Source organism: Nansenia antarctica (genome assembly GCF_963989245.1).
Source record: "Nansenia antarctica genome assembly, chromosome: 1".
NCBI lineage: Eukaryota > Metazoa > Chordata > Actinopteri > Argentiniformes > Microstomatidae > Nansenia > Nansenia antarctica.
In genome coordinates, this window is record NC_137674.1 from 67,929,706 (window position 1) to 68,073,884 (window position 144,179).

The 144,179-nt window shown below is 46.3% G+C and overlaps 5 protein-coding genes across 5 annotated transcripts in view; 2 read left to right on the top strand and 3 right to left on the bottom strand.

Moving 5' to 3' along the window:
* Positions 1-1,907: 1,907 nt before the first annotated feature.
* Positions 1,908-14,095, bottom strand: slc35f6 (solute carrier family 35 member F6). Its single transcript, XM_080533350.1, has 6 exons — positions 13,938-14,095; positions 10,318-10,390; positions 9,506-9,677; positions 6,416-6,631; positions 4,754-4,864; positions 1,908-3,813 (listed from the first exon to the last, which is right to left on the bottom strand). Exons 1-6 carry the CDS (start codon positions 14,012-14,014, stop codon positions 3,311-3,313), a joined length of 1,152 nt encoding a protein of 383 aa, XP_080389476.1. The 5' UTR covers positions 14,015-14,095; the 3' UTR covers positions 1,908-3,310.
* A 25,167-nt stretch (positions 14,096-39,262) lies between these two features.
* On the bottom strand, positions 39,263-69,419 carry kcnk3a (potassium channel, subfamily K, member 3a; the record flags this gene model as incomplete). Its single annotated transcript, XM_080541171.1, has 2 exons — positions 39,263-40,245; positions 69,137-69,419. 2 exons carry the CDS (start codon positions 69,417-69,419, stop codon positions 39,263-39,265), a joined length of 1,266 nt encoding a protein of 421 aa, XP_080397297.1.
* Positions 69,420-88,965: 19,546 nt separating this feature from the next.
* Positions 88,966-117,413, top strand: enpp1 (ectonucleotide pyrophosphatase/phosphodiesterase 1; the record flags this gene model as incomplete). Its single annotated transcript, XM_080525303.1, has 25 exons — positions 88,966-89,106; positions 91,483-91,555; positions 91,922-92,047; positions 94,389-94,514; positions 95,368-95,431; positions 96,801-96,895; positions 96,994-97,073; positions 97,903-98,022; positions 99,958-100,067; positions 100,247-100,312; positions 100,477-100,549; positions 101,550-101,658; positions 103,167-103,298; positions 103,433-103,464; positions 103,612-103,739; positions 104,675-104,744; positions 106,997-107,084; positions 107,405-107,589; positions 107,975-108,014; positions 108,793-108,953; positions 110,497-110,632; positions 110,990-111,064; positions 114,277-114,409; positions 114,578-114,722; positions 117,261-117,413. 25 exons carry the CDS (start codon positions 88,966-88,968, stop codon positions 117,411-117,413), a joined length of 2,661 nt encoding a protein of 886 aa, XP_080381429.1.
* Positions 117,414-134,768: 17,355 nt separating this feature from the next.
* sytl3 (synaptotagmin-like 3) lies at positions 134,769-141,565 on the top strand (the record flags this gene model as incomplete). Its single annotated transcript, XM_080525316.1, has 15 exons — positions 134,769-134,883; positions 135,651-135,866; positions 136,331-136,398; positions 136,736-136,787; positions 137,116-137,182; positions 137,331-137,403; positions 137,811-137,941; positions 138,157-138,285; positions 138,816-138,988; positions 139,103-139,205; positions 139,315-139,485; positions 140,147-140,252; positions 140,365-140,470; positions 140,827-141,035; positions 141,474-141,565. The coding sequence occupies exons 1-15, from the start codon at positions 134,786-134,788 to the stop codon at positions 141,563-141,565; spliced, it is 1,794 nt and encodes a 597-aa protein (XP_080381442.1). The 5' UTR covers positions 134,769-134,785.
* A 691-nt stretch (positions 141,566-142,256) lies between these two features.
* Positions 142,257-144,179, bottom strand: part of ezrb (ezrin b) — a 31,795-nt gene continuing 29,872 nt past the window's right edge. The window contains exons 13-14 of the mRNA XM_080541150.1: positions 144,130-144,179; positions 142,257-143,807 (exon numbers count right to left, since the gene is read on the bottom strand). The exon at positions 144,130-144,179 is cut by the window's right edge and continues 214 nt beyond it. Coding sequence (XP_080397276.1) covers positions 143,643-143,807; positions 144,130-144,179 — 215 coding nt within the window. The 3' untranslated portion in view covers positions 142,257-143,642. The remainder of the gene's footprint in view (positions 143,808-144,129) is intronic.

Consider the following 144,179-nt stretch of genomic DNA (forward strand, 5'->3'; position numbering starts at 1 on the left):
CTGATCTGGTCCAGGGGGTAGTGACCATTGGTGTTCGACCCTCTCTGCCTGTGGTGGGTGTGGCAGTCATCTTAGGAAATAACCTGGCTGGAGGAAGAGTGTGGAGTGATGTGCCCCCACCTCTGGTAGTTAGTTCTGGGTTTACACGGCCAACAGGACCCGACCGTAGTGTGAAGGAGTTTCCTGAGGTTTTTACTGCCTGCGCCATGACTCGTGCTATGAGTTGCATGGACCCTAAAATTGATGATGGTAAAGAGTCTGATAAGTTCACTCCTGACAATTCTGTTTTTCAGTTTCCTGATCTGCCGCCGTCTTTGTCTCGGAGTGAGTTGATTTTAGCCCAACAGGAGGATCCTGAGCTGAAGCTGCTGCTCAGTGGGATTCAGCCTAAGGATGAGCTGGAGAGCTCTGAAAGTGGTTGTTTTCTCTTGGAGGATGTGTTGGTTCGTCAATGGCTTCCTCAAAATGATTGTTCTGTGAGTGACCCAGTTTTCCAAGCAAAATTTACTGGTCCCTACTCTGTTGTACGACAGGTGTCCGAACGGAATTATTTGATCGATACTCCTAACCGTAGAAAGTCTACACAACTTTGTCACCTGAGCTTATCAAAATGTTATTATTCTCGTTCACCTAGGTCCGGAGTAGATACGGTCTTGGAGGTGAAGCCGGTTGTGTTGACCACAGTGAACGAGGGGTCTCCATCTCCATCCACTCCTGTGGTGGCAGCAGGGTGGGAGGAGGATGTGAGTGGGCCTGGAGTTTGGTTATGGTTTGGTTATGGTTTGGTTATGGTTTGGTGACTGTTTGGGTTCTGTTTGGCACTGGTTTGGGCTCTGCAGCACTTTGATGTTATGTGGGAGGGGGGTCCCATCCAGTGGTCGTTTGTTAAGATCATAACCCCCTGACCTTTTTGCATTCTTTGCAGAGTCCGAGCCAGCGCCTTACCAGGTGAATCAATGCTGCCGGTCTAAAATTCTTGTCCTTAATCTCTCTTTCTCTTGCTCCTCCCTCCTTAAATAGAGCTTTTCCAGGTACCAGGAATTGCTGGAGGGTGGGCAGGTTGTAGGGGAGGTTGGGATTTGACGTTTAGGCTGTGTGGCAGAGATCACCGTTTTTTGTTGCCATAAACTATTGTTATTATTTGTATTATTTGTAATCTGGGAAACAAATTAGCAGAGACCTTTTTAGTAGGCCTCTGTTTTAAGGGGGGGGATGTGACGATCCACACTGGTACCACCAGTGGGCGCCAATTATCTGTTGTCTTGTTGACCCTCTCTCTTGGTTCCTGATGGGCACAGGTGAAGGTGATCATCCTGATTGTCCCAGGAACTTTAAGAGGGGGTCAAATTGATGGACTCGATCTCTTCCTTGTCGACCAGCAGCCATTTTTGGGTTGTTGTTACTATTTACGTTATCATTATTTCAATTCAATATTATATACTTTAATAAATCTCCTATTATTGTTATCCATGTGTCGTCTCCCTTTTTGTCACCTTGTCCTGAGCCAGGCAAGCGTAACAGCGGTCATAACAGACCTGACCACACATCCAGATGATACAACCTGCTCTATCTGAGGTCCCTTGGGTTGACATTGAGGATATGTTGGGTTTAACCTTTGACCTCCATTGAGGCCTTTAGAGAGGCAGTTACGCTGGTAGCCGGCAGGCAGGAATTCCAGCTGGAGTCCTGGTGGCTGACAGAAGACAGGTGACAGTGGACACCTGCACTAAAATGAATGTTTGGTTAGGCACTACTGTATCCTTCGTAGCTCTTTTTAACAATAACACCATCTTGCAGTTATAATCCCAATTTAATGTATAAAAATGATAGTGATATATGGCACAGGCAAGTAAAAAAACAACAACAACAACAACAAAAAGCATTGAATCGAGAAAGACTGATTGATTAAAAAACATTTTTAATGAAAATCCCTTTTTTAGCCAAGTTCATTTCATCTAGTTGTTTACATGGCACTACTTGTTACAAGCATGTTTACATCCTACTCAAATTGGTGCAATAGAGGTAATAAATATACCCCAAATATCTTTTAGTCTCTACTCAGAGATAATTTCCCTTTTATTGAGATCTAGCTACGCAGCTTCATGTAGCTATTCTCTCTTAGGTTTAGGGGTAGCAAGAACAATATTTCTACCCATTTCTCTGGGCTCACATATAGAACCTCTTAATTCTTTCATGTTTTTACAGCATTTAATAACCTGACAGTCCATGAAAAGCAACCAGAACATTCACTTGTTTGACAATACACAGATGTTATATGACAAGGAACATTTAATTGATCATGCAGGAATTATTGGAATCAAAGACCCCCAAAACACACTTAAGGTAGTGCATTGGCATTGAGATGTATACGATTAACACATTGTCAGTCATTTTGCAACAAACAACCATTAACATTTCAGCAAAATGTACATAACATAAAAGTCTTTTTTTTTTTTACTAAAAGACCAATGGATGACTCAGTGTTTCTGTCCCTCACTAGTTGACACGTTGGCAGTGTCGTCATGGAAACCACTATCTAAAAGGCATGAAAGAAACCGCTCACTGTAACATTAACATCACAGTTGATGGTACGTTACTACTACCTATGATTTTTTAGGTTCCCTGAAAGCTTTGTATCTAATATTCCTTGGCAGCCACAGCCTTAAAAAAAGTCTAAAAAGAGTTATTGTAAAATCAAAGTGTACTTATTTTGCGTATGAATGAACCAAATTCCTTAGATGAACTTTGCTGGTGCAAAGTGGGCCTGGTTCGTCAAAAGAAATAAAGCACTACCGGTACTTTGGCTTTCTGGAAACTGACCCCAGAACTAATGGCAGGGTTGTTGAAGGGATGGGGCAGCCAGAGGGCTGTTTCACTGGCCAAAAACTAGATTCTTAATGAATTTATCCCAAAAGTAAGGTGCTACTGGAATGAAGTATTCTTTTTTAAAATCCTTAATAAAACACAGTACACCCTTCTAGAGTATAACTATAAATCTGTGGCTACAGTACAGAATCCTCTCGATTAAAAAAATGTAATGTTACACTTCTGAGTTGTATAAAATTCATGTTGTACCTCACAGACCCACAGAACAAAGCTGTTCACTGTTCACGGACGTATCAACATGAAATATCACAAAAAGTGAACAACAAGGTTTTTCTTGACGGAGATCATGTAAAGTAATCAGAAAATTGTGTCACCTCCATGACACACACACACACACACACACACACACACACACACACACACACACACATCAACCTATGTATTCAGCATGGTGCAGTGAGGAGCACGGTTGTCAGGTCACTCGTTAGCTTTCAGGTTGGCTTTCATCCCGAGTCTGCACGTTCCCGTCCCCCAGCAGCCTCTCCCTCTCTGCAGGGTTGGCCCCCTCCTCCTCCACCTCCACCATGCTGGCGCAGCAGGGCAGCCTGGCCAGTAGGGGGCGATGCAGCCCGTTGTACAGCGCCGCGCCCACCAGCAGGATGATGAAACCCAGCACCTGCAGCCCGTGGAACGTCTCCCACTGCAGCGCCAGGCTGGCCGCCCAGATGACCAGCGTACGCAGGCTGTCCAGGACCATGCGCGTGGTGGCGCTGATCTCCTTGGTGACACTGATGCCGGCGAAGTTGAAGAAGGCGATGCTGACCGTGTTGCCCAGTAGGGCCAGCATGATGAGGGGGTTGTTGCCGATCTGGCAGAATGCGTCCAGCGCGTCCTCCAGGACCCCCCGGGGGTTGTTGCTGAAGCCGTGGGCGGGGATGAAGAACATGGGGATGAGGAGGAGGGAGAGGATGGTGAACCCAAAGAACCCTGGAGAGGAGGAGGAGGAAGAATAAGGAGGAGGAGGGTGGAAGGAATTAAGACCAGTTGAATACAAAGGATTAAAAAAGGGTAGGCCACGTTATGTTTATTTACAACGTGGACAAATGAAATAGGTGGTAAAAGAGGTCACTGTGTAAGCTTCACACGAGAAAGGCTTTATAAGCATTTAAGCTTAACTCTCAAAACCATAAACACACCGCTGCCACGTACACAGATATACGTCATCCAGTTCAAACACACAAACAGTAAGTAAGTAGGACGCCTCTAGTGTTGTTATGTGGAGGAATGTTTGCAGTACCTCAGAATCAGAATTGCTTTTATTACATCAATGTACGGATACAAGGAGTACAATTCTTGGGTTCAGGTTCAATTAGGCATTGCAGTAGAAATACAAAATCAATAATAGAATAAGCAGGATATAAACAACAATCAATAAAGAATAAGCAGGATATAGACAACAATCAACTAGGTGTGCAGGTCGCAGTGCGATGTGACACACTCTCATACAGTGTGCAATATGGTGCAAAGGTGGAGTAGTCTATAGTTCAGATAGGTAGTGACCAAGTAATCAGGTAGTCATAATGTATTTTATACAATGGATAGATCCGGTCCATTGTCTCTCTTGGTCAGTTTGCGTTCCAGCCGTGCCGATATGCATGATATACGCACGGCTAAATGGAATGTTGACACATCTTTTCATATTACTCCACGTTTGTATATATTACCGTGGAGAATCGAATGTTGTCGTGCGACAAAATCGCACGCTGTGTGCATTGGCCTTTAGTACCATTAAAATAAATAAATTGAAAGTTTGTCTCGTTTTTCTTTTCTGAAATATTGATAGATAAATGTGGTAACCGTTGTATAAAAGCGTTATGGAACGAGAAGCCGTGATATATCGTGGATATCGGCACAGCTATATTGTTACCTTCAGTGCCTACTGCCCGTAGAGGATGAACGTCATGCGCGTAGACAAACTTCTCCTCTAGAACCATCTGCACAGCCGCGATGACCTGAGCCAAGATGATCAGAAGGTCACCTGGGGGGGGTCAAAGGACATGGAAAGAGCTTTTGTAGTTTGGAATTGTGCATTTTTACAGACATTTTTTTTCCTGTCTTTGACAAATGTCACAATATTAGCTTCTATCATTTGTGACACAGTCTGGTCCGCATGTCGGCAACCAAAAAAACAAACAAAACTGAACTACATTTCAACGTCGTTGAGAATCACAACACAAACTCGCTAGTCAAGCCAAAATACTGCAACAACGCAATGGATTGGGTGAGTAATCCCCACTGCTACCTAGTTAACTATAACACTACTTTACATTGTTAGCAGGCTCACAAAACAAGCTGTGTTAGTTGACTAGCGATGTGTCGTCGAATTTCAACAATGCGGAAATGTATTTGCATTTTTCGAAAGAAAAGTCCAATCATCACATTAGTTAGGGAATATTAGCAAGATTGTCTGACCATCTGTGAAAAAGCAACAAAAACTGGGAAAGGAAGGTTATGCACCAGTCCCTTCCACAGACCCCATTGCACCGGACTATCTCCTAAAGTTTGTTAGCTGCAACTGTATGGGGGACTGTAGCACACTCTGGTGCAGCTGTAAAAAGCAAGGAGTCAGGTGTATCTCAGCTTGTGGCAATTGTCATGGCAACTCTTGCCAGAACATCAACCAGCCAGATGAAAAGAGGGATGAGGAAGATGCTCAGGTGGTGGATGAGTAGGGTGAACTTCAAAACAGAACAAATCAAGGATTTTATGGTGTAAATTATTTTTTGGGAAGATGGTAACAAAATTGTCCTAATATTCTATAACTACACTGTTATATACAGTCTGTTCTTATAAGTATTGTGGTTCATGTGCGTACATTGTATTCCTAAACAAAATCAGTATACTGCATTTGAGCCTTTTTTCCACGGTTAGCCATGAGAGTTTCTTGTGCATCTCCAGAATAGTTGTGTGTATTGTGCAACAGAGTGCAAGTCTAGATGCTTTGTTCTGTGCTATCTGCAGTGTACATAGGTATTTTTGTAGTTAATCACTCCAATGTTGTATTATTTTGTGAAATATTTTCGAATAAGTTTAATTCAAACTGAATGATTGGAATAATTTATTATCCCTACTGTAGATGACACCCTGAAAGCCTAAGGGCGACATAAGTCTATGACTGTAACATTTTGTGGTCATGTGTACATTTTTACTCAAAAATAGTGGTTGTAATAGATTAAGCACCTCAATAAACCCCTAGTTTGTCATCTCACAAACTAATATTGAAACATTTGCATTTTTCATGTTTTTTTGCCCAGACCCACTGGGTACCCCAACTTTGATTGGTTCTCCTGGATTTCCCAGCGGATTTGAGTTTGCATCTTTTGAGAGGTGTTACTAGACACCTATATGAACACATTGGTGAAAAAAGCTATTGGTAAGAAATGTTTTCACAGATGGTCAGACAATCTTTCTAATATTCCCTAACTACATCAGATCCCAACATGAGGACCTAAGCAGTAGAATGCGTCACACTTGTTCAAAGTCTACTCTTGACTAAGAGCTCCACTCCTCATCCTCTCCTCTCCCTTACCTGTGATGATATCACTGAGTTGGTGTTGGTCGTTCTTGTGTCCGGTGAGGAAGTCGGCCATCCCCACCACGATCAGGCCTACGATGGTGATCAGGATGCCAGTCCACTGGCTGGCCACCAGGCGGCGCCCTAGGAAGGCCACAGACAGCAGGCCTGTGAAGATGATCACCGCCCCGCGCAACATCTGGAAACTGGACGCGCTCGTCATGTTCAGGGCTGCAGAGGGAGGGGGGGGGGGGGGGGTCACAGAGGGGAGGAGATCACAGAGGGAGGGAGGTCACAGAGCGGAGGTCACAGAGGGGAGGTCAGAGGGGAGGATGTCACAGAGGGAGGGGGGTCACAGAGAGGAGGAGGTCATAGAGGGGAGGAGGTCACAGAGGAGAGGTCAGAGGGGAGGAGGTCACAGAGGGAGGGGGGTCACAGAGGGGAGGTCACAGAGGGAGGGGGGTTACAGAGAGGAGGAGGTCACAGAGGGAGGGGGGTTACAGATGGGAGGAGGTCACAGAGGGGAGGAGGTCACAGAGGGAGGAGGTCACAGAGGAGAGGTCACAGAGGGGAGGTCACAGAGGGAGGGGGGTCACAGAGGGGAGGTCACAGAGGGAGGGGGGTTACAGAGAGGAGGAGGTCACAGAGGGGAGGAGGTCATAGAGGGGAGGAGGTCACAGAGGGGAGGAGGTCACAGAGGGAGGGGGTCACAGAGAGGAGGAGGTCACAGAGGGAGGGGGGTTACAGATGGGAGGAGGTCACAGAGAGGAGGAGGTCACAGAGGGAGGGGGGTTACAGAGAGGAGGAGGTCACAGAGGGAGGGGGGTTACAGAGAGGGGAGGTCACAGAGGGGACGGGGTCACAGAGGGGTCACAGAGAGGGGGGTCACGTGGGGGTCAGAAAGAGTACAACAGTGGATAAACGTTGAAAGATAGACCAGATTGATAATGACTAGACAATCAATTACCCTTTGCACTACTGCTGTTTGCACATACTACCTTTGCACATACCATATTTTTGCACATCTTTTTTGATATAGCCTCAAATGTATCTACCTTAACTGCACATAGCTACCTTAACTGTACATATCTACCTTAACTGTACATACTGTACTAAGCGTACATATTAAGACAGAATCCTTCAACATTATTTGTCTGAAAAGTCACTTTGTTACACTGTAATACACTGTTGCATTTTGTCATGGTAACGGAATGCTTAAGTGGATTTAAGCATATAGTAAAGTGACCTTTTAAAAATGTAATGCAGACAAAGTTCTCATAGGGGGATTCCGTCATAATACATATTGGTTTGGCCTCTGCATTTTTTCGACTAACTGATAAATTAGCTTCTTTATCACTTTTCTTACAGTAACTGCACCAACTGTAAACTCACTGGTTAGTTAACAGACTGGCTTGCATTACAGTTTAGCTACAAGTAAGCTAACACTAAGCTAACACATTAGGTGAACTATAAACACAGCCCGATATGTGTGTATTTTATTACTTAATATCTACTGGTATCTTCATTTGAGCCGTGACTTGCCGCGAGTGTTTGCTGTTAGAGTAGTAACTTCAGGAGTGGATTTCTCCAAATCAGTGTTCAATAATATTCACACTCAGTTGAGACAGACATTTTGCAAGGTTAGAACGCTGAGACCTATTTTCAGTTTCCGTCTGAACTCAAAATATGTTTGGAGGTCTAAGTCACAAAACGAAGAAAACTAAGTCACACGAGAGGGTATGTTTGTCATGATAAGTGATGATATTGATTTCTACAATTCAGAAAACATGTTTGTTATAGAATAATATTATTGTTAATGGTGTTGCACATGTTTCTAACTCAATACATTACTGTATATAACCAATGTTTGTGTGTACTGTAGCTTGTGCTCCATGAGACTAGTTGACTAAGCTCGGTCAGCCCTAGTTCGGTGACGTGTCTCTAAGGTGTTTTGGAAATATTTCCAGAATAAATGGGGCTCTACAGAGACAACCCTAAACTGTCTGGGCTAAACAGGTACAGCCAAGGGCAGGGCCAAACCAGGAAAGAAATGCTAAAAAGGAACACCCCCCCCCCTTTTTTAAACAGATTTGTACTCCACCACCTCACAGCTGCTCCGTTCCCTCCTTCCTCTTTCCCCAGGGTGATGGACAGATGTGAGGTGGTGCAGCTAAATGTGGAAGTGGAGGCTGATATACACTTTTTTGTGACTCCCCTACCCCCCCTAGACTCACCTACCCCCCCTAGACTCCCCTAACCTCCCCTAGACTCACCTACCCCCCCTAGACTCCCCTCCCCTACCCCCCCTAGACTCCCCTACCCCCCCTAGACTCCCCTAACCTCCCCTAACCTCCCCTAGACTCCCCTACCCCCCCTAACCTCCCCTAGACTCCCCCCTAGACTCCCCTAACCTCCCCTAGACTCCCCTACCCCCCCTAGACTCCCCTAACCTCCCCTAACCTCCCCTAGACTCCCCCCTAGACTCCCCTACCCCCCCTAGACTCCCCTACCCCCCCTAGACTCCCCTACCCCCCCTAGACTCCCCTACCCCCCCTAGACTCCCCTACCCCCCCTAGACTCCCCTACACACCCTAGACTCCCCTACCCCCCCTAACCCCCCCAGACTTCCCTACACCCCCTAGACTCCCCTACCCCCCCTAGACTTCCCTACCCCCCCTAGACTCCCCTACCCCCCCTAGACTCCCCTACCCCCCCTAGACTCCCCTACCCCCCCCTAGACTCCCCTACCCCCCCTAGACTCCCCTAACCCCCCTAGACTTCCCTACCCCCCCTAGACTCCCCTACCCCCCCTAGACTCCCCTACCCCCCCTAGACTCCCCTACCCCCCCTAGACTCCCCTACCCCCCCTAGACTCCCCTACCCCCCTAGACTCCCCTACCCCCCCTAGACTCCCCTACCCCCCCTAGACTCCCCTACCCCCCTAGACTCCCCTACCCCCCTAGACTCCCCTACCCCTGCTACCCCCCCTAGACGTGGATGAGTAAGATCTGGGAGTCGTAATGTTCATTTTAAGGGTAAAAAACACTGGAAACCCACTGCTGCCAAGAAGGAGATAAATATCCAGGATGTTGACATGTCACATACCCACATACATGATGGAGGTAGCGGTCATGTCACAAAGGGCAGGGGGAAGGAAGAGGAGGGGGTTGAAGCTCTGGCCTGTGTTCATCTTGGGTTCTGGCCTCCGTCTATCATGACAAATTAGGAGGTGGAAGACCACCAGGCAACTGAGTTCCCCTAGGAACATCCCTACAGCCTAGAGAGAGAGAGAGAGAGAGAGAGAGAGAGAGAGAGAGAGAGAGAGAGAGAGAGAGAGAGAGAGAGAGAGAGAGAGAGAGAGAGAGAGAATCAAACGTTGTATGAGGTCAGCAACACATCACAAGCATTTTGCACAACCTGATACTTGAATCTGAACTTCCGTAATGTTGTTTACACTAAGAATTTGTTGTAGTTGTTTACACTAAGAATGTTGATATGCTGATTCGTATTCTGCTGCTACCACTTATTCTATTACTGACGCTCTGACACTACTGAATATAGGCCTGCAGCCATTGTTGATTGTTGTTTATATCCTGCTTATTCTATTATTGATTTTGATTTTGTATTTCTACTGCAATGCCAATGCCTATTTCAATCTGTACCCAATAATTTTACTCCTTGTATCCGTACATCGATGTAATAAAAGCAATTCTGATTCTGATTCTGATTCAATACTAGTTGTGTTTCCATAAAAGTTAAGCAAATTTCGAAAATGCGAATCAGGAAATGCGAATCAAGCTGGGTGTTTCCATAAAAGTTAAGCGAATTTCGAAATGCGAATCATGAAATGTGGAGCATTTCCATTAACTTGGTTGGAGCGAATAAGCTAGACTATGTAAAAGGTAAGAAGACCATACCTGTACAAACGGGTGGGAGAATGTATGTTCCTTGCTGTCATTGCAACCCTTGGCAGAAAACATATCAGCCCATCTATGAGAGAAGAACAGAAGGTTTATAGTTTGTTACATGACCCAGAACTTTCTGTGTATGACCTCTATGGGATTCTTTCCCCATATAGGCTACAGATTACGCATTGTCGTGTAGACTAAATCAATACTTTGAAAAAATGCTGATTTTCCAATGGAACTAAAAATCAATGTAGGCACTTGAACCCAGTGTCACGAGTTACTGTACCGTGACAGAGGGGTTAATGACCTACTAACTCCTGAAGCCTCAGTAAACCAATTGACTTTTATATTCAGATAATCAAGAGGACGCATGACTGGCATGTGAGTCGTTGCTGATCAATCGCTCAGACTGTGGAATGTGCTCACAAAGTGATGTTTTTTTGTTTCCTAACACATTGTCAGAGGTTTGAGCCTCTGAACTATACGATTCAGTGGATTTCATCATTCATTTTCTGAGGCCATCTTTACTTTACTCTGAAATCAACACAAAGGGACTGCAAGAAGGACTTCTGCACGTTTATCTTAATGTAACTTAATTCAAGTCGTGACCTTTATCCTCGGTGAAGCGCAGTGAAGGGTTTGGTTTCAGTTCACTTGCTTGGTAAGAAGCACACTTAGAGACTGAGTGAAACCTTACCCCTCCAGTTGTTACACCTGTCTCATTCTATTACAGCGCATAAAATGGTAAATGGACTGACTTTTATAGCACCTTCTTCCAAAGCGCTTTACAACGGCCTCTCATTCACCCGTTCACACACACATTCACACACCAATGGCGGCAAGCTACCATGCAAGGCGCCAGCCCGCTCATTGGGAGCAATTTGGGGTTCAATGTCTTGCCCAAGGATACCTCGACATGTGGCCAGCCGGGGTTCGAACCGCCGATCTGCCGACCTTGTGATCATTAGAGGCCGGCTATAACTCCTGCGCCACAGCCGCCCCCTAATAAGTGAGGAGCAATTGCCGGAGCACATCTTAACGTCCTATATATGTGCGTGGATCAAGGACTTCCTGACCAACCGCCCCCAGAGGGTGCGGGTGGGCCCCCACACCTCCACAGCCCTCAGCCTCAGCACTGGGTCACCCCAGGGCTGCGTGCTAAGCCCCATCCTCTACAACCTCTACACCCACGACTTCACCCCCATCCACCCCAGCAACTACATCGTAAAGTTTGCAGACGACACCACCGTGGTGGGATGTATCTCGGGGGGGGACGAGGCGGCGTACAGGGATGAGGTAGAGCAATTGAGCAAGCTGTGCAAGGTAAACAACCTGCTGCTAAACAAGTCAAAGACCCAGGAACTCATCGTAGACTACAGGAGGAAAAAGTCCGAGATCCTGCCCCTGCTCATCGACGGAGAGAGCGTAGAGATGGTCTCAAACCTCCGTTTCCTGGGACACATCATACGGGATGACCTGGCCTGGAAGGACAACACTAAAGGCACCATCAAGAGGGCACAACAGCGGCTATACACCCTGAGATGCCTCAAGAAACAACACAGCAAGCAGGAGATGCTGGTGGCCTTCTACCACGGCGCAGTGGAGAGCATCCTCACCTTCGGCATCTCCAACTGGTACCACAGCTGCACGGCAGCGGAGAGAAACGATCTACAGAGAGTCGTGAGAACAGCACAGGGGATCACCGGCGCCACCCTCCCCTCTCTGAAGGAGCTGTACGAAACACGCTGTCTCAGGAGGGCCTCCAAGATCTCCAAGGACCCGACCCACCCTGGGCACGAACACTTTGTCAAGCTGCCCTCGAACAGGAGGTACAGGACCCCGGCCGCTAGGACAAACAGACTGAAGGACAGCTTCTACCACAGGGCCGTCAAGGCCCTGAACACAGAAAAGGCCTAAGTTCTGGGCCCAGGACAAGTCCGGACGGATTGTAATGGCAGCTAGTGCTGAGGCACAAACATGTACATTTTCAAGCCTGCAAACTGTGACACTTTAAAAAAATGTGAAAAAATACTTTCTTGTGCAATATGACAACCCTAGTTGACTATCTGTGCAGTATAGTACAGTGGATTGTGTACATAGCCTCTATTGATGTAAACCAGCTCCTTATCTTCTTGTGATTTTATGCATCTATGCTTTTTCCAAAATGTGTTTCTTTTTCCTTTCTTAAACACCAGGGGAGCCTCCCCTCCTAAATTTCGTTGTTTGGTACCTGTACTGTAACAATGACAAATAAAGTCTATCTATCTTCAAGTGTAGTCTACTCTATTGTACAGCTAGCTTCCCACTGACACGCAACGCACAAAGGAGCAGCGAACAGCAGAAGCCCACACATTAGCAGAAGCAGGGCTACAGTAGTCGTCTAGTGGTCTCAATCACGTCACGCTGTTCTTGATGCAGTAAAGAGAAGTTGCACCGAGAACCCAGAACAAAGGAAACGTCTGCTCCTTTTGTCACACGAAGCAAAGTATTTGCCGAGTTAGCATAGTCTCTGCTTAGTGGCATGACAAGACGTGACCTGATCAGTGACTCATGAGGCACATGAAACGTTTTCCTCTGATACAACAACTTTCTATGGCAGTTTCACCACCAAACCACAGCAGCATCGGCACGATGGTCCAACTGCATCTCAGCTGTGTGAAGTTGTGTGATTCCAACTACATAACTATACGTAATAACTGACCTGCTGCAACTGTGGTTCAGAGATAGGAAATGTTAGGATATTTATAGCATAGCATAGAGTACAGCACAGTGTTTTATTTGTATAGTATAGTATAGTGGATAGTGTATATAGCCTTTATTTATGTAAACCAGCTCTTTTCCCTTCTTGTTTTTAGTATTTTTTTCCTAGCACCAGGGGAGCCACCCCTCCCAAATGTCGTTGTATGGTACCTGTACTATATCAATGACAATAAAGACCATTCATTCATTCATTCATTCAACTGTGATATCAATTCACAATTGTCATAAAATGACGGTGGCCTCTTTCATGGTCGAACAGAAATAATTCCTTTCCTATTAGCCTATGCAAAGTTAAGACTGCAACTTTCATGGTCAGAGATAAAGGATGATGTCTACTTAGACCATTGAGACCATGTTGCCTTGCTCATCACCAGTCAAATGTGAAGATTGAGACAGTTATTGAGGTTTATAGTTACATGAAAAAAAACTGTTTTGATTAATTAGATTATTGAGTATTATTGTTTATGTTATCTCCTTGTCATAGCATAGCATAGCATAGAGTACAGCACAGTGTTTTATTTGTATATTATAGTATAGTGGATAGTGTATATAGCCTTTATTTATGTAAACCAGCTCTTTTCCCTTCTTGTTTTTAGTAGGCTATTTTTTTTTCCTAGCACCAGGGGAGCCCCCCCTCCCAAATTTCGTTGTATGGAACCTGTACTATATCAATGACAATAAAGACCATTCGTTCATTCATTCATTCATTCATTCATATGTAGTATGTTATTCTGAACTATGATGTGCGAATTATTCACATATGGACCTGATTTAAGTGTGTTATCCCAAAACGTGGTTTTCATATCCACACTGACCTGAATAACAACAACATGACATTCAACAACAACACGGGTGAAAGGTTGACTTACTTTGCCGATAATGTGTTGATGGAGCCGGTTGTGAGCATAAGGCCGGCAAGGAACAATTGGTACTTTGTCCAGGCCATGCTGGATACGTGTGAGGATGTTAAACTGCACAATCTCACAACCTTTGTCAGAAGTGATCCGAGATGTTCTCTCCGGCTGGTGTTGTGGTTGAAGGCTCACAGCCTTCCTACAGGATGAATCACATGACTCTCGATGTCAGCTGACGCCCGTCATGCAATGATGGATGTGTTCGTAAATACGCTCTGGATGCCTGATCAGCACTCATGGAATGCCTCTTGTCCAATCAAATTAATTGTTCCATTTATGACGTTGAACACAGTGTGCGCTCCGGTGCTCTCAGAGCTGATTTACGAACGCACCCGATGATTCATTCATTATGAAGTAACACTCGTTTGTCAGACAAGCGTCCGTCTACCTATTTGCTAGTGTAACAGAATTAGAAATATATGTATATGTATGAGTATGTATGAGTATATATATATATATGTGTATGAGTTTCGCTGTGTTTGAGCAGCCCTAGCCTGTTAGTTGTTGTGGAGCCCCTTTGGAGTTGTGGTGTACTGCAGGTCTGCGTGTGTTTTGTCCCTGTGGTGTTGCCGTACCCAGTAGTAGCGCTAGACTTGACTGCTACTACTTAAAGAAGTGTCCTACGTGCACTGTGTAAAATGCTCCTTGTATTTTATTATTTGTGTGGAGAACCCTGTCATTTAAAGTGTAAAATAATTGCAGACACCAGGAAGACAAGTTATGTTTTGTATGTCTCCACCCAGAATCACACTGCTGAGGAGAGGATAAAGTGATTAAAAGAAGTTGTTGCCTGTCCAACCTTCAACTGATTGATCATCGTTACACTAGCTTGAAAAAACAGGTAGGATAGGTAGAAACAGGTAAAAAAAAAAAACAGCAGGTAGGACCATCATGCAGAGACTTCGTAGACTATAATGGCTGTCAATACTAGTAATGTGATGTTCGGGAGCCCTGTCTGTCTCTATCATTGTCAACTCAAGTCAGGTTCAACTCCTTTTCCAAAGCCCCAGCATGCACGCGGGGGTCAAGTGTTACAATGTGTCTCCTGTTGCGACACAAAAAGAGATGTAACTATATATCATAATAAACCCCTCAAAAAAAGTTTGGAAACGTTATTTCAGTCGATTCTTCCTCCCTTTTAATAATACCAATTGGTATTAGATTGTATAGCGTTGGAAAGCCTGATTGGTCACCTTTACAATGAGGTACAACTTGTAAGGATCATACATTCGTGGAATGAGTAACACAGCTAAACGTGTGGGTAGCGGCCCAAAAGAATGTGCCAAAATCCCCTGCAATATTCTTCTGTTGATATTCACTCTCGTTTTGAGCTTCAAGTGCTGGCAGGTGTGTGTCAGTCACAGGTGTGTGACTGGCACCTGAATGGATGGACTGGAAGAGCTGTACAACACACGCTGTCTCAGGAAGGCCTCCAAGATCTCCAGGGACCCAACCCACCCTGGGTACGAACACTTTACCCGGCTGCCCTCGAAAAGGCGGTTCAGGACCATGGCCGCAAGGACAAACAGACTGAAGAACAGCTTCTACCCCAGGGCCATCCAGGCCCTGAACACAGCAAAGACCTAGGTTCTGGGCCCTGGACAGTCTGGACAGATTGATGGCAGCTGCTGGACTGAAAAATTCAGGTGTAGTGCTGAGGCACAAATATGTACATTTCAAGCCTGCAAACTGCGACACTTTAAATAAATGTGCAATAACACTATGTGCAATATGACAACCCTAGTCGTCTATCTGTACAGTATAGTATAGTGGATAGTGTACATAGCCTTTATTTATGTAAACCAGCTCCTTCCCTTCTTGTGTTTTTTTAACGTTTTTTTTCTTTTTTTTTTTCTTTCCTAACACCAGGGGAGCCACCCCTCCTAAATTTCGTTGTTTGGTACCTGTACTATAGCAATGACAATAAAGACCATTCATTCATTCATTCATTCATTCATTCAGAATGGCACCTAATTGACAGGAATTATAATTCTGGGGCCAGTGGTGATCCCATATCTCCAGAATCTGGGACCTAACTCCATCCTCCAGGATGACAACGCTCGCCCCCATAGAGCCAGGATCATCACAGAGCACCTCCAGTATTTGGGAGTGGAGAGGGTGGAATGGCCTGCCGTGAGTCCAGACCACAACCCAATTGAACACTTGTGGGATCAGCTTGGGCGTGCTGTACGTGCCAGAGTGACCAACGCAACCATGTTGGCTGACTTGCGGAAAATCCTGGTTGAGGAATGGGATGCTGTCCCACAGCAGTGTGTGACCAGGCTGGTGACCAGCATGAGGAGGAGGTGCCAAGCTGTTGTGACTGCGTATGGATCTTCCACACGCTACTGAGGTCCCTGACAGTGTGAAATGAATAAAGTGTAAAATGGCCAATATGTGTTGTTTTTTCCTTATTACTGTGGGAGAGTGCAACCATCCAATCCACCAAGCAACTCAAAACGAGAGTGAATAACAACAGAAGAATATTGCAGGGGATTTTGGGGATGCATGATCCTTACAAGTTGTACCTCGTTGTAAAGGTGACTAATCAGGCTTTCTAACGATATAAAATACAATTTTATATTTTAATCGGTATTATTAAAGGGGAGGAATAATCAACCAAAATAACGTTTCCAAACTTTTTTTGAGGAGTTTAGTTATGCAACAAGATATCTATGTAACTATATACCATAATAGATATGTAACAAGCCATGCATGTCACCAAGGGGTGTCGTAAAGGGGGGTAACCATGAATGATTAATGGGGCCCTAACCTGATAGGGGTTTAGACAATTATTTGTTTATCTTTTTAAATGTTTATTGCCCCACCACTAACTATTTGTTTATAATTTAAAAAAATGTAAGACGAAATGTTGAATGACAATGTGTGAATAAAATGTACTATTGTCACTTTATTTGTTGCACGAAGCAAAGTATTTGCCGAGTTAGCATAGTCTTTGCTTAGTGGCATGCCATGACAAAACGTGACCTGATCAGTGACTCATGAGGCACATGAAAAGTTTTCCTCTGACAAGAACTTTCTATGGCAGTTTCACCACCAAACCACAGCAGCATCGGCACGATGGTCCAACTGCATCTCAGCTCTGTGAAGTTGTGTGATTCCAACTACCGGTACATAACTATAAGTAAGGTCTAACCTTCTGCAACTGTGATATCAATTCACAATTGTCATAAAATGATGCAAAAGTGGCATCTTTCATGGTCAAACAGAAATAATTCCCTTCCTATGCCTATGCAAAGTTAAGACTGCAACTTTCATGGTCAGAGATAAAGGATGATTTCCTAGACCATTGAGGCCATGTTGCTTTGCTCATCACTTTTTATTACTTATTATTCAATTATTGTTGCTGCTGCTGTTGAGCATGGAACAAGATCCCAAAACATTTGTACTATGTCTATTACAACTGTGTGCCATATAAGTGACAAGGTCATCATGCACCTGAGACATCAGTCAACCTAGTCAGGAGCAAGATGCTGAAGAAGAGGGAGAAGACGAGACCTTCAGCAGCAAATCGAGAGTCGATTTTGCTCGCCTGCCCCCCTGCCAAGACTCACTCATCCCCCATATCCAGTGTGTGAACTATAGAGTGGCCTGTTACAAGACTCACTCATCCCCCACATCCAGCCTGTCTGGTCTTGTGAACCAATTCTGCCCCCATCTCTCATTGACCTGTTGGCTGCTGGTGGCATCAGTGATGATGATGATGATGATGATGATGAGGGGGAAGAGGATGGGGTGGAGATGGATGAGGAGATGGATGACGATGATCAGTGAAACAGGTTTTTGATGTTTGAATGAATGAATGAATGAATGAATGAATGGTCTTTATTGTCATTGCTATAGTACAGGTACCAAACAACGAAATTTTAGGAGGGGTGGCTCCCCTGGTGCTAGGAAAGAAAAATAAAATAAATGATGCTATTACAGGAAACTAAACTATTGTGAAACAAAATAGTAAAAGTGATATTGTTAGTATGAGCCTAAAATGTGTTGTGTGTCTGTTTTCCACCAATATAGAATGGTTGTACCATGTCAATGACCTTTCCATTGGATTTCTGTTGTCAACATTATATGAAAAAGTGGGTTCATTTGTCTTTGTAGGTTGTCTGGTCCAGCAAGTCACTGAACCCCTAATTGCTCCAGGGTCGCCGTCTGTGGCGGACCCCTTGAGCATAAAATACCAAATTCCAACAATTGCCTGACAGTTGATTGCATGGCAATACAACTTTTTTAAATTTATTATATATTTTATTATTTCTTCATTAAAACCGACTACAATACCATATATTAAAAAGAAGTCACCAATTGTGTAGTTGTTTATAATAAAGCATCATAAACATTCATTATTACACATTACGAATAGGGAGCCTGTAAGTCTCTGTTGGATAGACCGTAAACTACCAGTTCCAGGTTTTACCAACACATTGTTAAACATTGCTTTTGTTCTGATGTCAACAGCAGAGGGCGCTCAAGACCAAAGTTCATTGTTTCAATGGTCTCGAATTTCTTCCCTGTAAGGTTGTCTAAAGGCTAGTAGTTTCTCAAAGTTGGTAGAAAGGGTGATGCACCAGGTTTCTGATGAAGGTCCCCTCACACCATAACAGAGTATAGTAGAATAGATAATTTATCATTCCTCAGGAACATATTGTCAATATGCTGATGTTCACACACTGCGAACGATAATTCCTGATCAAACATTGGAGAAAAGAAAGGTTTTAAGCGCTATATAAGTCAAATCATTTATTATATATTATATTTATTTATTTATATTTATATTAATTGTTAGTTAGGTTGATACAGTGGGGCCTCAAGTTCAGGGCTCATCCCTCATTTGGAGTTCATGAACTGGTATGTGCTGCCTGTGTATCCCTGTCTCTCTGCCTGTGTATCCCTGTCTCTCTGCCTGTGTATCCCTGTCTCTCTGCCTCGTATCCCTGTCTCTCTGCCTGTGTATCCCTGTCTCTCTGCCTCGTATCCCTGTCTCTCTGCCTGTGTATCCCTGTCTCTCTGCCTGTGTATCCCTGTCTCTCTGCCTGTGTATCCCTGTCTCTCTGCCTCTCTGCCTGTCTCTCTGCCTCTCTGCCTGTCTCTCTGCCTGTGTATCCCTGTCTCTCTGCCTGTGTATCCCTGTCTCTCTGCCTTGTATCCCTGTCTCTCTGCCTGTGTATCCCTGTCTCTCTGCCTCATATCCCTGTCTCTCTGCCTGTGTATCCCTGTCTCTCTGCCTCGTATCCCTGTCTCTCTGCCTGTGCATCCCTGTCTCTCTGCCTCATATCCCTGTCTCTCTGCCTCGTATCCCTGTCTCTCTGCCTGTGTATCCCTGTCTCTCTGCCTCGTATCCCTGTCTCTCTGCCTGTGTATCCCTGTCTCTCTGCCTCGTATCCCTGTCTCTCTGCCTCGTATCCCTGTCTCTCTGCCTGTGTATCTCTGTCTCTCTGCCTGTGTATCCCTGTCTCTCTGCCTGTGTATCCCTGTCTCTCTGCCTGTGTATCCCTGTCTCTCTGCCTGTGTATCCCTGTCTCTCTGCCTCGTATCCCTGTCTCTCTGCCTGTGTATCCCTGTCTCTCTGCCTGTGTATCCCTGTCTCTCTGCCTGTGCATCCCTGTCTCTCTGCCTGTGTATCCCTGTCTCTCTGCCTGTGTATCCCTGTCTCTCTGCCTCGTATCCCTGTCTCTCTGCCTGTGTATCCCTGTCTCTCTGCCTGTGTATCCCTGTCTCTCTGCCTGTGTATCCCTGTCTCTCTGCCTGTGCATCCCTGTCTCTCTGCCTCGTATCCCTGTCTCTCTGCCTGTGTATCCCTGTCTCTCTGCCTGTGTATCCCTGTCTCTCTGCCTGTGCATCCCTGTCTCTCTGCCTGTGCATCCCTGTCTCTCTGCCTGTGCCTGCCTGTCTCTCTGCCTGTGTATCCCTGTCTCTCTGCCTGTGCATCCCTGTCTCTCTGCCTGTGCCTGCCTGTCTCCCTGCCTGTGCATCCCTGTCTCTCTGCCTGTCTCTCTGCCTGTGCCTGCCTGTCTCTCTGCCTGTGCATCCCTGTCTCTCTGCCTGTCTCTCTGCCTGTGCCTGCCTGTCTCTCTGCCTGTGCATCCCTGTCTCTCTGCCTGTGCCTGCCTGTCTCTGCCTGTGCATCCCTGTCTCTCTGCCTGTGTATCCCTGTCTCTCTGCCTGTGCCTGCCTGTGCATCCCTGTCTCTCTGCCTGTCTCTCTGCCTGTGCCTGCCTGTCTCTCTGCCTGTGCATCCCTGTCTCTCTGCCTGTGCCTGCCTGTCTCTCTGCCTGTGCATCCCTGTCTCTCTGCCTGTGCCTGCCTGTCTCTCTGCCTGTGCATCCCTGTCTCTCTGCCTGTCTCTCTGCCTGTGCCTGCCTGTCTCTCTGCCTGTTTCTCTGCCTGTGCATCCCCGTCTCTCTGCCTGTCTCTCTGCCTGTGCACCCCTGTCTCTCTGCCTGTCTCTCTGCCTGTGCACCCCTGTCTCTCTGCCTGTTTCTCTGCCTGTGCATCCCCGTCTCTCTGCCTGTCTCTCTGCCTGTGCACCCCTGTCTCTCTGCCTGTCTCTCTGCCTGTGCACCCCTGTCTCTCTGCCTGTCTCTCTGCCTGTGCACCACTGTCTCTCTGCCTGTGCATCCTTGTCTCTCTGCCTGTGCATTCTGCTCTCCACTGATGCAACATACCACTTGTTTTGGAGGAGGGTTTCAGGCAAATGCCAGGGACAGCTAATGGGAGTTAGAGCCTGTTCTGTCGCCCTTCACTTATTGTGGAGCCACTTGTCTCCCCTCATTGCAGCTGTAGTCCTCTCACCCCCACACTTTACAGTGCAAGGTCTGCTCAAGTGCTTTTCCACGTGTCACGACATCTGCTCTAGCCTCTGCTCTCTGTGTGGTATTCCTATATTGTGTCAATTCTACTCTCATACTCTTATTTCGGTTCTTGGTAAACAACAATTCATGCTAGAATGGTTGGATTGAAACAGGATCTGCTTCAGGTTGTTCACGACCGTGAGTGTGTTTGAAGTCTAAAGTTGCATTGCAACATTAAAAATGAAAGATTGCTTAAAGCAACAGGGAGGTGCATCATTGGATCTCTCTGATAAGATTACATTACTGAGCAATATACATGCTTCAGTAGACAGTACAGTTTTGTTTTTTAACCCACAATGACATCATGGGGGGTACTTTTCTTAGGAGCTTTTCTCTTATCTTTTTGACTACAGAGTCAAGGTTTAACTGTTTAGAATGTAATTTAAAGTACTGTAGAATAGTATTACGTGTAATATATGTGTGTTAATAATGTGTCATCGGCATATATTATGTATAACCAAGAGTACACTTCAATTACATTATAAATGCATGAGCATTTATTATGCTTTTTAAAATATTTAATACTCTACCTTTACTTATCTAGGATGTCCCATTGAGGGGGACACAACATGTTGCCTTCAACTCAGTAACTCTCGCAGCAGGTCACCAAGCAAGGATGCTCAATGGCTTGAGACCTTCTCTGGGGAAATGGTAAATGGTAAATGGACTGCACTTATATAGCGCCTCCTGCCTGATAGTTACGTGTAATAATAGTGTATTACAGTATATTTCAAAAGTAATTGTGGGTGGGGCAATCGGTGGTGTGGGGCTAAGGGGCATCGTATAGTTACAATTTAAATGATGGTATATGTTTGACCACCTGCCCCGCCTGAGAAATCCTTTGCCACCCCTCTGCCAACCCATTTAAAACATCATAGAACCGCCACTGGTTTTCATCAAACTGTTGTTTATGTGCAGCAACCATATAATTTTAATTTATAATAATTTAATAATAATAATTTTAATTTTATAATTTAATTAATTTAATTTTGCCATTTAGCAGACGCTTTTATCCAAAGCGACTTACAATTACGAATTACAGGGACATTCCCCCTGGAGTAACTGAGGGCTAAGTGCCTTACCCAAGGGCACACTAGTAGTGGTGTGGCTTCAGGCGGGATTTGAACTCACAACCTTCCGATCACAAGTCCAACTCACTATCCACTAGACCACCACTACCCCCATATGCATGCAAATATGTAAATATTTGTTTTGTAAAAACCAGTTGGCCTATCACGTATACACTCTAAAATCCTCTCCCCTAGAATATGCCCTTGAACATCTGTGGGCTATGAAAGAATAATACGAGTGGCCAGAAGCATGTTGATTTCACACCGAATGGCCCTGGAAACATTTGATTGACAGTTTCATCCAGTTTTGTCCGGTGGGACCGAAGGGAATAGAGGATGTCGGGGAAACTACAGAATGTTCTACTGCAGAACAGCGAAAGGTCATCTGGGGAGAGTTGCAATGACCAGTGGAGCTCAAGACGCATCAAGGAGTTTGACATGATGGTAAACCTGTGCACCTGTCAAACCTGCTGAATAATCTAAATGCAAAAATCTTGAGAATTATTCATGATTATGCAATGTTGTAGCTCAGCTCTGCATACTATAGCAATAATTTCTGACCGTAGAATCCCCTAACCTGTAAGGTAGCTGTGGACATGCTAATGCTGGAGTATTAAATTGTTGGAGTTGGTGTTGTGGTGCGGTGGTGTCTGTGTGGTGATGGGAGTGCAAAGGACTTATTACACTTGATGAAGTGAACAAGGATATGTTTTACTCTGTATCTTACTATACATTCAAATTATAGTTTGTTGTAGAGCTTAGTCTATCCAAGATACACGTGGGCGATTTTGGCGGTGTGTGTTGGAATTCATCCTCAGATGGCTGATTTGATTGGTCATTTCCATTTGTGTCCCTAAAACTGAGTGTGTACGAAAAATCAATTTGTCGTTGTGGTTTACAACTCGGTGTAGAAGAACCCATCTAAATTGGAATCACTCCCTGAGACTGTGTCTTACTTGGCAGTTGCGTTTGATGAATAGCAATACATAACACAGGCAGATCTGCAGTATAAGCCTTACAGGAATCACTTCCACCTTTATACTTCTCTCAGAAGCTGCAAACACTTAGGAAATAGTGGCTCCAACTTAATGAAACCTTTTGCTACATATTTCCTAATTTGATGGCTTTCCCAGCCTCCCTAATCAATTTAACTGCTTTCTTTTACTTGTTGTCTATATGCTGATTTGTTCACTCAGAACCAGGAGCTTTGTTTTTCACATAAAGTGTAGAAAGACAATGTACAAAGCTTGAAAAATGCCTCCCAAATGCTTAACATGCTAGCTACAGGATCAATAATAACGAGTGTTTAATAATGGGTGTTTCATTTACTTAGTAAAAAACTAAGATACAGTATTAGCCAGTCTGGCAACATTTCAAATCTTGACGTTTCAAATGGATTGATAAGAACAGTGACTGATGGAAAGCTTTCCATCCCAAATACCCCATGATGAGCAGGACTGTCCCTCAAGCTGCAAGTCACCAGCTGCTGAGCCACTGGGAGAAGAATTAGCTGCAAAAGCCAAAGCCTTTCCTTATGGCTCGCAGGCACAACACACACGCACGCACACACGCACACACACAAACAACACACACACACACACACAGACACACACACACACACACACACACACAAACAACACACATACATACAACACGCACACACACACACTTTTGGCCCACTCCATTGCCGTTGGCTGGAAATGTGCAGGATGTAATGGCATTGGCAGCTTTCCATATCCCTTGGAGAATATGTCAACAATCAGTCTGCATCGTTGTAATAACTGTTATTTCCAACTCAGAGGAAGGCCGACGCACTCCTGGATGCCCTTTCATTGGAGATCAGACAGTCAAATGGAGAGGCATTCAAACGCAACTGAACATGCACAGGGGACACTGTCACAGCCAAAACCTGACATCTCAGATGGAGGTTGAGAGAAGAGGGAGTGAAAACTGAAGAGCTGGATCAGGGATATGCAAGCTAGGCCTGGATAAAGAGATGGAATACAAAATAATAGCATACACAATGATAGCAAAGTCTCCCATCTAACCAAAGTGAAGAAAAAGAAGAAAATCTGTAGTACATTTTTGGAAATGTAAAAAACAGAAACAGAAAACTATCTCACGTTAGAGGAATTACTTTGGCCTTGTCCATGACAGATACAACTTTGTCACTGTTACTGTCAAGTGTTTAGACTGTGTTTTTGCAGTTATACTACATCAGGTCAGGTGTCCATATTTGGCTGCAGATACTAGGACAGATACCTTCTTGTCTGGGAGCTGAGATCACCTTATTTAGTTGGATTGTAAATCTGTAGCAGCACAATTGGGACGGCCTCAAAGCACAGCGCCGCAAAGACATTAAGGGTGTTTTATTGACAAGCGAGATGTAATGTGTTTGAGCTACAGACTTTTTTTTGTGACCGTACAGAAACCAGACTATAACAAAAAGAGTTCATGTAACATTTTCATCCAGACAATGGTTGTTGGAAATACATAGTGTATTAATCAGAGAGAAGCACCTAATAAAGATTGACCAGCCCAATGCAGAAGACCACTGATATACTAGTTGATCAGGCATCAACCAAAGTCAGAGGTTATGTCATCCCTGTCTAGTGCTGTCAGGTGGGAATCACTGGTCTCTCTAGTCCCTGTGTCACCAGAGGAGGCTGTTGAACGTACTACTTGGCCTTGAGAAATCACTGTACAAGCGCATCCCCCCCAAAGACATGCTGGAAAAAGAATAACACTAAGAAAATAAATAACCCTGAAATGGAGAAGAAAAGGAAATCCGCTGGGCTTGCTCCTGGGAACCCCTCAGTGGAGATGAGCCATCCAGGGTGTCCCTGGGCAACACAACGGAGAGAGAGAGTGGAGTGAGAGAGAGGAGAGAGAGAGGCCTGAGAGAGTGGAGTGAGAAATGTTAAGTGAACTTGAAAGTGATAAGAGCCAATCAGTAGCTCTTATCGGAATGAACAAACTACTGATTGGCTGGTAAGCATGCTTACCCTGGCCACATTAAACAGCGGGCTGAGGCATCGGAAAAAATAAATAAGACATTTTCACACATTCGAATGTACGCGAGGGAAAGCAGAGAGAGAAGTGCTTATAATGCAACGCAATGCAAGCAAGCGAGTGCTTACTCCTGCAGGTAGCGCCAAAACGAATGACTCCAGACCTGCTGCCCTGGGACCTAAAATACGACTATTTTAATGAAAACAAACAAACGGTTACATGCACTTTTATTTTAATATTTTCACTGTCCTTTTTTATTTTTTCGTTGGGTAAGCACTGCTTACTATGCTTATATGGACGACACGTCCTTGCACTGCACTGAACCCCCAAAATTGCTCCCAATGAGCGGGCCGGCGCCTTGCTGCCATTGGTGTGTGAATGTGTGTGTGTGAATGGGTAAATGAGAGGCCGTTGTAAAGTGCTTTGAAATAAGGCGCTATATAAGTCAGTCCATTTACCATTTAAACATGAGTCTTGTTTTAATAATGGGAAGCATTATTCTTTATGCATTGTTTCACTGTATGAAATCATTTTTGAGCTAGTCAAAATACACTGCCTTCTTGTCCAGGTTTCATGTTAAGCTTGCTTTAAAAATAAATTAAAATCTCAATGTGATGCCCTTGGTTGAATAAACAATGACTGCATAGTCGGGATTGTACTAAACGCGCCATGACACAAAATCTATGCATATGAATTATCTACTATGAGAAACCGTTCAGTGAAATGTCACTTTTTTCTGTTTCATGCATGAATTGCCACTTTTACCTGCTAGAGCTCCTTTCACTTTCCCCTGCTCATACGTTATGTTGGCCTTTCACACAAATGTTGTGTGAATTTCACAAGATGATTTTGAATCAGATCTCGCCTGGTTATCTAACGGCCAGGGACGGCTCCTCGAAACAATCGCGGGATGTAGAGCTCAACCGGTGTTCCTGGACATCCGCGGGGAGGACACCTAATCAGAACTGACACATTGCTGCTGATTTGACGCTAATAGGCAGTGAAGTCTGAAACATTTCTGAGGCGCTCAGCGCTACTCCCTAGGAAAAGGGGCGTCGTTGCCATGGTGTCATTAAGTGTGCTATGGGATTATTCATTTGCACTGTCTCTCTTGTTTTTGGGACAGGAGTGTCTTTTTAAATTTATTTTTTATGTACCTTTATTTATACAGGTAAAAACACATTGAGCCCCAAGGGCTAATTTTCAAGTGTGACCTGTTCACAGGCATACAGCAACAACATCCACCACAAACAAATACAATACAAAACCTGGCCTACATAGTCTAAAACTAAACTAAAACGGCATAGTCTAAAACTAAAACTAGTCTAAAACACTCTAAGGTAGTCTAAAACTAAACTAAAACTACAAAACCTAAAACTAGACAGCTAAAGAGCTAGGGACAGGGAGGGGTCAGCAATGGGCAAAAGGGAGGGTCAACTCAATTGCAAGAACAAATCATAGACTCGCACTGTATGTCTCTCAGCAAGAGCTTGACACTGGAAAGAGGGATCAGATGAGACAGTTTCAGACTCTGCTGTAAAGAATTCCAAGAGGAAGGGGCTGCAAATGAGAACGCCCTCTTGCCTTTCATGGTCCGGACCAAGGGGATGGAGTACGTGATGATGTCCTGTGTGCGAAGGCCGTAGACGGATTGCTTGCGTGACAGGTGGTTAGAAAGGTAGGAGGGGAGCAGACCAAGGATGGATTTGTAAATGAAAGTATACCAGTGAAGGGTTCGGCGGATAGAGAGAGATGACCAGTTAACCAGAGAGTATAGCACACAGTGATGCATAAGGGGTTTACAGCCTGTTATAAACCTTAACGCGCCATGGTAAACTGCATCCAGATGTTGAAGAGAGGTAGCAGAGGCATTCTTGTACAAGACATCACCGTAGTCCAAGAGAGGCAGAAAGGTGGCAGCAACCAGACGTTTTCTTGTCTTACATTGAATCAGGGTATATTTGCGCTCCCAAACCTTCCTGCAGTAGGCTGTATAATTAATCTGACTATAGTAAGCGTTATCTTTACCTATAGGCCTACCTGAAATCTACCTTAATCTATCTACCTGTACTGTACTTTTATCTATTATTTGAATACAGTAGTTAGATAAAGAGCTCAATGATATTGCAAGTGCTTACCAATGTTTAAAGGGACATTTGTTTGAAAAGATGCTGAGGAAATGACGCCCAATGATGTCGGTGGAGGTAAAGAAAATAAAGAAAATAATGCAGCAATTTTCAGACTACAAGAGATTACAGCCAGGGGAAGTGTGTTTGTGGCTGTAGTTTGGTGACAATACTGAATTTATGAATGTTTACCCCCAATGACATCTTGGGTGTAAATTCCTGAGGACCTTTTCACTTAGATTTCCTACTAGAGAACATAGAAAGTCGACGTTTTCACATTGACTCGTATGGTGCTGAAAATAATGAAGAGTTAAAACAAATAACAAACTGTCCCTTTAAGAAAAGCACTGAATATAAAATAGCATACATACCTTTTACTCAAAATTAATAGCCTACTGATGTCATTTCTGGATATTCTTTGGGAACTCCCCTCACAGGTAACGTAAAATGCTTCCAGCTCTCAAGACTGCACATTTCTAGCCAACAGCAATGGTGTGGGCCCAGAGTGTGTGTGTGTGTGTGTGTGTGTGTGTGTGTGTGTGTGTGTGTGCATGCTAAATTGACTGGATGTCAGTCAAGGTCACAAAAACACTAGACCTATTTCTAGCCTGTCACCTAAATTCCAAAGTGGTGTTGAGAAGGCAGGGAACTGTCCTCAGGTTGGGATATGACAGATTCCCCGAAGCTCAGGCTAATCTTTAGAGAGAGCTACTTCTGTCACCTTCACAGTAGCTTACTGTGGACGTATAACTATCGCTGACATACTTTATATACTGTATGTACACCATAAAGAGAAACATTTATGTTTGATACCAAATATCAAAACAAAAGATTGAGAGTTGATCAGCTAATACTTTAGAGCAATATTGTTCAACCCCATACGGTGCAGAGAAGTGTTAGGAACAGAACATCGATGAACATAAAAATCTAACAAGAGGACATCTTTCTAATGGGTGGATATTCTTGTAATTCTTTAGTGTGCAAAAGTGTCATGTCTGGATGGGGTTTGGTCTTTCATGTTTGTAATCAGGGAGCAGTTTCCTGATAGGGTCTGGAGTCTGGGCTGCGTTCATTCTCCTCTGCAGTACTGCGCAATTAAATCAGCCGGCTAAAGCTCTCCATTAGCCCTGCTCTGGCTGCAGACCCACAGATGAAACAAAATCAGATGTTTGTAACCCACTGATCTAAAACGTCGCTCTGTGTCACCTGTGTCTGCACTGCAGTGCAGCTAATGGAATACTTAATTACTTAGTTACTATCACTATATACTTTATTACTATTACTACATATTCATGTTTGAGTAATGTGCTGTTAATGTACGATGGTTGCGTTTTTAGAGGTTCTCAGTATAGAGACGCTGGGTTAGCAAATCCAGGTGTTCATAATACAAATCTGACTAATGTGTGGCACAGTCTGATCATTCGGTCCGCATGTCGGCAACCAATCAAATTGTTCGGACTACGTTTCAACGTTGTTGAGAATCACAACACAAACTCGCTAGTCAAGCCAAAAATACTGCAACAACGCAATGGATTGGGTGAGTAATCCCCATTGCTACCTAGTTAACTATAACACTACTTTACATTGTTAGCAGGCTCACAAAACAAGCTGTGTTAGTTGACTAGCGATGTGTCATTGATTTTCAACAACGCGGAAATGTATTCACATTTTTCAAAAGAAAAGTCTGATCATTACATCAGAACCCGACATGAGGACCAAAGCATTAGAACGTGTCACAATTGACTTTTCTAGTTGACCTGGCGCTTTCTGTTCCTCTTGCAACAATGACATCATTGTTGTGATGAATCAACTGTGCTACACATGCTCACCACTCACCTCAGCTGAGCTAGCTGTATTATGAAACAGACATGTTGGCAGGTGCCAAAAACTTGCTGCTGGCAGCACTGGACTTGTGTCAGGATCCACATGAGCAGAATGATTGTGAGAAAGTAAGGGGCGAGGGGGGGTGGGGGGCAGGGATGGGGTAGTGACGCTGAGGGGGATGATGCAGAGGGGGATGACGCTGAGAGGATGCTGTACCAGTGTCAAACTGCAGCGAAGCTTGAGGTGATGGTTGCATAACACAGCTGATGTCAACCCAATGCATGAGACGAGACCCTCCCAAGGACCAGTGTCTCTGGGTGCCTTTTCCTCTCGCAGTTCAGGCATCGGATAAACAACCTCACATTACACTTGATTTGCAACATCTTTCCCAACCAACTGCTCTGTCAATGAACTATGAACCAGTTGGTTCAGTTGAACGCTGGTGGAATTAAAGTGAATAGATTGAATGGGGTCATTGCATTCTTATTCATGGAATACAGTATGAACGTTTCACCGGAATATTTAATTTGGTCCAAAACTGCTCTACCCCCCCTCTGCACGCACAGAAACACACACACACACACACACACACGCACACACACACACACACGCACACGCACACGCACACGCACACGCACACACACACACACACACACACACACACACACGCACACGCACACGCACACACACACACACACACACACACACACACACACAAATGCAGAGTGTTTATATTTACAAGTGGGCTCTTCAATGTGATTGCTCTCTGCTCTGGGCCCAGCGGATCCCTGGCACATAAAGGCACTGGTGGGAAATCAGGGTTGATTAAAAGCATTTATAGCTCTCACGTAGGTCCCCTCAGGACAGCTCTGCTGTGAGCTAAGAGAGAAGAAGGTGGGGGGGGTAGATGGGGAGCGATAGATAGAGAGAGAGAGTGTGGTATGAATAGGAAGAGAGGGGGGTGAGGGGAGAGAACATCCCTACCTCCCTGCCAAAGGGGAGAGACAGATATTTAGCCCCCCCCCCCCCACACACACACACACTGCCTCCCATACGCACTCAAGATGGCGGCGCGCTTAGACGCGAGGCTCGGATTGGCTTCCACGCTGGTGTTTTTTAGTGTTTTTAAGAATATTTGTATGTACATTTTTATTTTAATACTTATAGGGAACGGTTGTGTAAATAGTACCTACAGCAGACTAGACTTACTAGAAGTTGGTGCGAAAAACGAGGGGAATTCTTAGAACAACAAAGAATCCCTTTCGACATCGCGAGAGCGCCGGGTGAACAGTACTACGCTATCCCAACACTAAAGGCCCTTGCACACCAACGCGTTTTTTACGCGCGTTTTTTACGTCCGTTAAAAAAATTAATTAGAACTCATGTTGTGTCAACCACGCTTGCACACCAATCCGTAATTATTCGTCCGTCAAAAAAAAAACGCAACAGGTTCGATTTTCTGCGTTTTCGCGTCCGTCAAAAGCGTTTTGAGAGTAGTTTTTTTTAAACTCTGGCCAACTCTGGCCACCGTACGAATGTACACTGAGGTAAACAGTGAGAGACATCTCTGAGGTAAATAGTGAGAGACACACATCTCTGAGGTAAAGTAAAGTGATAAAATAAGAGAAAGTGATGGCCTCCGAGAAGCTAATCCTACTTGTGTCAGAGCACAAAGCTCTTTATGAAAAAAAGAGCCGTGATTACAAAGATTCAGAGTACAAAGACAGAATATGGCAGAGTATTGGAGAGCAGACTGGAATCGGGAATGGTATGTATTGATTACGAAAGATTAGACTAGTGGTCATTATTAGTTTTTCGTTTTTATTTTTTTATTTTTAAATCATGTTCGAAATAAAAGATTCATTCATTCATTCATTCGTAGACTAGTGATTGTGTTCTGGGTAGCCTGTGTGTGTGTGTGTGTGTGTGTGTGTGTGTGTGTGTGTGTGCGTGTGCGCGCGCGTGCGCGTGTGCGGGCATACTGCCAGCCGCTGTTCTGGATCAATTGGATCGCGGTAATTGGTGGCCTTCTTTATGATGTGTGGTTCCAGTATTGCTAGCAGAGAATCAAAATGGACCACCGACATCCTGAGGTAAACCTGGAAACGATCTGGATAATTCCTCAGATTTTTTATTAGCAGTTGAAACTCCCCTTGCTGCCGACGAGTTCTGAGGATGGGGTGGATCCAATATTTCCTTTTCCTTTTCCTATTTTCAAGAAGTGAGAGGAGCACAAAATCATCCTCACGGCTTGAAGACTCCATGTTGTGTATTGCAAAAGTTCGCAACGTAAAAAAACGCAACGGACTCCGCAACGGACCGGTGTGCAAGGTCTCTGTGCGTAACGTTTTTTTCCGGATGACGGATTAAAAATACGCAGGCGTAAACGCACGCATTGGTGTGCAAAGGCCTTAAGGCGTAAGCGACGGAGGCGAGATCGTAAACAACGCCGAGGCCGCCGGGGAGGCCTGCTAGCAAGGCTAAGGAGAAGCCCAAACAAACCAGCTTTACCAAGCATTTTCCTCTCTAACGTCAGATCCCTGACGAACAAGATGGATGAACTGAGACTTCAGGTGGCCAAAAACAGCATCGTAGGGGATAGCTGTGTGATTATTCTGACCGAAACCTGGGATGTTCCACACTCTCTCTGGCTAAATGACAACATTGTGGACGCTACTGTTAGCTTAGAGGGGCGCACGCTACAACGCGCCGACCGAACGGAGCGTAGCGGGAAGTCAAGAGGAGGTGGGATCATAATATCGACGAAGGATAGCTGGTGCTTAAACACGAAAACTGTAAGTAGCCACTGCTCCCCAGACCTAGAATACTTGACTGTTAAATGCCGACCCACATACCTCCCTAGGGAGTTTAACACGGTGCTAATTACATGTGTGTATATAGCGCCTAGCTCAGACAGCAAAGTAGCATTGGCGCGACTATATGACGTCATTAGTAGCCAACAAAGCACTGATCCACAGGCTATTCACATCATAGCGGGGGACTTTAATCATGTCGACCTGAAGGCAGTACTACCCAAGTTCTATCAGCATGTAAAATGTGCAACGAGAGGAGAAAAAACACTGGATAAGGTATACACCAACATCAAACGTGCTTACAAGGCTAGTCCGCTAGCTCATCTAGGCATGTCTGACCATGTGTCAATCCTCCTGATTCCTGCATACACTACAATGGGGAAAAGTGCTCCCACCACCACTAAGACTGTCAGAACCTGGCCAGAAGGGTCCGCTCCACTGCAGATCTGCCTAAATGACACCCTATGGCAGGAATATGAGCATGAGGACCTGGAACAGTACACGTCGTCGGTTCTGAACCACATAGTGAACTGCACCAACTCAGTCACCGTGGACAAACGGGTCCGGGTCTACCCCAACACGAAGCCATGGATGACTGGGAAGGTCCAAAAACTGATAAATGAGAGGGACAACGCCTTCTTCGCAGGGAAGCGCACACCGCTGTACAGCTCCACCAGGGCCAACCTAAAGCGCGGCATCAAAGCGGCCAAGGCAGAGCACAGAGAGAAGATTGAGGAATGCCTCCTGAGCAACGACTCCAGGCGGATGTGGCAGGGGGTTCAGCAGATGACAAACTTCAGAGCCAACAGGCTCACAGCCGCAGAGGACGACCCCCTGCTGGCGGGAAAGCTGAACACCTTCTACGCCCGGTTCGACGAGGGGCGAACGGAGGTAACCACAACACAAACACCACTCTCTCCAGCTCTCAGCAGCCTCACCCTCACAGAGCATGAGGTGAGACGCGTACTGAAGGCGGTGGACCCCAGGAAAGCCTCGGGGCCGGATGGCGTCCTGGGACGGGTGCTGAGAGACTGCGCCGACCAGCTGGCCGGGGTTTTCACCAACATCTTTAACCAGTCCCTGTCCCAGGCCACCGTCCCACCCTGCCTGAAAACCTCAACTATCATCCCAGTCCCGAAGAAAAGCACGGTGAGCTGCCTAACGACTACCGCCTGGTGGCACTCACACCAATCATCATGAAGTGCTTCGAGAAACTAGTCCGGGCCCACATACTCACACGCCTCCCGCCCAACCTGGATCCATACCAGTTCGCCTACAGAGCTCACAGGTCCACAGAGGACGCCATAGCGACGACTCTCCACGCCACTCTATCCCACCTGGAGAGGGGAAACAGCTACGCGAGACTGCTCTTCGTGGACTTCAGCTCCGCCTTCAACACCATCCTTCCAGACAGGCTAGTGACCAAACTACTAGACCTGGGTCTATCACACTCTATATGTGCGTGGATCAAGGACTTCCTGACCGACCGCCCCCAGAGGGTGCGGGTGGGCCCCCACACCTCCACAGCCCTCAGCCTCAGCACTGGGTCCCCCCAGGGCTGCGTGCTAAGCCCCATCCTCTACAACCTCTACACCCACGACTTCACCCCCGTCCACCCCAGCAACTACATCGTAAAGTTTGCAGACGACACCACCGTGGTGGGATGTATCTCGGGGGGGGACGAGGCGGCGTACAGGGATGAGGTAGAGCAACTGAGCAAGCTGTGCAAGGTTAACAACCTGCTGCTAAACAAGTCAAAGACCCAGGAATTCATCGTAGACTTCAGGAGGAAAAAGTCCGAGATCCAGCCCCTGCTCATCGACGGAGAGAGCGTGGAGAGAGTCTCAACCCTCCGATTCCTGGGACACCACATGCGGGATGACCTGGCCTGGAAGGACAACACAAAAGGCACCATCAAGAGGGCACAACAGCGGCTATACACCCTGAGATGCCTCAGGAAAGAACACAACAAGCAGGAGATACTGGTGGCCTTCTACCACGGCGCAGTGGAGAGCATCCTCACCTTCGGCATCTGCAACTGGTTCCACAGCTGCACAACAGCGGAGAGAAACGCGCTACAGAGAGTCGTGAGAACAGCACAGAAGATCACCGGCGCCCCCCTCCCCTCTCTGGAGGAGCTGTACAACACACGCTGTCTCAGGAGGGCCTCCAAGATCTCCAGGGACCCGACCCACCCTGGGCACGTACACTTTGTCAAGCTGCCCTCGAACAGGAGGTACAGGACCCCGGCCGCTAAGACAAACAGACTGAAGGACTGCTTCTACCACAGGGCCGTCAAGGCCCTGAACACAGAAAAGGCCTAAGTTCTGGGCCCAGGACAGTCCGGACGGATTGTATGGCAGCTAGTGCTGAGGCACAAACATGTACATTTTCAAGCCTGCAAACTGTGACACTTTAAAATAATGTGAAAAAATACTTTTGTGCAATATGACAACCCTAGTTGACTATCTGTGCAGTATAGTACAGTGGATTGTGTACATAGCCTTTATTGATGTAAACCAGCTCCTTACCTTCTTGTGATTTTATGCTTTTATGCTTTTTCTAAAAAAATATTATTATTTTTTCCCCCTTTCCTAACACCAGGGGAGCCACCCCTCCTAAATTTCGTTGTTTGGTACCTGTACTGTAGCAATGACAAATAAAGTCCATTCCATTCCATACACCTCGTATGGACAATGCTGAGGCCACTGATGCCACATTGATGGGTCCATTGACTTCCATTGGACTGTACTTGAAGTTTGTCCATAGACTCCTTTGGTAAGGAACAACAAAATATGTGATTTTAAAATTTGGTTGAATTTCTATCCCTTTAATCAAAACATCTAGCAGCAAAGAAATGGGTTGCTTGATGGACAAAAAAACTATAAAAACATGGTAGTCTAAATGTATAATACAGTCTGGCCTTTCCACCTCGATAGATGAATTTCAGGGCTGAAATGAACATTTCCACCCTGTTATGATGAACGGTAGTGATCAGTACAGCCCGTTAATGAGACAGCTTGTGATGACATTGACATATTATTCTGTTTCTTGTGGAAGAGACAAGAGGAGCTGAATCATCCACACTCTGGAGTAGAGGCTCCAGGCAGATGAGATGAGGCGAAGGCCGTCACAACGAACCACCACCGCTAAACACACTTACACCCTCCTGCCTTCATTTATGCCAATGGTTTGCTACTCACTTTTTTAAAAGACTCAAAGATAAGTCTGTGAAATGATAATAACCTGTTCTGAAGTTGCAACAGGTAATGGAAGTTGGAGGGAGGAGGAGGAGGGGGGGGGGGGGTTGACCTTTGCCAACCTTTGAAAATGTCCCCTAGTAAATCCCCAGCCACATGTGTTTCTTACACAGTGTAAATCAATGTGGAGAGTTGATGTAGTGGTTTAATTTCTCAGATAAGACATGCTTAAAGGTTGTTCCTATAAGAATGAAAATGTGAAACGTTTTGAAATTAAATGAAAACGTTTCCCAGCTGGTTTCCCCCCCGTCACTGTGCTGTAAGCAGCCGTTAGTGTTCTGGCCTGCTCCAGCAGGGTGAAGGGTCATCACATCATTCCAAAAGATTCATTTTCTGTTGGAATTTGTTGACCTGTGTGGCTTTGGATATTTTTCCATCAACTAAAAATGTCTTACAGTTCCTGGACATTTCATTTGATGTCATTCCAGAAGAGTTTACGATTATAAATTGCAAGCTGACATAAAATTAGCACAAAAAAAAAGAAAGAAAAGAAATGTATCGTTGTCCATAGACTCCTTTCAAGGTAAGGAATTATATATGATTTTACACAAAAGTACCCCAGTGGAATTAGGAAGCGATGAACTGGGACAACCAGACTGAATGACACAAAGTAAGGGCATGATGGGACGTGTTAGGAGCTTGTCAGCGATGGAGGTTGTGCTGTATGGAGGTTGTGCTGTATGGAGGTTGTGCTGTATGGAGGTTGTACTGTATGGAGGTTGTGCTGTATGGAGGTTGTACTGTATGGAGGTTGTGCTGTATGGAGGTTGTGCTGTATGGAGGTTGTACTGTATGGGACACACAGAGTGGAAGAGGGGACGATGTTCTGGAGAGGACAATAATGAAAGGTGGTCGTCTGTCCGTGCACTGACACTGAGTTATGTAAGAGGTGTCATACGGGATGGCCAAGCTGAGTCTGTCAGTCACCCTGTCTCACCCTGTCTCAGTCACCCTGTCAGTCACCCTGTCTCACCCTGTCTCAGTCACCCCGTCAGTCACCCCGTCAGTCACCCTGTCTCACCCTGTCTCAGTCACCCTGTCTCACCCTGTCTCAGTCACCTTATCAGTCACCCTGTCTCACCCTGTCTCAGTCACCCTGTCAGTCACCCTGTCTCACCCTGTCTCAGTCACCCCGTCAGTCACCCCGTCAGTCACCCTGTCTCACCCTGTCTCACCCTGTCTCACCCTGTCTCACCCTGTCTCAGTCACCCTGTCAGTCACCCTGTCTCACCCTGTCTCACCCTGTCTCACCCTGTCTCACCCTGTCTCACCCTGTCTCAGTCACCCCGTCAGTCACCTTATCAGTCACCTTGTCAGTCACCCTGTCTCACCCTGTTTCACCCTGTTTCAGTCACCCTGTCAGTCACCCTGTCTCACCCTGTCTCACCCTGTCTCACCCTGTCTCACCCTGTTTCACCCTGTTTCAGTCACCCTGTCAGTCACCCTGTCTCACCCTGTCTCACCCTGTCTCACCCTGTTTCACCCTGTCTCACCCTGTTTCACCCTGTCTCACCCTGTTTCAGTCACCCTGTCTCACCCTGTCTCAGTCACCCTGTCAGTCACCCTGTCTCACCCTGTCAGTCACCTTGTCAGGCACCCTGTCAGTCACATTGTCTCACCCTGTCTCACCCTGTCTCACCCCGTCAGTCACCTTGTCAGTCACCTGACCCTGTCCTGGCCCTGACCTGACCCTGTCCTGACCCTGTCCTGACCGTGTTTATGTAACGCCATATGAAGATCCCTCCATGCCGTTCCTGATGTATTGTTGTTATTAAGTAGTGTGAAACACACAAAAACACGACTCTTCACTTGCTTCTGACAGGTTGTTGATCGCAGTGCAGTATGACTACAGATGAAGCCCTCGAAAAACACTGTAGGACAGAGTCCAACTGTAGCCTTACACTCATGACTTCAGTGTGAAGAGCTCATTTACATTTACATTTTTGGCATTTAGCAGACGCCTTTTTCCAAAGCGACTTACGATACATTTGACTAAGCAAGTAAACCATCAATTCACCAGTCGTAGCAGGAAGAGTAATCTAGCTCAGGCCAGGGGCCATTGGCAGTCATCGTGATAGAAGAAGAAAGAAAGGAAGATCTATTATTTATTTTATTTTTTTACACTGGAGAAACACTACAAGGGGAAGTAGGTGTCTCAGGAGGCACAGTGCTGGGGGGTAGTAGATGTCTCAGGAGACACAGTGCTGGGGGGTAGTAGATGTCTCAGGAGGCACAGTGCTGGGGAGTGGTAGATGTCTCATCTATGCAAGCTTTTGTCTGGGAGCAGTGTGAGAGTGTGTGTGTGCAGGCGAGCGGAAGGTGTTGGACAACAGATGCTTTAACCGTGGGGAAAGCTGAGCGCACCGTTTTTCTGATGCAGCACCTTCTGTTAAAGGCACTCTCCTGATCTCACGGTGTGAAGGGGACGTGGAGGAGCTGTAATTGTTCAGACACAGCGGGTCTATTTGTGGCGACGCACACTGACACTGCCATGCTGACACAACACAATACCTTTTTCTGTGTCAGATTCCGATTCCGATTTAGAAAATGACGTGATTGTCCTGCTCATGCGTGCTTTCAATGTGATGATGACCTTTTGACCTTTTGCTTTGCTTATCCACTTAGCCTGAAGAAGGTTTATGACTGAAAGCTCGCGCAAGAAACTTTTTAAAAAACTTTTTTTGCACAGATTTGAGTGTGCGGATGCTGGGTTTTTTTGCACTCTTATCCGCTTAGTTAAAATGAGATCGGAAAGTCATTAATAAATCAATTCATACTTTTATTAAGAAAATGTGATTAATCAATGGCAGAATGATAAATAATTCCAACTCATAGAGAAATGATAGTACAGTCTTATAATCATTCTGAAGTGATTAACTAATAAGATTAACTAAAGTTTCAATAAAACCCAGTGAATGCTTTTCAGATCCCTCAAACATTTCAGTATAGAACCCTTCTCAAATGTCCTTTACATCATTGTCCCTATCTCCTCAACATGCTGATTGTTCACTTGTGCAGGGATGTCCAATCCTGCAGGGTGTGCAGACTTTTGTTCTCTCCCAGCTCTAACACACTTGATTCTATCAATCAGCTGCTACATTAGATGGACCAATCATATTAGTGCTTGGCTGAAACCAAAGACTGCATAATATGTAGATCTCTAGAGGTGATTGTGATCCACGTGTCTCAGCATCAAATACGCTCGATGGTTGAGGATGATGTACCATGAGCCAAACGAACGAGTTAAAGGTTTCCCTTTCAAAACATTTAATGATGATGATATCCATAGGAAATATATTATTTAGGTACCAAAATATCAGGTGATTAAACATAGATGAATGTCCTCAGTTCAGTGTAATATGCACCGTTATGTCCAGTGACCTAAAGCATACAATGACCTTCTAAAGTGCAGCAGTGAATAAGATTAGACAGTCTACTATACACACATTGAGCTCACATGCTCTGAGTAAAACTGTATCATAATATGATTATGTTATATGAAAACATAAAACAAACAAACAAACAAACATACAATAATACAGACAAGAAAAAAAAACTGTGTGAAAATTAATGATACTTTGTACAAAATACAATAGTGAGATTTCAGCAGAAGATTAACTAAAGCAGATTAAAAGTGTTTGGCTTGAACCTGAACCTCAGTTAGAGACACACTGGAGAATTAACTGAGCTTGAAGAATACTTTCACTGAAAAAATAGGTTCTTCCCTATAACCAAGTACATAGCTTAAATACAGTATTCATATTACAAATATATACATTTGTCTTTCATTAACTATCATGAGTAACACTCATTTTTATGTCTCCCATTATTCTTTGTGGAAAGAAATAACACCAAATCATCATACAAATATGTGTCCCTCACAGTGTAACTCTGTCCTCTTGTCTTCCAAACTTGCCTCCCCATATCAAAATCAACAACTTCAACCTTGAATACGGCAAAGAGTGACAGGAATGGTGAAAGAGACTGTATAGTTCAGAAGAGCACCACTCTGGTCCCCAAGGGGTTGCAGTGTATTCTAGTTATAATCTCCATCGTTTGAAACAGTGACTGCTTTAGTCCTGCACTGTGTGTGTGTGCGCAGTGTGCACTCTCTAAAAATGAACCACGGGCATTAAGTCGAGTTTCCAGGGAGAGAGCTGTGGGAACAGCAGGAGATCTGCTCTGATCTAGATCATCTAGAATAGATGCCACAGTATGAGTCCTCCTCACACACAAACCAGCAGAGGCTTGGTTGGTGGTGGTGGCTGCTTGGTGGTTTAAAGCGTCATGTCCCTCCGTGCTTCTAGATGGAGCTGCGGCGTTTGGTGTGTCCTCGGTACGTGTTGAGGCTGTGAAGACCTGTGGACACAGAGCTGATGCCGGAGTGGTGTAGGCTGCAGACGCAGCCGTTGGAGTGGAGGGGGTTGGAGAAGGCCTCCCCTTGCTCCATGTAAGTGTCCGAGGTGGAGAGGTCGCGGGGGATGAGCATGGGGATGGAGTACTGCAGTTTCTCTCTGCTCTTGTACCACAGACACGAGCACATGGACTGAAAGTGAAGCACCTCGGCGTAAACGTTACGAAGCCCCCCCCGCCCCCGCCCGGCCCCCCCTCCCCCTCCCACGCTGCCTTCCCTCCCTCCCCCTCCTCCTCCCCCGCCGCAACCGGAGGCGGCTGAGGAGGAGGAGGTGGGCGGGTCGGGGGTGCAGCGGAGGTGGTGACCTCCCCCACCCCCCCCGCCCCCGCCTCCCCCCGCCTGCCCGTTGGCGCGGGAGAGCAGCAGCAGCGCCCGCTGTTCGGCGTCCCTCTTCTCGTCCTCGGCGTTCATGGTCATGAAGCGTAAGACCACTAGGTTGAGGAAGGCCCCGATCACCGTTAGGCCCGTCAGGATGTAGATGAAGCTGAAGGCCACATACTGCGGGTACGTCTGCAGCGCGTGGTCCTTCTGCAGGGCCACGTAGTCCCCGAAGCCGATGGTGGTGAGCGTGATGAAGCAGTAGTAGTAGGCGTGGAAGAAGCTCCAGCCCTCGAACTGACGGAAGGCCAGCGCGCCCACGCACAGCGTGCTCATGCAGGAGATGAAGCCGATGGTCACCATGTTGACCATGGACACCTCGGTGCGCCGCATGCCCAGGCACTTCTTGAGGCGGTGCAGCAGGTAGCGCACCATGGTGTTGATGCGCTCGCCCAGCGACTGGAACATGACCAGGGTGAGAGGGATCCCCAGGAGGGCGTAGAGCATGCAGAACACCTTCCCTCCGTCCGTGCTGGGGGCCGCATGGCCGTACCCTGGGGATAGAGAGAAAGAGAGAGAGGGGGAGGGGGAGGGGTTAGTGGAAGGTCAAGGTGAAGGTGAAGCAGACCTAATTACGATGAGCGAAGGTGAGGGGAGGGGAGGGGAGGGGGGGGGGGTACAAATACTGAGAGAGGACAGGTGGTTGAGCAGGGGTCTTAAGCAAGGCCATAGTTTGGATATTCAATATGTTTAGTATTCATAGAACAGGCCATCCTCTGAATTCAGAGAAGCTCCGCGGTGCAGTGGCTGAATGAAGGGGAGATCCAAACGCACAGCAGCAGTGTGGTGAGACTGGCTCAGTATTGATGTCATGTATGGGGAGAGAGAGGCCTTGAATTATTTATACAGAGTCGGTCTCTCTGTGGTTTGGAAGGGACCACTAAGGACAGTTGCTTTTAATTAGCCCCCCTTTTTTCCAGTAGTATTCAAACAGAGACAGAGACAGCTACTGTATGGGGGGAACATTTTGGAGATGTGCTCGCTGTGAATATGAACATCATTTTCTTGCTGAATGCAGATCAGTGCAAGGGTATTATATTTTATGATTTGATTGTAAGGTCTATAAGGTTTTCTATTATTAATTACACAGAAGACTGCATAATGGAAACAGCGATTGGATCTGCGAGGGTGGTACCGGGCCAACTGAACAGGCTGTGACCCGAAATAGAGAACCAGAGCCTATCTACAAAGATGGAGACTCCTTAATTAGGCAGAAAGCCTGACTATGACCCCTGGGCTGACTGGGCCATATCATATCAAAGTACAGAAGCTAATATTTCCATCGGTGCGAGATTCCCCCTCCAACTCCTTTGAATTGCTGCTATGAGCTGGTAAATTGATAGAGGGTATTACACTTACGGAGAGAGCCTCTTAATGGAAAAACAGAAAGGGCCCCTCTGATGTTCCGTATAAATGACTCATTCCATGTGAACACTCCACACCAGCTGAGATGACCAAGGTTATAGACGCTCGCTAACGGCGGGTGATCTGATATCCAACCCTGGCACATTTCAGGTGGAATATCAATCTTTGACCGCAGCCAAATCCCCCACATCCCCCCTCCAACCCTCCACCCCTCCACCCACCCACCCACCCCAAATGTTGGCTGAGGCCCCACACGTGTAACATCATCAGACAAGGGAAATATACTACCATGTGTGGACTTGTGTTGCGTGCGAGAGCCTAGCGCCCTGGTCATAGATAACAATGAGGTCTGCAAATGGGAAAGGTTGTCCAACTGTTTGAATGTGATTACTCTGCAGTTTTATTTAATTTCAAGGGCTCTGGTTTTAATGTCACACCAACCTGTGTGGTTAAGTCATCTGTCTCTCTGAAGGCAAATTAGTTTAAAGCTTTGCCTGCCTCTTTGCCAAAAAGACAGCCATTACGAGTGATACATCTCCTCTTGGAGAGGAAAAGATGTCCTGAGCTTTGAGTGTGTTCTCAGAAGTGGACAGGCATAATTTTCCCCTCCTGTCAGCATTGGCTATTTTGGGGGTTTCAGAATTTATTCCTCTACTCTCAGATGTCGTAAAATCAGTTTCAAGTAGATTTCTGTCTATCTTTCTGGCCCTGTCTGGCGTAAGGGAGATGAAGGTACTTTACAGTGTCCTGTCGTAAATTCCAGCACGTATCACATCATCATCATCATCATCATCATCATCTAGAGTTCTTATGAGGACAGAAAATATGGCGAGAGAATTACTGCCTGATTATCATCTCTCAGCTAAACAGGGCAGGCTACATATCTACCTGTCTCTCTCTCTACACCATGAAGAGGAGTGAGACAAGGAAGAGCAAGTCCGAAACCAAAACAAGAAAGAAGTTCGCTCCCGGGCAAAGTTGTCTCCAATGTCTTTCAGAGGTTACTGGAATAATAAACGCTAACACAAACAAGAAAGAAAGACCTACAGTAAACATAATTATATGCAGAGACATTGTCATGTTTTAGCTCGTTATATTTAATGTCTTCCTAGAAAAGGGAACATTGGAAACAGAGGCTTGCTAAACGAGGCCCTTTGAGTCAACATTACCACCTGACAGGCCTAATCTCTCCTACACTCCTAATCCCTGGGCTTCGTCACACGTCAGGCTGTCAGATTAGAGGGAGGTGAGGCAACGTCACAGGTCACACCTCCTAGTCTCCTACCCCACAGGACTTCACTTCTACAGGGATGAAGGGGATGATGGTGGTACAGTATAACATCATCTACAGGGATACAGACTGAAAGGGGATGATAATAATAATAATAATAATAATAATAATAATAATAATAATAATAACTTTTATTTGTATAGCACTTTTCCTGTAAATGTTGCAGCTCAAAGTGCTTTAATCATTATATAATCAGCATTTAATTATTTTGTTATTTAAAGGCAATATTAAAAAGATGGGTTTTTAGTCTTGACTTGAACATAATTGTTGAGGCTGCATCCCTGATGTAAACTGGCAGTGCATTCCACAATTTGGGTGCATAAAATGAGAATGCAGCCTCACCAAATCTCTTCATTTGTACATGTGGTACAGAAAACCAGCGTCAGACGACCTGAGAGCTCAATGATGATGCTTGTACAGTATAACATCATTCACAGGGATACACACTGAAAGGGATGATGATGGTACAGTAATACGTAAAACGCAAACAGACTGAAGGACAGCTTCTACCACAGGGCCGTCAAGGCCCTGAACACAGAAAAGGCCTAAGTTCTGGGCCCAGGACAGTCCGGACGGATTGTATGGCAGCTAGTGCTGAGGCACAAACATGTACATTTTCAAGCCTGCAAACTGTGACACTTTAAAATAATGTGAAAAAATACTTTCTTGTGAAATATGACAACCCTAGTTGACTATCTGTGCAGTATAGTACAGTGGATTGTGTACATAGCCTCTATTGATGTAAACCAGCTCCTTACCTTCTTGTGATTTTATGCATCTATGCTTTTTCCAAAATGTGTTTCTTTTTCCTCTCCTAAACACCAGGGGAGCCTCCCCTCCTAAATTTCGTTGTTTGGTACCTGTACTGTAGCAATGACAAATAAAGTCTATCTATCTAATATAATAATGTTTTATTTGCCATGCAATCAACTTCAACAATCAATGTTTTTTTTGCTCTAGGCACACAGGGTCAGCCATAGTCAGCACCCCTGAAGCAATTACTTGCTCAAGGGCACATGCAGTTCCCTCCTGAGGCGGGGATCGAACCAGTCTCTCTAACCTCGAGGCTACCTCCGGTTCGGTAAGCAACATGGTTGGGTGTGACATTGAAATACCCAATACAACACAACACAAAACAGTACATCATTGCTGGTCCATACTTCCACAGAATGTTTTTGCTGTCACAGTACCAAACCCGAGATACTCAATCAATGTTGCATCATTGACTTGACTTGGAGATTCTTCCTATAATGTACAACATTCAGTTAATTTCTCACAAATACAGCACTCAACACTGCTCCTGGTCATGGTTCTTGTTATGTCACACCTGGCCCTGAAGCATTGTTCACACCGCAGGCCTTAATCCTCAAATCTGTTTTGTTTTTCAGTGACTAAACAAGTGAACAAGTGACTAAATCGGATTTGTGTGTGTTCAGACAGTGTAGTGTTAAGTTGATATGGCTATGCTAATCGACAAAGTAACGACAGGACCCTGTGCAGTGTAAGTGGTGCTCATGCCTCCTACATTTCCCAGTTGCTTGCTCTGTTTCTCTTTATGAGAATGATGGCTAGTGACGGCAAGCGACACACCTCTTCAGTACTCTACAAACTCTTGTCCCCCATGTTTGTTTGTTGTTTGTGTCGCAGAGTGATGATGTCAGACAACACTGCATTAGGGAGTAGCGAAGAAAAAAATCACTTCAGGGGCAAATAAATCACTGTTTGACTGTTCAGACACAAGGCCAAGAATCTGAAGAAAAAAAAAGTAGGATTTGAGCCACTTCAAACTACACAAGACTTTATTCCCTCCAGGGGCCTCATTTGTAGAAAGTACTTTGGATCAAAGTAACGATGGAAACGATCGTAGCTCTATGTTAGGTCTTGACTTGACATACGCACATTACCTACTGGTTATACTGAGTTATTACAAGCATGTGAGCCGCACTCGAACACGTTAATGCCAACTGTAATTCGTGCGAAGTGAAAGTGGCTCGTAATAAAATTAACGATGTTGTTATCAGCCAAGAAAATGTGTTTAATTCAAGATTTAAAGGGAACTGATGTTTATGATTGTATTTCAGCCTGTCTGTCAGGTGTTCAGCCTGTCTATCTGGTGTTCAGTCTGTCTGGTGTTCAGCCTGTCTGTCTGGTGTTCAGTCTGTCTGTCTGGTGTTCAGTCTGTCTGGTGTTCAGCCTGTCTGTCTGGTGTTCAGCCTGTCTGTCTGGTGTTCAGTCTGTCTGTCTGGTGTTCAGTCTGTCTGGTGTTCAGCCTGTCTGGTGTTCAGCCTGTCTGTCTGGTGTTCAGTCTGTCTGGTGTTCAGCCTGTCTGGTGTTCAGCCTGTCTGTCTGGTGTTCAGCCTGTCTGTCTGGTGTTCAGCCTGTCTGCCTGGTGTTCAGTCTGTCTGTCTGGTGTTCAGTCTGTCTGTCTGGTGTTCAGTCTGTCTGGTGTTCAGCCTGTCTGGTGTTCAGCCTGTCTGGTGTTCAGCCTGTCTGGTGTTCAGCCTGTTATCACCAACCTCACCCCACTGCCCCCTCCCTCAGCCCAGACCTGTGCATGTGAATGCATATGTGACACAGTCTGATCATTTGGTCCGCTTGTCAGCAACCAATCAAAATGTTCGGACTTGGGGCGCTTAGGTGGCGTAGCGGGTTAAGCATTGACCATGTAACCGCAGGGTCCCCGGTTCGATTCTGGTGGGGGACATATCCTGCATGTCATCCCTCCTCTCTCTCTCTCACCCATCCTTCCTGTCTAAAATCTCTACTGTACTGTCAATAAAAATGCAAAAAAATATGAGTGGGACTGCCCCACTCAGAAAAAATAAAAATAAAAAATAAAAATAAAAATGTCGGACTTTTCTTTTGAAACACAGAACTACGTTTCAATGTTGTTGAGAAACACAACACAAACTCGCTAGTCAATCCAAAAAACTGCAACGCAATGGATTGGGTGAGTAACCCCCACTGCTACCTAGTTACACTACTAGTAACACTACTTTACATTGTTAGCAGGCTCACAAAACAAGCTACGTTAGTTAACTAGCGATGTGTCGTTGATTTTCAACAACGCGGAAATGCATTTTTTTTTAATCCCGACATGAGGACCAAATGATCAGACTGTGTCACATACAGCACGTACATGTTTACATTTGAAAATGAATATTGTACGACTGTCATCTGGGTGTTGCAGTGCACACAGTCCCTCAGTCAGCCTAGATACACGGATGGATGAAAGAATACACTGAATTAGATTGTGAATGATGTGTAGTTGGTCCGGTCCATACTGTCCTCAGTCCATTCTGTACTCAGCCTCCCAGGACCACAGTGGCCTCTTGGGCCAGAACCAGCAGAGACAGCAGGACGCTCCGGTTGGACTTCAGGGCTGTCGTCACGAGAGCTGTCGCAATCAGGGAGTGAGTCTGCAGGACAGGGGGAGGACAGGGGAGTGACAGTGGGGTGGCTCGTCACTATCAGACAGCGGAGCTGGAGGTGACAGGGCTGGGAGGGAGCGTCACCCTGGGTGAGGGTGAAGAAGAGGCCATCTTGACAAACTGGTCCGCCTCCTCCAACCCTGCGATGATGACTTGGCCATCATGTGTCAGGATGTCTCAGACTCAGGCTCTCTCTGGCACGCAGGGGAATGCCTCCTGTCCTTATCACATTGTTCACATGCATTACAGTCACCGAGACAATAGAAGTGCAGCCTCACCTCCATGTCAGGTAAAAAGTCAACTGCTCGTTGACAGGTTAGATTGACGCCTGACTGGTCATTAACACTAGAACAGCCATGTGTGGGGTCATTAACACTAAAACAGCCATGGGTGGGGTCATTAACACTAAAACAGCCATGGGTGGGGTCATTAACACTAAAACAGCCATGGGTGGGGTCATTAACACTAAAACAACCATGGGTGGGGTCATTAACACTAGAACAGCCATGGGTGGAGTCATTTAACACTAAAACAGCCATGGGTTGGGTAATTTAACACTAGAACAGCCATGGGTGGGGTCATTAACACTAGAACAGCCATGGATGGGGTCATTTGACCCTGTGAGTAAAAATGTTTTTATATCTTCGCACTCGATCCAATTTCAGGACCTTCCTTTCATGACCTTTCCTAGATATGTGCGTTATACCACCCAGTATCCTTACATTTTCATGATAAGCTAGTATAAAGCTATTTTGCAGTTTTTCTGTGTAGGAGGCAGGCTAATTTACAAGACGGCCAACTAGTGGTCGTTGTGTGTAAATAGCAGCCTTCCATTGTAAAGACTAATTTGTAATTTGACCCCTGAGGCGGCTCTTATAGTAGGTAAAAAAGGCACAGCTGTTCGAGTGTTAAGCAGCTATTAGATGCATGTAGGCACTGTTGATTTCTACAACAGGCTTTTGCAACAGGCTTTTTATTTCTGCTCTTATAATAGTAGTTTCATTACTTGTTGCCAAAATGAAGAGAATCGGGCAACATTTTGAAAGTAATAAGAGAAAGAAAGAAACCCCCTCTCAATACAACAAATGAGCCATCTGAATATTAATTTCCAGTGAGAAAGGGCACATCCCTTAATATTGAACTATACCTCATTTCTAAATAGTTCCCACAAAAAAAGACATCAAAGGCAGTGCTGAAAACGGGGCACTAGAGCTGATTGTCTCATAAAACATTTACATAATTACCATCTGAAAGAAAATATGAAAATTGCGCAAACATGCATAAAGAAATCTGGGCCTTCTAAAGACTCATTAGGGGCCCGAAGTAGAAGACTTAATAAAGGTCAGAAGCACACAGGTGCACACGCTGCACCGCACTCTCATTCCCCCCTCACGACCGCTTCTCATTTACACAAATGACATAATACTAGGAAAATCATTTCAATCTCAACTCCACTGCAACAGAGCAGGCCTGATTGGAATCCTGAAAACAATTGACCTGTTCTATCAAGACGTCTACCCAGGATTCCAAGCGTTTATGACTGAGCTGTCCTGGGGTGTATACGTTGCTCTGCCTGATGCAATTGTTATAAAATGAATAGATGAGGACACCTACAAATGAGTAACAATAATTGAAAAAGGATTTGATTCATGTTATCAGGGTGTGGGGGGAAAGGTTTAGTAATGAGGTGGCTATATTCGCACATGGGAGAGAGTACAGGAGTACAGAAACCCTAAAAAGTGATTCATTCTGAAAGGCAAAGCATTACGAAGCATTTCAACAAAACCAACAGTCATTATTTCTTAACCATCATCAGCCCTTCTCAGTCTATACGTCTGCCCACTATTTTGCCATTTTTATAGGCCTCAACCTATCCTGTGGCACTGTTGCAACTTTGCCTCGTTACACAATCTCTCCCTCTAAATAATGTCACAATGTTTAATCCCCCCATACTCATTTTACCAGGCACTGTGCTGTCCTTGGCTTTGCTCAGCGCTGAGCCATATTAACCTTCACACGGATTTTCTCAATCCAATTCCTAATATTTCCTCCAAATGCTTCTCCCCACCACCAAACCAGTGCAGTGTCACTTTAAAAATGATGTGATCTATTTGGAGACCTTTCACCTTGAGTCTGCGGCTGGTTCCTCCATCTAGGAGAAGAGACTGTTCAGTCCCTGTGGCCTCGCGATGACGTCTGCTGCCTCTGCTGAGGCATCACCTGATGCATCTAACAGTCTTGATTACACTGATTCATCGGGGGGGCGGAGATAAAAAGAGGCTTTGAACATAGTACATCAAAGCAGGGAATAATGCGCTTGTTATGGCCCCAGTCCCCCTGTCAGTCTATTGCATTTCCATTGATTAGCGAGCACATTTTGTCCTCACCAACGAGACGAGGAACACAAGCCATTTATCAACACCGGAGAGTACATCACCTCGCATAATGCGGCACGATTCTCACAAGAGGCGACGAATCTATCAACGTCCAATTCGGCAGGAATTTGTGAGAAGGTCTACCGACCTGAGTCAGCTTTCACATCAAAGGACTTTTGGTTACACATAGAACATATTGAATAAAGGAGGACAATAGCTATTATTACATTACATCACCATTTTTGTTTTTAATACATGTAGCATTATTTTTGTTATGTAAGCAATCTCATCGAGATGGAGAAGCCATGGAGACACAGTAGGGTTGGGGAGGCACCAAGGGAGGGGGGGGGGGGGGCAGTGACAATAGATGTGCCTGAGGAGGGGTCATGGACACTGGACTCTGACTGATATCACCTCAGACATCTGAGGCCCTGGAGAAAAGCGCCTGGCTGGACACTGACCTGCTATGGAGGAGAGCCAGAAACAGTCTGTCTATGGTGGAATTCACTCTAGATCGTGGACATGAAATACTGTGTGTGATACCCGTATAGACTGTAGTCCTTAAACAAAAGCCCCATCGGCAATGAGAGACATTTCTGGTCCTTTCTTTCTGGTGTAATAATAATACCATAATACTGTGTGGCTAGCCAACTACAGATGGCCACTTCAGCAGTCTAGTCACTGGTGTCACAGAGACCTGCTCAAACATGATCTATATTTCAGTTACTAAGCAGGAAACAAATAACCATTCAACCTACCACAGCACACACATACAGCCAGTCTTCCACCCCCCCCCCTCTCCCCCTCCCCCCCCCAACCTTTTCTCGCCCTCCATTGATTCCCCACAGCAGAATCCCCCCCCCCCCCCCCTAGTTGTGTCCAGCAACCATATCTTATAGTTCATGTAATAACCGTTGTCTTTTAAATTATATATCGTTGTTTTTTTATGTCCTATGCACCAACCTCACCAAGTCAATTTCCTGTATGTGCAAATATACTTTGGAATAAAAATAATTCTGATTCTGATCACTGCACGGTTGTTTTAGTGGGTCTTCTCTGCCAACTCCCCCCCCCGACCCCCAATCTAGCCAAATCTCTAATCACGGACACCTTAAACTCAAAACGACCCCCTGATTGTTTATTCATCTACTCAAACATGGCCCTGCCCCCCCCCCCCCCCCTCCCTACCATTAGCCCACCAAGCCTCTGACCTATAAGACCCCGTCCACAGCTGTTTACAGGCTTGCCTGCTGGTGTCCACGTCTGCACGGAGGGAGCTGGAATGCTAGGAATGCATTTTATGAGAATAATAATTCAATGTCTAGTGTCAATGGGTTCAATAATGTAATCTCAAGTTTAAAGAATATATACAATGAATAATTAATACTCCAGCACAGTAACTGGTGAAGAAAAAGCCTTTTTTGCGGAGAAAAGGGCTTTTTACGAAGAATGATATCTTCTACATTATTTATGGGATATCATTTCAATTGAGCAGTTCCTAGGGCTGCAAATGAATACAATGAAAAGGACATACAATTGACAGCAGCAATTTACTAAATCAGGTTCCCAGATTCCTCAATCAAGCACACAAAAGGCTTGATTTACAGCAGTCTTCGCTTCCTTCTGCTCTAATCTCTATAAATCTGAACCCCCTGCAGAGAAAAATACCATGAATATCTTTTTGGACAGCTTGGATATCCCTACCATAGATGCTAATAATAAGAAGAATTTGGACAGTCCTTTGCAGTTAGAGGAGATAATCACTTGTCTTAATTCAATGCAGAATACAAAGCGCCAGGCCCAAACAGATTCCTGATAGATGTTTATAAGAATCTATCGGCCCTTTATTATTAAATATGTTTAATGACTCACTGGAACAAAGATTTCTCCCCCCAACCGTAAATCAAGCTTAAATTTCCCACCCGGAGACCAATAAGTTTGCTTGATTCGGAAACTAAGCTACTAGCCAAGGTCTTGGCTTCCCGTCTGGATCCTTGTTTGCCAGACATTATTTCGGAAGATCAAACAGGGTTTGTCAGACGACAATTATCGTCTAACATTAGAAGACTTTTAAATATTGTGCTTTCTCTTGCCACCTCTCAAGTTTCTGAAATGATCATATTGCTAGACGCGGAGAAGGCCTTCGACCGGGTTGAGTGGGTATATTTGTTTTCTGCTTTGGGGAAATTTGGCTTTGGGTCTAAATGTATTTCTTGGCTACAACTTTTATACTCTGCCCCTAACTCTACTAGTGTGACAACTAACTCTCAAAGGTTTGATTACTTCCCTCTATCGAGAGGCACCTGTCAAGGTTGCCCAATCTCACCCCTGACCTTTGCGGTTGCGATGGAACCTCTCTCAATTGCTCTCAAATCCTCCCCACACTTCACTGGCATTTACAGAGCTGGTCTAGAGCATCGTGTGTCTCTTTACACCAATGACCTCTTGCTTTATATCACAAACCCGAGTAATTGTATTGACAATATTTTACAAATCTTGACAACTTTTAGGTCATTTTCGGGATACAAATTAAATATCAGTGTATAGATCTGAAAAATGTATATATAAACAGAAACCAAAAGTGTGTATTTTCCACACTTCATTATTTTGTATTTTTGGGAAAATATTGTGGAACCGGTCTTGTTTTGTTGTTTGTTTGAGTGATGTGCGCCTAAGCCAATCAGATCACTTGAGAAGTCATATGTTGAGAGTTTGAGGAAGTGCACGGGGGCGTGACAGATGATTGAATGATTGAGAGGACAACACAGACACCTGTGGCAGAGGGGCTGTGTGTTTGGAGAGCGTGCAGACAAATCAACATTTAAACAACAACGTATAGATTACTTATTATTATCGTGCTATTTAAGTTGGGATTATTGTTTGACGTTTAGCAATTCCGGATTTTGTTTCAGTTTAAAGGGTTAGCCGGTTTGTTATTGTTACACACACACACACACACACACACACACACACACACACACACAAACACACACACACACACACACACACACACACACACACACACACACATACACACATACCAGCTTACATACCAACACATAGGCCTACACATAGTATAGCACACAGACATACAAACCCTAGCACATAGTGTAGCACACAGCATATACCTAAAATAAAAGACATAAATAACAAAATATTCTATATAGTTTATATGCTTACTTGGTTTATGGGGACAGACAATTACAATTACATACACTTATCTGATTTGTTTGTAAACAAGAAGAGAGTTAGTCAGTTCACCATCAACAGCTAAGACTCAGAATCCTGTTACATCTTAATTTATTGAAATAGTACCTCAGGAGAGGGTTACATCAGTAAAAGTGAGTGTTACCCCATTAATATGGCAGCTAAGCTAATTCCAATAGGTACCCTTCCTTTCCGACTGGCCTACACCAGTTTCCGCTACTTAGGCGTCAACATTGCTCATTCCCTCGCCTCTCTCCATAAAAATAGTTTTGCAAAGTTGGTTATGGAAATTAAATCTGATTTGGGGTGCTGGGACTCTCTTCCTCTTTCCCTGATGGACTTTTGTTTCTTTTCCAGTGTCTTCCTGTATTTCTACCAAAATCTTTTTTTTAAAACTTGGACAGAATAATCTCTAATATAAGTTTATTTGGGCTGGCAAGAACCCAAGAGCACGTAGAGTAATACTGCAGAGAAGTAAACGGGAAGGAGGCCTTGCGTTGCCTAACCTTTTGTTTTATTATTGGGTTGCTAATCTTCAGAAAATTCTTGCTTGGTGTAACTCACCCAACCTTGATTGGTGCATAATGGAAGACAGTTCTTCCCTCCCATCCTCCCTGGCAGCGTTGGCGCAGAAGAGGAACTTGGACTTGAGATAACAGACGATTGGTGGGAGGAGGCCCTAATCAAGGTCAACTCAACATCTTCATGTGCCCGTCTATGCTTAATTCAGTTCAAGGTCCTACATAGGGTCCATTTTACAAAAGCCAGGCTCAGTAAGTTGTTTCCGGGTACAGGTGATACCTGTGATAGGTGTGGCTCGTCACCGGTCAATCACACTCATATGTTTTTTTCCTGTCCAAAATGAGCAGATTTCTGGTCTGATTTCTCTGAGACATTAAGCGATGGCCTCAAGGTTACAGTAGAACCCTGCCCTTTGATAGCCATCTTTGGGGTCCCCCCGTATACCAGCCAGTGTCACCCCAAAAAATTCGGATGTTGTTGCCTTTGTCTCACTCATTGCCCGTAGACGTATTCTGTTGCAGTGGAAAAGCCCAAATCCACCCTCTGCTACGACCTGGCTAAATGACTTAATCTCCTTTCTGTCGCTAGAAAAGGTGAATATATATATTTTTAAAAGGTGTTCTAGTTCTCTGTTCGAACACCAAATGGGGGATAAAGAAAAAAACGTGTTTATTTACTCAATTTGAAGTCAATGAAGTCAAAAGGATTCACCTTGTCACCTTGGATCTGTCATTTGTATATTGTTATACCTGACTTATATGTATATGTTTATATCTATTCTCCAATAAAAAATATATTTAAAAAAAAAGAACCATTTGTGACCCAGTCTGATCATTTGGTCCACATGTCAGCAACCAATCAAAATGTTCGGATTTTTCTTTTGAAACACGGAACTGTGTTACAACGTTGTTGAGAGGCTAGTCTAGCCTAAATACTGCAAGGCAATGGATTCGGTGAGTAATCCCCACTGCTACCTAGTTAACTTTAAGAAAAATCTGATCATTACATCAGATCCCGACATGAGGACCAAAGCATTAGAATGTGTCACATTTAAGATATTGATAATTAAGTCTCAGGTCAGCTCATGAAACCCCAAGAATCCAGACAGAACACATGTGATCAAAAGAGAGTCAGCCTTGTTTGATGAAATCATACTCTCGCATGTATCTGTATGACGTACTGTAGCAAAGTAAAGCCTCTGCATTTTCCACTCATTCAAATGAAGTGACCTCAGCTGATGGGAGCCAGGGGACGACTCTCATGTTGATGCCAGCCAGTGATCCGTGACCAGAGGGGCCAGCGCAAGTCCACAGGCTCAGGCTCACACAGAGAGAGAGAGAGAGAGAGAGAGAGAGAGAGAGAGAGAGACAGACACACACACACACACACAGACAGAGAAACAGAGACAGAGAGAGACAGAGGGAGAGAGAGAGACAGAGGGAGAGAGAGACACAGAGAGAGAAAGAGACACAGAGAGAGAGACAGAGAGAGAGAGAGACAGAGAGACAGAGAGACAGAGAGACAGAGAAACAGAGAAACAGAGAGAGAGAGAGACAGAGACACAGAGAAAGACAGAGAGAGAGAGAGACAGAGACACAGAGAGAGAGATGGCCATTTATTATCAGCAAACTGGTGTGACGCCAGAGCGCAGAGACAGAGCATTGGCCGAACAGCTGTTTGGGTTCAGTTTAACTTGGTTACCTCTCTACGGGCTCCTATGTGTTCTCATGCGCCCCACAGCTGAGGCCATGGACCGATGACATCACAGACTCACGGAGCAAATCAGGCGGGTGAGAGGATTCTTTCATGTTGCGCTCACTGCCCTCTCCCCCACCACACACACACACACACACACACACACACACACACACACACACACACACACACACACACACACACACACACACACACACACATGTGCCCTCTCACCTGGCCTGATATGAACTGAAGCCACATTCATCAACACATCATCAAGGGCACAACTTCTGTGTGTCTGATTGCCTGTGTTAGTGTTCTCTAGACCAAGCCTACAGTAATCAGACCTTGTTCTGCGGTCACACTGGAGAAAAAAGGAACAAAAAAAACAACAGGGGCTATTTCCACACTTTCTCTTGAGGTTCCTTTTTAGGGGATATGAGAGGAAACCTTGGCAAGACACAGTTTTCCATGAGGTCAGCAAAGCCGAGGCATTCCAAATGGCGTGTGAGATCCCAGGGAGGATTAACTGATTAATCAATCACGTGATTTATGTACCTGATACACAGTCGATAGGGACACGTTTTCAAATCCACTCGAACAGATGGGGGACCTTTAGGGGTTGAGGGATACAGAGAATAGAGGGGGAGGAGGACAGAGATAAGGACCAAAGTGAAGGGAAAAGAAAGAGAAAAGGAGGAGATGGGAGAACAGTGGGTATAACTACATGCCAGTACATGACGGCATCCACACTGTCATGTTCTTTAGTTTCTCACAGCATACAACATCAGCTGAATCTAAAGAGACCAGTATTCTACTATAAAACAGCAAAGTGGGAGATACATTAAAGATTAACCAGTCAATCCAGTAGGGAGGAAGGCGTAAATTTGTTGTCATTAGTTATTTACCGCTTCTCTTAGACCGTCAACTCAAATAACAGGTATTTCCGTTTCAAGGGTTCTATTCGTGCCATCCTGTGTGTGTGTGTGTGTGTGTGTGTGTGTGTGTGTGTGTGCGTGCGAGCGAGCGTGAGCATGTGTGTGTGTACTAGGCCACTGTGTATGAAAATGGACTGATTTATATAGACTGACTTATATAGCGTCTTATTCCAAAACGCTTTACAACGGCCTCTCATTCACCCATTCACACACCAATGGCAGCATCTACCATGCAAAGCGCCAGCCCGCTCTTTGGGAGCAATTTGGGGTTATGTGTCTTGCCCAAGGACACCTCGACATGTGGCCAGCTCGAACCGCAGATCTGCCGACCTTGCGATCATTAGACGCCGGCTCTACCTCCTGCGCCACAAGCCGCACCCATGAGTGTATAAATCTCAACACGTTACCGCTCCAATGAGTTCTGCAATAAAGAGACCTTGACAGGATAATATCCTAGCAAAGATTTGCATAATAATAATAAGATTTATTGAGGAGGTCACTTCTCTATTTTCTTTTAGGGACTCAAGCTCGTCCCTTGTAGTGAAGCACTGGCAAACAGTCCAAGCCTCCTGGCTACTGAAAACAGAATGCTAACGTGATTAGCATTTCCAACATTGATAATAAAACCACAAACACAAACACTTGTCTTAGTGAATGTTTTATCTATTTACTTCTTATATTTGCTTTTATTCATTGTTTCTTACTATGCTCCTCTTGCTGTATTTTTAATAATGTATGTAAAGCACTTTGAATTGCCCCTGAACTTGCCTTGCCTTGCCACAAAACAACTTGCCACAAATTACAAAGTCCACGTACAGTAATCACTGGCACCTTGCCACTGGCCTTCGTGCTGAACCTATAGGTGTCAAAGTCAGGACATGTTCCTATCCTCTCTACACTGCTGTATATTATTATAGAGACAGTTATAGTCATTCGATGTATGGCCAGAGACTCAGCTGTGGACACACCTGACACACAGGACAGTTAATATGCCATGCTTTTACTACATTAGATGCGGAAAAACGTTGCGCGGAGCTACAGAGTAAAACATGTAATGGCGACCCTTGACGAGTCTGTCACAATCTGACATGGTTATTTTATGCCTGTCTGATTTCGAGTAATTTCCACGGCAGCCGGTTGATGTTTTATTCAGTTGAAAGCTCTTTTTTAAAAATAGCCTTGTGCTTGTCTCTCTGGCTAGCTCGCTCTAAAACATCTCTCTCTCTCTCTCTCTCTCTCTCTCTCTCTCTCACTACCCCTTTCCATCCCCTCACTCTCTTTCTCTCTCTATCTCTCTCTCACCCTCGTTCTCTTTCTCTCTCTTGCTCTCTCTCACACTTCTCTCTCTCTCCTTCTCCCTCCCTCCAACCCTTCCTCCATCCCCCCCCCCCTCTCTCTCTCTCTCTCTCCCTCCCTCCTTTGGGGGAGAGAGGAGCTGTGCCCTTGCTCTACTGCAGCATGTCTAACACAGCCATCGGGCCACACCACCTGACTCCACCTGATCCAGTCCTACCGGGGAGATAAGAGCTGTGTTGGCCCTGGCACCGACAGACCTGGCCAGGCAGCGGCTTTCAGGAAACAGATGCTGTTCGTAATCGACATCTGCTCAGCGAGGGGAGGCTGCTGACAGAGACACACTGGCAGACAAGCTCTCCTCTCGGTTCACCTCACCCACCTCATCCCCTCACCTCATCCCCCTCGCCGCACATAAAGGAAAACAATGCAGAGTTCATTTGACTGAAACACAAAGAGATATACCTGTCTTTTCCCAGGGTTGATCAATGGACTGCACTTATATAGCGCCTTGTTCCAAAGCGCTTTACCATGGCCTCTCATTCACCCAGTCACACACACATTCACACACCAATGGCGGCAAGCTACCATGAAAGGCGCCGGCCCGCTCATTGGGAGCAATTTGAGGTTCAGTGTCTTGCCCAAGGACACCTCAACATGTGGCCAGCCGGGGTTCAAACCGCCGATCTGCCAACCTTGCAATCATTAGACGCCGGCTCTACCTCCTACGCCACAGCCGCCTCATAATAATCACACAATACTATCCACCACACCTCCACCCCCCATACAGGGTCCTGGGATAGGGATGAGGAAGGGATCCAAAGATGGGGGGGTGGAGGGGGCGGGGGGGGGGGGGGGGGGCGGGACTAATGCCAGGCCTCTTCAGGAGTGAGTGAGCTGAGGTGGAAACACTTGATTGGCTCAGTGACCCGGTGCATGACATGACAGTTGGCTGTGGCTTCTATATATGGGTATGTGTATACACACATGCAACAGTATCACTCTCTCTCTTACACACACACGCACACGCACACACATACACATACACACACACACACACACACACACACACTCACATGCAACAGTCTCACTCTCTCTCTCTCACACACACACACACAAACACACACACACACACACACACACACACACACACAGGCACACAGGTACACAGGTACAGGCACACACACAGACACAGGCACACATACTCACAGGCAGGAAGGTAGCCGGGCAGGCACGCACACAAACATACAGACTCACACCCACACAGACTCACAAAGCCGAGGCAGTTGGCAGCGGTGTACGACAAGGACTCTGTACCAGAGGCATGGATACCTCAGCACACTGTGAACCGGGCTCACTGCCATGTTGTAAAGCTATCCCACTGCCGACATAATGACAGTGACTACTAGGGGCAATTAAATTAGGTAACAGAATCTTGAATAGGCGTTACATGAACCTCACAGGTGATTGCTGTTGTCGCTTCTAAGTCTCTTATATGATGTCAAGACCTCTTTTGTGTTTCTTCTGACATTCGTTGTAAAGTGTTATGCAAATGACAACAATGGAGTACAACAATGTCAGTGTATTAGTGTCATGTGTTCATTGTTGAATTTGCTACAGGCTCTCGCTGGTTCTCTCTGTTCTCTCCTTGTGCCTTGTGAAAACAAAACACGGTGCAGCAGCTTTCAGTCACGCTGCTGCATGCTCCTGGAACAAACTCCCTGAAGAAATCAAACAGGCCCAAACCCAAAAAATATTTAAATCTAAGCTAAAAACCCTCAGGTTTTGCAGCAGTTATGATTAAACACAAACACTTCTATCAATGTCTTTTATCCATAAACTATTGTCTTAGTGAATGTTTTATCTATTTACTTCTTATATTTGCTTTTATTCATTGTCATTTTTATTTTCTTGCAATGCTCCTCTTGCTGTATTTTAATAATGTATGTAAAGCATTTTGAATTGCCCCTGTTGTATGAAATGTACTATACAAATAAACTTGCCTTGCCTTGCCTTGTACGGCTTATCCCCCCAAAAAGCTTTTCTACCCTTAAACGCTCTCCATGCAGTCATTAAATGTCCAGCCCATGACAGAACGCTCACAGCGCAATTACCTTCATTGTTTTCCAACAGTTAGAACACTAGATAAATACATATTGTGTTGTGTGGCCCTGAGCTCTGAAGTGTGTGGTTAGTGTCCTTCTCACCTCTGTGAGGTAAGCTCGTGCCCCGGGCAGCCCATAATACGCCATGTGGGCACAGCGAGGTAGAGAAGGTAGCCTCTGCCCGTCTTCCGCCTCATCTACCTCCTTGTCCTACATTCCCAGGGACAAGCGATGCCCCGACACCCTTTCTCTCTCGCCATCACACATATCAAAAGTGTGAGAAGGGAATTGCCACAACTCCCAAGGATTATCTAATAGAGGCTTTGTGGCCCCAGCCCAGGAAGGAAGATCTGAGAGGCCGATGAGACAATCGCTCTCAGTCTCATACAACCTGTGTGCTCATAAGCTTGATTTCTCTCCGAGCCCTCAGGGGTAAACACTGCTCACCTATCACGGTTATTGTTATTGTCATTACACCAGCGAGAGTCACAGCCCGCCTCATCAAGGGTGGCTTAAAGAGCTTAAACAGATGCAGAAACTAAACGGAAATCACAGTCGGGCAAGGAGACAATATTATACGTACCGAGGCAACTGCAATCTAAGAACTGTCAGACAAATCATTCCGATGCTTGTAGCATCTTAAAATATATGTAAAACACAGGCTGTGTGTTACCACAGCGATATAACGTTGTGTTGAACATCCGTCCGCGCTCTGCAACCTTTTAGAATTCTGGAACTGTCAATATAGGTGAGTTGTGGGAAGGCAATTCCTAGGTTGTTATGAAAAAAGACAGTCGTGATAGTCATCTATTATTTGGAATGGTAAACATACTGCAAGGACGTCTCACTACTCACAGAAGATGTTTACTAGTGTTTTACACATTGTTATACATGCTGCAGACAGTTTAAGGTAAGAGGATGGTTTGTTAGAGCTCAGACTAGTGCTTGCCCCCCCCCTCGCGCTACCCACGTTGTGCCCTTTTTGGGGGGAAAGCACCTGCTCTTTCATCAGTCTGTGCACATCCTTGGTTCTACAGACGCATCTATACTGGAGTACCAACACACAACAGGAGGGCATCAAAACCATCCAGTCACAAATAGAGATGTGAGAGTTGTGTGTGTGTGTGTGTGTGTGTGTGTGTGTGTGTGTGTGTGTGTGTGTGTGCATGTGTATGTGCGTGTTTGTGTGCATGTTTGTGTGTGTGTGTGCGTGCGTGTGTCCGTGTGTGCGTGTTTGTGTTTGTGTGTGTGTGCGTGCGTGTGTGCGTGTGCGTGTTTGTGTGTGTGAGAGACATGAAATTGTTCATTCTCCCGGAAAAACACTTCTGATGTCCCACTGTGGCCACTGTTTGGTTGAGCGGACTATAGTGCAGAGTGCTGGATGATGACAGTGGTGGATGATGACAGTGGTGGATGATGCTGTGCCTCGGGATTATAGCAAGTCACACTCCTCTGCCAAACAAATTATTCCATCCCCAGCTGTAGGAAAGACGTCACAGAGAACACCCAGAACACGCAGATCCACTGTCCTCACGGAGTGGAGAGAGCAGAGTGACACACACACACACACACACACACACACACAAACACACACTCCGAATTTATGATCAACTGCTGGCTGTGTTTGTGAAGATAACCAAAGAAGGTTTGAGATTAAATATAATATATACTGTATATATATATATGTATACATTTGCCTTAAAACGTGTCGAAACACTTAATAGTAACACTAACACTGCCTGTGGTTTCTGGCACCAGACACATCTAGACACAGTTTGTGACCTTCTCTTTTTTTCCACTGGCTATCTCACTAAGATAGAGTAAGCCCTACTCCATTGCAGCTAATGCCATCCATTATTGCCTGTACTGTAAAAGTTTCCAATACCTTTCCATTTCAGGTCACAGGAAAGAGAAACGTTATCCAGGAAGCAAACCTTAGACAGAACACAGACAGTCACTTGATTACTGTGTCCTTTACATTCAATCCATCCCACTGCAGACAGACAAGAGAGGAGGCTCACATTCCTGTGGATTCTGTTTGGAGGCTTTCAGTCAATGGGTACTGATATCCTCACAATAAAACACTACACTTCTGATACAGAATCTACAGTACAAATCCAAAGGAGATTTATTTGTTGTTGTTTGCACATCTTGACAACGACAGACGTACGCAATTTTAAACAAGCGCAGCCTGTTTTCTAAATAATGCTTACGTCCATTTAGAAAAATTTACTTACGTGCAAGTTAAAGATGATGTTCAAGTACATTTTTATAAATGAGGCCCCTGGTATCAGATATATTGTACTGTTACTGTAAAGTTATTTAATGACTAAATGACTAAATCCTAACTTAGACAGGATGCCATATTTTGTGTTTTGTACACCATCACTGCTTCACCATCACCCACCACACTTCCATGTGATGACGTGTGAGCTTGAGGTAGTATCCTATCCAGGTCAAAGCAGAATGTGAATGTGTTGTGCTGTCAGATAACATCATTCTGGTTAGTCTTACAGCCCTTAAGTGACTCCAAGTGTTTATAGTATGTGTTATGGGTTTATCAAACAAAGCAACTTAATACAATATGCTATATGTTTGTATTGTAGAGATGGATGGATAAGGAGAGTCACTGAAGGAGGAGGAGGCCTCTGACAGCAGAAGAGCTGATGATACCATTTTGTATTATTGTAAACTACTGCCTGTATGCCAAACCTGTCCTGGTGATGTCGTTGCTTGTCCTACCCTCTCCTTTATCTCTCTACCTTTCTACATCTTTAAACATCAAACTACCACAATGGAAATAAGCCTCTGGCTTTCTTGTGTTATCCTTGACGGTTCCCCCCCCCCCCTCTTTTATATTTTATATTTTATGTATGCTTTTTCGGCTCCCCCACCACCCCACCCCAGCCTCCACCCACCACCCCAGCCGCCAGCCTCCACCCACAGCCCCAGCCTCCACCTACCACCCCAGCCTCCACCCACCACCACAGCCTCCACCACCCCACCCCCAGCCTCCACCCACCACCCCAGCCGCCAGCCTCCACCCCAGCCGCCAGCCTCCACCCACAGCCCCAGCCTCCACCCACCACCACAGCCTCCACCACCCCACCCCAGCCTCCACCCACCACCCCCAGCCTCCACCCACCACCCCAGCCTCCACCCGCTCAGGTGCTCTGTATCTAGTCTACCTACGGGGGGTTATACAGAGCGAAGCCATCCAATCACACCAAACTTAAATGTATTTCCATTTCCATGAAATAATGATTCAACGGACGTATATGTGTAGAGAACGCAAGGCAGACCATGGTGACATAACGTGGTGTAGGATAGAGGGCAATTATCCTTGTCTCTCAGTGGAAGGACACACATGCGGTTTCATGCCTCTACAACTACCAGCTCCAGACTAGGTTAGTCAAAATAGATTGTGCCTGGAGAAAAAAAACATCTTCCGCCTACCCGCTGTAATCAGTAATTACAACACCCGAGGGGCGTTGATAGGTCAGACCAAATGATTAACACGCACGACTTCCTAATCGAAAACCCAGAAATGGTGGAAGAAGCTTTTTCCCACTTATATCACCATAGTCAATAGTTTCTTGTTGTTTCAGGAGTGGCAACGCTTTCATACAGCGCCAGGGGAGAAGTGTGAGATTGGATAACGACTGCCAGATAGTTTTCCAGAGACAACCTGACACGTCAGCTGGCAGACAGTGGTATCCATGCCAGTCTCCCATCTCACAGACTTCCTGGTCGTTTCATGTGACCCATGTACCTGACATGCAGGAACAGGTCTAAGACCTGTCGGCTAGGCTACAGAAAAGGTAGTTTAGAAAAATACTAACATAACACCAGGGGAGCCACCCCTCCTAAATTTCGTTGTTTGGTACCTGTACTGTAGCAATGACAATAAAGTCCATTCATTCATTCATTCATTCATTCATTCATTCATTCATTCATTAACTCATCCTGGAGGCCTATAGGTCCAAAACTAAAGTGAGATGTTTTTTTTCCCATTGTTGGCTCCTTCCCCCCCCACACACACACTTTATTTCCAACGTTTTTTTCCCAAAAGCTTGAATTTTTTCCCAGAAACCACGCATGGCATACTTTACACAGTTTCAATGACGTTGGTCTTCTAGACATATCTTGTTTCTGGGGGGGCTGGAACACAGCTCTCTTAATCTCAAACTCCACCCCCCCCCTCTCTCTCTCTCTCTCTCTCTCTCTCTCTCTCTCTCTCTCTCTCTCTCTCTCTCTCTCTCTCTCTCTCTCTCTCTCTCTCCCTACAGCTATTGGAATGACTGTTGTGTGATAATATCATCTTGATTATATTGAATATATGCATGGCTATAGATTAATACCTGATATACCTGTATTGTAATTCATTCATACTTTTACTGTACATAATTGTAATACATTCAATGTAAGTGTTTCTAAATATAAACCAATGTTTAGCCTGGGCCTGTATGTTGTTTTGGTATCAATGTTTTGCAATGTAATTCATTCAGTTTGTGCTTGATATCAAATTTTACCAATGTCGTTGCATTCATTCAAATAAAGTGTGTGTTTTATGAACACATAACATGTATATTTCTGTGTATTTGGCTTGTAATTTTGTATTTAATCTCAACTGATTCTTTACTGTTACTTGTAATAACTGTAACAGTACAGTAGATGATATATCTATTCCGATGTTATTCTATTTTACACACAATTAACAATATGCACACTTAACATCCCCTCTACCTAGAATAGAAAACTGTTTAAAATATGTTTCTCATAAAGAATTGCCTTTATAAAGTATTCAATTTGTGAAGGCTTATGATAATTGATTGATATTGGGTTCATATAATCATACTGTGCTTTATATCCTTTGGAAGTGCTAGTTCTCCTCTAAAGTTGAGGTGTGTGATGCAAGGCATTTTGTGCTCAGGCTGGAAGGGTTAACTAAAAAAAGTTCCACCATAACGTCCATTAAATGTTCAGGTTATATTTATTTTTTTCCAAAAGCTTGAATCTTTTCCCAGAAACCAATTCAACGCATGGCATACTTTACACAGTTTCAGTGACGTTGGTCTTCAGGACATATCTTGTTTCTGGGGGGGCTGGAATGCAGCTCTCTTAATCTCAAAATGTCCACTCGAGGGATTAGGGCATAAATCATATTGCTATACTTTACCTATTATACATCCAGGACTCACTAAATTCTCTGAGTTGACGAGCCCATAATTCAATTTTCTAGGCCATGAGATTATCAGCATTGTGTTTCATTCAGAAAATGCCCTACAGAAAACTAGTTTCTAAAATCATCTTAAACTGAACGAGTGGGGTGCAAAGCTATATTTAGATTCATTTTATTTACCTGACTTGTTTACACAGCTGGTGCAATGTAATTTAAAAAAATACTTGAAATTGTAAATGTGTCTAAGAGATTTTCATAATATTGTCCATACTTCATTCTGACCAAATAGCAGTAGTTTAGAGGGTCTTATACATGAACATGGTCAGGTTTTTCACAAGACAAGCAAGCACTTCAAGCATAATTTTCATTGAAACAGCACTGCATAAAACAGACACAGGCACAGGCTAACATACTGCTACCATGTCAGCTGATCAGGAGCGAAAGCACTTCTCTTAACATCCTCCGCTTCACACGTTCCTCTCTTAGCTTCTGTACTACACACATGTACTCCAAATAGTCCTGCTCTGTTTTATTTTTTCTGTCTCTCTGTATCAACAGCAGTCCTAAAAAAAAAAGGTGACACTGAAAAAAATCCATTAGGACATTTTGACAAATCAATCTCAGAGGTCACATGAATTAGTTTTGCTTTGTGTGTTAAGAGTGAACATGTGTGTGTGTGTTTTTCCCGCCGGTAATGACGGCTCTATCTTCCGCGGCAGCCTCGCTGCTGGTGTGGTGGTGGCTGGATGTCTGTTCTCTAGCGCCAGTACACACTCAGGCATCCTGAGACGTTGTCACTATTCATCTAAGTGCGTCTTGATCATGAGCAACGAGGGCAGCGCCTCAGTGTATTGTGGCCGTTCGGTTATGCAAGGTTATTGGTTTTGATTTTTCTTCCTTTATGTAAGAGCCAGGAGAGGACACGTAATATAATGGAACATCAGAAGGGAATACTCACTCACCACTGGCTCTGCGAGCCTTCACAGTTAACATGTTATTACTACACGATAGATTAGTATAAGTGTCAATCCTCTTTTAGAAGCAACATTGTGACTCATTGTGAGAGATGACGAGGGTACTAGTCATGACACCTTACTAAGGTGGTACTTAAAAATAGAATACCAAAAAGTGGTTTGGAATTAAAATCTTAACACATTCAACTGCAATACAACCTATTATGCTGAGTTATTGAATAATAATATGTGCATGAATAAGTCATTTCCATTATCCATATCCAAGTTCGATAGAGTAGCATGCATATCGACCATATTCCCCATGATATAATAATGGGAACAGAATACTCACAGTAGTCATTTTCTTTGTCTACTAAGTAAATACTTCCTAAAACAGAAGTCAATTATAGATACAGATAAGCTTGTTTCACAGTAGTTAGTCATAGTATTCTATCATCTGTATTCGTCAATAGAACAAGCAACTCATATGAAATCTAGGCCGACAGTATGTTATATTATTCAGCATTAATGCATATTATGATAAATAACACAAATTGTACAGTACAGAACACATAGAGAATGTTACACTGTCATTTCATGTGGAAACTGGCTTTGCATAGAGAAGGTTGCAGAATGCTAATTCAGATTCAGATTCAAATTCAGATTCAACTTAATTGTCGTTGGCAGAGTACAAGTACAGAGATAAGGGAACGCATTCGACATCTAGCCAGAGTAACAGTGCAATAGTGCAAAAGCCTTAACAAGCAGATATATGTACAGTGTGATATGTACAGACAAGGGTGAGATATGTATAGTAAGATATATGCAGTATGAGCAGTGTATGGGCAAAGTTATCAATACTGATGTACAGTATGTACAGTGTGCAAAAACAGCAGTGGGCAAAAGTTGAGCTGAAGTGATAATAATAATAATAATAATAATAATAATAATAATAATAATACATTTGACTTATATAGCGCTTTTCTAGACACTCAAAGACGCTTTACAAACTGAAAAGATTGAGTAGTAATAATAAAAGAAAAAATAAATAAATAAAAGAAAGTATAGGGGCCTAATTAAGGTAGTGCTGGGGACACTTGGGAAGGGGAGGGGGAGAGGGTTAACTGGTGAAGGCAAGCTTGAAGAGGTGGGTTTTGAGGGCCTGTTTAAATGTTGGCAGGGTGTTGGCCTGTCTGATGTGGTTGGGGAGGGCCATTCTGTGTGAAAAGATTGAATGCGAGACGTTAATTTTGATGACGCGATCAAACAGTGCAAGCAACCCATGCTGTTCTGTGAATGAGACGAGCATTGAGTGAAGACTGCCTACTGCCAAGTCATATAATTACAGCAAACATGTCGGCAGTTTGGCATCTGTTCTCTGAAAGACAACAAGAGGCACATTCTGACATTATAGACTTCCGTTTTCGCTTTCGCAACTTCAAAATAAAAGCGCAAGCTTGTTGTAGCGTTGTTGGAAATCAATGACACATCGCTAGTCAACTAACACAGCTTGTTTTGTGAGCCTGCTATCAATCCATGCATGTGATTTTGTGTCTGGTTTCGTTGTGGGGTGGGGGGGGGGGGGGGGGGCTCTAACCTTTTTCCAGGTTAGAGCAATAGCCCCTCCAAATGTCTGTGTACGTCCCTGGAGATTAGGGTTTGATCCTCCACTTTATTCTTACTGTAGGATTTTAACGTCAACAGACATTTTCATCTCCTAGCTATAATCTTCTTTCATTCCATATAATATTAGAGCATATGCCGTGCCACAAAAAAAGATTCATCCAAAATTGCAAATGCTCTCTTAAACAAATAATCACCTCAACATTACAGTGAGCATAATTGCTGTTATATCCAACAGATTAGCAAAGCCAGCTGCCCAGAGAGTATACCAGAGAGTATACCAGAGAGTATACCAGGGTTGAAAATGATCATATGCCCTGGAATCATCCTGTATTTAGAACATGATGCTATCACTAACACAGTCACAGGTGAGACCTGTCACCTAACACAACACACAGGGGGCAACAACATGAGCTCTCCTTTGGATTAACTATTCTTCTCTTTTCTAAATCCTCCTGTGTTCAGTGTAGTATCTGCTGGTGAGCTTGTCCCTAGCCCCCAAAAAGGCCCCAGTCCGGTCAGTGTTCAGTGCGTGTTGCAGTGTTCAGTGACGTGGGAATTGCAGACTGGTATGGCCCTGTTACCAGTGGGGGCTCTGATGTGAAAGTTCCCCTAGAGTTTATCAAAACTGTCCCCATGCCAAAAGCCCCAGCTCTCCTGTGACTCTGAGAGTGCTTTCCAACTCCACGCTTATTTATTCTCCCTTTGCGGCATACCTTCCATCGAAACAATCTTTCCCAGGAGATGGTAAGTAAATGAACTGGACATCCAGCACCTCCCCCTCTCTCTGTGTCTGGAGAATGAAGACTGATTCCTGATTGCAGCCTTCCTCCCTTCTCCTTTTCTTTAGACATTCAGCATTTAAGGGCTGAATTATTAGAACATGTTGGAGCCAGTTCTTCTCATAGGATGTGCAGACTAGTTTCCACTGGTGAAACACTGTGAATCATGCAGCATAATCACTTTGGCGGAATGATTTCAGGTGTCTTCACAAAATATGTTTTTCAGGAGAATAAGATTCAGTTAAATTTTTACTGAAGAGCTTAACACTCTCCTGTTTTGTTCATTTGTTCACAGATGTACCACAGGTTATTTTCGTTGATTTCAGAATATATCTCTCCATGATCATCCATTCTCATGTTTCAAAGGTTCACAGGTTGCTATCTTTTCAGGTTGTTGATTATTTAACAGAACATAATGGCAAGGACCAGGTTCAAGGGTCAAGGGACAGACAAAGGCAAAATGTGGCAACCTTGTAATTTGCCTGAAAGGCCATCTATTTTTGCACTAAGAGGTCTGTGTGGCCTGCTAGTAAGTGTGCTGTGTTAGTTGTTGTGTACACACACACAGGGTTGTGACTATGTGTTATAGTTGTTGTGCACACAGGGTTGTGACTATGTGTGTGTTATAGTTGTTGTGTACACACACAGGGTCGTGACTATGTGTTATAGTTGTGTACACACACAGGGTTGTGACTATGTGTTATAGTTGTGTACACACACAGGGTCGTGACTATGTGTTATAGTTGTGTACACACACAGGGTTGTGACTATGTGTGTGTTATAGTTGTTGTGTACACACACAGGGTTGTGACTGTGTGTTATTGTTGTTGTGTACACAGGGTTGTGACTATGTGTGTGTTATTATTGTTGTGTACACAGGGTTGTGACTATGTGTTATTGTTGTTGTGTACACAGGGTCGTGACTATGTGATATTGTACAGTATCCAGAGTGCTATGGGTAGGTGTGTACTGGGAGACAGATGGAACAGCGGGGGTCTGGTGTTGTCGTCAATATTTAATGGCGGAGTGAAAAGCCAAACACTGTGTCATTGCCAGCCTGTGGGCTCACAATTACAGCATGCGGTTACACCCACTAGGATCAGGTTAGCCTGCAATTAGCGGTCTACATGTGATAGGGTTACACCCCAGGTCACCACTGGCAACTGACCCAGTCACCAAATACAGAGGAGAGATGAGGGGGTGGCAGGTTCGGACTGGGGATGGGGGGTGAGGCTGGGGACAGGGGTGAGGGTCAGGATGGGGGTGAGAGTAGGAATGAGGATGAGAGTAGGGATGGGGGTGAGGGTAGGGTTGAGAATGTGGATGGGGGTGTGAGAGTGGGAAGCAGGTGATGGGTGAGGAGGAGATGAGGGGGGATGAAAGTGAAGGTGGAGAAGTTGAGGTGAGGTTGGCAGGAGGTCGGTGCTACAGATGAGGACAGCATGCAGGTCAGGAATAATGGATGAGAGTGTGGGAAATGTGGTGGTGGGGGTTTAGGGATGACGGTGATTGCATTTTTTCCACTGCCTACATGCAGTACGTCCAAAGACTGAATAGGAAAACTTTTGTGTAAAACAAATAGTATCGTAAATAGTATACATATAATATAATATAAATAGTATAGTAATCTCTTCTGGACCCCTAATGGACCTAATTTATTTCCCAAATACATGCTCCATATGCTTTTTGTTTCAAATTATTTCGCACCAAAAAAGGAAACCAGGTACCTTGTTTACCTTTTTAATACCCTTTTCCTGTCTTTATTCTAGGGGCAGATTTAAAAACGGCTTAGTCTGTCCTGTCTCTAAAGCTGAGGATTCAGTTCACGTCCACTGTGATTAATGATGATTTTCTTAAAAGCACATTTCACAAGTTCTCATGTGTCTTATGTTCATATTTACAGCATATACTGGAAGAGACGTCGATTCAAGGTGCTGCTATACGATATATGTTGTTATAAGATAGGAGAGACATGCCGTTATACCAATGCTTATTTAGAGGACATTATGACGACAACCTGTCCACGATAATAATATTAGTATTCATATTATGTACACAAACTTCAGCTCCATATACTGTTTATACAAGTCCATCCAAAATGCGTTGGGGTCCCAAATAAACATCGTTAACTTCTCTCCTGTCTATTAAAGTCTCTCTTCACGACTCCCAGCCTGGTACAAGCTCATAAAATGAGGAACTATTGCAAAAACAAATAATGGAAAAACGCAATGTGAAAACGCATACTTTCTTTTTATATATTACAATAAACTTCCAGGTACCAAACCAACATGATTGGTTCTGAAAGAATGGAGACTTTGGTGTTGACTATCACCTGCATCATCATCATCATCATCATCATCATCATCACCACCTGCATCATGACTCCTGCAACAATAATCATGATCAGATGAATGATGTCAAGTTCACGATCTTACCTATGGTTGTAATCACAGTGACTGATCTTACCTATGGTTGTAATCACAGTGATTGATCTTACCTATGGTTGTAATCACAGTGATTGATCTTACCTATGGTTGTAATCACAGTGATTGATATTACCTATGGTTGTAATCACACAGTGATTGATCTTACCTATGGTTGTAATCACAGTGATTGATCTTACCTATGGTTGTAATCACAGTGATCGCGAAGTAAAAAGATCCAGCGAATCTCCACTGCACCCCGGCTTTGTGGGGCTTCAGTTGCAACACCACCTCCTCGAGTTCATCAAAGTTGTTCTCAGTCAGATTGTATTTGTTCCTGATTACGAGTTTCCTGTCGTCCAGTTTGGTCTTCTGGCTCGTCTCCTTCTGGGACTCCAAGGCATCGAAGACGGCCGCGCCGACCAGCAGGTAGGTGAAGGTGCAGATGATGAGGGCGAGGGTCCGCACGTTTTGCCGCTTCATGGTCAGGGTGAGACGGGCTGCAAAAGTTTGAACAACGCGGGTCTTGAGGATGGGGAGGACGGGGAGCTGGGCTGGTTCATGGCTGGACTGACTGGCTCTGTCGAGGGGGAGAGTGTCGCCTGTCGGAGCTCTGGAATTACTTTATTTGCCGAAGCGCACATTTACTCTCGGAGCTGTTCGTTCAGCACCACCCCCTCCTAACCCCCCTCCCCCTGTGTGTGTGTGTGTGTGTGTGTGTGTGTGTGTGTGTGTGTGTGTGTGTGTGTGTGTGTGTGTGTGTGCGCGCGCGTGTGTGTGTGTGTGTGTGTGTGTGTGTGTGTGTGCGCACACGTGTTCCTACCGCCCTCCCCCCTGCCAGCCAGTGCGTGATCTGTGTGTTGTGGATCTAATATGTGTTTTTGTGGTTTGTGTGTGTGTGTGTGTGTGTGTGTGTGTGTGTGTGTGTGCGTGTGTGTGTGCAACAGGAGATGGAAATAAGACTGTAAGATGGATTTACAGTCTTATTTTCATCTCCTGTTGCACACACACACACACACACACACATACACACACACACACACACACGCACACGCACACGCACACACACACACACACACACACACACACACACACACACACACACACACAGACACACACACACACACACACACACACACACACACACACACATATATTGTTTTGAATGCAACATTTTTGTGATGTTTGTGATAGCCCGCAGTGCTCATGAATCACGGTTACAATCATCCTGTATCATTATATTTATTAAGATTTAACAACAGCAAACTCCTCAAAAAGTTATTAACATCATCAGTCATGTTTGAGGGTTGGGCTCAGGGTTGCCCTGTCCTGCATTAGCCAGGATGTCCCAGATATTGGGCTAAATTGGTTTGGACCGCCCTTGTCCCGTATACTCATCCAATCACAGGTCTCCTCATGCGCATGATCAGTTGTACATACAGTCATGGACAAAACATATTGGCACCCCTGCACCTTTTGTCAGATAATGCACCACTTCTCCAGAAAATTGTTGCAATTACAAATGCTTTGGTATTCACTGTGTTTATTTATTTAGTTTGCATTGGAACAACACAAAAAAAGCTGAGATAAAAAACCAAATCTGAGATCATTCCACGCAGAACAAAAAGAGACAGCGGTGACTGGATGACAGCCTCCTGTACTTTAAGCCGTAGGGAATTCTCCCCTGGCCATGGAGGTGAGAATGACCTAACTCACCATGCTTCCACAGAAATGCACAAGAAGGCCACACTAGCTAAAGGTGCAAGCGATATCAGTACATTCTTCGTGACATCTACTGTGGAAAATTACTAAATGGCAAAATCGTGGCAGCTACAACAGCATCGACTGTCTTGTTAAGCACAATGGTGCTTTGTTTCATGACTCAACATTTGAGTCAAATGTCAAAAAGATGCACTTGGGTGCCCCGCGGTGGTGTAGCGGGCTAAGCACTGGCCACCAGTGCATGCTGCCCACCGGGGCCGGGGTTCGTATCCCGGCTCGCCAGACCCGGATATGGCCGAGGCACATACGGGGAGCGGCATATTGGGCGGCCGCTCCCGAGGGGGGGTATAGGAGTAGTTCCGGACAAGGATCCGTCGCGCAACAGCGCCCCCGGGGTGCCGGAATAACGGTGCTGGGCTCGAGGAGCCAGTCAGCTAGTCTGCCTGGCGGCCTCCTCTGGGACTGCCGGCCACGGGGTCGTGCGGCGGATCCCTCGCAATAGGCAGGGGATAATTGGATGCTAGGTTGGGTTCAATTGGCTACCAAATTGGGTGAAAAAAAGGGATAAAATCTGAAAAAACAAATTTATAAAAAGATGCACTTGGGAAGAACGAAAGCTGAGATGATTGAGCTGGAAGACTAAGCTGAAAGACTGTGCAGGATATTTTGGATGATCTGTCCCCGACCGAAGGTGAGCCCATGTATTTCTCAGTTGCCAATGATGCCTCAAACAAGAGAAATACTGTAGATCAAATGTTTCCAGTGCGCGTGAGATATCTCTGTGTCTGATGGAGTGCAATACAAGTTACTTTTATGAAGACAGTGATGAAACTGCAAATGACGTACATCAAGCTCTGATGAACTGTCTGGAAAAGCATGAACTATCAACCGACAATCACATTCTGAAAGCTAATTGCCCAGCTCACATAGCTTATAACGCCTGCAAGCACGCCTGCAATCAGCTATCAGCGGATATTGAGTAAATCGTTTTAAAGATCTATAGCCACTTCTCAGTATCTGCTTCCCCAAGAGAGGAACTGCATGCATTTCTTGCCTCTGTTGTTCTCAATGGAATGGCGTGAAGTTCTGTGACATATTTGCATACAAAGGCTCTCTCTTCATCCAGCTGTCGATCATCTCCTGCAAAGATGGCCATGTCTTACATGCTGTCCTATGGCATAAGCTTAAATTCACCATTCAATTGGCAGGTTGCATAATGACTATTGGTTAGGTGACCGTATGTTTCATATTATTTTCACCACATTACAGGAGTGTAAGAGAGTAAAATTCTTGGGCTTCAGTTCCTGACATTGCAGCACAAGACAATAAGGCAATAGGCATAATTCAAGATAAAAAAGTGACAATAGTACAGGACATAAGTGACAAATAAGACAGGATACAATTAGCAGTATCCAGATTTGCAGACAATAAGGGCATAGGCATAATTCAAGATAAGAAATTGACAATAGTACAGGATACAATTAGCAGTACAAGTACAAGTAATAAAATAGATAGTTCAAGTAGTACAACACATGCATACTGGTAAGTTATGTTCACGTTTTATCGGCAAATGCAGTTCCACTATTCATACTCATTCAACTCAAATGGAAATATACATTGGTCTTACTTTCACTTTATGAAGTCCATTCACCTATCATTCTGACAAAGATGTCAGTGACTTTGCTGTAGAAGTCCTCTTTATTTTCTTTTAGTTTGGTAGTGAGAAAGTTGGCAACCCTAGTTGGGCTTGAGACAAACATGAGACAGTGACTTTACTACAACTGGCGCCCCTGTAGCCCGAGCACGTAAGCTGTCAACAAACTAAAAGCAATATTCTAATAACCCTAATCAGGTTTTGCGTCTCCTGAAAATATACTGCCTCTTTTATTGCAAGATCTTGCACATCTTCATTGTTTCATGGTGATGATTTACAGTATAGAGTCAAGCCCCAAACAACTGGGCTTGCTGCTTACACTGCTTAATTAGTAGTAAGTAGTTGCTCATAAGGTCCAGATACAGTACGTCCCTCAGTGTCATGGCCTCCATGGGCCCTGGACTTCTGTGATACGTCAATGGGAGATGGGGTTCAGTGGACGAGGACAGGGTTCAATTGGTTGCCATGGGGCTGGACGGCCCGAGAGGAACTCAAGACGATCTTTATCATTTTTTTCAGATGTTATTGTTTCCTGTTCGTCCTCGTGTTGACGTACTACTGCCTTCCTCCTGCGATAAGGACATGCTCGCTATGTCACAGTGTTTATTTATCACGTGTGACATTTGGGATTCCGATAAGTTCGGATAAGGTACGTCTTTGGAGGGAATAACAGTATAACTCGTCCCTTTTTTCCACTGTCATCGGCTAAAAAAATTCTCATGGCATAAATAACTCAAAATATTCTTATTTGAATTTAAAGAAGGAAAATTGGTCTGATGAAAAAAATCGAATGACTCTTTCTCAGGCCTCCCAGTCACCTTCGTATTGTGTCAGTTGCTGTGCTGTGTTTTGTTTCACACTGAGGGAGGGCAAGTTAAAAATAGCTTCATCTTCAATATCCAGGTCAACCAATTGAACTGAGACTGAGCCCTGCCTAAATCCTGCCATTGTGGACCACAGGCTCTGAATGGATCAATACATCAATGAATCAATGACATTTCATTCAAAAAGATGCCTCTTAAAAAACGTTTCCCCCTGCATAGCCCTGATGACTTCAATAACTCAAACCCAGGCAAATGTGCAAAAAGCAATAAATGATCTCCACTTATTGCCACATACACACTGGAGACAATTGCATGACCGGGAAATGTCGAGGGCCAAGATGACACTGTATTTGCATCCCTATCTTTTGGCTAAGATAAAGTATGCTGTAGCAAAGGGACAAGTCCCTGTGAAAAGCAGTGTGAGCCCCAGCCTCCTACCCCAGCCCCCAGCCCTACACACCAGCCCCAGCCCCAGCCCCAGCCCCAGCCCCAGCCCTCCAGCCCTCCAGCCCCAGGCCCCAGGCTGCGGAGGCTAAGCCATTTGGAAACAAGTGTACTGTCCCCCTGCAGAGTCAGCTGCACACAGCAGTCATCCCTGACACGTCCCGGTCTACGGCCGTACAGATCAGTGCCCCATGGGGGTTGAACTCTGGCTGGGGAGAGAGAGAGGGGATGGGGACATCCGTCATTATTGCAGTTTGGGCTGGGGACATGAACACGAGGCAGGAAGGCAGGGAGAAGCAGAGCCTTTCAGGACAGCACTATGAATGAATGAATGAATGAATGGTCTTTATTGTCATTGATATAGTACAGGTACCATACAACGAGATTTGGGAGGGGGGGCTCCCCTGGTGCTTTGGTGCTAGGAAAAAAAACTAAAAACAAGAAGGGAAAAGAGCTGGTTTACATAAATAAAGGCTATGTACACTATCCACTATACTATACTATACAAATAAAACACTGTGCTGTACTCTATGCTATGCTATACATATCCTAACATTTCCTATCTCTGAACCTTATGTACCCGAGGGTTGTCCTATTGCACATAGTGTTATTGCACATTCATTTAAAGTGTCGCAGTTTGCAGGTTTGAAATGTTCACAGTTGTGTTTCAGTATTGCACTTGATTACAATCTAGTAGCTGCCATCAAATTGTCTAGATTGTCCAGGGCCTAGAACCTAGGTCTTTGCTGTGTTCAGGGCCTGAATGGCCCTGGGGTAGAAGCTGAGCTTCAGTCTGTTTGTCCTTGCGGACATGGTCCTGAACCGCCTGTCCGAGGGCAGCCGAACAAAGTGTTCGTTCCCAGGGTGGGATGGGTCTCTGGAGATCTTGGAGGCCTTCCTGAGGCAGCGTGTGTTGTACAGCTCTTCCAGAGAGGGGAGGGGGGCGCCGATGATCTTCTGGGCCGATCTCACGACTCTCTGTAGCGCTTTCCTCTCTGCGGCTGTGCAGCTGGAGAACCATACGCAGATGCAGTAGGTGAGGATGCTCTCCACTGTGCAGCGGTAGAAGGTCACAAGCAGCTCCTGTCTGAGGTGGTATTTCCTGAGGACTCTCAGGAAGTAGAGCCGCTGTTGTGCCTTCTTGATGATGGCTGCTGTGTTGGTCCTCCAGGACAGGTCATCCTGTATGTGCACCCCCAGGAATCGGAGGGTTGAGACTCTCTCCACGCTCCCTCCATCGACGAGCAGGGGCTGGACCTCAGATTTGTTCCTCCTGAAGTCCACGATGATTTCCTGGGTCTTTGACTGGTTCAGCAGCAGGTTGTTAACCTTGCACAGCTTGCCCAGCTGCTCCACCTCATCCCTGTACGCCGCCTCGTCCCCCCCCGAGATGCAGCCCACCACGGTGGTGTCGTCTGCAAACTTTACGATGGAGTTGCTGGGGTGGACGGGGGTGAAGTCGTAGGTGTAGAGGTTGTAGAGGATGGGGCTTAGCACGCAGCCCTGGGGGGACCCAGTGCTGAGTCTGAGGGCTGTGGAGGTGTGGGAGCCCACCCGCACCCTCTGGGGGCGGTCAGACAGGAAGTCCTTGATCCATGCACAGATAGAGTGTGATAGTCCCAGGTCTAGTAGTTTGGTCACTAGCCTGTCTGGAAGGATGGTGTTGAAGGCAGAGCTGAAGTCCACAAAGAGCAGTCTCGCGTAGCTGTTCCCCCTCTCCTGGTGGGATAGAGTGGAGTGGAGAGTCGTCGCGATGGCGTCCTCTGTGGACCTGTGGGCTCTGTAGGCGAACTGGTATGGGCCCGGACCATGTGGGCCCGGACCAGTTTCTCGAAGCACTTCATGATGATTGGTGTGAGTGCCACCGGGCGGTAGTCGTTTAGGCAGCTCACCGTGCTTTTCTTCGGGACTGGGATGATAGTTGATGTTTTCAGGCAGGGTGGGATGGTGGCCTGGGACAGGGACTGGTTGAAGATGTTGGTGAAAACCCCGGCCAGCTGGTCGGCGCAGTCCCTCAGCACCCGTCCCAGGACGCCATCCGGCCCTGAGGCTTTTCTGGGGTCCACCGCCTTCAGCACGCGTCTCACTTCATGCTCTGTGAGGGTGAGGCTGCTGAGAGCTGGAGAGAGTGGTGTTTGTGTTGTGGTTACCTCCGTTCGCCCCTCGTCGAACCGGGCGTAGAAGGAGTTCAGCTTTTCCGCCAGCAGGGGGTCGTCCTCCGCGGCTGTGAGCCTGTTGGCTCTGAAGTTTGTCATGTGCTGAACCCCCTGCCACACCCGCCTGGAGTCGTTGCTCAGGAAGCATTCCTCAATCTTCTCTCTGTGGTCTGCCTTGGCCTCCCGGATGCCACGGTTTAGCTTAGCCCTGGTGGTGCTGTACAGCAGTGTGTCCTTCGCTGAGTAGGCGTTGTCCCTCTCCTTGAGCAGTTTTCGGACCTTCTCAGTCATCCATGGCTTCGTGTTGGGGAAGGTGATGACGCTCATGCTAACTCTGTAATAAGAGCCACACTTGTGGTGTGTTGGGACAGTTAAGGAACTACAACTTTGTAATTTGGGAGATTGGTCTCTGGTCCCAGACATTCCACTCTAAACTCAAGGGAGCCCTTGTTCCACTAGAACAGCCATGAGTGGGGTCATTTGACCCTGTGAGTAATCTTTGCACTTGATCAAATTTCAGGACCCTCGTTTCATGACTTTTCCTAGATATGTGTGTTCTACCACCCAGTATCCTTACATTTTCAAAACCACATCAGGATAAGCTAGTATGAAGCTATTTTGCTGTTTTTCTGTGTAGGAGGCAGGCTAATTTATAAGACAGCCAACTAGTGGTCGTTGTGTGTAAGTAGCAGCTTCCCATTGTAAAGACTATGGTCATTTGACCCGAGGCGGCTCTAATAGTAGGTAGAATTGGCTGTTCTAGTGTTAAACTGTCACACATGAATATCAATGACTATGGGACGGAGAAACACCAAAGCGAATTGAATGTTTTTATTAATGCAATTTCCCCCAAAAAACATTTGAGCAGCTATTGTAAAGCGGATGCAAACAAAAACTGTTTAAAGTTTTTATTTATGTTTTTATGATCAGTTTCTATTCAATGCAAGTGTCCATGATATTGAAGTTTTCCTTTCATATCAGCACTTCATTTAACTTTCCTTATATAAATATATCTTTTGTTAAAAACCAGGCTACTTAAAATCAACACAAAACATAAACCAAACAAACCATGGCAATAACAACAGCCCAGAGCCTGAACAATCTGTGATCCAAACCTGTCTTGTCTTACTATCATTAGTGTCTCTTGTGTGTAGTAAAACCACACAATCTAGTCTTTTGAGAACTACTGTGACATGCTTTCAACCCACGATCAATCCCTTTGATATAAGCAGAGAGCAGCACAGCTGTAGTGAACACCGTGGATCCTAAGCTCTTCTTAGCTCTTGTACTAAACCTGTGTGCTGTAAATATCAGTCAAAAACCGTCAGTGCCAACACACCGTCCAAACATTTATATGAATATTTCACATCTCAGAATATTGTCTCTTATTGTCTCCAAATGTAGAACATAAAATAGCACTCAAGTGTGTGTCTGGAGGCTGTCAGTGAAAATATCACATCATTTTTATCAATGTAATGTACTGTGTAATGTTGGTGACTACGCATCGAATCTAAATATCAGTGGCAATTTAATACAATAAGTTGATAGTCTAGTACTCTGGTACTCTAGTGCCATTCACACATCATTACTACCAGTCTTTAAAAGGTCTGGGGAACACAGGAAACAACCCAGGTAAAAAATCTATATCTTCTCCTGAACCGATAATGCACTTTGATTTTGTGTGCCTGTCCAGGCGAAACGCCTCCATTTCTACCACTAATACACACACACACACACACACACACACACACTCACACACTCACACTCACACACCACACACACACACACACTCACACACTCACACTCACACACCACACACCACACACCACACACACACACACACACGCACGTGAGCAGACAGACACAGACACAGACACACACACACACACACACACACACGTGAGCACACACACACAAACAGAGCACGCTGTGCGTCCTCCTAGTGGCCTAGTCGGTAGTGCTCAGGGTGATTTAACGTGCATTTAAAATGCAACGGCATGAGAACATCATTATGGCGATGCTAGGAAGAGATGGAGCCTCCCCCACCCTCCCCTCTCCCCCCACCCTCCCCTCTCCCCCCACCCTCCCCTCTCCCCCCACCACCCTCCCCTCTCCCTCCACCACCCTCCCCTCTCCCCCCACCCTCCCCTCTCCCCCCACCCTCCCCTCTCCCCCCCCCACCCTCCCCTCTCCCCCCACCACCCTCCCCTCTCCCCCCACCCTCCCCTCTCCCCCCACCCTCCCCTCTCCCCCCACCCTCCCCTCTCCCCCCACCACCCTCCCCTCTCCCCCCACCCTCCCCTCTCCCCCCACCCTCCCCTCTCCCTCCACCACCCTCCCCTCTCCCTCATCACCCTCCCCTCTCCCCCCACCACCCTCCCCTCTCCCCCCACCCTCCCCTCTCCCCCCACCCTCCCCTCTCCCCCCACCCTCCCCTCTCCCCCCACCACCCTCCCCTCTCCCTCATCACCCTCCCCTCTCCCCCCACCACCCTCCCCTCTCCCTCATCACCCTCCCCTCTCCCCCCACCCTCCCCTCTCCCCCCACCCTCCCCTCTCCCCCCACCCTCCCCTCTCCCCCCCCCACCCTCCCCTCTCCCCCCACCACCCTCCCCTCTCCCCCCACCCTCCCCTCTCCCCCCACCCTCCCCTCTCCCCCCACCCTCCCCTCTCCCCCCACCACCCTCCCCTCTCCCCCCACCCTCCCCTCTCCCCCCACCCTCCCCTCTCCCTCCACCACCCTCCCCTCTCCCTCATCACCCTCCCCTCTCCCCCCACCACCCTCCCCTCTCCCCCCACCCTCCCCTCTCCCCCCACCCTCCCCTCTCCCCCCACCCTCCCCTCTCCCCCCACCACCCTCCCCTCTCCCTCATCACCCTCCCCTCTCCCCCCACCACCCTCCCCTCTCCCTCATCACCCTCCCCTCTCCCCCCACCCTCCCCTCTCCCCCCACCCTCCCCTCTCCCCCCACCACCCTCCCCTCTCCCTCATCACCCTCCCCTCTCCCCCCACCACCCTCCCCTCTCCCCCCACCCTCCCCTCTCCCCCCACCCTCCCCTCTCCCCCCACCACCCTCCCCTCTCCCTCATCACCCTCCCCTCTCCCTCCCCCACCCTCCCCTCTCCCCCCACCCTCCCCTCTCCCCCCACCCTCCCCTCTCCCCCACCACCCTCCCCTCTCCCTCCACCACCCTCCCCTCTCCCCCCACCCTCCCCTCTCCCCCCACCCTCCCCTCTCCCCCCCCCACCCTCCCCTCTCCCCCCACCACCCTCCCCTCTCCCCCCACCCTCCCCTCTCCCCCCACCCTCCCCTCTCCCCCCACCCTCCCCTCTCCCCCCACCCTCCCCTCTCCCTCCACCACCCTCCCCTCTCCCTCATCACCCTCCCCTCTCCCCCCACCACCCTCCCCTCTCCCCCCACCCTCCCCTCTCCCCCCACCCTCCCCTCTCCCCCCACCCTCCCCTCTCCCCCCACCACCCTCCCCTCTCCCTCATCACCCTCCCCTCTCCCCCCACCACCCTCCCCTCTCCCTCATCACCCTCCCCTCTCCCCCCACCCTCCCCTCTCCCCCCACCCTCCCCTCTCCCCCCACCCTCCCCTCTCCCCCCCCCACCCTCCCCTCTCCCCCCACCACCCTCCCCTCTCCCCCCACCCTCCCCTCTCCCCCCACCCTCCCCTCTCCCCCCACCCTCCCCTCTCCCCCCACCACCCTCCCCTCTCCCCCCACCCTCCCCTCTCCCCCCACCCTCCCCTCTCCCTCCACCACCCTCCCCTCTCCCTCATCACCCTCCCCTCTCCCCCCACCACCCTCCCCTCTCCCCCCACCCTCCCCTCTCCCCCCACCCTCCCCTCTCCCCCCACCCTCCCCTCTCCCCCCACCACCCTCCCCTCTCCCTCATCACCCTCCCCTCTCCCCCCACCACCCTCCCCTCTCCCTCATCACCCTCCCCTCTCCCCCCACCCTCCCCTCTCCCCCCACCCTCCCCTCTCCCCCCACCACCCTCCCCTCTCCCTCATCACCCTCCCCTCTCCCTCCCCCACCCTCCCCTCTCCCTCCACCACCCTCCCCTCTCCCCCCACCACCCTCCCCTCTCCCCCCCCCACCCTCCCCTCTCCCCCCCCACCCTCCCCTCTCCCCCCCCCACCCTCCCCTCTCCCTCCACCACCCTCCCCTCTCCCTCCACCACCCTCCCCTCTCCCTCCACCACCCTCCCCTCTCCCCCATCACCCTCCTCTCTCCCCCCACCACCCTCCTTTCTCCCCCCCCCACCCTCCCCTCTCCCCCCACCACCCTCCCCTCTCCCTCCACCACCCTCCCCTCTCCCTCCACCACCCTCCCCTCTCCCCCATCACCCTCCTCTCTCCCCCCACCACCCTCCTTTCTCCCCCCACCACCCTCCCCTCTCCCTCCACCACCCTCTCCTGTCCCTCCACCACCCTCCCCTCTCCCCCCACCACCCTCCCCTCTCCACCACCATCACCCTCCCCCACCACCCTCCCCTCTCCCCCCACCACCCTCTCCTCTCCCCCAATCACCCTCCCCTCTCCTCCCACCACCCTTCCCTCTCCACCACCATCACCCTCCCACCACCACCCTCCCCTCTGCCCTCCACTACCCCAGCACCCTGAGAGGGGTGCCTATCAGCCCATCACCCCCCCCCGCCCCCATCACACCACCACCCTGAGAGGGGTGCCTATCACCCTCCCCTCTCCCCCAATCACCCTCCCCTCTCCTCCCACCACCCTCCCCTCTCCACCACCATCACCTTGCCACCACCTCCCCTCTGCCCTCCACTACCCCAGCACCCTGAGAGGGGTGCCTATTAGCCCACCACCCTCCCCACCACACCACCACCCTGAGAGGGGTGCCTATCAGCCCACCACCCTCTCCCCCCCCCCTCCACCACCCTGAGAGGGGTGCCTATCAGCCCACCACCCTCTCCCCCCCCCCCCCTCCACCACCCTGAGAGGGGTGCCTATCAGCTGGCTCTGTCTCATTACATGAGCCTCCTCCTGGCCCTCCAGCCTCCCACTGACATTCAATTAAAGCCTTTCATTTGTCCGTTGTTCCCTCTGCCTCCACGGCTCTCCCGCTGAGCCCCACTGTGGTTGGATAATTATCCTGTGCGTCTCTCCAATCCGAGTTGAATCTCTTTATTAAGCACGGCACCATGCAGGGTTAAGGCACACCTGCCCCTGTCTGTCATCAGCTGCAGGTGGGAAGTACAGTGTCCTATATAGTCAGTCTCACCATGTGGATTTCCACGTGGGAAGGGTTTTAAGGTGAGAGGTAGTTCACCTGTGGGACAGCAGTCAGTTTAGAAACCTAATTGATTATGTCTCCATGTCATGTGGACTCGTCCCCGAGCCAAATACCGGTGTTGCTTTTTTTGACATTTTGCCATGGTAGAATGATGCTGATGGACCTGGGTCAAAGCTAAATCATCCCCCATGAAATTGGTTAATTACTGAATTGATTATCTCATTTTATGGGGCTAGCAAGAATTCAATGTGTAATTAATCACTTTATTGACTTGTGAAATAATGAAATAATGGCCATTTATCATTAAGCATGACTTTCACATTTAGCATTGGATGTATATATTTATTTATTTTTATTTCATTTTATTTCATTTTATATATATATATATATATATTACAAGCATTGTGTTGTTGAGCATGTCACTGTTACGGACATTCTAATAAGTGTTTGAGATGTTCTCCAGTTTGACCAGGGACCTTCTGTTTGACCAGGGACCTTCTGTTTGACCAGGGACCTTCTGTTTGACCAGGGACCTTCTGTTTGACCAGGGACCTTCTGTTTGACCAGGGACCTTCTGTTTGACCAGGGACCTTCTGTTTGACCAGGGACCTTCTGTTTGACCAGGGACCTTCTGTCAACTTAAACCATTTTCCACAGGCACAGTCTCATGTCATACCATAGGACAGGTCAGGTGAAAAGGAGGTCCGCATGGCAGCAATTCTCAAGTCGTGCAAATTACCGAAAAGCATCTTTAAAAAAAAAAAAAAAGTGAATGTTTGAATGTTACAAAAGTTTAAGTGTTGAAGAGCTCACTCGATAAAACAAACAACAGTTTTAAGTAGGGATGCTCCGATCTGGATTTTTGGGGCCGATACCGATCACCGATTTTTTTCCTCAAGATCAACCGATACCGATTTTTTAAAAAATACATAACTGTAGGCCTACTGACTGGATAGCCTACATATTTTTGGCTTTTTAGACAAAAGTTTTGATCCATTAGGCACCAAGCAAACGCAGACCCATTTTTATGGCATAGTAAAAGTCTGGCCTATCACCCAGTTAGGGCCTGAAGCCCAAGTCAGTCGATATGGCTGTATAAAAGACATCATAAACGTGGCCTTCATGGTTTACATACTGTTACGTCCTCCTATGTTTTCTGTTCAGTTATCTGTCTTCCCCAGGAAAAAAAATAAAAAATAAAAAATAAAAAACGGTTTTTGCGATCGGCCATTTTTGCCGATCACCGATCGAGTCATTTGGAGTGAAATCGGCCGATTTAAATCGGTGGCCGATAAATCGGAGCATCCCTAGTTTTAAGATCACTAAATACTTATAATTTGTGAATTGGATTCACTGTCTCATCTGCTACTGGGTAAGTGATACAAGGCTTGTAAACAAATGTACGTTTTAGGACATGTTCATAAGCAAAGACTGTGTGATCATCTAATTATGTGTAGTTATGTGTTTTTAGCATGTTTATGTTCTATCAGGATGTTGTGATGTGCTAAACATGCAGTTAGACATTCATAGCGATGTACCTTCTCAGCTGATAGCTACTAGCAGCTGTTTTGCCTGTCTTTTGATTCAGAACAAGATTCTCTGGTATTTGGTTTGATGTGTACCAACATAAAAAAAATAAAAATTCAAATATTTTCAGATTTCAATGTATGACACATCATTTGAAAGTGTACAATCTTTCATAGCACTTTCATAATCTGGGGGGAAAAAATAAAAAGACCTTGCCCTACTTGAGGACTTTTTCACCAGACCCCGTCACATATGTCAAATACAATATTACGCAATGGTCATGAGCTGCATATATTTGCATGGTGTCCCCTTACCATTTCTAATGCCTCTGGTGCTTATACATACATTCATACAATTCCAATAACCCTGGACAGCGTGAACCTAATTAGTCTGTTTGTTGGAAAGGTTAGCTATCGGTCCTGCTGCTTTAATCCAGCAGTGTTATTTGCTAATTTGATTGATCTAAGATAAACAATTTATAGGCATGTGAAGAAAATGTTATGAACAATGAAAGACTAGGTACAAAAATAGATAGTCATTAAAAATACCCCCATCTGAATAAAAATAGCTGCCAAATGGAGAACATTGCTGGTTAGTTTTGTACTACATGTTAAACAATCAGCATATTTTGCTAGATTTGCATGTTAGACATGAGCTTATTGACATAGTCAAACAACATTTAAAAATATGATATTCTAAATATTATTTGCGAATAACTATTCTAGTGAGACTGTCACCTACATTAGGTCTGCTACAATGTGATAAGACTCTGATACTATGATAAGTGGAAATGTCACCATCCAAGAACAAATACCATAGGAAAGAGAAGAGGAGCAGATAGCTGGTATTTGAATACTGTAGCTGTCAATCTAGAATAATCTATTCAGACCAAACCTGCCAGGCTCCAGTGTCTCTCTTTCTCTCTGTTGATGGTTATTAATGACTGACAGGGTAAGCTCAGGGCACACACGTCAGCTCTAGATATCACAGCGTGATATGTTTGACCAGCGGAGGCTGGTGGAGGCAGAAATCAGACGATGGGCTCATTGTGATGCACGGAATGCAATAAGGAACACTATCAAACACGTGTGCCTGGATGCAGTCAGTGAAAATATGACATACAGTCATAACGTGTGTTTGTTACCATTCCTCGTTCCATTCTATGCATTATTACAATGAGCCTGTCCTCTGATTTCTACCTCCATCAACCTCCACCATGTCTGACACACGTTAATGAAGCCGTCTTCATCACATCTTTAGCATCTCAGTTCACAGATGATTGCCTATCTGACTAGATTGACTTACTCTCCACTTGGAGTTTTCTGATCTGGGGTTAATAAATGATTGTAACAGTGTTGTGTGATATACAGTATACAATGTATGACAGGGCATAGCGTGTTTCCCGTCCACTCCCGTCTCTAACTCCCTCGAGGGCCTAGTTATGGACTATGTGAGCTATATTCAGTGCCAAGCATTTTACTTGTCAAGTCACATAAAGAATAATAGAGTCCAAATCCAGTTCACATAGACTTGCTGCAGGATTTGCAATGTCCACTGTCTACTTCAAACAGAGTCACACAGAAATAATATTTATATTATCTAAACCCCAAATCCCCAAAGACTTACTATTTCATTTTCTTAAGTATATTGAAAGGGAGGAAAATGCCTTTGTTTAAAGTTTGTTCACTGGTACCTCTTGTTAAGCAACAGTTCTGACTGAGGTAAAGCACATCCTGTGATAGCAGTGATAGCATCCTGTAAGTGCTCACTGTAAGTGAGTATAACAGGCTGTAGAACTCCCCCATTATTGCTCAGAGGAGGTTCGCCTGATACTATGACTTTCCTCCTCAAATCAATGTCAATTAAATGTTTAACTTAGGATAATGTGTCCTGAGTCATATGTGAAGTATAACAGGATAAATCCAATACATTTGATGGACATCAATGCAGTAGAACATCATTTTGAACATGTACAGCAAAGCCCTATTCCCACCGTATATCTACAATATTGGGGGGTCAAGACAAGAGCCATACAGTAGATAGATAAACAAACATGTTGTGTAATAGCATGTCTCTGCATGAATCACACTTGAGTGAACACAAATGATGTTCAAACGAGGCGGTGTAGTTTTGATGTTTTCCCCATTGTTCTATTTGTCTTTTGGCCCTTGAAAAAATGGAGTGATTGGAATGGAGTGATCTGCGGCAATCATGCAGACCTTACTCCATGATTAGGGGAATCATGGAGGGAGGGAGGGAGGGAGAGAGAGAGAGAAAGAGAAAGAGAGAGAGACAGAGAGAGAGAGAGAGAGAGAGAGAGAGAGAGAGAAAGAAAGAGAAAGAGAGAAAAGCAGGGACTCTCTGGAAGAGAGGTAAGAGGGAGTGACACATTACTCAAAGTGAGGGTTGGGGGGGGGGCGGAGGGATGAAGAGCTGCATGATAAAATCAAACTCAGGACAGAGGGAAGCGAACAGGCGTTCCAGCCCTGCTTGCCTCTACCTCCAACGCCTGTACAGTCACTGAGGAGACGCTTCAAACGCCTCCCTCCAGCACAGCGACAGCCACGAGGTCAACTCTGCATGTTTACAACATTGTTAACCAGACTACGACAGCAGTGTCTCTGAAATGCCCATATATGGTCGCAGACGAGCCTTTCATGTGTGTCATTATCCCAGGCAGTCCTCCCCCTCAGGAGTGTCATAAATAAACAGGTACGAATATCATTCTAAACTAAACATCTGATATAGACATCACCACTGACACACAGCGATGAGACGTTGTTTGCTGAAAAGAAGGATGATTTCAACAACACAGGGCGTCGAGGAGTGTGTCACGTCGAATAAATAATTCACTGAGGCATGACATTTTTACCTTGTTTCTTACAAGTGCCTACTACGTCTCTGAAGAAAGACGCACTTGTAACAGGCTGCTGATGAATTCTTAAAGTACCCCCATACTCCCACTCTCTGGGATACATTATTCACATGGCATTGTTCTCCTGGGTTGAAGCCACTCGACTTCCCCTTCAGGTTCAGTGAAGGGGCCGCAATTGTTCAAACAGGGTGTCGCCACCGCCACTGCCACCACCACCACCAAGATAATAAAATATCTCCCCTTTGGTTCATCTGATTTAAACCCCACAGACTAGACACCGGGTGCTAACTGAGCGTATTACATCATTACGATGAATGGTTCTGGTGTGAATAGCGACGACCAGGGAGGGTCATGTTGTCACTTGTTGCGAATCCATTTGCGCTCCTGAGGGTCTAAACGACAACTTTGCCTGATGGATTTGACTGGTATGTGTCTGGGGTTGGTCAAATGGCCCTTAGTCACTGAAGCCTCGATACCCAATGGATACACGTATGGACTTTAACCCTCCATTTGAAATTGAAGGCCTTTTCTTTTTTCTTTTTTGGTTTCCTTTTCTTTTTTACAAACAGACATTAGGGTTTACATTTTTTCCCACATGTTCTTTTTCCCCACACACCCCTCCCACCCCACCCAACCCCACAACAACAACAACAACAACAACAACAACAACAACAACAACAACAACAACAACAGCAGCACAAGAAACTGAAGGCCTTTTCAAGAACAAAATCTGAGGAAAGATTCTTAGAATTAAGGAGAACATGTCCCTGAGACAGAGAGTGCTCGGGGTCAAAGAAAAGGTTGTATTGTAATGACCAGCTGGGCTGGAGACAGCTGTAGTAATGGAGGGGGGGGGCTGGAGACTCTCTGCTGAGGCACACTGCTGAGGGACAACCAGTTCATTGAGCAGATGACACACAGATCCCTCACACACACACACACACACACACACACACACACACACACACACACACACAGATCTCTCTCTCTCACTCTCACACACACGCACACACACACACATGCACACACACACACACACACACACGCACGCACACAGATCTCTCTCTCTCTCTCTATCACACACACGCACCTCTCTCTCTATCACACACACACACAAGCACACACACACACGCACGCACACAGATCTCTCTCTCTCTATCACACACACGCACCTCTCTCTCTATCACACACACACACACACACACGCACACACAGATCTCTCTCTATCACACACACACACAGATCTCTCTCTCTCTCTATCACACACGCATGCATGCACACACACACGCACATACTGTACACATACACACACACACACACACAGAGGGGGATACATATGGAGAAATATTAATGCCAATATTATTGTAAATAAATAGAATACAACTCACAAATGTGTACCATGATCTGTGAACAAAAAACAAAAAGCACAAATATAATGTACTAGACACAAAGGCCTCATGATTTGTATTTGGAAACCATTATTTTTAATAAATGTAAAATGATTTGCAAATATGGCTAAAAATGTGTGATTAAATGCTCTTACAAATGTCACGATTTATGAATAAAAACGAAAGCAGTGACAAACATCTTTCCAAATTAAGATGATTTGTTTTTCATTCGCTTTTAATTGAACTCAATTTATTTACAATAATATTGGCATCAATCTGTCCCCATAGATAAAGAGAAATACGCACTGGGAACAGTGAACCACAGGGAACAATGAGGGATCATAGTTCACGTGTTCCTGCCACAGCACCAGTAATATTATGATGTTATCTGGACCCCAAGTACTCTTGGGGGGTAGTCCATCAACGTTCCTAAAGGAAAATCCAGGCTCTCGCCAGACGTTGATGGAATACCCCCCAGGTCTTCAACCTAAAATGATTGTACAGTAAAAATTGCAAAATGTCATGTAAAGAAAGGTTGAAGAATACAAATAAAAGTGCCTTCCTGTCATGCAACAGCACTGCACAGCTTCATCCATAACTGTAGTAGTACAATTACAACACTGCCACCTTGTGGTCGGAGATACAGTGTAAGCTGTACAACAAACACAACCAAAAATCCTTCTTCTAGCATTATGACTGCCAATGGCCCCTGGCAGAGATTACTTCTTGCCATGACTGATGGATGGATGATTCACTTACTTAGACAAATGTATGTTGTTGCAAGTCTCTTTGGATAAAGGTGTCTGCTAAATGCTAAATGTAAATGTAAAGCAGGCAGGACCTAGCGGCAGAGAGGTGAGTTAGAAAGTAGACTGCACTTAATGATGTGTGCCATCATACCAGACACCCCCCTCCCCCCCCCTCGATTGTCATTGTATAATTCAAACTCTGGTCACGCCTTTGCACTGTCCTGGCGCCCCACTGGTGGAACGAGCTTCCCACTGTTATCAGGACTGCAGAGTCACGACCTATCTTCTGCCGTAGATTGAAGACCTCCATCTCTTCAGACTACATCTTGACTGTACCTCCTAAAGACCTCTCCATCCCCACTACACCCCTGTACAATTTCTCTACTGTAAATAAAAAAGCATTGTGATTGCCAATGGCCCGTGATCCTAAACCTTATGATGACTGATGAATAGACGATTCACTTACTTTAGACAAATGCACTTGTTGTAAGTCGCTTTGGATAAAGGTGTCTGCTAAATGTCTAAAATGTAAATGTAAAATGTAAACATGACAACAATAGCCAAACCATTGAGCTGAACATGCTAAACATAGCTCAGTAGCTCTGAGGGGATACAAGGCCATAGTACTGAAGGCTGCATTCTCCCTGACATAATTAACTGACTCAATTAGCTATAATTGCCACATAGGGACACACTGCCAGAGAATCATTGAAAAGGCTCTTCATGTTACAGACAGTCCTCTGTGACTTATAAAAATGAAGTGACTCCAGTTGAGTGAACAAAGGTTTTATAGCTCAGATTAAAACATTGGCCAACAACAAAACAGTGATAGTGCAGGTTGGTAGGGTTTGGAGGGCCCAAGACCTACCTGGATCAGCCTAGGAGGTGGTAGGCATAGTGAGTTCCTTCTTATAAGAACTTCAATTATAATGCCTATACATTGATTATTGATTGTTTTCTATCAGGCATTACTATGAGTCTTTCTAAACTCAGCTGCAAGCTTTGACAAGCTTCATATTCCAAATCACCAAAAGGTGGCGGCAGCCAGCAGGACACAAGCACTGGTAGAACTTTGTTCTAATTGAATGGATCTGGTGCAGACAGCGTTGGTCTGCTGTGCCTAGAGACACACAATGGATGTCATTTCAAATGGTCCCAGGACCAACACACACCAACACATTTCCAAAGGGAATAAAAATAAATCTGAGCCAAACGTGTATGGCAGGACGCGGGCGAGGTGGTGAGAGGCGGATAGGTAGGTACTTTCACTTCAGTAAAGTAAGTAGGCTGCTTTGCAAACTTTCGAGACGTCAAGAGATGAAAAAGAAGGCGGTTCTTCTTCGTTGAGACCCTACAAAGTCCGCAGGCAAAGAGGGAAATACTTTATTCTCCAGACCGAGATCTTCTCGCCTCCTCGTCTTCTACAGAATGGACATATCCAAAGGCGACGACCGTCCGAGCGAGCAGGCTGCCACCCTACTGGGGTCTCCAGGTCTGGAGGATCAGATGAGATACGGTGGAGGACAGGGGAGGAGGAAGACGTCCAACAACTGCAGGATCATCATCGGGGTGAGTTGGTCTCTGTCGGTCTCTGTAGTAACTTGTCGATGATTTGAGTAAGGAAAAGGTGAAGTTTATCAACACTTCAAAGGTGAGGTTTATCAACGCGTCTTCTTTTACTGGCGGATGAAGGATGTGTTATTAAGGGCATCGCAGTTCATCCCTGTCAAGTTTATCTCCAGATATAGTGTTGCAGCCTCAAAGCTCTTTCTACGGATTTGAAGGCATGCCATATTTTGGGTTAAATTGTTTATAGCACTTATAATATAGGCCTATTCTGATTCCTTCAAACTGGAATAGGCTACCCAGTGGAAAGTAAGCAAGGGTAGCCTATAGCCTAGTTTATTGTCAACACATCACATTTTTATGTGACATTTCTCAGATAAACTAACTCAATCACACAGACTGGACATTGCATTTAAATCAAGATGCTGTGGTTGAACCTGAAAAACCCCACCACCTGTATCCCTGCCAGCCAGTCCAGACAATGGGTTTGAGGTCGCAGTGACCTATAATTATCCTCGGACCTTCAGCTGCAATAACCGCGCAATGTCGCAACACTTTAGGCATGTGGACAACTTTCATTCAGCAAACAACGGCTTGGAGTTGTGAAATATCACTACACATGGTTATGTTAGAGTACATTACTGTGCCATGAAGTCATCTGTAACATGTTGCATCAAGCAGCAGCTGCCGATTGGAGAGAGTCAGTCACTTACGCCTGTGCCAATGCTGATAGAATAACGTTTTAAAAGGCTTGCAATTGGCTACTGAAAAAATAGAACATCCAGTTAATTAATTGTGCCTAGGGGTTCGGTCTTATCAGCTGAAGCAGGATAGTAATCTTTTGAATGCCTTTGCTTTACCTGCACTGTTTAGAGAAACATGTTTGGGTTTCCAACATGGCTTCTGACCAGTAGGTATCTGACCAGTAGGTTTTCTCCAGATGGTGTGTTTGCTTTCTTGGCTCTCAGTGACATAGCCCAGGTTACCCCAGAACACACACACACGCACGCACGCACACACACACACACACACACACACACACACACACACACACACACACACACACACACACACACACACACACACACACACACACACTCACTCTCACTTATACCTGAGTGAAAGCTGAGAGAAATTAAAGTATACACTTGAGCACACTTTAGTTTCATTTCACATTTTCTAACTTTTTTATGAATGAGGAGAGATCCGATCGTACACCCTCAAGCTCTTGATTATGGGGTATTAACCCACAATGACAGAGTTCTGTGCCCAATATGATACTAAAGCCTTATTCTCAATATGCCCTATTAGGATTGTTAATAGGATGTTAGGACCTGTTAGGATTCTAAAGCCAAGACTGCTGGATATGGATAGATGTCTTAGTTTGAACCTCTGCTCCAGCCTTTGATCCACCCGTCTAATTACAAACCCAGTGCCCCCCCCCCCCCCTGCCTTGCATCCTTCCCTGGGCACGGAGACCCACCAGCCACTGGTGGAGGAGAGCTACATTATGATCTGGTTTGGACTTCTTAATTACAGACGCCCATATACAGTACACAGATGTGGAGAATGGCAGTTTTATTTGAACACTGAGGAGTCTTCCATTTGAATGAAACTGATTAAAGGGCCACTTAGGTCCACCCTAGGGAACACACAGTGAAGTTCCCCCTTTAAAACCACTACAAAAGACAAACTGGGGCGGCTGTGTGCTCAGGAGGTAGAGCCGGCGTCTAATGATCGCAAGGGTCCATGGGCAAGACACTTGACCCAAAATTGCTCCATTGGTGTGTGAATGTGTGTGTGAATGGGTGAATGAGAGTCCATTGTAAAGCGCTTTGGAATAAGAAGCTATATAAGTCAGTCCATTTACCATTTACAATCTGTAGTCTGTTTTGTTTTTCTTCGCTCAACACAAAACCCAGCTGGATGGTTTATCCGGATAAGCTGTATGCTAACAGTGTACTGTAGCGAATCAAAGCTGCACACCATCAAAGAGTGTCAAATGTCTCTTTATCATGTATCTCTTGACACAATACTTGTCTGCGCTGCTGTGTGTGAAGTCACTTGGCAGTTCCATTTGACTAGCCTGACTAACAAGGCATGTGAAAGTCATAAAAATCCATGTACACAATAAAAAAGCCACACAACAAGCTGCAACTCCAGAAGATTGAATTCTTGGCCAGAATTAAGCATAAATCTCACTGTCAGGTAAGGAGAGTCTCACACTTGGAGAGAATTAGTTGATTTGATAGTAAAAGGAATCTGAATGGCCTCCCTCTGAGCAACCTGCAGCCTTTATTCTGTCATGTTATTATGTGCACATTATGCTGTACTGTACACATGGGTCATTTTCTGACTTTTGTCCGTTCTTGCCAATAGGTGCTGTTGCTGTGCTTGCTGATTGTCATCCTTGCCGTGGTGTTTGCCTTCAAGCAGCGCTGTGATGTGAAAGGTGCGGTTTCACCTTCAAACAACTGTCTTTGTGGCCCATTTCTGTGTCTTAGCACTTGTGTTGTCTTTGGCAAAACTGACCAGTTACTGTAAGCCCAAAACAAACCACCATTGTCATTATGAGCTCTCCCAGAAAATGGACCTCTTTCAGGCAAGAACAGTCCAACTTGACTGAGATCTAATATTAGATTTTTCGCATTTCCCTACAAGTTAGTTTCAATAGGGCTCCAATGTTTTTTCAACCACTATGACTCAGATGTACTTACCTGTGCTTAGTCTTACCTAGTTGTTTTAATCTGTCAAACGACCCTAGTTATTCTACGTAATCGTTAACCTTTTTTCCCACATGTCACCTTCCCTCATGCAGTGACCAGTTGTAACAACAGGTGTGTGACGGGGAGCAGGGACAAGGCTGCGTCGTGCCACTGCGACCCCTCCTGTGAGGACAGTGGGACCTGCTGTCTGGACTACCAGGAGGTGTGCTTAGAGCCCCGTAAGTACTAGACCTGCTGTCTGTCTGGACCACCAGGAGGTGTGGTACTAGACCTGCTGTCTGTCTGGACTACCAGGAGGTGTGGTACTAGACCTGCTGTCTGTCTGGACTACCAGGAGGTGTGGTACTAGACCTGCTGTCTGTCTGGACTACCAGGAGGTGTGGTACTACTAGACCTGCTGTCTGTCTGGACGACCAGGAGGTGTGGTACTAGACCTGCTGTCTGTCTGGACTACCAGGAGGTGTGGTACTAGACCTGCTGTCTGTCTGGACTACCAGGAGGTGTGGTACTAGACCTGCTGTCTGTCTGGACTACCAGGAGGTGTGGTACTAGACCTGCTGTCTGTCTGGACCACCAGGAGGTGTGGTACTAGACCTGCTGTCTGTCTGGACTACCAGGAGGTGTGGTACTAGACCTGCTGTCTGTCTGGACCACCAGGAGGTGTGGTACTTAGACCTGCTGTCTGTCTGGACCACCAGGAGGTGTGGTACTAGACCTGCTGTCTGTCTGGACTACCAGGAGGTGTGGTACTAGACCTGCTGTCTGTCTGGACTACCAGGAGGTGTGGTACTAGACCTGCTGTCTGTCTGGACCACCAGGAGGTGTGGTACTTAGACCTGCTGTCTGTGTGGACTACCAGGAGGTGTGGTACTTAGACCTGCTGTCTGTCTGGACTACCAGGAGGTGTGGTACTAGACCTGCTGTCTGTCTGGACCACCAGGAGGTGTGGTACTAGACCTGCTGTCTGTGTGGACCACCAGGAGGTGTGGTACTAGACCTGCTGTCTGTGTGGACCACCAGGAGGTGTGGTACTAGACCTGCTGTCTGTGTGGACCACCAGGAGGTGTGGTACTAGACCTGCTGTCTGTGTGGACCACCAGGATGTGTGGTACTAGACCTGCTGTCTGATTGGACCACCAGGAGGTGTGGTACTAGACCTGCTGTCTGATTGGACTACCAGGAGGTGTGGTACTTAGAGCCCCGTAAGTCTACTGCACCCCATGTGCCTCAGCAACACCAGAGGTATTTAGAGCAGAAGAGCAGAGGTCAAATGACTGACCCACTACTGCCATATCATTAGCCTGGTGTGTGCGCACGTGTGTGTGTGTGGGGGGGGGGGGGAGGGTGGGTGTTCTGTGCACGTGGGTGTGTTTGTGCACGTGGGTGGGTGTGTCCACGTGGGTGGGTCTGTGTATGTGTGTGTGTGTGTGTGTGTGTTTATACCTAAGAGGATTAGGCCGTTACGAGGTGAGGTGTGCCCAAGACAAACGTGTGTCCTCTGTCAGACTTTATAAACACAATGGTTCATTTGACTGGAATGTTAGCTTTGGATGGCAGGCGCTGACTGTAGGACGAGACTAAGTAGGGGAAAAACAGACTCTAGCTGTGGTAAGCTGTGGGCAGAAGCGTGTTGAGTGTCATCACTGACGAAACCCACACTGTCCAAAATTCCCCCATTGCCATTTTAGGAGCCACAGCCAACGCGTCGGTCACCGTGGTCAGCCGTCCCTCGCCTGGGAGTGGTGCTGACATTCCCTGCTTTGTACTTTCCCCCCATGCGCTGATTGTGGTGCCACATGTGCCTCCACACTTCCTCCAAGACAGCCCCAAGAGAGGCCCCTTCCAGGGGTGTGGGAGTGCTCGCGTGTTTTCCCATGGACGGCTAGTGTAGTGTGTACAGCCAACGTCTGCTAGCGAACAGCCAGCGTCTCTGCTAGCCCTGTCAGACAGAGCTCCCCGCTGTAAGAACGTCCAAGTTGACCCCGGTCCAAACCACACTACTGATCGAAGGGGGATGGACGGAGGCGGCTCTCTCACAGACACGCTAGAGAAAGTCCCTGTTCTCTCCAGACGAGACAGCACCGTGCGGTCTGTGAGGGAGGTGCTTTGTGTCGACTGTCAGACTTGCAGCTAGTAGTGACATTTTAGAGTAGGCTGGCTTTGTGTTCCCTGGGTTGGCATGCGGTCGGGATGCCAACACCACCAGTGTAGGTCTGGATGGATTCCACTGAGTCACTTGCGTTTGTGTTAGTCGTCTGAGAGGATAAACAGACTCACCTCAAAGATGGTTTAGGGTTGGTCAATAGAAGCAGAAGGGACTTTCTCCCTCTGAGGTTATCCTCATGTGACTTTCCTACATACTGTGTGTGAGCGCATACATACTGTGTGTGAGCGCATACACACACACACACACACCCCTCCTCTCTTTTTCTCTCTCATAAACACTGCTTTCTCTCTCTCTCTCTCTCTCTCTCTCTCTCTCTCTCTCTCTCTCTCTCTCTCTCTCTCTCTCTCTCTCTCTCTCTCTCTCTCTCTCTCCTCTCTCCATCTCCCCACCAGATCAGCACTGGACCTGTTCTAAATTCCGCTGCGGTGAGGAGAGGTTGGCCAACAGTCTGTGCTTCTGCTCTGAGGACTGTGTGAAGGCGGGAGACTGCTGTGCGAACTACAACAGTGTCTGCAAAGGTAAAAAAGGCATCAGTGGTTAAACCAACAACCTCAGGCTGTACAAAGTCTACATTAGCCTGTTGTTCACCAGGTTCTTGCTTGGTCCTTTACGGCATCCTGGTTTGATAATGATTTGTTTGTGCAAGGAGAATTTGAATTGTGTGTGTGAATTGTGTGTGTGTGTAATACTAGAACTGATTCTCCCTCCTCCTGAAATTGGAAACTTTACCATAGATATGATTCTTGTTGTTTGTCTCCTCGATGCACTTTGAGACCCCCAGCTAAACCTGCATGTCTGTTATCTGATGTGTGTGGATTTTTGGTCTTTCTCTTTTCTAGCTCTTCCTCAATGTGGTGGAATGTCCCCCCAACCCCAGCATAAGAACCTTACATTATTCAACCCCAGCATAAGAACCTTACATTATTCTTGGTCATCTCACTACATGCCTTAGTCTCCCATCCACATTTCCCATGGCCCATTAGAATTCCATTCAGTTTTCATCATCATACTTGTCGCTCTCACGCCCTTAATCATACTTCGTTGTCGTTCTCACATTCCACACAATAATACAAGGTTGTCTCCGCTTGCTCTCGCTTTTGTCTGGCCAGCTTTAGCTTCAGCAGTCCTAACACCAATACCTGCCTCATCTGCTATGATACAGTAGATTGTTTGTACCCTATTGTCATAGTTGTTAGACTACATACGTATATAATGTTGAAGAGCTCTGTACAGTAGGTAGAGTTATTATTATTAGACTATTAGAGTTCTTATTACAGTAGTTAGAGTTCCATTAGTTTTAGTGAGCCCTAAGGAAGATGTCTATATCTAAGATGTGATGATGTCATCACTGATGATGTTGATCTTTTCCAGCGGGAGGGAAGACCTGGTTGGAGGAGGAGTGTGAGGACATCCAAACACCACAATGTCCTGCTGGGTAATGTAGTTTTCTTTTTCTTTTTCTTTCCCATAACCACTAAGAGCACCATAAGAGTACAAAAACAATGACTTTGTACCATTTTCAAACACACAGTCTTGTGATAATATCTAGTTGAATGTTGAACGTTGAACTTAGAGGCCCGGTACTTAAGGTTAAGGACCACCTTGCTTGACTGAAGTTTTATACATAAACTGTTGTTGAGTCGTCTAACTGTAGGCTACTGTGAATGAATAACAGTATAATCTGTGAATCCAGACAAAAACACTGACGCCAATGTCCTGCGTTAAATTTTAGGTCAATTGCTATGTTTTGTAAATGTTTGCTGCTTTAAATTGTGAGAGGAAAATAGGATTAACCCACACACATTACTCTTGTCTTTTATGACAGAGTTGTTTGAGTGCTGATGTTCAGTCCACAGTGGAAAAGTGCACTGTCTATATGGAAACTTGAATAATGAGGCTTTATATTGGATACACATGTATGGAAGTCTGGTGTTTGGTGTGTGTGTGTGTGTGTGTGTGTGTGTGTGTGTGTGTGTGTGTGTGTGTGTGTGTGTGTGTGTGTGTGTGTGTGTGTGTGTAGTAGTATGGGTGTAACCCTAGACTCATGACACTATGGAAAAGTAAAAAAAGTAAACTTCGGGTTTTCCAAAATGCTTTGAAGTAATGGATGTTGTTTGCTTTCGTTAATAACTGACATCACATTCTCATGTTTTTCATTATTTTTTGGGGGGGGGGGGTTTCTATTGGCAGTGACTTCAGTTTAGGGTTTTCCTTCATGAGTGGTTAGCCTTTACAGGGAAACACAAGAATATCTTCTGAAACGACCCTCTCTCTCCCTTTAATGTATATATATATAGATACTGTAGAAGTTTAATATGCCTATTACTAAACCACAGAGAACCCCAAATAACCCTAATATACCCTATACTATCTATCCTAAATTTGGCTTTGTTCGCAAAAAAGGTTACTGTTGAGTTGTTATTCTGTTGATGAGGGAAGGGGAAAGTTTGGAGAAAAGTTCGGATAAAACTCTCTTTTTACCCACTGAAGCCTTTGATTCATCTTGGGATGGAGCCACAAGTCCTCTTCCTGTCCTGCCCCCTCCCCCTCCCCACGTCTCTGTCTGTGTGGGCTGAATCCTGCTTCTCCTCCTCAGTCAGTCTGTTCACGTTCCTCCAGTCAAAGAGCAGCTTTGTGTCTCCCCACACAGACGTACTGTACCGCCTCACGACTGGAACATCTCCACCGTACCACAGTGGGACTCATGTTTCCCTGTGATGTCTTCTTCCACTTCCAAGGGTTTCTAAATGTAACCTCAATACACTCATTCTCTCTCTCTTCCTCTTTGTTTTTACACCCCCCAGTTTTTCCAAACCCCCTCTGATCCTGGTGTCTCTGGACGGCTTCCAGGCGGGGTATTTAAAGTATCTCAGTCTCCTTCCGGTCATCAGCAAGTTACGTGAGTAACCGAACCACCTCATTGGTTGCTGATGACATCTACTGTTTCTCTGGAAGCTCAGAACCTCAGTTTGACCCTTCACCTCTTTGTATTTTCAGGTGACTGTGGCACCTCCACCCCGTATATGAGACCGGCCTACCCCACCAAGACCTTCCCCAACCACTACACCATTGTGACTGTAAGTGTGCAGTTCCTCTGAACGGGGTGGCTGTGGCTCAGGAGGTAGAGCCGGCGTCTAATGATCGCAAGGTCGGCAGATCGGCGGTTGAAGCCCCGGCTGGCCACGCGTCGAGGTGTCCTTGGGTAAGACACCGAACCCCAAAATTGCTTTGGAATAAGGCTCTATATAAGTCAGTCCATTTACCATTTTCCACTGAAACCAGTCATTCATCAGTTAGTCTGGTCAAGAGCTGCTGTATACCCCAATAGTTCATTTCCCCTTTAGCTTCCATTGCCACATCGCTTTAAAGTCTTTATTTATGAAACCTGTGGATCAGATGCTATCACTTAGCGTAGTTACAGAACAGCTGTATAATGAGAAGGAAGGAAGTCGCCTCTGTAGCGGCGTGTGCTATCTTCCCCTGACACACGCTCCTGAGGAGGAGAGGAGAAACCACTGCTGCGATGAGCCCAGCCTCCAGGCTGTGATTACAGCTCAGATGGATTATCGCACGTTTAATTAGCAGCCAGAGACTTGTCTTTCAACACGGGGAAGGAGGGTGAACCTGTGGCTCTGGCTGTTTGAAGGAGGCTGGGACACGGAGAAGACAGAGAGGATTAAACCTGTTAGTCCGAGCAGCTGTCAAAAGCACTCAAGTGTGTAAACTCAACTACAATGTGTGTGTGTGTGTGCGCGTGTGTGTGCGTGTGCGTGTGCTCGTGCGTGTGTGTGCTCCTGTGTGTGGGTGCGCGTGTACGTGTGCTTGTGTGCTCCTGTGCGTGTGTGTGCGCGCGTGTGTGTGTGTGTGTGTGTGTGTGTGTGTGTGTGTGTGTGTGTGTGTCTGCAGGGTCTCTATCCTGAGTCTCATGGAATCGTGGATAACAAGATGTACGATGTGTCCCGGAACGCCACCTTCAGTCTGAAAGCGGCTGAGAAGTTCAACTCCAAATGGTACCAAGGAGAACCTGTGAGTGGATGGACTGAATTATACATGATCTGAACCTCTGCTCCTGGTTGGTTTATTGGTACAGCTCCTCGTGTTTGGAGAAGTGAGACTCGTAACCTACATACAGAGTGCAGCTTTGGATCACAGCTGAGACAGTGCTACTTCAGCCATTCTTTTCTTCCCCTAGCAATAATATTTGTAGTGTTTGTTGCTAAGGAAGTTTCCCAGCGCTATGGTGTGTCTGACAAAAAAACATGAAATTACTGTTTAAAGAATGTTAAGAAATGAGAACTGAGCCCAAAAACATTCTGCTTGATTTTTTTGTTCTCTTACTGAACTCATCCGAGCCCAAAGTCTAAACAAGGAATATTGACAGGCTGTATACAGTCATATAAAGACTGATAACATACTTAAATGCATGACATTAATTAATGATTGTTTGGGAACAGTAGTTGCTTTGATCATGATGTTCTGTATACAGGGCTGGACTTAGGGGGGTGGGGGCCCCTGGGCTTGAGTCATTGTTCGGGCCCCTACCTACACTAAAAATGATAAGCTACAACTACACCAACCAGAACCTATGACCAGAAACACACGTATCCCAATGGAGTATGTTATTGGCATAAAGCACATGAAGAAAAAGCAAGTGTTAGGCCTGAACCAAGCGGTCAAATGTGGCAGAACCCCAGAACAGACGGACACAGAGACAAGGGTGACAATAATAAAAAAAATATTTAATAAAGACAGACAAAATAACAAACCTACACTAACAGGGCCTACGTGGGGGGAGTGTGTGGGCGCCTGAGACGAAATGTATGGAGGTGTGTATTGGACAGCTACAGTATGTGTCTGGGCGCGAGTGTCTGAACTCATGAAGCATCTACGACTGGTTTGAAAAACCCAGTAAGTTTTGGAGTTTTTCTCAGTGTCTCCCTTTCGCGTTCCACTTTTTCATTTTTCATTTTTCTTTTTGCGCTCCACTCTCGTAATTCCTCCTGTCCGCCATGATCATGACATTGACAATCGCTCCACCAAAGATGATGCCCCTGCCCTGCGCGTGACGCGTCGATGTAAACCTCTCCATTGGCCTAAATATACAGTATAATTAAACAAATTAAAACACGTCATTCATCAGAGCATCCAGTAGGAATAGTGATAGGGGCTGTATTTCCATGCCCGCGGGGGAGGGGGGGGGGCTGTATTTCTGTGCCCTGCGCTGCGACAAAACAATTTTTTCCAATTTGAACGTAATTTATGAATTCAAAATCAAAGAGCAAATATTTATTCATACATTTGGATTTATTTTGGGGCCCCTTGTAGCCCGGGGCCCCTGGGCTCAAGCCCAGGGTAGCCCATGCATAAGTCCGGCCCTGTCTGTATATATTGTAATTAGCTTTCCATGAATGGTGCAAGTCACTTGTTTTGTTCATGGCCCTGGGCTTTATCTCTGTGTGGTGAATCCCCATAATGTGAAAATAATTATGGATTCTGCCTCCACAAAATGACAGCTTGCGAGAGCTGTGGACAGGACTTGTTAAGACACTCTGTGGTTATGAAGTTTAAATGGGAGGGCCTGAAAGCCATTCTTCTAGTCTGGCATAGGCAGTCCCGTTGAAATCATAGGTACTGTACTAAACATTATGTCTCTCTCCAGGAAGACAAGCAGCTTCCCGGAATCCGAACTGTGCCATTAGTGCACAGCTTGTTCCTCGCGTTGTTTAATCGATAAACCAAAATGGGCCGCGCTGTCTGCATGTGCTCATAGTCCTCTCAATAAATAACCTTAAGTAGTATTATTGATGGAAACATGCACTGTGATTAGATTAGATTTGTTAGGGTGGAGGGAGGGATCTTTAACTGTAATGGATAAAGCACTGCTGCTGCTCTGATAAATGAAGATAGATGAGCTTTTAGTGTCTGTTTTTTTGCTCATGCTCACATCTGCTTTCTCCCTAGATCTGGCTGACGGCCACGAAAAACAACCTGAAGTCAGGCACGTTCTTCTGGCCGGGCTCGGATGTAGCAATCCAAGGCGTCTTCCCAGAGTTCTACAAGAAGTATGATAGGTAAGAGACCGTTACATAATTCGTTAATTAAAATAATTCCTTTGTTGTGTTTAGTGGGTCCTTTGTAGACAGGTGGTAGTTGAGTAGTTTAACCGCCACATTTGATTTTAAAAAAAATCTGTTGTTGATTAGCATTTCTGAATAACTTAAAACGTATTCATTATGATACTTTCTCCCAGGACCATCCCGTTTGAGAAAAGAATCTCGACTATCTTTGAATGGCTAAGTTACCCACAAGGTGAAAGGTATGCAGTATACAGTACTCTTCTCTACCATTTCATTTCATATGAAATATTTCTTTTTTCTGATCATAACTTTGTAAAACAGACCATTCACTTAAAGTGTGTCTCTTGCATTTGGACCGTGCTCCTGAACCTTCCCACGCCCTTTGACCTTATGACGTCACTAGGCCCGACTTCTACACTTTGTACCTGGAGGAACCAGACTCTGCTGGCCATCGCTATGGACCAATGAGCAGTCAGGTTAGCCCTGTCTACCAATTAAACTGACCAATCCAGTGAGCAGAAGGTTATAAATTAGCCAAGCCACAGCCAAGACTCGGTAGAAGCCATCAGATGTAGAGGAACAGCTGTGTTATATATTATCCATGAGCTTTTAAATTAAACAACTGAGTAATAAATAACTAACAAGATATCTTAAAAATAGCAACAATAAATGATTAATAGATAACTTTGTATCCTTTGAAAATGGGTCATGAAGTACATTTTTAACAGTTTAATCTAGGGATGTGTTTGATAACAGGGCTTATTGTTTAAATATTGTGTATGGTGTAGTGAAAAGATATACTGTAGGGCCATAAATGTGTGTGTGTGTGTGTGTGTGTGTGTGTGTGTGTGTGTGTGTGTGTGTGTGTGTGTGTGTGTGTGTGTGTGTGTGTGTGTGTGTGTGTGTGTGTGTGTGTGTGTGTGTGTGTGTGTGTGTGTGTGTGTGTGTGTGTGTGTGTGTGTGTGTGTGTGTGTGTGTGTGTGTGTGTGTGTGTGTGTGTGTGTGTGTGTGTGTGTGTGTGTGTGTGTGTGTGTGTGTGTGTGTGTGTGTGTGTGTGTGTGTGTGTGTGTGTGTGTGTGTGTGTGTGTGTGTGTGTGTGTGTGTGTGTGTGTGTGTGTGTGTGTGTGTGTGTGTGTGTGTGTGTGTGTGTGTGTGTGTGTGTGTGTGTGTGTGTGTGTGTGTGTGTGTGTGTGTGTGTGTGTGTGTGTGTGTGTGTGTGTGTGTGTGTGTGTGTGTGTGTGTGTGTGTGTGTGTGTGTGTGTGTGTGTGTGTGTGTGTGTGTGTGTGTGTGTGTGTGTGTGTGTGTGTGGAGAGCTTGGCCGTGTGGAGAAGGAGGTGTTATGTGTACCCTTAAGTGTTCAGTGCTGCTTAGCCCCGAAATATTTGATTCCCTGTTTGTATAATATAATTTGTGGAACCAAATAAAGTATTCAAATGTGTGTGTGTGTGTGTGTGTGTGTGTGTGCGCGCGCGCAGGTGATCGAGGCCCTGCTGAACGTGGACAGGCTGCTGGGGTTGCTGATGGACGGACTCAAACAGAGGAACCTGCACAACTGTGTCAATCTGGTCGTCCTGTCTGACCACGGTAAACTCAACGCTGCCACAAATTACACGAACACAAACACACACACACACACACACACACTCTGTAGCCTACTCTCTTTCATGACTGTGCTGTAAATCATGTGGATCCACCACTAATCTGAACAGGCTGGTCTGTGGAGAGCTGCTCTTGGGAAAATAGCAGAAGCAAAAAAAAATTCCCGCCTGTGTTTGATTTCATTCTGCTGTCCAAGACAGTAGTAGTGCGTTATTGTAAAAACAATGCTGTGCTTTTCACAGGGAGCATCTGTGCCAACAAAACAAGTTTCAACGTCTCTTGCCTCTTGTGAAACACAAATGCAGTAACTGTATGCCTTGTAACTGTAGCGTTGTAGCATTGTAGCATTGTTCAATACCCTCTCTCCGGCTCTCTATTGCGGGGGCGTTTGGAGGCTAACTGTCAGCTACAACGTATTCTTGGCTGAGTCACAGCACCTGTTGCAGTTAGGATACTTAACACGCCGGAGCGAAAGCTGCTGAGTAGGGATTCACAAGTGGCGACGAGATTTTCCCTCCAACTGGCAGAGAGAGGCAGCCTGAGGAAGAGATGCTCATAACATCTGCAGACGTTGCAGATGTGTCTCGTCTTGTAATTAGGCGTGTAACGGATTATGGGAAATTAAATTGAATTAAATGCATGTGGCGCATGCAACTGTCCTTGTAATGAGGGACCACATCATATGTGCTGTCGCTTTGAAGTCAGGGTTTAAATCTTAACAAATGACTGGTTGTTAATGACTGGTGATATTTACAGAATAACTATCTAACCCATCTAACCCTGACCCAAATGGGAATGATTCAACTAATGCCATACATGCTGTATGTTAATGTGTGGTGGTTCTTGTCTGTATTTGGCTATTATAAGGCTGTGTTTGATTGACGATGAGAAAAACGTCTGCGGTTGAAAATGAAATGGTTTTGAAATCATGGATAGAGTCCTAATAACTATAGCCAATGTTGAAGGAAACATTGTCTTCAGATACAGTATAAATCTCTTATATGTTCAGATACAGAATAAATCTCTTATAAATCTCATATGTTCAGATACAGTTAAATCTCTTATATGTTCAGATACAGTTAAATCTCTTATATGTTCAGATACAGTATAAATCTCTTATATGTTCAGATACAGTTAAATCTCTTATATGTTCAGATACAGAATAAATCTCTTATATGTTCAGATACAGAATAAATCTCTTATAAATCTCATATGTTCAGATACAGTTAAATCTCTTATATGTTCAGATACAGTTAAATCTCTTATACGTTCAGATACAGTATAAATCTCTCCATGTTGTGGGAGCGTTTCCTTCTGCTCTCTGAAATTTGGCACAGATAAACATAGTGTAATTATTGTGCTGTTTGAAGTCACACGCTGTCCTCTACTAGAGTATTAGTCTCTCCTCTCCACTCCTCTTGGTTCTCATGTCACTCTGCAGAGTTGACAGAAAGGACAATAACGGTGACTGTTTTTAACTGTTGTTCATGTAGGAATGGAGGAGGCCTCCTGCAAGAAGGCTGCGTACGTTGCCTCTTACCAGGACAACATTGATGACTTCACCGTCATCCAAGGCCCCGCCGCGCGCATACGACCCAAACGCCTCCCTGAGGACTTCTACTCCTGTGAGTGCCACTTGATAACGTGTCACTTCCTCCTTCTTCTTCCTGCCATTAAGTTTCAGCGCCTTCTTCACCCTTTGGTTTGTGTCTGACGCTTCCCCTCCTCTTTTTCCTTCCCCCTCTTTTTATCCCTCCAGTCGACTATGAAGGCCTGGTGAAGAACCTGTCGGTATGTGAAGTATTTGAATGCCCTGGTGACTTCTGTGTACATAAGATGAATGGAAAAAGGGATCTGCTAGCTTTTTTTTTAGCTCATGTTAAACAAGCGCCCCTGCATTGATTCTCCCCCCTCCCTCTCTGTCTGTGTGTTCTGAAGTGCAGGATCCCAGACCAGCCGATGAGGCCCTACCTTAAAGAGCAGCTTCCCAAACGGATGCACTTCGCCAACAACCAGCGCATAGAGAGGGCCCACCTGTACATGAAGCCTGGCTGGCAGGCTGCGCTGTAAGTCAACACAACTGCTCACTTACTTTATTAGGACAGTGACATAGTACCAAAGTCAGTGTTGTAGTTTCAAAGTAAACGGTAAATAAACTGACTTATATAGCACCTTATTCCAAAGTGCTTTACAATGGCCTCTCATTCACCCATTCACACACACACATTCACACACCAATGGCGGCAAGCTACCATGCAAGGCGCCGGCCCGCTCATTGGGAGCAATTTGGGGTTCAGTGTCTTGCCCAAGGACCATGACGCGTGGCCTGCCGGGGTTCAAACCGCCGATCTGCTGACCTTGCGATCATTAGATGCCGCCCTGCCTCCTGCGCCACAGCCGCCCCTCTATAAATACATGCAGTTTTTCATTAACTCTATTTGTTTTGTCATTGAGCTAAACTGTGGTAAGACCTGCATTGTCCTGACATGCACTCTTAAAGTTGCTGGTACTGGCAACGGATAATACAGTTTACTGTATTAGTCAGTTTACTGAACCTGATATTCTTTTGGCAGGGGGACATTCAAATGATGTTTTTAGACCCTAATATGGCCCTGGAATTCTTAACAGCTGTCACATACAATATGAACAGTGCTAGTTTATGGAATTAACAGAAAGGGCTGAGATTAGATTAGGCTAATTTAGTTGCTAGTGCAGCTCTCTTGTTTGTACATTGCTAATGTTCTGGGCTGTCTTGATTGATGTTTGAGATCGGTCATGAAAGCTGTTCCCTGTGTATATGGTTGCCACAGTTGAGAGGGAAAAATGCCATTTTGTTTGGTGTTATATACAGCTGTCAGACTGGCCATTTATACTTGTGTGTGTGTGTGTGTGTGTGTGTGTGTGTGTGTGTGTGTGTATGTGTTCCCGTGTGTGTGTTCCAGTGTGCAGTGTGCGTCTGGAGATACTAATGGACTTGTTTTTTATCTCTCTCCTTCCACAGCCAGGCTAAGGAAATCAAGTACTGCAGCGGCGGATTCCATGGCTCAGATAACGTCTTCAAGAACATGCAGGTCAGAGGTCAGGGGGAGAGGGATCAACTGATACCCTACATGTCACTACAACATGCCCACTCTGCCAAGAACAGACACAAGGAAACTCATCATAACACACTGTAACTCAATGTGACACATTCTAATGGTTTGGTCCTCATGTCGGGATACGATGTAATGATCTGAACTTTCTTTCCAAAAATGTGAATGCATTTCCGCGTTGTTGAAAATCAATGACACATCACTAGTCAACTAACACAGCTTGTTTTGTGAGCCTGCTAATGTAAAGTAGTGTTATAGTTAACTAGGTAGCAGTGGGGTTTACTCACCCAATCCATTGCGTTGCAGCAGTTTGGCTTGACCAGCGAGTTTGTGTTGTGATTCTCAACAACGTTGAAACGTAGTTCTGTGTTTCAAAAGAAAAGTCAAAACATGTTGATTTGTTGCCGACATGCAGACCAAATGATCAGACTGTGTTACAAATATCAGCTTTACCAATAGCCTGGATAGTTCCTGTACCTCTGGTATACTGTACATGGAAGGGAGGACATGGAGAATACACAGTTCACTAACTAGTGTTTGATTCAGATCTGGTGATGAGGCTCTATGAAGCTCTATAGCGGAGCTGGAAAGAGCTCCTGACATTGTTTCAGCCAGATGGGAGCTGTTGCTGACCCCAGAGAGAGAGAACATGGGAGCTTTATGAAGAGATCAGGCTGGCTCCTCTCAGGCTGAGCATTTACTGTTCATTCCCAAAATAATCCAGCTGAAATTCCAGCACCTACACTGTCTCTCTCCTGTGGTTTGTTCTGTTCCCCTTATGGGGCTGTATTTACTTTATTTACTAGATGCCTCCCTGGCAACTCCCGTTAGCCCCTTTGTGATTGGACGACGCATGTTTCCATCCATGGTCGGCCCCATGGTATAATTAGCTAACAAAGTTACTCACTTCTCAAAAAAAAAAAAAAAAAAAAAAAGAAGAAGCAAAAAACAGGTGTTTGAGCTAACAGTCTGCGCTGAAAATAATCTGGACGGACGAAAGAAATATCTGCACAGACGAAGGAAAACAAAGTGTTTCACAACGCAGACGCTGTCATCTTATTTAGGTAGCAGCCGCCCACGTCCAGGGATCATCTTGTGGTTACTTACGTTGCTTTAACCTTTCGGGGGAGGGGGGGTAATTCAACTCCAAAGCTGTTTACTTTTAGCTACTGTATTCATATTCAAATGTTTACACAAGACCTGGGTTAGACGTCTGTGGGGGTGGAGGGAATGAATGAATGAATGAATGAATGGTCTTTATTGTCATTAATACAGTACAGGTACCATACAACGAAATTTAGGAGGGGGGGCTCCCCTGGTGCTTGGAAAAAAGACTAAAAACAAGAGGGCCAAGGGTAAAATAAAAAAGCGGAAAGTAGTGTTGTAGGATATTTGCGTTAGCATTTGGTTGAAACAGATCACGAGTAAAGCTTCTGAGTTACAGACTATTTAAACTCAGGTACATACAGCTTACAGCATTCCTACTCTGATATCATAGAGAGGCTCTGATGTCATAGAGAGGGCTCTGGTCGATGGTTAGCAGGGAGAAAGAGAGAGAGCTGTCTTTAGCTCACACCTTTTATATCCCCAATGATATGGTAATACAAGGCTATGACAAACCATATGTAGTCCTATCACCTTACTAAGGACAGGTTAGGGTGTGAAAAGAGGGACAGTATTACTCAGGTCAAAGGGCAGGGGGCAGGTCACAGGAAGGGAGGCCATCTTGACCATGTGGTCTCTAGGCCAAAGGAATGCTAATTCATAAAACCCCCCTTGTTAAGAATCTTGGGGACAATGAAAAAGGCATAACATTTACAGCTATAAAGGTCTATGAATGTGTGTGCAATAAGACAGATACCTACAGGTTCTATACACAGGTCTGTGTGTGTGTGTAAAAATATACCACATATACACAGGTCTATGTGTGTGTGTAAAAAATATACCACATTGTTCACTAGTAATTATAGCTCTCTAGGTAAGCCTTAGTTTGTCTCTCCATATAGTACAGTACAGTTTGTTGGCATTTTTGAAAATGCCACAGGGTGTCCACATTAATTATAGTGTCATAATGAAAAAAAAAAAAATGCAATTATAAAAAAGAAGAAAAAGAAAAGGGAAGTTTCCTGGATGTATAAAATGTACAGTACAGTTTTAACAATGTATTTTCGAATGTTATGAATAGCGTGTCTCACCTGTATAATTGTTTTGATATTTGCTTTTTTCCCCAGACCATTTTCATGGGTTATGGACCAGGGTTGAAATACAAGACCGTCGTTCCACCTTTTGAAAACATCGAGGTTTACAACCTTCTGTGTGGTAAGACTTTTACTCACTGTACTTTGTCATTTGACACGGGGACCAAGATTGCTTTTCTGTGTTTTATTTCCAAACATTAAAAAATGTGCAGGGGGTGGGGTGTGGGGGGGCCTTTCTAGCATATGCATGCCTCTTAGTCAGCGCCTACGGGTCAGTCTCAAATTGGGTTTTCTGTTTTTATTCATGATTGCTACATAATGAATCATTCCAAACTCATCATGGAGGATGTTTGTTTAGCGTCAAGGGTCATGAAAACCAGGAAGCCGCTCAGTCAGTCAGCCATATGTGATAAATCAACATGTATAAATATATGTTGTCAGATCTGCTGGACGTCCCCCCCGCTCGTAACAACGGGACCCACGGCAGCCTGAACCACCTGCTGAGGAGCCCCCCCCACACCCCCGTGTACCCCGCTGAGCTGTCCCACGACACTCCCTGCGAGGCCCGGGGGCCCGCCCCCACAGACGACCTGGGCTGCACGTGCAGCTCCCGCAGCAAGGCAGGGGTACGAACTTGCGGGGGGGGGGGGGGGTGTATGAACCTGGGGGCTGGGGCTCAAACTCACTGAGGGAGCAGGGGGGGGGAAGGGAGTTTAAGGAGTTTAAGTGACGATTCTCTTTGAAACTGGGAAGTCCAACTGACTGTGGGAAACATCTGTGTCCTATCATCCTGTGGGGTATCATCCTATCATCCTGTGGGGTATCATCCTATCATCCTGTGGGGTATCATCCTATCATCCTGTGGGGTATCATCCTATCATCCTGTGGGGTATCATCCTAGTCATTTTAGGCAAAATCGTGGCGGGAATTGACGTGTTTCAGAGGAGCACTTGAATACATCAACAGAGGAGACTCGGGTTTGAATAATAAATCCTGAATTCTCTGTTTCAGGAGAAGACTCTGAACAAACAGCTCATCAAGACTAACTCTAGTGAGTACACATGAACGTGTCATGGCGTCTAATTGCAGCGTCTTTTTCCTGTAAGCCTCACCTCACAACCACAGTTGGGGGGAATGGATCTCTTTCTCTTTTTCAGAATTTTTAACACTAGAACAGCCATGGGTGGGGTCATTAACACTAGAACAGCCATGGGTGGGGTCATTAACACTAGAACAGCCATGGGTGGGGTCATTAACACTAGAACAGCCATGGGTGGGGTCATTAACACTAGAACAGCCATGGGTGGGGTCATTAACACTAGAACAGCCATGGGCGGGGTCATTTGACCAAGTGAGTAAAATATATATTTTTATATCTTTGCACTCAATCAAATTTCAGGACCCTCCTTTCATGACTTTTCCTAGATATGTGTGTTCTACCACCCAGTATCCTTACATTTTCAATATCACATCAGGCTATTTGTGTAGGTGAGCAGGTTCAGCCAGTTGGCAGATATTCCCTGGCGACGGGACTTGATGGTCTTGAATACTTCACAGTTGCTAGTTTAGTTTATTAAGCACACATGAAACAGTGCAAGGAGGGAACGAAGCCCAGAAATAAAGCTATTTTGTAGTTTTTTCTGTGTAGGAGGCAGGCTAATTTACAAGAAGCGCCAACTAGTGGTCTTTGTGTGTAAGTAGCAATTTCCCCATTGTAAAGACTATGGTCATTTGACCCCCCCCGAGACGGCTCTTATAGTAGGTACAATAGACATGGCTGTTCTAGTGTTAACTCTTCACCCCCCCCCCCCCCCCCCCCCCCCCCTCAGGTTCCAGAGCTGACCTGCGTCGCCTCCACCTCCCCTACGGAACCCCTCGAGTCCTGCAGGAGAACGCTGACTACTGCCTCCTCCACCAGGCAGACTACATCAACGGCTACAGCAAGGACCTCCTCATGCCTCTATGGGTCGCCTATACAGTCATGCCGCTGGTGAGTGAGTTCAGTGAGTTTTTTCCCTTTTATGTCTAAAGATAGTCTTGTGGGAGTTGCAACAAGGAGACGACAGACGTAGGTTGGAGTCGAGGTTGTTTACTTCTCTCACTTTCTGATACATGCCAACATACACTCAGTGACAACAACAATAACCTTTCCCGGAACCGGAAACCCTTGCCCCTTTAACCCCCACTCTTAAAGGTACAAACACTCCTTGGTGAATGTCTCTCCTATTAACTTAATGTGAATCACCACACAGGCCCCCCCAGAATTCACCAACCCAGAAGGTAAAAAAAACAAAGATAACCATTAACAGTCCAACTGAACAGGCAATCAATGAACAGTACTACAGAACAGTACACACTGTTTCTGTTTTGTTTTTTTACGGCTGTGTTAGAGCAGCTAACCCTCTCGGCCCTTCGCCATAGATCTTCTCCGGCTCGTGTTGGCTTTCACAGCTTTCTGTGTTAGTCATTATGTGGTGGGAAACCTCAGCGTTAAATCACAACTTATTGGACAAAAAAGAGAAACCGTTTTCCTGGCATAATCTTTTACTGAATCTCCCTGTCTTTATCTCCAAGCTCGATGTCCCTCTCCATTACTCTCTTATCTAAAACCCATTCAAAGACAAAATAATAAACCTAGTTTTGACCTCAAAGGTACACTGCCAGCAGGAAAGGGCCATCACAATGTTGGGCGGCTAATTACATAGTAAGAATGCGATTAAGCCAACAGAACAGCTAACATATCATATCGTTAGCCTCATAGCATAATTGCCTACGTCATGCTTCACTTGTGGTCAGCCGAGCCATCTCAATTTGGCCAAAATATGACTTAGGCAATTATGCTATGAGGCTAACGATGTACTAGGATGGTTGCCCTGGCCCTCTGTCCTAGCCTCTCTATGCATCCCTCTCTCTCTCCTCCCTCTGACCTAGTCTCTCTATTTCATTTCATTTAAATTTTTGCCATTTAGCAGACGCCTTATTCCAAAGCGACTTACAATCGATATATTTGATTAAACCAGGGAATCATCAATTCACCAGTCATAGCAGGAAGAGTAATCTAGCTCAGGCCAGGGACCATTGGCAGTCGTCGTGATTTTTTTAGACACAGGAGAAACAGTACAGGGGGGGAGTAGAAATCTTAGGAGACACAGTATAGGGGGAAGCGGGTGTCTCAGGAGACACAGTGCTGGGGGGGTAGTAGATGTCTCAGGAGACACAGTGCTGGGGGGTAGTAGATGTCTCAGGAGGAGCAGTTAAGATGTAACCTGAAGAGATGGGTCTTCAGTCTCCGACGGAAGATGGGGAGTGACTCTGCAGTTCTGACAGCCGTGGGAAGCTAATTCCACCAGCGGGGAGCGATATAGTGAAGAGACGTGACTTGGCATCCCTCTCTCCCTCAGCCCTCTGACCTAGCCTCTCGCTCTCTGACCTAGCCTCTCTCTCTCTCTCTCTGACCTAGCTTCTCTCTCTCTCTGACCTAGCCTCTCTCTCCCTCTCTCTCTCTGACCTAGCCTCTCTCTCCATCCATGGAGATCCATGTCCAGCCGCTGAGTCCAGAGACGGAGGCGTGTGTGCGTGCAGACGTACGTGTCCCGCCACCCGCGAGCCAGATGTGCCTCAGATACAGAGACGACCCTGCCCTGTCCTACGGCCTGTTGCACCCCCCTAGTGAGTGTGTGGGCAGGCCACACCCCCCCCCCCCATCCCTGACCCCACCTAACTACCCTCACATTACTGTACATGCTTACAGATGTCCCATCTGTCTCATAGGCATGCCCCTACCAGCTGTGTGCCTGAGTGTGTGTGCCTGAGTGTGTGTGGCTGAGTGTGTGTGCCTGTGTGTGTGTGTGTGTGTGTGTGTGTGTGTGTGTGTGTGTGTGTGTGTGTGTGTGTGTGAGAGAGTGTCTGACTGTGAGTGTTTGACTGTGAGTGTTTGACTGTGAGTGTCTGACTGTGAGTATGACTGTGAGTGTTGAAATAAAAAAATCTTCATAAATGAACCTCCTCCATTGTTTCTCTCTGCAGATCTAAGTGCCAGGGGTCCTGAGGTAGATTCATTAATCACCAGCAACATGGCGCCAATGTTTCCTGCCTTTAAAGGTGAGCAGGTTCAGCCAGTTGGCAGATATTCTCTGGCGACGGGGCTTGATGGTCTTGAATACTTCACAGTTGCTAGTTTATTTTATTTAGCACACATGAAACAGTGCAAGGAGGGAACAAAGCCCAGAAAACGTACATACCACTCCCGTCAATAGCTAGGTTTCAATATACCACAAAGAACACTTGATACATGTAAATAAGATAAAAGAAACCACAAACAAAATCATAGTCATGGGGCAAAATGGTAGGATAGCACAAAAAAAGAAAGAAAAAAGACACAAGGATACAAAGCTTGCTCAGAACACATCAAGAAAAGAAAAAAACTGAAATAAGAGCAATAATCATAGAAAGGAAAAAAAGTTATGAAGAATTTCCAATCTATTACTAAGAATATGAACGCAGGACCAACATGAAACCTTCTACAACATCTGCATGATGTTTTAGAGACCCAATCAGTCTTCTGTAAGTAGGATTCCTTAGTAGAGCTTAGGAGCAGACATCATCACCATGTCAAGTCTTGTCTTTGTTTAATGTTCACTGACACATGTTTTTCTCATAGTAGGACTAATGATTCTACAATGGTTTCTCAAATGAGTCATATATATTTGGTGCTGTCATCAAGCTCGATTCCCAGAATTTGCCACAATTACATATGAATTGTTCCCACTGAAACGTTTAATAAACCTCAATATGGAGATCTAAATGCTGATATAACCTTGGCTGTTTGTCTAACTAAGCCGTTTCTTTGGTGAAACACAAGCAAAGTGTGAAGGAATGTACTGACTCCCCTGTGGACATTGATCAAAGCTGTAGATTTAGAAACATACTTATTTTCCAGCCAACCTGAGTTATTTCAAATGGTCCCCATCTACAGTATGGGGCGGCTGTGGCACAGGAGGTAGATTGCAAGGTTGGCAGATTGGTGGTTCGAACCCCGGCTGGCCACATGCCGAGGTGTCCTTGGGCAAGACACTGAACTCCAAATTGCTCCCAATGAGCGGGCCGGCACCTTGCATGGTAGCTTGCCTCCATTGGTGTGTGAATGTGTGTGTGAATGGGTGAATGAGAGGCTGTTGTAAAGCGCTTTGGAATAAAGCGCTATATAAGTCAGTCCATTTGCCATCTAACAGCTATGAATTTTAATTCCTATTTGAATCTAGCCAAAGTAGTAACAGGGAGGCATTGGCACACCATCATTGTGTCTGGGCGACTGTTGTGAAGTAGTGAATAAGGGAGGTTTTTGGCCAGCCTTATAAACAGGTAGAGATCACCGTAAACCCTGCCACTTGATCCTGGACTTAATAGGCTCCGTAATTGCTTGATCATTCAATTGCCATCCTAGATACACTATATGGACAAAAGTATGTGGACACAATTATGGTCTGGGACTGTTTTCATGGTTTGGGCTAGACCCTTAGTTCCAGTTAATGCTACAGCATACAATGCCATTCTAGATAATTGTATGCTTCCAACTTTGTGGCAACTGTTTGGGGAAGGCCCTTTCGAGTTTCTGCATGACAATGCCCCCATACACAAACTGAGGTCCATAATGCCGAGTTTGGTCTGGGAGAACTTGACTGGCCTGCACAGAGCCCTGACCTCAACCCCATCCAACACCCCTGGGATGAATTGGAACGCCGACTGCGAGCCAGTCCTTCTTGCCCAACATCAGTGCCTGACCTCATAAATGCTGTTGTGGCTGAATGGGAGCAAATCCCCACAATCATATTCTAAAATCTATTCTACAACAGCATGTTTGGATACTGGATTCTGATTGGCTAGCAACAGTGGTAAATATCCCAACAACCTTCAGTTCAGACAGCATTTCCAGTATCAATGTGCCTCCCAATCAATCTGATTAAGAACACCTGTGCTGACCTACAATGCAATCGTTGATCTTGTTTATGGGACTATATTCTGTGGCGGAAGGATATATGTATTCTGAAACAATTAATGATTGTAAATACATGAATTTAATGTTACAACTGTGTAATTATTAAATTATATTATGTGGTGGCTGTTGTAGAAAAGTCACTGTACAGGGTTTTCCGGTATTTCACAACCCTGTGCCAGTGGTAAATGAGTCCACAACCCCCTTCCTCTCATAAAGTAAATTGCTTCCGTAGAAGGTCTTCCCAGAAGAGTGGAAGCTGTTATAGCAGCAAAGGGACCAACTCCATATTAATGCCCATGGTTTTGGAATAAGAAGTTCAACAAGCACATATGGGTGTGATGTTCGGGTGTCCCAATACTTTTGTCCATATGTTGAATAATTGGAACAAAAGCAGGTGAGGAAAAAAAAATAAGTATGGAGGAAGTGTAGTAAAGGAATATGGAATTTTCTTTTCTTTTTTTCTTTTTTTAAATTATAAAAGCTATAAAATCTCACTCCCCTTTTGTAGTTTGTGCTTGGCCAAATTAGATTGGAATCAGTTTAACAATTTGTGGTTATTCAAATGAAATATACCATATTATGTGTTGCTTAATACAGAAAGAAGAAGTGTGTTCTTGACTTTCACTGTGGGTGACGCTGCAGCTGATATGAGTTTTAGGCTCCTTGGTGTCATGCCTGTAGTTACACTCTGATGTGAAATAGTGAATGCCCCAGACAGTGCATAGTCACACCAATGTGGTTTTGGATGATACAATATTGTGTTGCCTTGTGGTTAAGGTGAGATAAGAAAGTGGTTGTGTTTTTCTTGTTGTTGTTGTGGGCAAAGTGTGGACAAAGATAGATGAATACAGTATCCATTTATCCTCAAGCCGGGGAAGCGTTTGTTTGTTGTGGCTCGCTAGCTTTACAGTAGCTAATGTTAGCTATCTTCTGTTGTAGACTGAAGACCTCCATCTCTTAAGGCTACATCTTAAGTGTCCCTCCTAAAGACCTGTCCATCCCCACTACCCCCCCTGTACAGTTCCTGTACTGTAAATAAAAAATTTCTAGCATTGTGACTGCCAATGGCCCCTAGTCCTAGCATAGATTTGCTTTTGACTGACGTATTAGACGATTCACTTACTTCACAAATGTACTTGTTGTTGTAAGTCCCTCTGGATAAACGGTGTCTGCTAAATGTCTTAACATGTAAATGTAAAAAATGTTTATGAGGTTCACCCAGCAAAATCCTCTGTGGGAACAGACACTGCCCTCTGGTGGCGCAGTTGAGCATACACATGTATAGTTTCATATTGACAACAGTACCCTATACTTGCAGATATTTGGACATACTTCCACGACGTCCTCCTACTGAAATACTCCCAGCAGCTTAACGGAGTGAACGTTATGAGCGGACCTGTGTTTGACGAAGACTACGACGGGAACTTCGACGCTCCGACAGCGACTGCCGCGTAAGTGTCTCCTTCACACTTCACATGCAGCCAAGGACAACGAGCGGTTTGTCTCACACCCGTTGTTTTATCTACTGGCAATGAGAAACCAAGGATTACAGTTGTTGTGTCTGTGTTGTGTCTCGGTGGTGGTGGTGACCTTCCCCTGTGTGTCCTTACCTCCTGTAGGAATGAGGCTCTGATTCCCACACACTTCTTCGTGGTCCTGACCAGCTGTGGGAACAGGACCTTCACTCCTGACGACTGTCAGGGTCCTCTGGAGGCCCGGGCCTTCGTCCTCCCCCACAGACCTGACCACACCGAGAGCTGCGCCGTGAGTAACACACTCTCCTGTCTGTCTGTCTGTAACACACTCTCCTGTCTGTCTGTCTGTCTGTAACACACTCTCCTGTCTGTCTGTCTGTAACACACTCTCCTGTCTGTCTGTCTGTAACACACTCTCCTGTCTGTCTGTCTGTAACACACTCTCCTGTCTGTCTGTCTGTAACACACTCTCCTGTCTGTCTGTCTGTCTGTAACACACTCTCCTGTCTGTCTGTTTGTCTGTAACACACTCTCCTGTCTGTCTGTCTGTCTGTTTGTCTGTAACACACTCTCCTGTCTGTCTGTCTGTCTGTTTGTCTGTAACACACTCTCCTGTCTGTCTGTCTGTTTGTCTGTAACACACTCTCCTGTCTGTCTGTCTGTAACACACTCTCCTGTCTGTCTGTATGTCTGTCTGTCTGTCTGTAACACACTCTCCTGTCTGTCTGTATGTCTGTCTGTCTGTCTGTAACACACTCTCCTGTCTGTCTGTCTGTCTGTCTGTAACACACTCTCCTGTCTGTCTGTCTGTCTGTCCTCCCACTCCTTCCTATATCCTATAGACCATGGATCCCCAATAGGCGGCCCGCGATGCGGCCCACCAAAGCTTCCCATCCGGCCCATGGAATATTTATGTTTTTAAAATATTAATGAGTTCAGAAAATGTGAGGAGGGAAATACCGTTTAGAACATATAGGCCGCGTTCGTAAATTCGTCGGAGCGCACACTGGATTCAACTTCATCATGGAACCAAGTAATTTGATTGGACTAGAGGCAGTCACGTGGACGCTCTGACTCTCTCAGAGCGAATTTACGAGCACACCACGGCCATAGCATAGATTCATATAATTCTTCCAATGCAGGACGATTCAGACCTAACTCATTCACAAAGCTGCAACCTTGCTTCTAAATAGCAGTAGCAAAGCTGAAACTAATTCCCGTCTTTTAAATGGAATGCGGCAGACGTAGCGCCTATTCGCATGCAAGAATGGGGACAAACTCATAGCTCTCATTTAACATTTCGTTGTTGTTTTTTCACATACTCGTAGGCCTATTTAACTTTTTTTTTTTTTTTCACATGCTCTTGTTTAACATTTCGTGTTATAGACAATTTTTTCACATGCACATTATAGTGACTTAAATAACAACTAACTTCTCAGTAAAAAAAATAATGAGGTAAATGGCTTGTTATGCTTGTAGAACCCAGACAGCCCGGAGAGATGCACTAGTTGCCCTCCCGTTCAGATAACGTTCTGCTAATAATTTCACTGGCATGTCCATATCCTACCTGGGGTCACATGGTAGAAAAAAATTATTTGATGTGTGAATCCGTTCCCTCGATTTAGTAAATATATTCCCTCGGTTTAGTAATTCGTTCCCTCGGTTTAGTAATTCATTAGGGTTAGGGTTAGAGTTAGGCAGAACGATCACAAGGATTAGGGTTAGGGTTAGGATCCTTGCGATCGTTCTGGCTCGTAGGGCCTAACCCTAACCCTAATCCTTGTGATCGTTCTGGCTCGTAGGGCCTAACCCTAACGAATTACTAAACCGAGGGAACGAATTACTAAACCGAGGGAACGGATTCACACATCAAATAATTTTTTTCTACCATACCCCAGGGGGGCTCCGTAATATCCAGCTTTTAAGCTTGCAATTTTTCTGCGACGGGTCTCAGGGTATGACTTCTCAGGGCATGCTTCTCTGAAAGCTGCATGCCTTGTATAATTGTAACGGCGAAGATTGTATTTTTTTTTCAACAGCTACCATTTCAGTGCAGATGAGGCATACAGGTTTTGCGTTACTAAATGTTGGCAAGATGAATGCGTACTTGTCAGTCCATTCCTCATTAAAGTTGCGTTTTTCCACGTGAATTTTACGCTTCAGGTTCTTTGAGAGTGACATTTTGCATGATTGATAACTGAAAATGATCAGTTCATTATTAATGAAGTGAAGCCAAAATATCTTGATCGCCCCCTGGTGGCTGGCTGCAGTATAGTTGTCAGGAGTCTGTTAACACTGATAATAAGCCATTAATAACATACATTTTGTAAGAAAGTGAAAATATTAAGCAATAATATGCTAATTACACCTAAATAAAATAAATAATTATAAGTCCGGCCCCCACAGTGTATGCTTCGAAAAAGATCTGTCCCTTCGACAAATGGAGTTGGTGACCCCTGCTATAGACGTCTGCTGTCCACCTGTATGTCTGTCTGCCTCTCTCTCTCTCTCTGTCTGCCTGTCTGTCTGTCTGTCCACCTGTCTGTCTGTCTGTCCTCCCACTCCTTCCTATAGAGGTCTGACTGCTGCCCACCTGAGAAACATTTCTCTTGAAATGTCTAACCCAGTTCAGCGGAAAAGAATATGACTAAAAAACTAAGAGATCTTGTCTAGTTTAGCTGTTCTTGGAAAAGATGCAAAAAGTATATTTCTTTTAGCCGCAGGTGACTGTTTTTGAAAGGACCTCTGGTGTTGTTACTGCATAGTAGTTAACAGAAAACAACAATACGGTCCAGTAGGCCTCAGCGTTCTTCTCCCATCTCCACAGAACGGATCGGACTTCCAGTGGGTCAAGGAGTGGGCCCAGTTCCACGCTGCGCGGGTCAGAGACGTGGAGCTCCTGACGGGCCTCAGCTTCTACCACGACAGGATATCAGTGGCCCAAACACTACAGCTCAAGACGTTTTTACAGACTGTTTAACGTCTAAGACATTAGACGCAACCAAAGCCATCTTGTCCAAAAATGTATTGTATGGGGTCTGAATGAAAGACGGTCTGTCCATTTTGGACTTCGGACCTAACTGCCGACGGGTTTACCACAACCCTGCAACCAAAGAAGTCATTACATCCATGTGTGGCTCTGCTTAACACAACACAACTATCTTTCATCTTAGAAAGAGAGGCAGAACAAAAGAAGGAAACCACCATTTCTCGCCACAGGAATTGTATCTACGGCTCACAAGTGATTTTAAGAGATGGAACATTTCAGGAAACCTCAAGACATTCTGGAATTGTTTGTTTCAGTTATGAGTAAAGAGACTCCTGTCATTTCTGACTCCCATGTCAGAGAGCCGGGGAGAGTTGACTGTAGGATGGTGATGCTGTGTCCAAGCCTGACATGAGAATTTAGTCAAACAAAGAATCTGGGAAGCCGCATATTCCACATCCACCATTCTCAAGGGTCCTACTTGCCAAATGCTTTTGTTGTAATTTAGTTTGATTATGTTAATTTTTAATTTGTTTATATCAGTGTTTTTATATATTGTGTGTTTTTACATATAGTGTATTTCTATTGATCTCTTACTGTAATTGTCAGGATTTTTGCTGTAAGCTGTTATGGAAAACAAGTTGATTAAATGCTCAACAGGACTATTTGACTGTATTTGACTGTGTGCGTGCGTGTGTGCGTGCGTGTGTGACCTGGACTATGCGAGGATGACATCGTGACTAATCATCCTTGTTTATAACACAACTCACTATGGGAATCAATCAGCACTGCCCAATTGTACATAAAGAGCTACTGCTGACTTTGACAAAGGAGAACAAAGTTTTCCAGGCTGAAGAAATTACAGAATGACCTCGTGCGAGGATGACATTGTGACTCATCATCCTTGTTTATAACACAACTCACTATGGGATTCAAGGCAGACAGTTTTTTTTGTTACATAGGCAGGAAGGAAGCAGAATGTTCTGTTTCCACCCTGTTGCTCTCTGTACATAAAAGCACCTCTTCCGCAGGCACACTCACACAGCACTGCGACCTCAGAGGTAAGACACTGTTCATCTGAATCTCCATCATACTAGTTTTGGTTTCTGGGTTAGGGTCGAGGAGATGCCATGCCTTAGAAAGCAGCATGTACATTAACTGTTTGTCAGCAAGAGGAATTATATGTTATATGTATTTGTTTATGTAATAATTGACAGGACAATTTAAGGATTGACAAGATGGCTAACACGGGTTGTCCCCCCTTTAATTGCTCTCATTCTGAATCACCTGCATAAACATTAGGTTACCGTCCAGTGGTGGTTTTATCTTGGTTGCTTTATCTGGGGGTATGTAGTAAATCTGGGGTAGAAAGGTGGTGTTTTATCAAAGCCTTACCCTTGACTCAGTCTTGTTAAGGATCAAGGCAGTGACCGCATCATTCATCCACAAAGGAATGATATGACTCATCAAGTTCTGCAAGTGTTGATATTGTCCTTACAATAAACCCAAACCCTTATCCTAATTCTAGGTTATTAGCATATTTTACACATCACCACTGTATAGTGTGTAGTGTACAGAGAGTTCAATAGACATACTCTAGGAGACACTCCTCTGTGTAATGTTATTGATTTTAATTTTTTGTATTGTTCTTAAAGATATGTGCAAGCACAGGGTTATCTGTGAGACTGTGAACCTCATTCCAAAGCAACTTACAATCAATAGCCTACATTTGGCTAAGTAAGTGAATCATCAATCCGCCAGTCGTAGTAGGAAAAGTAATCCAGCTCAGGCCAAGGGCCATTGGCAGTCATCGTGCTAGCAAAATAATGATATTATTTTCTTTTTTGGGAGAAACAGTACAGGGGGTAGTAGATGTCTCAGGAGAAACAGTACAAGGGGTTAGTCGATGTCTCTGGAGAAACAATATAAGGGGGTAGTAGATGCCTCAGGACGGACAGAACAGGGGGGTAGTAGATGTCTCAGGAGACACAGTACAGGGGGGTAGTAGATGTCTCTGGAGGGGGCTAGTAGATGTCTCAGGAGGAGCAGTTAAGGTGTAACCTGAAGAGATGGAGGTCTTCAGTCTCTGACGGAGCAGTAGAGTACCTCTCAGCTGACCAGACATAGCAGGACCAGAGGGGTGACACAGCTGTGTGTTTTGACCATTATGATCCATGGATCAGACCTCAGGTCACAGTGTTTTCAATAGAATGACAGGAATCAATGGTTCCAGAGTCAGGCAGACCTCCACCAACACTGTCTAGTCTGTAGGTTCCTCTTACACATGTTACCTGTTACAGGCCGGGGGGGGTTATTTGGTAGCTGTTGTGGGGCTGAAACGTGGGAACCCCTGATGCCAGGGTTGAGTAAGAGATGTGTCACCCAGGAAATGACTAGCAGGAAGATGTGTCAGGGCATCGTAAGTGTGTGTGTGTGTGTGTGTGTGTGTGTGTGTGTCTGTGTGTTCTCACGCCTGATAGAAGGCGTATGCGGTCCAACGTAGATGGAGACAGGTGTGGTCTTACTGTCATTGTGGTGGTGGGCTCAGTTCAGCATTACTTCTCAGAAATGATGTAATCATCATCATGATCACTAACCACGCCTAACCCTGAATCACGATGGTCTGCTTGTACTGGCGAGGATGCAGTTCACTTTCAGTTTGACTTTCTTCACAGCATAAAAACGCTTTAGTATTTTGCATTGCATTGCCTCTCAAAGGTTGCTATGCAAATGTTATCAAAGTCAGACTTTGCAGACCAATGCTACATGACTCATATATGATGACTCATATACACATTTAAAAATGTGTGGAAATTCACTGTGGATGAGATTTTAAAGTAGGCTGTTCCATGCTATCTACAGTGGGGTTTTTCACTACAAACCTTTTTAAAACCTTTTAGAAAAAGCCTTTACGAAGTGGTTGAATAACATAACGTATTCAATTTCATATAACACACGATTCATATCTACAAGCCTGTTTAGCCACAGCAGGACAAAGTGCAGAGGACAGACCACCAGTGTCTCTGAGACATACTGTACATTACAACATAAGTGCTGCTTCTACAAGCCTGGCCTGCCTAATCACATCTGACACCGACTGTTTACAGTGGTCTCCTGCTGTTCTGGATAGTACCAAAGGCAGGCCATTATCTACCAACACAGGGTGGCATTCAGCTACTGATAAGCCTCTTCCCCCCTGTTTCTCTCCATACTTCATCCTTTCTTTCAAGAATAAATACACTCGGTCAACGTCCTGGAGAGGAACAGAGTGTAAGAAAGGAGAGAGGAGAGGGAGAGAGGAGAGGAGAGAGGAGCGGAAGAAAGGAGAAGAAGAGTAGGAGGAGAGAGGAAAGGGACAGATGAGAGGACAGAGGAGAGGAAGAGAGGAGAGGAAGAGAGAGAGGTATTTATACACGTGGTGGAGGGGGGGAAAATGAATCAGCCATCAATAATGCAGGGGTTGGCATTTGGTGTGTTTGGTGGCCCTGCCTTCACAGTTGCACAGCAGGCTGCAGCAACAGCAGCAGTAGAGGTAGGTACAGCAGCAGCAGTAGAGGTAGGTACAGCAGCAGCAGTAGTAGAGGTAGGTACAGCAGCAGTAGTAGAGGTAGGTACAGCAGTAGTAGTAGAGGTAGGTACAGCAGTAGTAGTAGAGGTAGGTACAGCAGCAGTAGTAGAGGTAGGTACAGCAGCAGTAGTAGTAGAGGTAGGTACAGCAGTAGTAGAGGTAGGTACAGCAGCAGTAGTAGAGGTAGGTACAGCAGCAGTAGTAGAGGTAGGTACAGCAGCAGTAGTAGAGGTAGGTACAGCAGCAGTAGTAGAGGTAGGTACAGCAGCAGCAGTAGTAGAGGTAGGTACAGCAGCAGTAGTAGAGGTAGGTACAGCAGCAGTAGAGGTAGGTACAGCAGTAGTAGAGGTAGGTACAGCAGTAGTAGAGGTAGGTACAGCAGCAGTAGAGGTAGGTACAGCAGTAGTAGAGGTAGGTACAGCAGCAGTAGAGGTAGGTACAGCAGTAGTAGTAGAGGTAGGTACAGCAGCAGTAGTAGAGGTAGGTACAGCAGCAGTAGTAGAGGTAGGTACAGCAGCAGTAGTAGAGGTAGGTACAGCAGTAGTAGTAGAGGTAGGTACAGCAGTAGTAGAGGTAGGTACAGCAGCAGTAGTAGAGGTAGGTACAGCAGTAGTAGTAGAGGTAGGTACAGCAGTAGTAGAGGTAGGTACAGCAGCAGTAGTAGAGGTAGGTACAGCAGTAGTAGTAGAGGTAGGTACAGCAGCAGCAGTAGAGGTAGGTACAGCAGTAGTAGAGGTAGGTACAGCAGTAGTAGTAGAGGTAGGTACAGCAGTAGTAGAGGTAGGTACAGCAGCAGTAGTAGAGGTAGGTACAGCAGCAGTAGTAGAGGTAGGTACAGCAGCAGTAGTAGAGGTAGGTACAGCAGCAGTAGTAGAGGTAGGTACAGCAGCAGTAGTAGAGGTAGGTACAGCAGTAGTAGAGGTAGGTACAGCAGTAGTAGTAGAGGTAGGTACAGCAGTAGTAGTAGAGGTAGGTACAGCAGCAGTAGTAGAGGTAGGTACAGCAGCAGTAGTAGAGGTAGGTACAGCAGTAGTAGTAGAGGTAGGTACAGCAGCAGTAGTAGAGGTAGGTACAGCAGTAGTAGTAGAGGTAGGTACAGCAGCAGCAGTAGAGGTAGGTACAGCAGCAGCAGTAGAGGTAGGTACAGCAGCAGCAGTAGAGGTAGGTACAGCAGCAGTAGAGGTAGGTACAGCAGCAGTAGTAGAGGTAGGTACAGCAGCAGTAGTAGAGGTAGGTACAGCAGCAGTAGTAGAGGTAGGTACAGCAGTAGTAGTAGAGGTAGGTACAGCAGCAGTAGTAGAGGTAGGTACAGCAGCAGTAGTAGAGGTAGGTACAGCAGTAGTAGTAGAGGTAGGTACAGCAGCAGTAGTAGAGGTAGGTACAGCAGCAGCAGTAGAGGTAGGTACAGCAGCAGTAGAGGTAGGTACAGCAGCAGTAGAGGTAGTGTAACCAGGGAGTAGCTGAAAGGACTGTATAATTTAGGAAGGGGCTGGTTATCTAACTAACTCTAAGCTAAATAGGCAGTGTAGGAGGATACAGGCAGGGGGCGCCAGCAAACCGTTAGACTAGCAGTTACTATCGTTAGCATTAGCATGGAATTAGCATTAGCATTAGCCTTGGAATTAGCATTAGCATTAGCCTTGGAATTAGCATTAGCATACAAACAACTAACACACGGTAACGGTATCACATATGAACAACACATTTATTTACATGACTGTTGTATACATCCCCAGATATATACATTCCCTCCCCGCCGGCCACACACACACTCAATCACTCACTCATAGTCTCTGGCCTGAACAGGCTTATAGTCCCGGGCTGTGGTGCGCGTTGAGGCCTGGTCGGATGGCATGTGCGTCGAGGAAGGTAGCAGACAAAAGGGGGGGGGGGTGACGTAGCAACGCGGAGGGAAAGGGCCTTCTTCGTAGTCCGCGCCGAGGGGTGAAGGGCTCAGGTCCGGGTGGTCCACGTCGAAGCTCCGATGGAGTCAGCGTTCGGTCACAGTCCGCTCGTGGAGGCGACGATTCTGTCCAGTTTGGCGTCTCGCTTGGTCCAACGTTTAACAGCCGGCTGCTGGCAAGGCTGTCTAACGGGAACACAACTAAACGGGCTATACAGCTCTGAACTCGATAATCACTTTCCTGGCGTCTTCAGCTTCTGCACGGTGTGCGTGGTACTGAATCCGCCATCTTACATTGACTTCTCGTTACTCTCTCTCTCGTTTGGTCTCTCTCGTTCTGATTCTCATCACACACTGACTCACAGACCACTTCCGTCTCTTATATATACACCACCGAACCTAGCATCCGGGTCACGGACACACCCCGGATATACTACGTCATCGAACATATACATAAACATTACAATAATAATACATACACCTTCATAAAACGTACAGAAATAGTATGAAAAATAAGAAAGGAAATAACAGGGCAAAAGGGCTGAATTTCGGGTAAACTAAAACTGGCTCTAAACTGTGGGCCTTCATAACAGCCGCCCCATGAAACCCTCGGTTTCAGTTAACTAAGAAGGCACACTGGCTAGGCTGCTCTAGCAGCGTGAGGTATGAGGTGATAGTGTCCTGGCTAGTGGAGGTCTGAGGGCCAGGGGGCATCCCATATCCCCACTCCCTTCGAGTGGGGGGTGTAGGTTGGTAAGGGTCATAAACTCATCCACAGCAGGTGGATAGTCATCTGGGTACATGGACCCTTGGGACCTCTCCGGATACTTCAATGGCTCTTCCTGCCAGGCATGGGATGGTGGGTACCTGTCAACCTGTCCAAAGACCTCTTCATAATGGTTTCTCCTTGAACCTCTAGTAGATTCCAGGTGGCCCTTGCTCATGCGACTGTAGTCTTTGGAGACAACTGTTGGACCTTGACTTTTGTGCTCAACCTTCTCTGATTTGTTGGCTTGGAACTCTTTCAGAAGATGACACAGCTTGTCCTTCAGGAAGTTGGCCTCTTCCACATTCTCAATTTGTATGTTGTTCAACACATCCAAAATATTGCCTGTGTCTGGAGTCTGTGTCCTTTGTAATTTGAGGGAGTTTCTCCGCCTTTTCTTGCCGTATTTGAACGGACTTTTACGGATGCGTGGTTTCGTGTCTTCGGCTACGGGGTCGTCCAACAACACCACAACTCCGCTGCTCTCCGTTGGCTCCGCCTCTAGCTCCGGCTCTGGCTCCTCCTCCTTCACCTTCAGTTGGGTGTAGGCCATGGCCACAGGTGCAGGCAGAGCTAGCTCCAACTCAGCGGTCAGCGGAGTATCGTCCGGCTCTGGCACCGCCGGCGTCTTCCTCCTTTGAGCTGACCTCTTCCTCACCGACAAGCTAGTAGATCTTTCCCTCCTCGGCGAAGGACCAGGGCGCTGGATGGTCTGCACGTCTTCGGTTCGGACATGGAGGGATGACGTAGCTCTCCCGTCTCTATCTCTCCACTCGGTAGCGCCTTGGAGGGCCCACCCAAGCGCAGTCTTAACAGCCATCGGGCAGCCTCGTGGTCCTCTCAGCGGAGGACGGAGCGACACGATCAGTTCAGCGTTGTCCGAGCCGATGAGAAGGGTTGGCTCCGCTCCTTCTATCGGATGTAGGTCTACTCGCCGTAGGTGGGAATATCTTGCGCGTAATCTCTCCAGGGGGTAGTCGTAGCGGGAGAGCGCTAGCTGGTCTGCGGTGAAGACATTCCGAAGCCGATATCTGTCCGACGGCCGCCCCGCCGGGGAGATAGAGAAGTTGATTCTCGCCCCGGTGACCTCTTTAAGGTCGCGACGTATCGTGCGCAGAGTCAGCTTCTCCGCAGTCCCTTGGAGCCCCAACTGGCGCGCTGCCCCCTGGAGAAGGATGGTCCGTTCCGACCCGTCGTCTAGAACGGCGTACGTGTCGTACACAGCGTTGTTGTGGTGAAGTCGGACCTTCACCACCTTCAGTAGGACCTTGGAGCCGCTGCTCCGGGCTGGGTCTAGGTAGTAGACAGGTGTTGCCTCTTCCGGTGCGCTACCGGACCTAGGGCTTCTGGTGCCCTCCGTGGACCTGGCGAGGGAGACCTCGTGTAAGATGTTGAGGTGGACCTCCTCACAGCGGTTGCACTTTCTCCTCAAGGTGCAGTTCTTAGCCAGATGGTCGCGCCCACAGTTCCAGCACCTCTTGTTCTCCTCGAGCCACCTCTGCTTGGCCTCGGTACTCAGGTTGTTGAAGTCACTGCACTCATTGAACCAGTGCTCGCTGGTGCAGTACGGACATGGCGGTGGACCTCTCCGTCCCTTTTGAGGGGGTTGAGAGGAATCCTTTCCCTCAGGTCGGGCTTTCCTCTCTCTCCGAGGCTCCTCCTCCGTGTGCAGCACTCCTACTGGGCGTCCTCTGTTCGAGCTCGGCCCGTCCCAGCGGTCTCCCTTCTCCCTCTCCTTCTTCGGCTCAGCGTAACCCATGGCGTCTACGTTGGTGTCATGCACTTCCTCCAGTAGGAACTCCGCGAAGGCAGCCATGCTCAGACCCAACTTCCCGGGGTTACGAACGCGCTGCTGTCGCCGGAACCTCTCCTGCCGGAAGCGTGGGATCTTGCGGAGCAGCCGCTCTACGTTGGAGGTGCTGTTGATCTCGCTGGCGCCAGCTGGGCCCTGCGTCTTCAGCATTCCAACCAAGGTGTGCACGCGGAGCGCGAAGTCATCCAGCGCCCGGTCATCCTTGATGGGGGCCTGCTGTTCGAGGGCTTGCAGTTCAGCAAGGGCGTGGTTCCAGGGACGACCGTAGCGGGCATCCAAGTCGGCGAGCGCTCTGGTGTAAGGTGCCGGTGCGGAGGCATGGGCCAGAACCATGTTGTGGGCTCTGGGGTTCCTCACATGCTGAAGGAGAATCGCATATTTGTAGGACTCTGAGCAGGAGTCGTCCAAGAGCGTGTCTAGGCAGATGCGTAGCTCCACATACTGGCTCCTGTCCTCGTCCTTGAAGAAGGGGAACTTGGGTCCCTCCACCTGGGGAAACATCCTGTAGTGGATGATCGGGGCTGGAGGGACGGTCTGGGTGTCCGGCCTGCATGCATTTTGGTGCACTGGAGGACCTAGGGGTGTGCTACGCTCTTGGGGGATGGCTCCCCTCCCGGGCAGCGACGCTGGCTCCCTCTGGGCCGCGTAGCGGTCGGGTCCCTGGTCCTCTTCCTTCCAGGTGGTCAGCTGGGCCTGTGGTTGGACAGTCATGGCGGGGGTCATGGAGCCATCGGCGGGGGGTTCAGGAGATGGCACTCGAGAGGGCCGTGCGGATGATGCTCTGGAGCTACGGGCCGACGGAGCTCTGCTGATGCACACGTCGCGCATGGTCTGCATCATTTCCTCCATCTTCTCCGCGTGCAGATGCTCTCTCTCCATCTGGAGGCGGTCGCGCTCCATCTGGAAGCGTTCACGTTCTAGCGCCTCCTGGCGCTGTCTCTCCGCCGCGCGTTCCGCTCCGTTCATCTGGAAGCGCTCGCGCTCGTACTGGATGCGTTCCCTCTCTAACGCCTCCTGGCGCTGTCTCTCCGTCTGGAGGCGGTCGCGCTCCATCTGGAAGCGTTCACGTTCTAGCGCCTCCTGGCGCTGTCTCTCCGCCGCGCGTTCCGCTCCGTTCATCTGGAGGCGTTCGCGTTCTAGCGCCTCCTGGCGCTGGAGGCGTTCACGCTCGAACTGGAGTCGTTCCCGCTCTAACGCCATCTCGGCCTGTTGGCGCTCCCGCTCTAACGCCATCTCGGCCTGTTGGCGCATACATTCGGACAGCGCGGCACTACTCCCTCTGGAGTGCAGGCTATCCGCCCCAGAGGCAGAACTGCCCACGGAAACCCTGGACCGGGAGGAAGCCACTGAGCGGCAGGAGCTAGGTCTCGAGCGCGCCGTACTGGGAGGCAGATCGTTAAGGCTGAGGCCCTCCCTCTTCCGCCCGCAGGCGCTGTCGGACTGGGCCTCTCCTTCCTGCTCTTCCGTTTCCACGGCAAAACCCTGCGGTTCTGCCATCTCATCCTCAGGCTGGTGCTCTTTGAGGGCTGTCTCAGTGCTAGCCACCCGCGCGCCGGCGGACACTTCGGCCTCTCCGACCACTGTATCCCGTGGAGTGCGCTCCTCGCTACCACTCAGTGAGCTTTCGAGCTCAAGCTCATACTCCTGTAACCTCGGAGGCAACCGCGGGACTCTCTGTGGTCGTGGCTCTGGCTCAGGGGGCGGAGAAGGGGGGGTAACTGTCTGGTCTGGTTGGCTGCGCTCAGCCATGCTATCACTACACTACCTATCCGGCTCGAAGGACCAATTGTAACCAGGGAGTAGCTGAAAGGACTGTATAATTTAGGAAGGGGCTGGTTATCTAACTAACTCTAAGCTAAATAGGCAGTGTAGGAGGATACAGGCAGGGGGCGCCAGCAAACCGTTAGACTAGCAGTTACTATCGTTAGCATTAGCATGGAATTAGCATTAGCATTAGCCTTGGAATTAGCATTAGCATTAGCCTTGGAATTAGCATTAGCATACAAACAACTAACACACGGTAACGGTATCACATATGAACAACACATTTATTTACATGACTGTTGTATACATCCCCAGATATATACATTCCCTCCCCGCCGGCCACACACACACTCAATCACTCACTCATAGTCTCTGGCCTGAACAGGCTTATAGTCCCGGGCTGTGGTGCGCGTTGAGGCCTGGTCGGATGGCATGTGCGTCGAGGAAGGTAGCAGACAAAAGGGGGGGGGGTGACGTAGCAACGCGGAGGGAAAGGGCCTTCTTCGTAGTCCGCGCCGAGGGGTGAAGGGCTCAGGTCCGGGTGGTCCACGTCGAAGCTCCGATGGAGTCAGCGTTCGGTCACAGTCCGCTCGTGGAGGCGACGATTCTGTCCAGTTTGGCGTCTCGCTTGGTCCAACGTTTAACAGCCGGCTGCTGGCAAGGCTGTCTAACGGGAACACAACTAAACGGGCTATACAGCTCTGAACTCGATAATCACTTTCCTGGCGTCTTCAGCTTCTGCACGGTGTGCGTGGTACTGAATCCGCCATCTTACATTGACTTCTCGTTACTCTCTCTCTCGTTTGGTCTCTCTCGTTCTGATTCTCATCACACACTGACTCACAGACCACTTCCGTCTCTTATATATACACCACCGAACCTAGCATCCGGGTCACGGACACACCCCGGATATACTACGTCATCGAACATATACATAAACATTACAATAATAATACATACACCTTCATAAAACGTACAGAAATAGTATGAAAAATAAGAAAGGAAATAACAGGGCAAAAGGGCTGAATTTCGGGTAAACTAAAACTGGCTCTAAACTGTGGGCCTTCATAACAGCCGCCCCATGAAACCCTCGGTTTCAGTTAACTAAGAAGGCACACTGGCTAGGCTGCTCTAGCAGCGTGAGGTATGAGGTGATAGTGTCCTGGCTAGTGGAGGTCTGAGGGCCAGGGGGCATCCCATATCCCCACTCCCTTCGAGTGGGGGGTGTAGGTTGGTAAGGGTCATAAACTCATCCACAGCAGGTGGATAGTCATCTGGGTACATGGACCCTTGGGACCTCTCCGGATACTTCAATGGCTCTTCCTGCCAGGCATGGGATGGTGGGTACCTGTCAACCTGTCCAAAGACCTCTTCATAATGGTTTCTCCTTGAACCTCTAGTAGATTCCAGGTGGCCCTTGCTCATGCGACTGTAGTCTTTGGAGACAACTGTTGGACCTTGACTTTTGTGCTCAACCTTCTCTGATTTGTTGGCTTGGAACTCTTTCAGAAGATGACACAGCTTGTCCTTCAGGAAGTTGGCCTCTTCCACATTCTCAATTTGTATGTTGTTCAACACATCCAAAATATTGCCTGTGTCTGGAGTCTGTGTCCTTTGTAATTTGAGGGAGTTTCTCCGCCTTTTCTTGCCGTATTTGAACGGACTTTTACGGATGCGTGGTTTCGTGTCTTCGGCTACGGGGTCGTCCAACAACACCACAACTCCGCTGCTCTCCGTTGGCTCCGCCTCTAGCTCCGGCTCTGGCTCCTCCTCCTTCACCTTCAGTTGGGTGTAGGCCATGGCCACAGGTGCAGGCAGAGCTAGCTCCAACTCAGCGGTCAGCGGAGTATCGTCCGGCTCTGGCACCGCCGGCGTCTTCCTCCTTTGAGCTGACCTCTTCCTCACCGACAAGCTAGTAGATCTTTCCCTCCTCGGCGAAGGACCAGGGCGCTGGATGGTCTGCACGTCTTCGGTTCGGACATGGAGGGATGACGTAGCTCTCCCGTCTCTATCTCTCCACTCGGTAGCGCCTTGGAGGGCCCACCCAAGCGCAGTCTTAACAGCCATCGGGCAGCCTCGTGGTCCTCTCAGCGGAGGACGGAGCGACACGATCAGTTCAGCGTTGTCCGAGCCGATGAGAAGGGTTGGCTCCGCTCCTTCTATCGGATGTAGGTCTACTCGCCGTAGGTGGGAATATCTTGCGCGTAATCTCTCCAGGGGGTAGTCGTAGCGGGAGAGCGCTAGCTGGTCTGCGGTGAAGACATTCCGAAGCCGATATCTGTCCGACGGCCGCCCCGCCGGGGAGATAGAGAAGTTGATTCTCGCCCCGGTGACCTCTTTAAGGTCGCGACGTATCGTGCGCAGAGTCAGCTTCTCCGCAGTCCCTTGGAGCCCCAACTGGCGCGCTGCCCCCTGGAGAAGGATGGTCCGTTCCGACCCGTCGTCTAGAACGGCGTACGTGTCGTACACAGCGTTGTTGTGGTGAAGTCGGACCTTCACCACCTTCAGTAGGACCTTGGAGCCGCTGCTCCGGGCTGGGTCTAGGTAGTAGACAGGTGTTGCCTCTTCCGGTGCGCTACCGGACCTAGGGCTTCTGGTGCCCTCCGTGGACCTGGCGAGGGAGACCTCGTGTAAGATGTTGAGGTGGACCTCCTCACAGCGGTTGCACTTTCTCCTCAAGGTGCAGTTCTTAGCCAGATGGTCGCGCCCACAGTTCCAGCACCTCTTGTTCTCCTCGAGCCACCTCTGCTTGGCCTCGGTACTCAGGTTGTTGAAGTCACTGCACTCATTGAACCAGTGCTCGCTGGTGCAGTACGGACATGGCGGTGGACCTCTCCGTCCCTTTTGAGGGGGTTGAGAGGAATCCTTTCCCTCAGGTCGGGCTTTCCTCTCTCTCCGAGGCTCCTCCTCCGTGTGCAGCACTCCTACTGGGCGTCCTCTGTTCGAGCTCGGCCCGTCCCAGCGGTCTCCCTTCTCCCTCTCCTTCTTCGGCTCAGCGTAACCCATGGCGTCTACGTTGGTGTCATGCACTTCCTCCAGTAGGAACTCCGCGAAGGCAGCCATGCTCAGACCCAACTTCCCGGGGTTACGAACGCGCTGCTGTCGCCGGAACCTCTCCTGCCGGAAGCGTGGGATCTTGCGGAGCAGCCGCTCTACGTTGGAGGTGCTGTTGATCTCGCTGGCGCCAGCTGGGCCCTGCGTCTTCAGCATTCCAACCAAGGTGTGCACGCGGAGCGCGAAGTCATCCAGCGCCCGGTCATCCTTGATGGGGGCCTGCTGTTCGAGGGCTTGCAGTTCAGCAAGGGCGTGGTTCCAGGGACGACCGTAGCGGGCATCCAAGTCGGCGAGCGCTCTGGTGTAAGGTGCCGGTGCGGAGGCATGGGCCAGAACCATGTTGTGGGCTCTGGGGTTCCTCACATGCTGAAGGAGAATCGCATATTTGTAGGACTCTGAGCAGGAGTCGTCCAAGAGCGTGTCTAGGCAGATGCGTAGCTCCACATACTGGCTCCTGTCCTCGTCCTTGAAGAAGGGGAACTTGGGTCCCTCCACCTGGGGAAACATCCTGTAGTGGATGATCGGGGCTGGAGGGACGGTCTGGGTGTCCGGCCTGCATGCATTTTGGTGCACTGGAGGACCTAGGGGTGTGCTACGCTCTTGGGGGATGGCTCCCCTCCCGGGCAGCGACGCTGGCTCCCTCTGGGCCGCGTAGCGGTCGGGTCCCTGGTCCTCTTCCTTCCAGGTGGTCAGCTGGGCCTGTGGTTGGACAGTCATGGCGGGGGTCATGGAGCCATCGGCGGGGGGTTCAGGAGATGGCACTCGAGAGGGCCGTGCGGATGATGCTCTGGAGCTACGGGCCGACGGAGCTCTGCTGATGCACACGTCGCGCATGGTCTGCATCATTTCCTCCATCTTCTCCGCGTGCAGATGCTCTCTCTCCATCTGGAGGCGGTCGCGCTCCATCTGGAAGCGTTCACGTTCTAGCGCCTCCTGGCGCTGTCTCTCCGCCGCGCGTTCCGCTCCGTTCATCTGGAAGCGCTCGCGCTCGTACTGGATGCGTTCCCTCTCTAACGCCTCCTGGCGCTGTCTCTCCGTCTGGAGGCGGTCGCGCTCCATCTGGAAGCGTTCACGTTCTAGCGCCTCCTGGCGCTGTCTCTCCGCCGCGCGTTCCGCTCCGTTCATCTGGAGGCGTTCGCGTTCTAGCGCCTCCTGGCGCTGGAGGCGTTCACGCTCGAACTGGAGTCGTTCCTGCTCTAACGCCATCTCGGCCTGTTGGCGCTCCCGCTCTAACGCCATCTCGGCCTGTTGGCGCATACATTCGGACAGCGCGGCACTACTCCCTCTGGAGTGCAGGCTATCCGCCCCAGAGGCAGAACTGCCCACGGAAACCCTGGACCGGGAGGAAGCCACTGAGCGGCAGGAGCTAGGTCTCGAGCGCGCCGTACTGGGAGGCAGATCGTTAAGGCTGAGGCCCTCCCTCTTCCGCCCGCAGGCGCTGTCGGACCGGGCCTCTCCTTCCTGCTCTTCCGTTTCCACGGCAAAACCCTGCGGTTCTGCCATCTCATCCTCAGGCTGGTGCTCTTTGAGGGCTGTCTCAGTGCTAGCCACCCGCGCGCCGGCGGACACTTCGGCCTCTCCGACCACTGTATCCCGTGGAGTGCGCTCCTCGCTACCACTCAGTGAGCTTTCGAGCTCAAGCTCATACTCCTGTAACCTCGGAGGCAACCGCGGGACTCTCTGTGGTCGTGGCTCTGGCTCAGGGGGCGGAGAAGGGGGGGTAACTGTCTGGTCTGGTTGGCTGCGCTCAGCCATGCTATCACTACACTACCTATCCGGCTCGAAGGACCAATTGTAACCAGGGAGTAGCTGAAAGGACTGTATAATTTAGGAAGGGGCTGGTTATCTAACTAACTCTAAGCTAAATAGGCAGTGTAGGAGGATACAGGCAGGGGGCGCCAGCAAACCGTTAGACTAGCAGTTACTATCGTTAGCATTAGCATGGAATTAGCATTAGCATTAGCCTTGGAATTAGCATTAGCATTAGCCTTGGAATTAGCATTAGCATACAAACAACTAACACACGGTAACGGTATCACATATGAACAACACATTTATTTACATGACTGTTGTATACATCCCCAGATATATACATTCCCTCCCCGCCGGCCACACACACACTCAATCACTCACTCATAGTCTCTGGCCTGAACAGGCTTATAGTCCCGGGCTGTGGTGCGCGTTGAGGCCTGGTCGGATGGCATGTGCGTCGAGGAAGGTAGCAGACAAAAGGGGGGGGGGTGACGTAGCAACGCGGAGGGAAAGGGCCTTCTTCGTAGTCCGCGCCGAGGGGTGAAGGGCTCAGGTCCGGGTGGTCCACGTCGAAGCTCCGATGGAGTCAGCGTTCGGTCACAGTCCGCTCGTGGAGGCGACGATTCTGTCCAGTTTGGCGTCTCGCTTGGTCCAACGTTTAACAGCCGGCTGCTGGCAAGGCTGTCTAACGGGAACACAACTAAACGGGCTATACAGCTCTGAACTCGATAATCACTTTCCTGGCGTCTTCAGCTTCTGCACGGTGTGCGTGGTACTGAATCCGCCATCTTACATTGACTAGAGGTAGGTAGAGGTAGGTACAGCAGTAGTAGTAGAGGTAGGTACAGCAGTAGTAGAGGTAGGTACAGCAGCAGTAGTAGAGGTAGGTACAGCAGCAGTAGTAGAGGTAGGTACAGCAGTAGTAGAGGTAGGTACAGCAGTAGTAGAGGTAGGTACAGCAGTAGTAGAGGTAGGTACAGCAGTAGTAGAGGTAGGTACAGCAGCAGTAGAGGTAGGTACAGCAGCAGTAGAGGTAGGTACAGCAGCAGTAGTAGAGGTAGGTACAGCAGCAGTAGTAGAGGTAGGTACAGCAGCAGTAGTAGAGGTAGGTACAGCAGTAGCAGTAGAGGTAGGTACAGCAGCAGTAGTAGAGGTAGGTACAGCAGCAGTAGTAGTAGAGGTAGGTACAGCAGTAGTAGAGGTAGGTACAGCAGTAGTAGTAGTAGAGGTAGGTACAGCAGTAGTAGAGGTAGGTACAGCAGCAGTAGTAGAGGTAGGTACAGCAGTAGTAGAGGTAGGTGCAGCAGTAGTAGTAGTAGAGGTAGGTACAGCAGTAGTAGAGGTAGGTACAGCAGCAGTAGTAGAGGTAGGTACAGCAGCAGCAGTAGTAGAGGTAGGTACAGCAGCAGTAGTAGAGGTAGGTACAGCAGCAGCAGTAGAGGTAGGTACAGCAGCAGTAGTAGAGGTAGGTACAGCAGCAGTAGAGGTAGGTACAGCAGCAGTAGAGGTAGGTACAGCAGCAGTAGAGGTAGGTACAGCAGCAGCAGTAGAGGTAGGTACAGCAGCAGCAGTAGAGGTAGGTACAGCAGCAGTAGTAGAGGTAGGTACAGCAGCAGTAGAGGTAGGTACAGCAGTAGCAGTAGTAGAGGTAGGTACAGCAGCAGTAGTAGAGGTAGGTACAGCAGCAGTAGTAGAGGTAGGTACAGCAGCAGCAGTAGAGGTAGGTACAGCAGCAGCAGTAGAGGTAGGTACAGCAGCAGTAGTAGAGGTAGGTACAGCAGTAGCAGTAGAGGTAGGTACAGCAGTAGTAGTAGAGGTAGGTACAGCAGCAGTAGTAGAGGTAGGTACAGCAGCAGTAGTAGAGGTAGGTACAGCAGCAGTAGTAGAGGTAGGTACAGCAGCAGTAGTAGAGGTAGGTACAGCAGCAGTAGTAGAGGTAGGTACAGCAGCAGTAGTAGAGGTAGGTACAGCAGCAGCAGTAGAGGTAGGTACAGCAGCAGTAGGGGTAGGTGCAGTACCAGTAGGGATAGGTACTGCAGCAGTAGCAGAAGGGGTAGGTATTACTGTACGTGGGAAGGTAGAAGTAGCGTCGCTGTGACGGCAGCAGTGGATGTGGAATGTGGTCGGACCACATGTGATTTACTATTCCGAGCAAAGCGCGGCGACACTGACATCGCAGGGAATGCCAGGGGGGTTTGTGTGCATATATACAGGAGCTGGGAGGCAGGGCAGCAAGTGTTATTCAATAGTCCACAAGATGGGCCTTGATAGCACGATGTATATCTATATGTGTTTATTCTGTAGTTGCCTCTGTGTCCCTGGAGGGAAGGATGCCGACTGGGTGAGAGTTTCTTTACCTGAAGACTGCCTGCCCTGTTTTGTCTTAGTGTGGACACTGGACACTGCCTTAGAGGTCTTCAAGGTCTTCACCTGCTCCTGAGAAGAGGAACTTGCAACCAGGCCAGAGTCACTCCCCCCCCCCCGCCCCCCACGGGGCTGGACGTCACAGCTGAAACATCGAGATCAATCCAAATCGACGGCCCTGACGTGGCTGAAGCTGGGTTGGGACATAGCTCTTACTGATAATGACCTTCAATCTACTCTCATTCTATGAATGAGTGAAGACCCCAGGCTGGTAATTAGGAGCAGGTATCCAATAGAGAAATAGATTGATAGAAAGGGAGGAAGGGGAGCAAAAAAGAGACCGAATAGGAGAGCAGGAGAACGAGAGAAGAAGAAGACAGAGATGGATCTGAGTCTGTTGCAAGCTCTGGAGAGAGAGAATGTTCTAGAGGTTCTACAGAGGGACAAGCTGCTACGCACCATGGAAGAGGAAAGGATAAGGTAAACAGTGTCTTTATTATATTAGAACACCCTCTGGTAATGTTTTTCACTTGTACTGTATGTATGAATATGTCACATGAGAGTGTGTGTGGAGACTACAGATAGATACCGTGACTTAAAAACATGAATGACTGCTGCTCCTCAAAATATGGGACACATTTACATTACATTTTTGGCATTTAGCAGACGCCTTATTCCAAAGTGACTTACAATCGATACATTTGACTAAGCAAGTGAATCACCAATCCACCAGTCGTAGCAGGAAGAGTAATCTAGCTCAGGCCAGGGGCCATTGACAGTCATCTTGATAGAAGAAGAAAAAATGATGTTTTTTTGTTGTTGTTGATAGACACAGGAGAAACAGTACACAGGGGAAGTAGAAATCTTAGGAGACACAGTATAGGGGGAAGCAGGTGTCTCAGGAGACACAGTGCTGGGGGGTAGTAGATGTCTCAGGAGGAGCAGTTAAGGTGTAACCTGAAGAGATGGAGGTCTTCAGTCTCCGACGGAAGATGGTGCTTTATGCCTGAAGAAGGTCTATGACCGAAAGCTCGCAATAAACAACGTTTTTTGCAGTGTTTGAGTGTGCGGATGCTGTTATTTTGATCTCTATTGATACTCTTCAGTTCCAGCACCTCAGCAAAGTCTGATTACGGGTATTATGGGATACGGGTATTTTCACTATTTTGATAAAATAGGTGAAAAAACAGGTCTGTGAGGGCATAACAGTTGTTACAGCATCTCTGTGACTCCCACTGACATCGCAGGAGGTTGAAGTCGGAGCTGCAGGACATCCGGAGGAAGGGGGCCAAGAGTTTCTCCCGGCAGTACAGCGAGAGGACGTGCGCCCGCTGCCAGAGGCCTCTGGGAAAGTTCTGGAACGCCGGCGCAGTGTGTCGCGGCTGTAGCCATCGCATCTGTACCAGGTGTCGTGTGGGCGTGTCTGCTCTGACCTGGAAGTGTACCGTCTGCCACGCCTACAGGTGGGCTATCAGAGGCGCGGCCAATGCTTCTGACATGCATGTCATACCTACGACTTCAGTAGTATGTTGTCGTTGTTATAAAACACACTTTAAATCAGTGCTGTCACTGATTGCTACTGTTATATACTTTTTGTTTTTTAAATCATGTTCGAAATAAAGATTCATTCATTCATTCATTCATATAGGTTCGTGTATCTAAACAATCATACACACCATCATCAGTGATAAGTTAATACCATTGTAATAGAGATAACCCAGTAAACATTGAGCCCAAAAGACGTCCTCAGGGAAGCCGGAATGTGCGTTCAGATGACGTCTTTCTAGGACGTCCTAAAAAGACATATATGGACGTCCTAGAAAGACGTCATCTGAACCCACATTCTGGCTTCCCTGAGGACGTCTTTTGGACTCTTTGTTTACTGGGAAGTCAATTGAAGTTCAATGCTGTTCTTTGCTCTTTTCAGGGAGGTTAAAGTGAGGTCAGGAGAATGGTTCTTGGAGGAGAAGGCAAAGAAATTTCCAGCTGATTCAGGTTTGTGTCAAATACTCCTGCTATTGACATTGTGTATATTCTCTGTGCATTAGCCTAAATCATTCTTCATAATGTATGCCTTATAAATCCTGAAAATACAGCTAGAGTGTACATAATTTGATATGTATCTGCAGTTTGTTTGCTTTGCCAAGCCTACAGTATCCCCCATGTCAGCTGTCCTATGAACGGTTTGGAACACTACTTTGACTGAATAATACATCATTGCTGTCTGCCAAGACATTACCCTTGAGAGAGGCAGAGAGTCCAAAGCAGTAATATTTGATAGTGTTTCTAATGTTGGCAGTTGAGGCTATAACAATATTATTGAACTTTACAGAGATGCATGAGACTATTGGGGAGAAACTGTTGAAGTCCTACCAGAGACTGAGGTAAGCTAAGCTAATGGCCCGTTTTCATTTAATGCAGGGATATCTCTGTGGAATAGTCATGTGTGGAATATAATCTGATGTGGCTACAGAAACTATATATACAGTGGCCTGTGTGAGTAATGGGACAGGGAAAAAAGCATTTTTTTCTTCTTTCTGCTCTACACTCTAAACATTTGGAGTGCAAATATACTAGGTAGCCATACACATGTGAAGCATAATTTCATACAGTAGCATAAGACAATTTTTGTTCAAAACACTCATAAAAGCTATTAAATGTTGAGTCCCATAAACTTCAAATTGCACTCTTTGTGTCTGTTTTGTCTTCCAGTTACATAGCCGTCGTGCCACCGACCCCTCCACCCTATTACCATGGTCAATATTTCAGCCAATCAGGGGTAAAGTAAAAATAAACATAATCACCCCTTTCTTGTGTTTGTTAAACCACATTACCTATAATATACTATAGTATAATTGTGTCTCTCTGATACTTACTACTGTATGTAGAGTGTGAGTCATTAATTAAGGTCATTCTTTGATTTCTAGGGACTGAAACACCCCAAACCCTTCACAAAGTCCATGGAGGATCTCATGGTTTCATTCACTAGCCACATCAAAAGTAAGCAACTATTTTGAGTATGGAAGGATCACAGCGTCTGGCAAAACCAAGGTTCTTGATGAAGTGATGGGAGAGCTCTAAGTCTATTGAACACACACACACACACACACACACACACACACACACACGCAACACAAGTAATTTCTAGATGATCATCCAAAACAGGATACGTCGTCAACCAGTTGCACATTTCCTCTCTGTTATCATCACCCTTATCATAACGTGTTGATAAGACTCCCGTGTGCTCATTCACCAGAGCTGAAGAAAAACCACACCTAAGCAGCCTAATAAGATATGATATCTTAGCGTGGTTCGTTTGAGAGCAGAAATGGTGTGACATTATACGTGGAGAGAGTCAGTATCTCAGCAGTTAGCTGACGAGGTGCATCGCACCTTTCTGATTGCAGAGATCTCCAAGTCTCAGAACGACGTTCGAGGCGACCAGGCCCTGCTGAAAGTCGACAACAACAGGAGAAAGAGCGCCTGTAAGGATCGTAAAAAAAGCATGTCTGACACAGACATCAACAAAACCGTCAAAGTAAGAGAAACATCAGCTGTGTCGAAAACGTGTCAAAGAAGTTCCCCACATGTAAAGGTTTCAGCAAAACCGCTGCGATAGAAGTGTTGCACATGTACAGGTTCAAAGCCACAAGAGAGAGCCACACAATGCTCAGTACTTTTACTGTCACAATGTTTATCTTATTGTAGTGTGGCTAACGTTAATGGAGACAACCTCTCTCTCTCTCCCCATAGCTAACCAAAGTCCCCAGTCTTCCCAACCTGTTGAGTCTCAAGAGGAGCAAGGACAGTGACCAGGAGGGGTCCTCGACCGGCCCAGAGGAGGACGTGTCTATAGGATCAGAGTACTCAGGGGGAAAGAGGGTGAGTGGGAACGAAGGAAGAAAAAAATAAAAGTTTAACACTAGAACAGCCATGGGTGGGGTTATTTGACCCTGCTAGTAAAAACATTTTTTTATATCTTTGCACTCAATGAAATTTCAGGACCCACCTTTCATGACTTTTCCTAGATATGTGCGTTCTACCACCCAGTATCCTTACATTTTCAAAATCACATCAGGATAAGCTAGTATAAAGCAATTTTGCTGTTTTTTTGTGTCGGAGTCAAGCTCATTTACAAGGCGGCCAACTAGTGGTCATTGTGTGTAAATAGCAGCAATGTGGTCATGTGGTTCAATGTGGTTTGACCCCCCGAGGCGGCTCTTATAGTAGGTAAAAAAGCCACGGCTGTTCTAGTGTTAAACGTCTGTGCAACAGCAGCATCCTATGACTGAACACCAGATGATTGTGCTGATCTCATAGCTTGTGGAGAACCTAGACAGCACATCAGCATCACGCACATCATGTGGATCGAGGATGTCAAATGAAATGTGATGTCTACATTCTTCCCACAGGGCAGCAACAGCAGTACGAGCACAGAGTGGGGCCTGTATGAGAACACCACGAGCGTGACGGGAGAGTTAGAGCTAGTGATCACCTTCAACAGCAACACCTCCAGTCTGGAGGTCACAGTCAGTGCCTGTAGAAACCTGACCTACGGAGATTTGAAGAGGAAGAGATGTCACCCGTGAGTATTATTAAAACAAGACACCACCCAGCTAATTATCCTGTCACGATACTGTATCCATTTTCAAATGAAATCCCCCTCATTTTGTGTGTCTTTTTTTACCTCATTGGACAGGTATGTCAAGCTCTACCTTCTACCCGAAAAGACTCAAAGCGGGAAACTGAAGACAACGATCAAGAGGAACACCACAGATCCGAATTATAACGAGGTTTTACAGGTGAGGGGAGAAACTGACCTAGCCAGAACAACAAATAAGCTACAGACTGAAAATATTGTGTTGTTCATCCATTTATAATTATTGAGTTTTCCTATGTGGTCATAAACAGTTCCAGATAGAGCGCCCCCTGCTGTTTGGGAGGACTTTGCAGGCGTCTGTTTGGCACTCTGGTACTCTGAAAAGGAAGGTGTTTCTGGGAGAGGTCCTTATCCCTCTGGGAGGGTGGAGGTTTGAAGACAACGCCACTCAGTGTTCCATCTGGCACGCTCTGGCTCCGAAGGTAACACTACACCTGTGGTACAGGAGTTCTCAAACCACAACCTGTCAAATATGCATCATGCATCTAATACACAAGAGTGTGCTGTGCTGTGTTGGTTAGAGGTAAAATATTGTTTGACTTTGTATATTTACTCTCTGTCTCTGTCTCTGTCTCTCTCTCTGTCTGTCTCTGTCTGTCTCTCTCTCTCTGTCTGTTTCTGTCTGTCTCTGTCTGTCTCTGTCTATCTCTGTCTCTGTCTGTCTCTGTTTCTCTCTGTCTCTGTCTATCTCTGTCTCTCTCTCTTTGTCTCTGTGTCTTTGTCTCTCTGTCTCTGTCTCTGTCTCCTTAACTGCTCCTCCTGAGACATCTTCTGCCCCAGACGTCCGCTTTCCCCTCTACTGTGTCCCTAAGAACTTCTATCGCCCCCTTTGTACTGTTTCTCTGTTCCTCCAGTATAATAATAAATAAAAAAAAGCCAAGTTTTAGAAGAAGGTGGTAGAAGAAGGTTTCTCCTTCTATCAATGGCCCCGGGCCTGAGCTAGATTACTCTTCCTGCCACGAATGGTGGACAGATGATTCACATGCTTAGCATTCAAATGTATTAATTGTAAGTCGCTTTGGAATAAGGCGTCTGCTAAATGCCAAAAATGCAAAAATGTAATGTCTCTCTCTCTCTCAATAGCCCGAGAGTCCAGAAGGGGGTGCTGTAGAGCAGGAACCAGCAGAACTGCAGCTCAGAATAAAGTTCACCTCCTTGTCCCAGCCATCCTGGTTATGCCACACAGATGGTAAGCTAGTACCCTATACTTTTCCTTCACTTAGCTTTGTTTATTGTGATTTCTAAGCGCTAGCCTTAGGTTAAATGGATACCTACCTTATTTTCTCTTTTGCTCTTCACAGAAGTTCATATTGGACCACATGGTGTAGGTCAACTGACTGTTCTTCTCACTGGTGCCAAAAACCTCCCAGTAAAAGCAAACATGAGTCAGAACACCTATGTGAAAGGGTAAATAAAGGGCTTGTGTGTGTGTGTGTGTGTCTATAGCCATATAAGGGTGTTGTGTGTGTGTGTGTGTGTGTGCTCATGTGTGTGTGTTTATTCATCTGTTGATGTATGCTTGTGTGTGTGTGTGTGTGTGTGTGTGTGTGTGTGTGAGCGCATGCGCCTGCGCCTGTGTGCGTGCGTGTGTTTTTGTGTGTGTCAGTGCGTGTGTCTTTGCGTGTGTCTTTGCGTGTGTCTGTGCGTGTGTGTGTGTGTGTGTGTCTTACATACAGTATGTGTGTGTGTGTGTATTTAAATGGCTACATATTTGTGTGTTGTGTGTGTGTGTGTGTTACATATGTGTGTGTTGTGTGTCGTAGGTGCCTGACTCTCCCGGGGTCCAAGGAGCAGGTCCAGCGGACCCCGGTTCTGAAGAAGAAGCCCGGCCCAGAGCTCTGGTCTCACCAGGTGGTGTTCAGCCGGGTCACCCCATGTGACCTGGAGGCCTGCACTCTAGAGCTGGAGCTCTGGGACCATGTCCCGTTCAGCCTCTCAGACCGCTGGCTGGGTGGCGTCAAAATGGACGCCGGTAAGATACTTCTGAGATCCTCCGTCCGTCTGTCTGTCTGTGAAAGGTTCACCTTTTAAAATATCAATTAGATTTTTCGAGGCAGAGAGGATCCTTTTTTAAAAAAAAATTATACATGTATATATTTTTATTTGTATCTTTTAGATTCATCATCGTTATGAATATAACCAACAATCAGAGGTCACTGAAATGTCAGACAGTCCAAAAATGTCACACAAATGAAATGTAGTGCTATGACATCACAGGAAGTGGTTTCACTTATTTTAAGATGAGGACATCAGGCTCGTCAGCATTTCCTCCTTCTCAATAAAGCCTCTGTCTGTCCTCGGAGGTGTGTGAAAGGCCTTCGGTTTCACTGCCGTTATGAAAAAAACAAAACATTTGTGAAAGGAAGTGGTGGTGGTGATGTCACTGACCTGGCAACTCTCTCTGTTAAAGGGTTGCCTTGGCGACGGGTGCTGCAGGAGCCCAACATGTGGCACGACTTCAGTCTGCCCGTCCGTGCCAACGTCAACACCAGGAGAACATGACCACGTCAGTCAACAGACCCAACAGCCGAGAACCCTGTCTCTCTCTCTCTCTCTCTCAGAACAGACCCTGTCTCTCTCTCTCTCTCAGAACAGACCCTGTCTCTCTCTCTCTCTCTCTCTCTCTCTCTCTCAGAACAGACCCTGTCTCTCTCTCTCTCTCTCTCTCTCTCAGAACAGACCCTGTCTCTCTCTCTCTCTCAGAACAGACCCTGTCTCTCTCTCTCTCAGAACAGACCCTGTCTCTCTCTCTCAGAACAGACCCTGCCTCTCTCTCTCAGAACAGACCCTGTCTCTCTCTCTCTCTCTCTCAGAACAGACCCAGCCCAGGACCCTGTCTCTCTATCAGAACAGACCCAGCACTTTACCTCACCACGTCTGTAAAGACTGACAGGCCCTAACTTCTAGAATCTAGATCAAAGTCCTTCAGCTTTCTGTTATTTAACTGTGTTTGAGCTTGATCACTCCATGACATTTCATAGAGAATGAATACATGTATGAGTGAAGAAGCTATGTATGTATGTATTCAAAGTAAAAGATGTTGTAATATTGAAAATGTCTCGTCTGATATACTGTCATAAAATCTACTGCCGTTCATATATTATTTTTTTTACAGTATTCCCCTTAAATGAGAGAGTCAAACAGAGGCCAAGTGATAACGACGTACAACACTGAAATCATAGGAGATCTTTATTGCCAATATGCTGAACACCTCATTATAAAATCCAGTTTAAATAAAAAGGAGAGCAGGCCAGCCAGCAGAGCTGGGTCATCGTTAGTGTCAGTAGAACCTACTGTTGTCCACATCCAGAGGGAGGAGGGTCTGGGTTGGAGAACGGGTTAGACTGAGGCTGAGCCCTAAGAACAGCCCAGAGGAACCAGAACAAGAGAGAGAGGGAGGGACTAAGAGTGTTCATGTAAAGCACAGAGCTCTGGAGTCGCATGCCTCAGGAAACGCTGCTACCCTGAACTGCATGACCAAGGCCGCGTTCGTAAAATCTCTCAGAGCGTCGGAACGTCCACGTGACTGCCTCTTGTCCAATCAAATGACTTGGTTCCATTATGACGTTGAACCCAGTGTGCGCTCCAGCGAATTTACGAACGCGGCCCAAATCAAAGGTACCTGGGATTCTCCCAATCTGATGACATGCAGTTGAATATCTTTTTTGAAAGTAAAAAAAAAAGTAGTAATAATAATTTACAAATAAATCTCTTTAATTTAGTGATCTAAAGAAACCATATGGAACACAAAACTATCATTATTTTGGTCGATATAGAGCCTTCGATACATTTTAGATGTTCTCATGATCATTAGTAGAATAGCAAAAATATACAAACCGAGATGAAAATACCCTTTTTAAATGACCCATATACAGTATAAATATTAAACTACTCATGATTTCTTAGCTACTGTATAGCAATATTAAACATAAATGGAAGTGTTCAAATATAATGGAAAAAACAAAATAAAAAAAAGAACATACACATTTCTGCGAGTAAGAATAAGGATGTATACTGTGTTTTCCCCTTTCTGTCTGGTCCCTGTGAAAGATAACAGATATCGCCCTTTTTCAATGTTCACACAACAAATAATAAACATCAAAAAGCGAGGCTTTGATTGGCTATTACTGTACTTCATTGTCTATGTGCACATCATCATGGCATTACTAAAAAATTGGCTGTACCCACTACTCATCACACCTCTGGTTAAAAAAAACAATGATGATTTTGGTCTGATCTGGTCAAATTACATAGGCCTACAATCAAAACAGAAATACGATTCGTTACGCTAAAAAAGAATGAAGGAAAAAAGTTTTTTTGGCACTAGTGTGTTTTCTTACAAGAATTTTTGTAGCCCTCCAAGCTGCCTGACGGTGGTTTTACAGGAGAAGGTAGCTCTCTGTAAAGGTAACAACTGGTCAAACTGATGATGTGTATTTGTGAGTGTCACTCTCTCGCTTTATACTGCTTTTGTGTGTGTGTGTGTGTGTGTGTGTGTGTGTGTGTGGCAGTGGAGGGGGTTAGTTCCATTCAGTGACCATTCAGAAAGGGTACGGTGGCTGGGGGGGCAGGGGGCCTCTTATAAGGCCTCAAACTCGTCGATCCTCTGCTTGGTGTTTCCTGATCTGATCTGCCGCAGCGTCTTGTACTTGTCCCGGCCGGCGCGCACGTTCTCTGTGTGGAGCAGGTCATTGGCTGTCTTCTTAGTGTCGTCGCGCGCCTGGGCCAGCTCAGAGCTCAGGGCCTGAGGGGAGGGGAGGGGAGGAGAGGAGAGGAGAGGAGGAGAGGAGGAGATGAGTCAACGAGAAACTAATTCTTAAAAACTCTAGGGCGATCACTAACAACCCATCTACTGAGGGGGGGGGGGATGACACGTTCAGGGCAGCAGCAGCAACACCAGCTTCTTATCAGAAAAATCCATTTCAGCTTCTCTTTACATAGGAGACTGAACAAATACATGAGCGAATGGATGGTATGAACGAGTCGATAACTTAATGGATGAGCTCTCTCTCTCTCTCTCTCTCTCTCTAATCTACTGATAGGAGGGGGGAGGCTCTGTCTCTCACCATCAGCTGTTTGTGGACACGCTCGTTCTTCTCGGCCTCGGTGAGGCGGT

What these genes read in the sequence shown, in the direction of transcription:
- slc35f6 (XM_080533350.1), bottom strand. Translation starts at nt 14,014, where the DNA reads ATGGCCTGGACAAAGTACCAATTGTTCCTTGCCGGCCTTATGCTCACA. An exon ending in ATCAACACATTATCGGCAAA is followed by an intron (nt 10,391 to 13,937) that starts GTAAGTCAACCT and finishes CTTCTCTCATAG; the next exon opens with ATGGGCTGATATGTTTTCTG. An exon ending in ACTCAGTGATATCATCACAG is followed by an intron (nt 4,865 to 6,415) that starts GTAAGGGAGAGG and finishes GACCCCCCCCAG; the next exon opens with GTGACCTTCTGATCATCTTG.